This window comes from Xyrauchen texanus, chromosome 25 (genome assembly GCF_025860055.1).
Source record: "Xyrauchen texanus isolate HMW12.3.18 chromosome 25, RBS_HiC_50CHRs, whole genome shotgun sequence".
Taxonomy (NCBI): Eukaryota; Metazoa; Chordata; class Actinopteri; order Cypriniformes; family Catostomidae; genus Xyrauchen; species Xyrauchen texanus.
The window spans coordinates 9,656,165-9,800,343 of record NC_068300.1 but is presented as its reverse complement, the minus strand read 5'-3'; the positions used below and the strand labels follow the sequence as shown (position 1 = coordinate 9,800,343).

Below are 144,179 nucleotides of genomic sequence, written 5' to 3'. Positions count from 1 at the left end.
CCGCCGACCGCGAGGGGAGGAGGGGCTCCTAGCCGACCACCTGGAGCGAGAGAACCGCTGCCAGGGGCGGAGGAGTCGCCTACCGGCCGCTGAAACGCGGCGGGGTTTAAGACCGCTGACCGCGAGCGGGGAGGGGCTCACTGCCGACCGCCTGGAGCGAGAGAACCGCTGGCGGGGGAGACCCCTTCTAGTCCCCGAGAATGCGGCGGGGTGTTCCGTCCGCCAGGGGCTGGAGGACTGCCTCGGATCAACCGGAGAGGCGCGGCTGTCGTCCGACAAAGGGTGGAGGAGTGGCCGAGGAACAAGCTGCGGCGTATCTGAGAACTGGCGAGTAAGTTTTTTTTTTGTTTTTTTTTTGCATCTCTCTCTCCTCTCTCTCTCTCACTGTCGCTCTGCGTTGGCCTTTATCCTCTTTTAAATTGTATAGTTTTTTGGGGGGGTACTACACTGTTACAGGAGTACCCTCCCATTTTAATCATTTCTGTTTCCCTCCCTTGTCCCCTCCCTCGTCCAGGTAGATGGGGATGACCTGCCGGCAGTCAGCGGAAGGCGCGCCTCCCCAGGGAAAGGGGATGTACGTCAGGCCGGGGCTCCCCAGCCTGAGAGAACGAGGAGGAATGTGGCAGGGCGGAGGGCGGGGCCGGGTCGTGATCCTACACACCCGGTCCCGTATTAGGCTAATTATGCCTCCGTGAGGTTTAAAGGTCGACTGCAGAGGGCTGTGCGGGAGAGAGAGATCGTTAGCGGACATGTCCGTCATGTGTGTTTGTGTTGTCTTTTAAGTTTTCCATTAAACTATGATTTATATCGTCAAGCCGGTTCTCGCCTCCTCCTTTCCCATCCTTTAACTATTTTACACATTCCTTTAGGATATTTTCCTTTTTGAAAATGTATGTATCTTTGGTGTAGAAACACAATAAATAGACATATTTCAGGATCCTTTATTTCAAAGTGTGTTCTTTCCCTTTATTTTAACTTTAATATTTACCTAAGATCATGTAGAACTTTACAGATGCATTTAAAACATTTCAATTCACTCACCAAAATAAGGACATTTTCTATTAACACAATAAATACACATTTAAAAAAAATCACTATTGCACATACAGTAGAACTTCCTTTATCGTGCAAACTGAAGTCGTCTGTAACTCACAGCCTGTAGTTACACCAAACAACCACTAGTAGTGCTGTAGCAAAACTGTAGAAGTTGAATGGTGAATGCACATGTTCATACTGTATGATCAAAGGCTTCACATAATTGAAATATGATTCTAACCTAGTAAGAAATCACACACACACACACACACACACACACACATAAATAAATAATCACATAAAATATGACATACATACTTACACACACACACACACACTCTCTCTCTCTCTCTCTCTCTCTCTCTCTCACACACACACACACACACACACACACACACATAAATAAATAATCACATAAAATATGACATACATACTTACACACACACACACTCTCTCTCTCTCTCTCTCTCTACACACACACACACACACACACATATATATATATATATATATAGTTTCATAACAGAGCTAGGTAAAAAATATATGGCACTATATAGTAATACTAAAGTAATACTTTCAATAGTAAAACGTCATAAGAATCATTCAAGCAGTAACAATAAAAAGAGACAATATCAATTATAATCTTATTACAGATAATATAATAATATTAGTTGGCATTTACTCACAAATTGGAAGTTCAACAGTAATTTCAGTATCGTGCAACAATGTCAGAAAGAAAAAAGAGACAGAATAAATATCACTTAACACAGTGAAATCAGCACCAGTATCCGTCTTGAAGATGTGTTCTGGAGACAGACAGCGATTGAGGAGGCTTGGGCCGAATGTAGAGGGTTCTGACCCTCAGAAACAGTGGGTCTTCCTGCCCCATGTCATACAGGGTGGGTCTCCAGACCTCCCACTACTGTGTGTGTGTGTGTGTGTGTGTGGTGTGTGTTCCAGTATGGGAGGTTAACTTACCAGACTGTTACAGAGAAACACCATTCTGCCTTATCAGATCTTCAGAGGCCAAATATAGACTCGACTATGAGTGGACACAGTCCAGATATAAACAACTACTAAACAACTAGTCGTACTCCTATATAACACATCTCAAGTTGTTATGCAGCATGTCACTGATAAATACAGATATAAATTTAGACCTTTCAAAAAACTATATTATTTTGCAACTTGTTATTGTGTGAAAAAATACTTAACCCTTTAATCATACCTCAGGTCTTTAGTGGCCCGGAACCTCATTCCACACCCTAACTAATCAATTTATTTTGGAGTTATGCCCAAACCTCTAGTATTCCTAGTATATGTATATATATACACTCACCTAAAGGATTATTAGGAACACCTGTTCAATTTCTCATTAATGCAATTATCTAATCAACCAATCACATGGCAGTTGCTGCAATGCATTTAGGGGTGTGGTCCTGGTCAAGACAATCTCCTGAACTCCAAACTGAATGTCAGAATGGGAAAGAAAGGTGATTTAAGCCATTTTGAGCATGGCATGGTTGTTGGTGCCAAACGGGCCGGTCTGAGTATTTCACAATCTGCTCAGTTACTGGGATTTTCACGCACAACCATTTCTAGGGTTTACAAAGAATGGTGTGAAAAGGGAAAAACATCCAGTATGCGGCAGTCCTGTGGCGAAAATGCCTTGTTGATGCTAGAGGTCAGAGGAGAATGGGCCGACTGATTCAAGCTGATAGAAGGGCAACTTTGCCTGAAATAACCACTCGTTACAACCGAGGTATGCAGCAAAGCATTTGTGAAGCCACAACACGCACAACCTTGAGGCGGATGGGCTACAACAGCAGAAGACCCCACCGGTACCACTCATCTCCACTACAAATAGGAAAAAGAGGCTACAATTTGCAAGAGCTCACCAAAATTGGACAGTTGAAGACTGGAAAAATGTTGCCTGGTCTGATGAGTCTCGATTTCTGTTGAGACATTCAGATGGTAGTCAGAATTTGGCATAAACAGAATGAGAACATGGATCCATCATGCCTTGTTACCACTGTGCAGGCTGGTGGTGGTGGTGTAATGGTGTGGGGGATGTTTTCTTGGCACACTTTAGGCCCCTTAGTGCCAATTGGGCATCGTTTAAATGCCACAGCCTACCTGAGCATTGTTTCTGACCATGTCCATCCCTTTATGGCCACCATGTACCCATCCTCTGATGGCTACTTCCAGCAGGATAATGCACCATGTCACAAAGCTCGAATCATTTCAAATTGGTTTCTTGAACATGACAATGAGTTCACTGTACTAAAATGCCCCCACAGTCACCAGATCTCAACCCAATAGAGCATCTTTGGGATGTGGTGGAACGGGAGCTTCGTGCCCTGGATGTGCATCCCACAAATCTCCATCAACTGCAAGATGCTATCCTATCAATATGGGCCAACATTTCTAAAGAATGCTTTCAGCACCTTGTTGAATCAATGCCACGTAGAATTAAGGCAGTTCTGAAGGCGAAAGGGGGTCAAACACAGTATTAGTATGGTGTTCCTAATAATCCTTTAAGTGAGTGTATATAGTGCATTCAGAAAGTATTCAGACCCCTTCAATACATTGACATAAGTATTCAGACTCTTAACTCAGTACTCAGTTGAAGCACCTTTGGCAGCGATTATGAGTCTGATGCGACATGCTTTGCACAACTGGATTTTTGGATTTTCTGCCATACTTCTCTGCAGACACTCTCAAGCTCTGTCAGGTTGGATGGGGACTATTAGTGGACAGCCACAATCTAGTCTCTCCAGAGATGTTCGATTGGATTCAAGTCCGAGCTCTGGCTGGGCCACTCAAGGACATTCAGAGAGTTGTCCCAAAGCCACTCTTGCATTGTCTTGCTTAGGGTCATTGTCCTGTTAGAAGGTAAACCTTTGACCCAGTCTGAGGTCCTGAGTGCTCTGGACCAGATTTTCATTAAGGATATCTCTCTGTATTTTGCTGCATTCAGTTTTCCTTCAACCCTGACCAGTCCCCCTGTCCCTGCCACTGAAACCCCCCACATCATGATGCTACCACCACCATGCTTCACTGCTGGGAGGGTATTGCATGGGTGATGAGAGGTGCCTGGTTTCCTCCTGACATGATGCTTGGAATTGAGGACAAGTAGTTTAATCTAAACAGTTTCTTCAGACCAGATAATCTTGTTTCTCATAGTCTGAGAGTCCTTTAAGGTGCGTTTTGCACTAAGGAGAGGCTTCTATCTGAACACTCTGCCATAAAGCACAGGTCGGTGGTGTGTTGCAGTGATGGTCGTCCTCCAAAAAGTTTCTCCCATCTTCACACATGATCTCTGGAGCTCAACTAGAGTGACTATCGGGTTCTTGGTCACCTCTCTCACCAAGGCCCTTCTCCCCCAATTGCTCAGTTTGGCCAGGTGGCCAGCTCTAGGAAGAGTCCTGGTTGTTCCAAACTTTTCAATTTAAGAATTATGGAGGCCATTGTGCTCTTGGGAACCTTCAATTCAGACCGAATTTTTCTGTAGCCTTCCCCAGATCTGTGCCTTGACACAATCCTCTCTCTGAGCTCTGCAGGAAGTTCCTTTGACCTAATGGCTTGGTCTTTGCTCTGATATGCATTTTCAGCTGTGAGACCTTATATAGACAGGTGTGTCCCATTCCAAATAATGTCCAATCAATTGGACAGGTGGACTCCAATCCTAAGTTTACTATCACAGGGTATAGATTTCTTTGTTTATTACAAGACAAATGACTATATTGATTTTCTATGTGACAATGTGAATTATCAGTATTCCATTTGTGTGTGAACAAAAGGTTATACATGCTATTTCTTACTCAAGGTGGTGATGATGTGTCAATGATTGACTTGATTTACATTTGACATTGCTATTAGATGAAGAAGCAATGTTGAAGTAAACTAAAGCAAGTACAACACATGAACAGTGTGTGATATGACTATTGTCATTTGGGTGTACTATTGAAATTATGTAAGTTGAGCATCTATTTAGACTCAAAAAGTGCCTGAGAAAATACTTAAAACAATTATGTGTTATGTGTAGCTCAATATGTGTTTGACAGCCAGTTAATAATATATTATACATAATTACAAGCAACTAACCCTAAACCAAACCCTAAACATATCCCCAAAGTAATTACACATTGTTAATTAATATTACTCAGTTGTCAGTTACTGTGTAACAAGGACACTGTAAAATAAAGTGTAACCCAATTTCATAATATTGTGACTATTTTATATAACTGAAAACCATACATAAACAAACAAACACAATACATGTGTGTTTTATCAGATTTCTACATGAGCAAATTGAAACCTTTGCTTAAGTCTTATGCTTATCTGGGGAAAAGTCCAACTTGCTTCTCCTCTAGAGATTCAAAAGAGATTTCATCAATCTCAGATCATAAACTGTGCTTACATTTGCCACGATAGCAATGTCTGCAATCAAAAGCTATATTCTCTTACTGTATGTCAAAACTCAATCATGCCCATTTTTATTGCCCCAAATAAAATGTAAGTGTAACATCTGAAACAAAGTTGATCTAGAATCAAAAAATAACAGGGAGCTCCATTATGTCTCCTGAGCAACCCCTTGGAAATATTACTTCACATCATGATCTAAAATGTTGTGCTTTACTGGTGATATTAGTCTAGACAGTCTGATCGCCCAAAGTAATAATGTCTAATCATGTGATGTGAAAAGTTAGGCCTACCCATGTGACCTCTCTGAAAGATGACACAAAGCCAGTCAACATGCTGATTACGTTTGCCATAATGCTGACCTTTGGCAACACGAAAAGACCAGTACATTTCAACCCATGATCATTCTTATGATATTCAACCACAGAAGTCCCTAAAAGCTACGATACAATGCCAAAACCCTGAACTTTTTCCAAACATATTTTAATTGAACCATTTGAATACAATTGAAAAAAGAAGGGAACTAATCTTGTTGGGATTTTATGTGGAGTGTGTAAATGTCCCCACCCTCCACTGACCCATTAGATCTCCCAAATCAAACACACCCTACCCCCTCTCTCTTTTTTGTTCATAGGAGGGGTGATGAGGAGAGATTACAAGCCATCTGAATCTCTTTTAACTGAGAGCACAAAGAGGTATGAGGGCAATTATTCCTGCATCATGCATTCCTTCCCAAAAGAGCATTCCAGCTTTGTGCAACACATGGAATGCCATTTAGTATGCATGTGTCTCAAGCAGATTGCATTTAGCCATAATCTCAATTTTAGAGATACAGGTATAAACACTCTTTACATTTTTGTTCATGTGTCCTTTTATAGTCAAATGATTTGATTTGTACATTAAGATATGTTTGCAAGTGTTCTTGTGTTGCAAGGTTGAACCTAGATAAAAAATATAGCAAAATATCGAGTAAATAATGACAGAATTTTCATTTCGGCTGAACTATTCATTAAAGTCATTTTTGGGTCATTATTTCATAGATGTGGCAGTGTATCACCAGAACTATAGATGACCAGCTGGACTCCTCAAACACATGACTAATGATGAAAATCCAGCTGCCAACGTTTGGGAAAGAGAAACCTGCAATTAGAGAAGATTAATAACCACATGCTCTAATGAAGCACCCCCCCACCCCACCACCCCCAGGCAGATCTCTGTGAGAAAAAGTGTTTGTTTGTTTTCCCTCTCTAAGATCAGGTTGATTATGAGAAAATGGTTATTTAGGTATTTTTGTCACATGGAATTTCAAGCATTTAATAATCAGGACTTTCAAATGGCTTTGTTTTAACAGGGCAAAAACCAATGGAAGGAGAATATGCGTGGGAATTTTTACAATGCAGTAATGGAAATTTCTGTTCTCGTAATTTCATGGCTTTTTTTACATTTTCAGATGAGGCTTTGTCAAGCCAACATCAAAGTTTGTATTGGCGAACTTTCCTCTTATAGTTTATATGCTAAAAGGATCTATTTCTACCAAAGATATTGTTCACAAATCCACACGAAGATGCCGCCCAGAGCACGTGTTCTCACAGGTAACTCAAGAACATCATAGTTCATGGTTGGTGTTTTGCTTCAAGTGCTCTGTTGTATGTATGTGTATAGTTTAGGCCAGTCATGTCTATCGGTGGTGTTAAATGGAGCATATCGTATCCCAGAGCCTTTACTGTTCCCTTAGAAACAGGACACCCCTGCAAGTATCATTTGCTGTTGCCTCTATTGGTTTTTACTGAGGCGTAGAGTCAATTGCAGGCGTTCTGAACTGTGTAGCAATAAGCCATGGAGGTAAATATATCTAACTGAAGTGAAGAGATACCTATTACCTTTTTCTCCTGCTACATATGAGGGCTCGTCCTAATGGAGGCATCTGTTTTACATTTTTTTCTGTGAGGAAGAGTATAGGTCAGTGTTCAACATGTGTTTGTGGTTTTGTGGCATCATAGACAGGAAGCTGACTGATAGAGAGATCTCAGGGAAATGTTTCCTTAACAAAAAAAGTACTGTGGCTGTACCTTGGTACAGTGATGGTAATAGATGGTAATACCAGGGTACTTTGCTACATACTGTACCGTGGTATTTACATGGTAACCCTTGCAAAAAAATCTAGAGTTGCCGAAAGATTGCTGCAAGCTTGCCGCAAATTCGCCACTCAAATGCAAATTAACTTGTTATTCGCCACAAATGTTTGCCAGAAGTTTGCAGTTCTTCATCGGTAGTGGTGAAGCTGCAGCATACCTTTGGCGACAATGAAGAGTTTGCCGCAAAGCTCATTTGCATGTGACAATTTGCAGCAAGTTTGTGACAACCAAAGATCTGTTGTAAGGAATCCAAGATGCTTCCAAAAATACCATGGTACACCTGCAAAAAGCATGGTTATATCATGATACATGTCCAAAAACATGGTTTTAGAAAGGTATATTCCAAGAAACATGGTTTTACCATGGTACGTGTCCAGAAACCCTGTTTTAAACATGGTATACCCCCTCCAAAAACATGGTATACATCCAAAACAAAAAAACATGGTTTTACCATGGTATATATCCAAAAACATGAATTTACTAAGGTATGTCCCAAAACATGGGTTTGGGAAGATATATGTTCAAAAAAAATGTATACAAGTAAACTTCCCATGGTACATATAAAAATACAAAATACAAAAACATGGTTTTAAATGATATGTCATAAAAACATGGTTTTACCAAGGAAATTGTCCAAAAACACAGATTTACCATGGTACATGTCCAAAAATAAGGGTTTACTATGGTATATTCCAAAAATCCTGTTTTATCCATGGTATACGTCCAAAAAACTATTTTTAACCATGGTACATGTCCTAAAACATGAATTTCCCATGGTATATGTCCAAAAACATGGACTTACCAAAAACAAAAACTGGTTTAAATTTGGTAGATGTGCAAAAACAAAATGGTTTTACTATAGTACATGTCCAAAAACATATTACAGTAACTACCATATTAATGTACTTTTTCCTGGTTTTTAGATTTAAACAGTTGTCTCTTATATAGGAGAACCATCTTTAACCATTTTAATATGGCAATCCCCTAGAAGTTAAAAGTGTCATATTCATCCCTCAAATTCTGCGGTAGCATGAAGTCTTTATAGATTGTTGCCAGTGCTTCGCTTTTATCTGCAGTCATTTTGTAATGCCAAGCCCTGGCTCAGTCAGCCACCTTGCCTCCACTAGCTTGTTGCAAGTTTTTTTTTAACTGCAATTGTAAAAAATGTACTTTTAGTTCAGGAGACCAAAACCTCTAATCAAACTTTAAACCCAATAAAATACTAAATTGTATGAACCCTTAAATACTTTTAAAAGTACATATAACCAAAACAGGGGTAGGGTCACCCAAGGACCAGGGCACAATTCTCAGAAAAACAAACCATATCTAGTCTCAGAAATGCATTTTTATTTAATAAAGGAAAGCTTTAATATCTTTTGTCCTATGATGAATTGAAATGGGTTGTATGAGTTTTGTGTTTTGTGTTGCGAAATCCAATGGGTCGCGCAAGTAATTGAATTAACGTCAGAAATTAACAGGAGCTCGGGGCAAAAACTTCCTTCAAAAGTTCCATTTTAATTGATCATTATTATTACTATTTGTAAATTAAGTCATAATTAATTCTTCTTTTTTTATTTCTAACACATGAGTGTTTATTTGTATTTTTTGTCAATGCTATGCCTTTCTATTTACTGATATAACCCGTTGGGCACTTTAGTGAGTCCCAAACTTTCTAAAGAAATATTCTACTACAATTTTCAACCCTATATTAAAATGCACATTCAGATATCTCAGTCAGACCAGTTCAGAAGCAAAGTCAGATCTTTTGGGGACACCATATTTGGTGATGCATGTCTCTTACCAGATTAACCAGTCTTAAAGTGAAGTTATGCCTGGAATGTGTGTACAGTGAGATGCAGGAGAACATTTAATTAACATTCAGTTCAATATCTTTTTCTCAATGCCACACTTGTACACCCGTCAAGTCTATGCTTTTGCTAATTAAATGTGATATATTTGTACCAATCTCATTTTCGCAAAACACAGTCACAGATCGATTAAGCCACGATCTGCCGTTTCAAACCAGAGAACTTGAGCCACATCTTTTGTTAACTGTAATGAAATACATGTTTTAAAAGGAGCCTGCACATTAATATTTCATGTGGTTTGTGCTTCAACAAAGTCCACTATAACAACCTTTTAAGGGCCTCCTGACCCTGGGAGGGGGTGACCTCTGACCTTATTTGGGCCTCTTTTATGAGGTTTTTTCAAGGCCCTGACCAGATGGCTAAACTATCAAAGGCTTTTTTTATGAGGTAAATCTGCCGGCGAGAGTATAGTATATTTCTCTCATTGTGAAGCACTGCCTTTGAGAGTTCGACTGGGCGTATCAGTGGAAATTGGACCACTGGTTGAACATTTGAGCGACATATAATCTTGTTTAACCTCTTAACACATTTTTCAGGACATCACTGATTACTTATCAAAGGGTTCTAACTTTATTGTGACACCAATATGACCTATATTGGTGATGGTTCCCAATCAGTGAAGGCTTTATTGTGAATCAAATCAGTCTTTTCACAAAAATCCATGATCAAACATGCTTCAATAATGTGTATATTCAATTATTACCTGTACTCACATTTTTATGTTTGTGAGACAAATAACTAAAACAGTATTCTCTTCTTTCTCAAAATCTCAAAATGTAAAAATATCAAGCTTATTTTGTTGCAGGTATGTGTCCTCTTCTTCTGGAAAGGTTGTGTTTTCTTTTCACTCCTACACCTGCAAATCCATGTAGTTTTGAAAGATGGCAGTAAATGATATTAACACATGTGGGAACTAGCATGACAGTCACTTAGAGGAGAACTTGGGGAGACGTGGTGTTTGAGGAAGGAGAAAGAGTTGCCTGTCCCTGGGTCGCTGTAACTTTCATACTCCACATCACTCATGAGGCACTATTATGAGAGATGAGCTGTGTAGATGGATTGGGTTTCTGAGGAACCACTCGTTTTGAGCAGGTTCCCCTCACTGTCAACAATCAGCCTGACTTCAATAAATACGAGGATGTTGCGAAATATGGCTCACATTTAAACATTATGAATCTATACTCAGGGTTGGGAGGGTTACTTTTGAAATGTATTCCACTACAGATTACAGAATACATGCTGTAAATTGTCATTTGTAACATATTTCGTTAGATTACTCAAGGTCAGGAACATAATCGTAATACTTTGGATTACTTCTTCAGCACTGGTAGATTTTTCTCTTGTTTTGACTATAAAAATTCTGCCGGTACAGTAACACAAAATACACGTTAAAAATACATTCTCTGAAAAACCTAAATATCTTATGCAGTGTTGTTTCTAAAACAAGATTAATCAAATTTATCTTGTTTTAAGGATTTATAGATATTTTTACAGGAAAACAATACAAAAATTGTTATTAAGAATAAGATTTTTGCCCTAATATCAAAGGTCATACAAAAAAAAATGTATTATGATCCAACGTGAATTTTCTTGATAAAGAAATATGATCGTGCTTGTAACATGTGCAATGTCACAATGTAAAATGTCTAGAAATTGCATTTTAGCTTAGCGTAAAGCTAACAATTTACACAAGGTTTATTTCTATTTCTTCTGCTCCAAACTTACTTCAAACGTACTTCTCTGTCTGCTCGTATGAATGTAACACATCATCAGAAAGTGTTTCACCGCTGTTCAAATGCACTTTGGATCACATCATTTATATGCATAAATGTTTTCCATCTTAAAGGACTAACAATTAAATGAAACAAATGGCAATAAAATGCAAAGTAATCTCTTCAGTAATCAAAGTAATTTTTGAATGTAACTGTATTCTAAATTGTAACTGTAGTGGAATACAGTTACTAATATTCTGTATTTTAAATACGTATTCCCCTTACTTGTATTTTGTTACTCCCCAAACCTGAACAGCATTCCAGACTCCAATAAAAGAAGCTAGTGTGCAATATAAAACAACAAGATTTTGTGACTCCAGTCAGGCTTCCTAAGCAACCAATTGGTCCGGTTGCTGGGGTGGGTAGATTCACATTGGGTTATCCTCCTCTTGGTCACTATAATGTGGTTCTCGCTCTCTGTGTGGCGCGTGGTGAGGTGTGCGTGGATGCCATAGAGAATAGCACAAGCCTCCACAAGGTCTACAAGGTAACGTGCTCAACAAGCCACGTGATAAGATGCACGGATTGACTGTTTCAGACGTGGAGGAAACTGAGATTCATCCTCCGTCACCCGGCTTGAGGCTAGTCACTACGCTACCACGAAGACCTAGAACGCATTGGGAATTCCAAATTGGGGAGAAAAGGGGAGAAATTTAAAAAAATAAAAAACCCTAGGTTTTTCATATTTTGAAGAAAACGACAGTGGTGTTCGTCTGTGTAAATTCGCCACCACAATGCGAGGGTGTGCTAGCTGGTTACCAGAGTGTTGCTATGTGGTTGCTAGTGTAACAGTAGCCTGCTGGTATGTGATAGCTGTGCATAAACCTCACTCTCGTGGCCTTAAGAGACGCACTAGCGACCAAGGCTAGAGTCCATGGCTTTTATATCCTCCTTTCTAGTACATCCGAATCCCATGCTCAATGATTTGAATCCCGCTCAGGGTGGGTCGAGTAGAACCTGTGACACGGGTGCCATGACCCAGATGCGAGTGAGGTTTATGGGGGTGAGTGTTACAGTAGCCAAGTGGTACATGATAGCTGTGCACTGTGTAAACCTCACTCTCCTGGCCTTAAGAGATGCACTAGTATGCTAGAGGCCATGGCTTTTATAGCCTCCTTGCTAGCACATCCCACTCCCATGCCTGGGCTCGCTGGTTCGAATCCTGCTTGGGGCGGGTCAAGTATGGCTGGTGACACTGGGGTGCTCTTGGTTGTTGCTATGGTCTTCTGAGTGGTTGCAAGAACATAACTAGGTGGTTGGTCTTGGTGGTTGCTAAAGTGTTAATTGGGTGTTCTGAATGGTTGTCAGAGTGTTGCTATGTGATTGCTAGGGTGCTCATGGTGGTTGTTAGGACATCGCTAGGCTGGTCTGGGTTGTTGTAAGGGTGTTATGAGGTGGTTGATAGGTTGCCATTGGAGGTTGCTAGTGCATTGCTAGGGTGTTCTGGGTGGTTGCAAGGCTGTTACTATGTTGTTGCTCTAGGTGGTTTCTAGGGCATCGCTAGGGTCATTGCATGAGCGTTGCTATATGGTTGCTCTTGGTGGTTGCTAGGGCATCACTAAGGTATTCTGGTTGGTTGCAAGGGCTTTGCTAGGTGGTTACTAGTTTGCTTTTGGAGGTTTCTAGGGCATCACTATGGTGTTCTGGGTGGTTCCAAGGGTGTTTCTATGTGGTTGCTTTAAATAGTTGCTAGGGCATCACTAGGGTGGTTGAAAGGGCATTACTATTTGGCTCCTAGGTTGCTCTTGGTGGTTGCTCTTGGTGGTTGCTAGGGTGTTCTAGGTTGTTTGAAGGATGTGCTATGAGGTTGTTAGGTTGCTCTTGGTGGTTGCTAGGGCATTGCTAGTGTGGTTGCAGTAGAGTTGCTATATCGTTACTAGGTTGCTCTTGGTGGTTTCCAGGACATTGTTAATGTGTACTGGGTGGCTGCAAGGGCTTTGCTTTGTGGTTGCTAGGTAATCTCTAGGGTGTTCTGGGTGTTTGCAAGGGTGTTCTTGGTGGTTCCTCTAGGTGGTTGCGAGGGCATCACTAGGTTTGTTGAGAGAGTGTTGTTATATGGCTCCTATGTTGCAAGGGTGTTACTGTGAGGTTGCTAGATTGCTCTAGATGGTTGTAGGACATTGCTAGGGTGTTCTGGGTGGTTGCAAGGGCTTTGTTAGGTGGTTGCTAGGGTGCTCTTGGTGGTTGCTAGGGAATTGCTAGGGTGTTCTGGGTGGTGCCAAGTATGTGTCTATGGTGCTAAGGATCTATGATATACTGATCTCTAGAAATTACTTAAGTTTCTTTTTTTCAATTGTTTATTCATCAATGAGTCAAAATGAAAGTCCCTTTCAAGGCAAGTCAGTCCAATTGGCGGCCATCTTTGGAATGCTCTCAGGCAGGCTAGGCAGCCATTTTCTATGTAAACAAGTGGCATAAAAGTATAGCTCCTATATACTTGAATGGAGAAATACCAAAATCTTTAAAACGGTTGGTTAAGATGACAATAAAATAAAATCAGCAGTAAAATCTGACAACAATAGTAGCCTATCATACGTTGTGCTACTTTAGCTCAGGTCACGCTTAAAAAAAATTTTTCAGGCTGGTTAAGCTAATGCACATGCGCATTCTCGAGTTGATTGACAGGTGATCTCTGCATCTAAAAGCTGATTGTCTCTTTTACCTGTAAGGTGGCACAAACTTTTCTATAACCATCAGTGTTGGATGTTCCAAATTCTCCCATTCATTTTAATATGAGTGGTCCGTCTCTGCTAAATAGTCTCTGGTAAAATCCAATTGGTTTGAAAAGTAATAGCACACCCAAATGTATGAGCAATACTAATAATGATGTTTGCCTCAGAAAGCACAACTGATTAGGCTCACCACGTACAAATAACATCAGTAGGCTTAAAGTGGAAGTGGTAAATTGTCAGTAACTGAAACTCTCTGGTTTTCATTAATAACTCTAGAGTTGCTCCTGGCTTTAGTTTGATTGCTGGATGGCTCTCTCGTCAGGAAGTCCCGCACTCTGTTAATGACAGCTGCTGTAAACATTACCAGTTGGGCACCCTCACCACCCCTCGTCTCCTCCCTCCCCAGAGCATACTTCACTTTTTCCATGTAAAAACTTCAGGAAGAAAAACAGCATGCATGCAAGCCTGGAGACACAAATTTAAAGCAGCGAACAGAACTGGCTCCTATATATGTTCAATTAATCACTTTTTTTTTTTTTTTTTTTTTTTTTGGAGGATTTTGGTATATCATGGGTTAACCTAAGGGTTGATTTTTGTTTGTTTACTTTGTTTTAAATTGAAATTCTTACCATTTTAAATAGTTCTCAATGAATCTTATAGGCAAATAAAGGCCATTCCATATTCCTTATTTCTTTATTTTGTGCTAGTATTGTGCATTTCATGTAAAGTGAAGATTTATGTATTTTTTGACAAATTTGTAAAATCATGAGCCATGTCATGAGCTGTGTCAGTCATCAGTGTAATAGATGTTCTTTGATTTTTATATTTTATACCAGGCTAATGATTGAGTTTAAGCCCCATTACTGTTTTTAGTTTTGTTTGATTTTGTTTGTTTTTGTTTTGTTTTTATTTTGTTTGGTTTGTTGGGGTTTTTTGTTTGTTTGTCTTTTTTCTTTTCTTTTTTAGTTGTGCTGTGTTTTTTGTTTTGTTTGTTTTGTTTTGTTTGTTTTGTTTTGTTAGTTTTTTGTTTTGTTTCGTTTCGTTTTTTGCTTTGTTTTGAATTTATGATTTAGTTTGTTTTGTGTTGTTATGTGTTTTTGTTTTGTTTTGTTTGTTTTGTTTTGTTTGTTTTGTTTTGTTTTTTTGTTTTTTGTTTTGTTTCGTTTTTTGCTTTGTTTTGAATTTATGTTTTAGTTTGTTTTGTGTTGTTATGTGTTTTTTGTTTTGTTTGGTCTTTCATTACTACATTTTCTTTCTTTACTACACAACAAACCGCTAAACATCCACAAAATAGCAACAACAACAAAAATAATATCAACATTATTTTGTCTTAATATTTTAAAACTTTGTTTTAATTGCCAGTGTCAAGCTCAAGAGTGAAAGTGTGATTGACATAAACAAGGCTTTTTCACAATTTTGCATCGTCTTTGTTCTTCATTGGCATTGTAACATAAGCTGTCCTGCGTTTGGCGTTTTAATGCATCCATTCCTGTTCTTGATTGCACTCCGAGGTCGCCTAGGATCTGAAGTCACTGGAAGCAGTTAAAATAATAGGAGCTGACCACATGATGAAGGTTATGAGAAGTGGCCCCTCGACATACAGACGAGCTTCTATGAGCCTGAGAGGAGTGTCGTTGTGTCTCACTAACTTGTGTGTTTAAAATGTATACAAATATTTGTGCAATCTGATATACAACAAACAGGTAATGCGAGATATTGCTGATAAACGGCTACAAATACTCACAACTGTGTATAATATGCAATATCTTTCCTTTTTTTTTAGATGTCCGAGCTACTTATGATGCAACGGCAAGTAAACACATTGCATGTATCAAGTAGAGTGAATGTAAACATAAATGACAAATTGTTAGTGTGCATCATACATGAAAAATGTTTTTGTAAGTGCTTGTGTTTTGGGGCAACTGCACACTTCCTGTTTATCTTTCCCCACAGAGACTTTACCTTTCCATCAATATTGCACCTACGCAAACGCCCCCAACTCTGAAAGCTCAGAGCTCAAAGAAAATCCAGAGTTTCCCACTGTTAACTACGACTTTGTGGTGTTCATGTGCGCTCGTAAATACAATCATTCCAACATGATTTGAACATACCATAAGCCATAAGAGTTGAGAGCCTAAGCAACCACATAGCAACATGCTTAAACCACTCAGAACACCTTAGCAACCACTTAGCAATGCCCTGACAACCATCCACAACACACTAGAATCATGGCGGCAAGTTTTACAGGGGAAAGCACCACTCTCACAAATTAAAATGTTTCTCATCTAGTTTCACTAGTATTTTTTCACTTAAAATGTGATCATATCAAATTAGTGCAAGCAGCACAACCCCTGTAGTCTATCAGTAACTGCAGACAGCTGTGAACTAAAAACAATTTAGATGAATGATTAATCGGGCCCCTCTAAAACTGGGACTCCAAATCAGCAAAACATTTTCCATGTCTTGAAAGCAGCAGTGGCAACTAGCCAGGCCTGGTCACGTCTCCCCCCATGATAGTGACCCTAAGCTCTGTGGTAGTGCACATCTGCGGCCACACGAGTGTCTACAGCTGCGTACGTCTCCACATGTGGACACTACACCTGTTCGTTCCCAGCATCCTGTTTCAATGGAGTTAAGTGCCTCTAGCTACAGTGCTAAATGACATCCGATTAGCCTTTTGACTTTGAAATGCACAGCTAGTTTGTGATAACTAGGGCCTACGTTATCCATTTTCTGTTGGAAAATGAAAGCCTGACTTTTTATTGATTACTATTTTTGCTAAGAAGAATTTACAGACAAATCAAGAGTCTCAAGTTTTTACAATTTAGTGCCTATTCAAGATGAAATTACAACTTGATCTTATGAGTATGTTTAGCTATTCTGACATAAAGTGTGGTTCTAGCACACATACATCTGCTTACATTTCAGACACCAAAATGGACAATACTTACCTTGTGACAGCCTCTAAAATGTAGATCATTTTACATGTATTGTTTATACAACTTTAGAAACTAACCAATGTTTACGACTCCTTATAGAATATATGAGTATTTAATTAATGGAATAAATTGGTTCTCTTTATAATACTTAGAATCAATGAAATGACTAACATTTTAAATGCCATCAAATTTATTCAACGCAGTTGATGCATTTACCGTCTTGGACATTATTACGGTTTCATTCTGTTCTGTGTGATTTCTGGTGCCGTATTCAACTTGTTTCAAATGATTATATCACTTTAATTAAGACTAAACTTTAACATGTTAAAAATGAATTCAAATTCTGTAATTATTAAATCGTTACTTACTCATCTCATTTTTATTTTGTTTTTCGTGGGACACAAAATGAGTTTTCAGAATATCCTGTGGCTCAAAAACATAACCATAAAATACACAACAAAAGCTCTATAAAAATGTATCCATTAAAGTAGTAATTATTTATTTTAAAGTATTTTATTTGCGCAATAATCCAAGGCTTCAGAAGATATATGATAACTTTGTATGTCCTGTACTCATTTAAACGTTAAAAAAATCGCTGCTTCAAGAAGCGTTGCAACACGGGTTAATATGTATAACTTTTATACAACATAAAAACTTAACAGTTATATATAAACATAACAGCAAAGTTAAGTTTATAACTGTTGTGATTTTATTGCCAAAATGTGGTTATGTTTAGGGGTGGGGTTAATAGTAAACATGTAACTATTAACAATATATTTATAATGTAAAGTAATTGTAAATATCTTTATACATCTAAAGCTGTAAAAAAAAAAGAGAGAGTGAAAAAGGTTTTTGATGCTGTCAACATGTCCAAATTTTATGTTTCAGCATCTTGTGCAAAAATGTATGTTTGAATGTTACATATGAATGGACACTTTTTTCTGTATAATGATAGCGAATGAAGACTGGAGCTTTCAAGATCCCAAAAAAGGCAATATAGTGGTCATATGATTTGCTATATTTCAAGTTTTGTTGTCATTTTGAAGCATGACAGCCCAGTTCTCCTTTACAATTTGTATTATATTTACATTTACATTTATGCATTTGGCAGACGCTTTTATCCAAAGCGACTTACAGTGCACTTATTACAGGGACAATCCCCCCGGAGCAACCTGGAGTTAAGTGCCTTGCTCAAGGACACAATGGTGGTGGCTGTGGGGTTAGAACCAGCGACCCTCTGATTACCAGATTATGTGCTTAGACCACCACCACCACCACCACTCCATTTATATGGTTTATATTTTGATATTTGATAGGTTTTATTCAAAATATCACATTGTGTGTTCCAAGTCATGAGGATGAGTAAATGACATTTTTGGATGAACCATTCCTTTAAAATGTACACTTTAATAAAATGTTAATGCTTATAATATAAATAAAATAATTAAAATAAAATGCAAATTGAACATGTAATGTAGCCACAGTATATGAATTTAATTTACATTTAAAAGTTATTATAATTGACTATTTTTAATCTAATAAAAATTTGTCAAAAGTTATGCATGATAAGGAGGATTAAGCAAAAGGGAATGTTCACTCCAAAAAGGAAAATTCTAGATAATTTTGACAAAATGACAGCCTCAAAATCCCATTCACTTTCATGGCATCTTTTTTTATTTTATTTTTTGATACAATGAAAGTGAATGGTGACTGAGGCTAACATTCTGCTCAACATCTTCTTTGGTGTGGGTGAGTAAATAATGACAGTTTTTTCCATTTTTGTGTGAACTATCCCTTTAATTTGTACACGGTTTTGCTTTTTTCTGTATGCTAATCTTCTGAATGGCCTGTGATTGAACTGTGGGTGTCCGCCAGCTCTTTTCTTTGCTGTTCTTTCTGCTTTCAAATTTTTAGTTACTGTTGAATCCACTGAGCTTCAGAGGACACAAAGGGCTGCTGAACGCTGGCCAGCCCACCCCACAGATGGTCAGGGATCAGAGGCTGTCAGCACACTCGAACAAGCCCGTCACCGGGGATCTGGCTCCACAGGAGCAGAGCGCCTCTGAATGGGAGTGCTTCCACCCTATTCTATAGCCCCCCGCCAGGCATTTATAAAATGATTTGTGGCAAATTTGTTGGATCAATATGGATGCCGGAGGTGAGGCCGCTTCTGTGTAGAAGCACGGCTTGGTTCCTCATGGTTAAGCTGAAGCTGATCTGCTTGAAGCATTGTGGCGGTACAGACATCTTGAGCTTGGAGGGGATGACACGTTGACTGTGACAGAACTCGCTAAGCTGTCCGAAACCTGCTAAAGAAACGTAATCAGTTTTTATAGGCTTGAGTAAGAGATACTGTGTTGGAAGTGACTTGCGTTTGCTAAGGGAGTTCATGAACTTTTGGAAACATGACGAGGAAGCACAATACAAACATATGGGAGGGTAGAAAGCAATAGGCTAGTTGTTAAAAGGATAGTTGACACAAAAATGTCAATTCTGTCATCATTTAATCACCCTCATATTGTTCCAAAACATTTGTGTCCCACGGTAGAACGAAAGTCATACAGGTTTGGAACCTCAGAAGGGTGAGTAAACGATAACAGAATTTTCATTTTGGGGGTGAACTGTCCCTTTAATTGCTGAAAGTTTGAGGCTAAATATTTGGTGAAACTGGAAGTCTCCTTACCCCAAAACTTCCTTCATTTAGCAGAGCGTTGCTTTTGATAAAAATGTTGGAAAAAGTGATAAGTAACGGAAATACAGAATGACGCCATCTAAACCGTCTTCTTCAGGACCGCCACTGCCAACCAATCAACAAACAGAATTTCAAAAATTTTCTTTCTTTCAAGGGACAATTTCTTTTTTTTTAAAATCATAGTTGGTTTTAGGGTTTGGGTAAAGGGTTACACATTATGGTAAGTTTTAAGATTGAGTTAGGGGTTACATTTATAATAAATATAATTTAGTTGGTCCGTTTATTTTTCTTTATGGGACTAAAAGTTGAAAGATTTTGTATGAGCCAACTGGTAAAGTGAAAGTGGAGATTTATGGTAAAAAAGGATTCAAATATTGATCTGTTTTTCACCCAAAGTGATCGCATCACTTCGGAAGACATGTATTAAACCACTGGAGTCTTATGGTTTACTTTTATGCTGCTTTTATGTGCTTTTTGGACCTTCCGATTTCTTGCCACCATTCACTAGCATTGAAATGACCTACAGAGCTGAAATTTCCTTTATAAATCTTAATTTGTGTTCAGCAGAAGACAGAAAGTCATACACATCTGGGATGGCATTAGGGTGAGTAAATGATGAGAGAATTTGTATTTTTGGGTGAACTATCCCTTTAAATATAACATAACTTCTAACTCCATTATGTCTCCTGAGTGATGAGAAAAAACAACCTTTTAGCAATAAAATTCTCTTCTGAAATGAGCTGAATAATGCAGTATCTGCAAAACCACATTGAGAAGTTATAAATGGTAGTGGCGCTAGGCAACCGCAGGGGTGGCAGACAGAGTTAAATTACAATATGCAAAGAGTGCGGTGGTGGTTTGTGGCGTTGTGTTTAACCTCAGTCTACCTGCTAGTGTACCACTGTGGATATACCAAAGTAAATCAAACCAAACGACTGTACATGTATCATTTAATGGGAAATGTCCCCTATAAATAAAAATGATATCATCATTTACTTACCCTCATGTCATTCCAAACCCATATGTCTTTCTTTCTTAAAGGTGCACACACTTTTACTGACACCTAATGGTGTGGATGCAGCATCATTCAATAGTTTTCAGAAAAAGATGCCATTGTAGAAATTCACAATTCACAGTCAGCCATTGTTAAGGGAATATTCCGGGTTCAATACAAGTTAAGCTCAATCGACAGCATTTGTGGCATAATGTTGATTACCACAAAAATTAGTTTTCCCTCCTTTTCTTAACAAAAAAGCACAAATCTGGGTTCCAGTGAGGCACTTACACTGGAAGTGAATGGGGACAATATTTGGAGGGTTTAAACAGAAATTTGAAGCTTATAATTTCATAAAAGCATTTGCAGTAATTCTTCTGTTAAAACTGTATTATTTGAGCTGCAAAGTTGTTTAAATCATAATTTGTACAGTCATTTTAGGGTTTGTTTACAGTACATCATCATGGAAATAAAATGGCAAGATGTAGTAGCGGTTCTAGCTTGTTTGGCTCCCTGGGCGAAACCTGCTTCAACACGCCCCAAAGTTGTTGACCCGGGGGGGTGGTATGCGATTCTAAATGAGTTGTTGACTGGGGGGCCGTCTCGTGACACCTCCCCACACCCCCTGCAAGATGCCGCCCATGTCGCCCATACCTAAATCCGCCCCTGGCAAGATGTACAGTGTTACAATTTGATCCATTCTAACCCAAATCCAATTGGATCGCTTCAGAAGACATGGATTAAACCACTGGAGTCTTGTGGATTACATTTATGTACTTTTTGGAGCTTCAAAGTTTTGGCCACCATTCACTTGCATTGTAAGGACCTACAGAGCTGAAATATTCTTCGAAAAAAAATGATTTGTGTTCTGCAGATGAAAGAAAGTCATACACATCTGGGATGGCATGAGGGTGAGAAAATGATGAGAGAATGTACATTTTTGGGCGAACTATCCCTTTAAGTGGATAATAGGAAATGTTTGGCAACATTTTTATATGGGGGTCAGTAAATGACGACAAAATGTTCATATTGGGGGAACTATCCCTTTAATAACACAGTGTATTTCCATTCATCAGGCAGATGTTGAGGTTATGCATGGAAACAGGTTTGAATGGATTAGGTTTCTGTGCGTTATCTGCTGCTTTTCATGTGTAAATGATGAAATGTGAGTGTAACTTTGCTATCAATGGGTTTTTGATGTGACCAGATGAGATACACAGTAACAATGACCTGTAGCTGCAGTCAATGCAACTGCAGTGACTGAAATCTTTGTCCTCATGCTGTCCAGCTGGACAACAGCTTATATAACAGAGAGAAACAGAGAGAGAGAGAGAGAGAGAGAGAGAGAGAGAGAGAGAGAGAGAGAGAGAGAGAGAGAGTATCAAAGATTGAATGGAAGGAAAATCAGATGTACACTACCGTTCAAAAGTTTGGGGTCACTTAAAAAAAAGCTCAAATCAATGGAAGTGTATGGGACCAATAAATGGGACCACTAAAGTTATATCCAATTGTACAACTTCATTGCAGCGTAAAGCATTTACCCATGTTTCCATTGATCATGGTATAAATAATGGGGAATCTACGCCCCTGATTGTGAATAATGATATATCACCATAAACCTTAAAATGGCTGTAAAATGATGATTTAAACAAATTTACAGCTCAAATAATACACAAGTTTTAACTGAATTAATGTAAGTGCTTTTATGAAATTATAAGCTTCACATTTCTGCCTTTAACCCCTCGAAAAATGTGCCCCATTCGCTTCCATTGTAAGTGCCTCTGTAACCTCGATTGTATTGTATATATAAAAAAAAAAAGGAGGAACAAGTCCAAATTAGTTTTGTGGTAAACCTGGGATGTTGCTTAAAAGCTACAGTCAGCCCAAATATGAAATTTATGTCATTATTTACTCACCCTCATGTTGTTGGCTTTCTTTCTTCTGTGTAACACAAGAGGAGATGTTAGGCACAATGTTAATCTCAGTCACCATTTGCATTTATTGTATGGAAAAAAAGATGAAGTGAATGGTTACTGAGACTAACACACTGCTAACATACTGTATACTAAGTATACCAGCCCCGGATATTTTTTTTCCAAAACAGAAGTTGGCTGATATCCGCGGCACGCTCGTGTTTTTCACAGTCTGCCAGTTTTCAAAGAGGATGGCGGCAAAGAAATAATCTGCAGAACATCCCATAATTTCCGAATGTGAGGCAACAGATGTTGATGGTGAAAAAGGGGCTCTCAGGAGCCGGGCCCGTAGAGCTGTCCATTGTTCGCCCTCTGAGCCATTTATGTGGTTGCCATGGCAATGCTATGCCACTTTTATCCATTTCCCTGCACCGGACGCATGCTAATGCGAGATCACAGCTCTTATTGACAAAGATGATAGAAGCTGAACAACAAACAGAATAACGTGGATAAAAACCAACAGAGCTCCGAGCTTATCATAAGGCGCAAAACAGAGTTTTATTTAGCATCACGTAGTTTGTTTGATTATCATTACGAGTATAAAGCAAATGGAATATTTTATGATGTTCTCTTTCGAGAGAAAAAAAAGCTTCCAAACGGATAAAAAGGGGTCTTGCAAATGTCGTTTTGTGTGGTAACATCAACAGTGTCACTTGTTGAAGAGATTATATATAATATATTCTAGAACAGTATGGATTAAAATATATAGTATTATATAGTACAATATTTGGGAAACTACTTAAAAGTAGCTAACTACACTGAAGGGAACATTTTTAAAGGGATAGTTCACCCTAAAAAGAAAATTCTCTCATCATTTACTCACCCTCATGCCCTCACAGATGTGCATGACTTTCTATCTTCGGCAGAACACAAATAAAGATTTTCAGAAGAATATCTCAGCTCTGTAAGACAATGTAAGTGAATGGTGGCCAGACCTTTGTGGTTCCAAACATAACATAAAGGAAACATAAAAGTAATCCATAAGACTTCCGTCCATTTTCAGAAGCGATACGATAGGCTTTACATCTAGATTTTACATCTAAAGTCACATATGGAGCCTGTTTAGTTTCACATTCGCATCTGAAATTGAAAGTGGAGATTTAGAGTAAAAAAGGATTTAAATATTGATCTCACCACACCTATCATATCACTTCTGAAGACATGGATTTAACCACTGGAGTCTTATGGATTACTTTTATGTTGCCTTTGTCTGATTTATGGAGCTGCAAAGGTCTGGTCACAATTCACTTGCATTGTATGGACCTGTATGGACCAAATGCAGCGTTGGAAAATTGGAATTATTTAAGTGAATCAGTTCACTCGGTTGCTTCGTTTAAATAAGCAAGTTCACATAAATTATTCACTTGAGCCCCTGTAGAGCCTCAAAGGGACTTTGCTTTCATTTTTGAAGTGAAATATGTTCTTAATTGCTGCCTGTTTATCTCTATATTTCATTAATATGAGCAAGAGAGGATGGTTTAGGTGAGCGTGTTTGATAACTCGGCTCCATTGCTGCATTCGCAATACAATGTAATAAATGTAGCATTTTTTGGGTGCTACGCCACTACTCATTGGAAAATGTTATGGGAAATGCTACACTATTGTGAAAATAGCTGAACTACAGTCACACTACTGATAAATGTAGTTAAGTTAGAAGCAATGCTGCTTTTAGTTTGTTACATCCCAACGCTGGACCATACCCCATACTATCTAATTTGGGGCAGTGGTGGCTCAGTGGTTGAGGCTCAGGGTTACTGACCAGAAGGTCAGGGGTTCAAGCCCCAGAACCACCAAGTTACCACTGTTGGGCCCTTGAGCAAGGCACTTAACTCCAGGTTGCTCTGGGGGGATTGTCCCTGTAATAAGTGCACTGTAAGTTGCTTTGGATAGAAGCGTCAAAAAATAGTCCAGATTCACTTTTGTGGATCATTTCAGTTGATTTTGTTATTTTATTCTTGGTTAGATTTGTAAAAAAAATTGTTTTTGATACTCAAGGTTTCAATTTTGGGCAGCATTGTGGGTAATACTTGCTGGCTTAATGCTCTCTTTGCTAACAGGCAGGGTCCAAAACAACATGTAAGTTGAGAAATTTGGCCAGTCAGATTCACAAAAGTGACTGTTTTTGATAGCCTACTGGAGGTTTCCATTATAGGCATCATCCCTTGCAAAAATCGAGAGTTCATGGCAAATTGACCACAAGCTTGCCACAAATTCACCACTGATAATTTTCACATGCAAATGAACTTGGCAGCAAACTTGAGGCAAATTGTCTATTGTTGTCAAAGGTTTTCTGGAGGTTCACCACTACCGGCGAAGAGCTGCAAACTTCTGGCAAACATTTGTGGCGAATCAAATGCGCATGTGAAAATAACAAGTGCCAAATTTGGTGCAAGTTGGAATTTTTTAAGGCTTGTGGTTAACATTTCTTAGATTAATGCTAAATTTGCTAACAGGCCGGGTCGAAATTTGTGCCATATTTGCCAGTTACAGGTAAATTGAGAACATTTGCCAGTCAGTTTAATAAAATTGGCTGTTTTTGATACTTGAAGTTTTCATTATTGGTAGCATTGCAGGTAACATTTCTTAGCTCAATGCTAAATTTGCTAACAGACATCGTCTAAAATGAACTTTACACCATATTTTCCAACAACAGGGTGTACAACCCTCACGGGAAGGAGGACAGGAAACGAAGGTTACACGAGAAAGGTAAGGTTCTTTAATGGCTGTCTGCCTCACAATTATTTACAAAAAACAACCAACACATAACAACACAAGCGCACTGGGTTGGCTTGCTCTGGTCGGCTCTCCTCTGCTCTCAGGCTGCTGGCTTTTTCACCGCTCTCCTCACTCTACTGCAATTAGAGACAGGTGTTAGTCATAATTTGGCCCAGGTGTGGCGCCCTTACGCTTCTCTCTCCGGACGGGCGCTTGACCACGCCCCGCTGCCACATACCCCCACCGCCCGACTCAGGCCGGGCGTCATCCGGCCTGCCTACCACTCCCCATTTCTGGAGAGGAAGTCGGCGGCAGCCATCTGCACCCCGGTCTGTGGATCACCTTGAATTTAAAAGGCTGGAGAGCGAGATACCAACGGGTGATCCGGGCGTTAGTATCCTTCATGCGGTGGAGCCACTGGAGTGGGGCATGATCCGAACAGAGGGTGAAGGCCCGCCCCAGCAGGTAGTAACGGAGGGTGAGGACCGCCCACTTGATGGCCAAACACTCCTTTTCCACGGTGCTGTACTTAGTCTCCCTTAAGGAGAGCTTCCGGCTAATGTACAGCACCGGGCTCCTCCCCTCCACCAGCTGCGAGAGTACGGCCCCCAGCCCTCTGTCTGAAGCGTCCGTCTGCAAAATAAAAGGGAGAGAAAATCAGGTGCATGTAAAAGCGGCCCCCACAAAGTGCAGCTTTAATCTGCGTAACGCCTGTTGGCACTGCTCCGACCATTGGACCGGATCTGGAGCCCCCTTTTAGTGAGATCAGTCAGCGGGCTGGTGACGTCCGAATAATTAGGCACAAATCTTCTGTAATAGCCAGCCAGCCCCAGGAACTGTCTCACCCCCTTTTTGGTCTTAGGTCTAGGGCAAGTCGCATGTCGCCGCAGTCTTTTCAATTTGGGGGCGCACCTGGCCATGACCCAAGTGGAACCCCAGATATCGTACCTCCACACGCCCAACCGCACACTTCTTAGGGTTTGCCGTGAGCCCGCCGCCCGCAGCGATCTCAGGGCGGCCCTCAGATGTTGCATGTGCCGCTGCCAATCATTGCTATAGATGATAATGTCATCCAAATAGGCAGCGGCATACGCGGTATGCGGTCTGAGGATCCGATCCATGAGTCGCTGGAACGTGGATGGGGCCCCGAACAAACCGAAAGGAAGCGTCACAAATTGGTGTAATCCAAACGGCGTGGTGAAGGCTGTTTTCTCGTGGGACATTGGTGTCAAGGGGATCTGCCAATAGCCCTTTGTTAAATCCAGGGTCGAGTAAAATCGAGCAGTACCTAACCGATCGAGCAGTTCATCAACACGGGGCATTGGGTACGCGTCAAATTTAGACACCGCGTTGACTTTCCTGTAATCCACACAGAACCGAACCGACCCATCACTCTTGGGAACAAGAACAACCGGGCTGGACCAATCACTGTGGGATTCCTCTATTACGCCCATATCGAGCATTGCATCTAATTCTTCCGAGCGACTTTCTTTTTATGTTCGGGTAGCGATAAGGCGACAACGCACCACCGCGCCGGCTCGGTCTCGATGTGGTGCTGTATGAGGTTCAGTACGGCCGGAGAGGGAAAACACGTCCGCAAACTCTTTTTGTAACTCAGAAACCTCTGTGAGCTGCAGCGGTGAGAGCTGGTCCCCACAAGTGACCGGAGTGTTAAGATTGTAGTTTTTGTTTACCTCGGTCCGAGCTCCGCCCTCTCGGAACTACCGTGGCCAGCGTCACAGAGGCGCCTCCTCCCTCCACAATTTCAGGAGGTTGAGGTGATATATTTGGTAGCGCCCCTCTATCGGTGCGTTTGACTTCATAATCGAGATCCCCTACTGGTCGTGTGACCTCAAGCGGTCCTTGCCACTTGGCGAGTAATTTTGAGCTTCGATGTTGGGAGTAATACAAGCACTTTATCTCCGGTGCAAATTCCGTAGCTGAGCACCCCTGTCATACAGCCGGCGTTGGCGTTCTTGAGCCTGGAGCAAATGCTCTTGTGTTAGTCGTCCCAGTGTGTGGAGCTTAGCTCGAAAATCAAGAACGTATTGAATTTCATTTTTGGCATTAGAAGGTCCCTCCTCCCAATTTTCACGGATGACATCGAGGACCCAGCGTGAGCGTCGTCCGTACAACAACTCAAGCGGGGAGAACCGGTGGAGGCTTGCGGGACCTCTCGTACTGCAAATAACAGGGGTCTAGCCACTTATCCCAATTTCTAAGCGTCATCGGTAATGCAATTCACGAATCATGTTCTTGGCGTTTTATTAAACCGTTCCACTAGGCCATCTGTCTGAGGATGAGTAAGCGCTAGTCTTGAATCGATTTGATGCCCAAGAGCTCGTAAAGTTCGCGAAGTGCTTCGTGACATAAGCGTTGTGCCCTGGTCGGTGAGGATCTCTTCGGGATCCCCACCGGAGATTATCTTGAAGAGTGCCCCTGCAACACTGCGTCGCGGAGATGTTGCTCAGAGGCACTGCTTCCGGATACCGCGTCGCGTAATCCACCAGGACTAACACGGCGATGTCCGCATGCTGACCGTTCTAATGGCCCGGCGAGGTCCATCCCAATTCTTCGAAGGGACCTCGATTAATGGTAGAGGGCGCAATGGCGCTTTTGGGGTGGCGGTGGGTTTACCAGCTGACATTCACGGCACACCGCACACCACCTGCGGGCGTCACCGCCAATGCCCGGCCAATAGAAGCGGGCTATTAGGCGGAGAAGTGTTTTTCGTTCCCCTAGGTGACCGGCCATAGGATTATAGTGAGCCGCCTGGAAAACCATTTCCCGGCGGCTCCGTGGAATCAACAATTGAGTTACTTTTTCCTTTGTCTGGAGCGTCCTCGTCACCCTGTATAGCGATCATTGATCAGCGAAAGTACGGATATGAGGCGGCGACACCGGCGGAGTTGTTGACCATCGATTACTCTCACTTGGTCAAAAGCGTGCCTAAGGGTTTCATCCGCGACTGCTCCAAGGAAGTCCCCTCCGGGAACTCCGGGAGGAGCGTCCACCTCGCCCCTTTCCCGTCACTTCGGAGCAGCAGAGGGCGGCCCTGGCTCCGCCTCCCCGCCAAAGCCTCGCACAACACACACCCCTTCACTTTCACGCAGGACCCATCCGCGCAAACTCCCTCCAATAATTTCCTAAAGTTTGGCCAATCTGTACCCAGAATTAGCGGATGGGTGAGGCGGGGACTAACCGCTGCCTCTACACTATGCTTTTCTCCCTGAATTTGATCGCCAAAGTCACCACGGGATATCTGTGAATATCCCGTGCACACACCTTACCCTCACCAATTTAGCTGAGCCCAAAGCCCGGGTCGAACCAAGCGTTGGTGGATGGTGGTCTGGTTACAGCCGGTATCCAACAAAGCTTGGTATGTACCCTAGATTCTTACGAATCCGATGCGCTCCAGCTTCGATCGGGGGCAGTCTGTGGAACATCGGAGACCCGTACCACCGCCCCTATTTCCATCAGCGGACACTGATCCGGAAGTGGTCGGGTCTCCGCACCTCCAGCAGACCGGCCCAGGCGCTGCGGCCGCACCGTGCTGGCGAGCCCCCACCTGAGGAGGAGGCGGCTGAAGGATGGAGAAAGGGCTTGGTGGGTGTTCCCAAGACCGGGGAGCTGGGCGCTGAGCGCTCCACGCCTGCGGGGGGCAGGAGCGGACCCTGGGGAGAGAGCAGAGCGAGAGGGAAGAGGGAGGGAAAAAAAACAGGGGAAGACACAGAGGAAGGGGAGACAGACAAAGAGGGCTCGTCCGCCCTAGGAATCGCCGCCATGTGGTCCTCCGCGAGCCGGACGGCTTCCTCCAGCGGCGCCGGGCGGTGGCACTGGACCCACTCGGCCGTCTTCGGGGCAAGCGCTGGACAAACTGCTCCAGTACCACCTGGTCGACGAGCTCCTCGGCGCCGCGGTCCAGCGCAAGCAGCCACCTCCGACACGCATCACGGAGCCGTTGAGCGACGCATAAGCGGGCGGTCGGATTTCTCAAGTTTTAAGGCCGGAAGAGTTGGCGACTTTCTTCTGGGGACCGACCAACCCGTTGCAGGATGGCTTTTAGCAGGTCGTTGTAAGCCAGGAGGCTTGTTGCCGGCAGTTTTGGGCCGCAAGTTGTGCTTCCCGGACAGGAGAGGGACTAACCGGGCTGCCCACTGGTCTTGGGGCCACCCCCAAATCTCCGCCGTCCTCTCGAAGAGGTCGATGAAGGCCTCTGGGTCGATCCGCCGGCCCCATCTTCTGTAACGCTGGTGGGGGCAATGTGGCGTGGTGTCCGGGGTCGCGGCTGCGGCTGGAGCGGCCTCCTGGCTGAGGAGGCTCGGATGGCGTGCCGGTCCTCTGCTTGAGCCCGCATGATTTCAAAAAAACGACGATCCTGGTCTTGCCGGAGCTCCAGCAGGGATTGTTGGTGGCTCTGGTGGAGTGTCGCGAGGGACTGGAGGACTTCAGCCAGCTGGGAGGACTCTATGGGGCGACTCTGTTCCATTATTATGGTCTCCTGGGTTTCGGCACCAGTGTACAACCCTCACGGGAAGGAGGACAGGAAACGAAGGTTACACGAGAAAGGTAAGGTTCTTTAATGGCTGTCTGCCTCACAATTATTTACAAAAAACAACCAACACATAACAACACAAGCGCACTGGGTTGGCTTGCTCTGGTCGGCTCTCCTCTGCTCTCAGGCTGCTGGCTTTTTCACCGCTCTCCTCACTCTACTGCAATTAGAGACAGGTGTTAGTCATAATTTGGCCCAGGTGTGAGCGCCCTTACCGCTTCTCTCTCCCGGACGGGCGCTTGACCACGCCCCCGCTGCCACACAGGTTAATTAAGAACTTTTGCCAGTCAGATTAATAAAAATCACTGTTTTTCATTCTTGAGGTTTCCATTCTAGTCAGCATTGTTGGTAACATTTCTTAGCTTAATGCTAAATTTGCTAACAGACATGGTCCAAAATGAACTTTGTGCCATATTTGCCAGTGACAGATTAATTGAGATCATTTGCAGATCAGATTCATAAAAAATGCTTTTTTTAATAATAAAGGTTTCCATTTTAGGTAGCACTGTGGGGTAACATTTCTTAGCTTAATACTAAATTTGCCGACAGGCATGGTCCAAAATGAAATTTTGCCAATTTGCCAATGACAGTTCAGAGTCATAAAAATGGCTGTTTTTGATACTAAAGGTTTCCATTTTGGTTGGGTAGCATTCCTTAGCTTAAAGCTAAATTTGCTGACAGACAGGGTCCAACTTAACATTGCGTAATATCTACCAACGACAGATTAACTGAGAACATTTGCCAGTCAGATTTATAAAAGTGGTTGTTTTTGATACTTGAGGTTTCCATTTTAGGCAGCATTGTTGGTAACATGTCTTAGCCTAACGCTAAATTTGCTAACAGACAGGGTCCAAAATTAACTTTGCACCATATTTGCCAACGACAGGTAACTTGAAAACATTTGTCAGTCAGATTGATAAAAAATGGCTGTTTTTAAAACTAAATTTATCCATTTTAGGTAGCATTATGGGTAATATTTCCTAGCTTACTTCTAAATATGCTAACAGACAGGATCCAAACTTAAATTTGCACCAAATTTGTCAAAAGCAGGTAAATTGATATCATTTGCCAGTCAGATTACTAAAAATACCTGTTTTGATACTTGACGTCTCTATTTAAGCAGTATTTGGGGAAATATTTGTTAGCTTTAATGCTAAATTTGCTAACAGCCGGGATCCAAAATTAATTGCACCATATTTGCGAACAACAGGTAAAATGCGAACATTTGCCAGTTAGATTCATAATATTGGCTGTTTTTGATACACCTCGTTTAGATTATCATAGTTTTAAACAAGTATAAAATTGTCTGTTTTTTTGTTTGTTTGTTTTTTAAGGATGTAATAATGGAGTTTATAGTTTAATACTGAAAGTCTGGGTCTGGTTAAAAGTTTTCAAGTCTATTGTGAGAAGTTGAAATCTGTCATAAAAAAACAACAACCCCTGAAACATGAAATTGCCCTACAATTATTGTGCTTTAGTGAACTAGTAACTTGTAATTTGTAATAACTGCAGCAAAAATTACAGGTTCAGCTCTGTTCAAACTATGTGCACATATCACACCCTTTTGCCCATGGCAATACGCGGCACTATTGGCCAAAAAGTCAGATGCACTCCTGCATTTGATGTCACATCAGTATGCTTGAGGGGAGAATACTTGTAAATGAGTTCAGCTAATTTACAGTCTAGCTTTGGTTCTCAATGGTCTAGTGTTTGTGAGTTCAAACAAAAGATGTTCAGTAAGTGATGATTTTGCTATTCTTAGAGCGTAACAAGGCTTAAGACTGCCATTACTGTACAGCCTGAGGAGAAATGTGTTGATTATTTGCATATTGTAATCAATATGACTTATCAAAAGTGTTAGCAACTGGAACACATCAAACGACTGCACCTCTTGTTGACAATCAATCTTGTTCCTAATTGATTTTAAAGCTTATATCTTCAAATATTCCAGTATGCACATGCAGCTGATAACGTTTTATGGTGATTTGTTTTCAAATTTTACATTTTTCCTAATTTAATTTTGTTTAAAGAACCATCAAAGAAGCTTGTTTGATAAATCAGATCTAATCAACGGTATTTGATGTTGAGAATTTGAACAATTCCAGTAACACTTTGTTTAATTTGATAAAAGAATTACGTGTGATTTTGAATGAACTACAGTAGACTGTATTGCTACTTGTCCATGGGATTACATTGTCTGATCATTATAACACAACCATGGTAAAAACCACATGTAAATGTGTTTGTGTGCACTAGCAAAGTACAAAAATGTGTATTACATCTGGCTGATGTTTCCATATAAAATCACTAATCAACTTTACATGTGGAAGTTATTCTTGTAATCTCTTTCTGATAGCAAAAATGTGTTTCACACCCAAATTTGAACATTTGGTTTTTCCAAGTCCTTTGTTTTCCTGTAGCTTGACTGGTAAACAAGAGCAACACCAAAGTCCCTGGTTTGATTCCAGGGGAACACAGAAATCGGTTAAAAATATATACCTTGAATGGATAGAATCGTTTTCCAAATGCATCACTAGTAAGTGTATTTTTGAAATGCCATCTTCCAGCAATTTGAAGTTACTCTTTCCATTTTTATAGATTCTGAAGAACTTTACTTCTGTTGTTGTTGAGTCCTTCAGAATCAGTTTTATGGTCATTGAAACTGTCATGATAAGGATGCACGTTTTTCAGTTTATGCTCAACACTTCTCGCAAAATTCTACTGAAATAAAAGTAATTAAAAAATAATTGATATATAATTAAATAATACAAATTGGTAACACTATTATTCATATTCTGTGATTCTTATAGCCAAGTTGTCGAAGTACTCGAGCTAGCTCTTATCAGAAACCTTGTCTTTTTGATATATGGATATATAAGCTTTTATAATATTAAGTAAATTGGTTAAAAAAATGCCAGAATTGTTCATGACATATGTCCCCAAATAATATCACTTAATATTCCAAAATACATAGTCTGCTTATATGGCACCCATTAAATTGATAGAACCATCACTGTAGTTGTGTTGAAATAGATTTGTTTTATTATTATTATTGGATTGATTGCAATGTTATTGATTTTTGTTCATATTGGCCCTTGAGGATTACTTTTATTATTAGAGCTGTGTCCTTTACAATCTGCTTAAGTAATTGTCACAAAACAAAATAATTTCTTGTAAGTCACTATGGCATAAACGGCATTTATAATTAACATATAAATATATATGACGTGTTAAAGAAGTTTGAATTTTTTTGGAGAACATAACCATAATTATTTCTCTTCTGCATCTTAAGTTCAATTCATGCATGAAAAGTCAAATTAAATGTGCAATTATGCAATTGACACAATGACACATTCAAATCACAGCTCAGTATGCACTCTATGTCGCATTGCATTCCATTTTAGAATGTAGGTGTGTGTGTGTGTGTGTGTGTGTGTGTGTGTGTGTGTGTGTGTGTGTGTGTGTGTGTGTGTGTGTGTGTGTGTGTGTGTGTGTGTGTGTGTGTGTGTGTGTTTGGCGATTAGCATACGAGTTTACAGAGATAGTGCCTCCCACCTGGTAAATATTTATAATCCTGTTCTTGAGATTGCATCTGAGATATGACGAATTGGCCTCCTGTGGTTTACACAGCATGACGGTGACAGCAGGATTCTTGTGTGTCTCAATCACTTCTCATTCATCCCCCTCCCTTATCCATCTCATAATTCAAGGCACTGGCATTGTGCTGTCCCCCAATCCTATCCCAGTGAAGATCTCTTGTTTAAGTTTTAATGACTGATTGGAAAGAAAAGTCACAAATGAGATTTCTTTAATTACTCAGTCATTTTCCTGGACAGCAATGATATTAGAGAGCACGTGGAGTTTTTTGCATGCATTTTGCTGAATAAAAAAAACAAAAAAACAAGAGTAATCTCAGAATATCTCAATAATGGCTCAAACTGTGCTCAGATTTGCCAATATAGCAAAGTCTGAAATCAAATGTCAGAGATTTCAATAGTGATCTGCATTAATGTTATAGCTGTATACTATACTTTAAGTCAAAATAATATCTAATCTGTTTTGTTTGGTTTTTTCTTATGGAAGCCGGATCCAGACACCCCCCAAAAAAATCAAAGAGGCAATTCTGACTTAATATCTCACAATTGTGACTATTTCTGGCAATTGCAAGATGTAAATGTGCAAATATGTGATATGAAATTGCAATTGTGATATGTAAAGTTGCACTTGTGAGTTTAATATCTCAGAATTGTGACTTTATTTTCTTGCAATTTCGACTTTATTTCTGGCAATAGCATCTTTACATCTGACCATTTCAGCTTAATATCACCATTCTGAATTGCTACTTTATAACTCGCAATTGCAAGTTTAAATGTAAAGTCAGAATTTTTTTAATATACTTGCAATTGTGAGAAATAAAGACAAAAGTGTGAGATATGAAGTTGTTTTCTGTTCTGTGGAGGGATCAAAGCACCAAAATGTCTTAAAAAAAAATAGGAGATAGATCTGAGACGAAGTCGATACTTAAAACATAAATGAGAACTCCTTTAAGTCACGTGTGATCTGAAAGAGCAACCTATGGGCAAGGAAATGAGAATTTGCATGCACTTTTATAGCCTTATTTTGTTTTAATAAAAAAAAATAGATATGAATGCTTTAATAAAACATATCTATGCCTAAGTTAAGGCAAACTGTGCATAAGCAATTGATGCTTGTTTTTATTGTCTGAAAAACTCTTATCTTATTTGAGTGTTTTCCTTCATTAGATTGGTGTGACAGTGGTGTGGTGTATCTGATGGGGGGGTTTATGGTGAGAAAGGCCCTCGGCAGGGGTCTCCGTTGACTGTGTGGCCCCATTCTCCCCCTCACACTTTTATTGTTTGTTGATGGAAGCAGTTGTCATACTCTGGCAATAACAAAAGCAGGCTCATCACTGTGTTTACCTCTGCACAGGAACCAATGGGTAGTTCTCCATTAAATTACAGCCATGTGTGGAATCCAGATGCATTTACCCTCTCCACCTCTCTCTTACACATATTTAAAAGTTGCATTTTCACAGGAGTTGTGGCCTGTCATTTCTCTTTCTTTCTTAATTAAACATAATACATATTTAAAGAATCTACACCGTGTTCTCTTTCTGTCCATTAAAAGCACTAACATAAACAATTTCAGCCTCACAAATAAGCAAAGATTATCTTGTTTGTGACATACTGTTGAGCGTAATTTCCCCTGACTCCAGCTCCACCTCCCCCGTGATGGTTTCAGACAAATAAGTAGTTTACTTGTAATCTTAAAAGGGTCACAACTCTCTGAGGACTTCCTGTGAGACATTCATGTGAATATTACAGCATTGTCTTCGGGTTATTGCCAGTCATATACTGGGTGTCCCATTACTGTGAGGCAATTCACTTCACAGGCACCCTAAATAGCATGAAACCTGAATAATCTGGAAATCTTTTTTTAGTAAATGTCTTATTTTAATCCATGTATTGAAATATTGAATTTGGTTTTAAATTGTTAAATTAAATTATATAAATTAATACATTTAATTTACAATTGTAGTATTTAAAATATAAATAATAACATTGATATTTAAATGTAAAATATAATATGCATATATTTTAAATAACATGTTAATTATATTTTAATTCGTTTTTTTAAATAAATAAATACATTTTAGAATATTATATTATTAATTATTATTATTATTATTAAGTTTAAATAACTATAACAAATTATATTTATATTTAAATATTAAATATAATACACATATTTTAAGTTTTAATTTTAATATAATTATAATTATATTTCAATATTTTTTTTTTCTGTTGAAATAATTATAATTTTACTGTTAAGGTCTGTTAAGATTCACTTTACTGGTTTTACATGTTTCAGGTCCAGACACCCCAATGATGCACATGTAAAAACAATAATACTTATTTTAAAATAACTCTTATTTTCATTTTTCATTTTATTAATATATTCCTCTGACCTATTAAAAACCTAGTAGGTAGATGTAATTAAAGATTTAACCCTCTGTTGTGTCACAAATAGACATGCACTTCTCAGAAATGTGACTTTTGTCTGATATTGTAACATTGTTTGTGTTTAAAACCGTTGCAAAATAAATAAATAAATAAAAAGAAATACACTGAAACCAATCCAAAAAGACTATTGGGAGGATCAGATGTCACAATGACCGAAATTTCAAGTAATTAACATTTTGCATGGAGGATACTTATCAAGTTTATTTATTTATTTATTTTTTATTTAGTTGTCGTAAGATTAGAAAACATCATGAAACCTGATACTTAAATGCTTAATATGTTTTTGGAGAAAATTCAAATGTGTTGAGGTCTCTCGACCCCAAACAGAACACGACAGTTGCAGATTATTAATGGCTAAAATACTGAAACCTTTCTTGAAATAATTTTAGCCTGAAATAATTTCGCATTTTTCATCGAACATAGGCTAAGCGATCTGTATAGCAGCCAGAATAAATATACCAATTATCCCAAATATGTCTGTACATGCATGCTTCTCAGAGGATTGGCCAAAGGCTACACAAACATCTTCCATCCGCTTTAAATATGGAAAATGCAAAAGTCCTTCACAAGTGCATTTGGAGAGCACGACTCATATTCCCAAATTGCTGTTTAAACAACACCTGATTTTGCCCAAGAAAAGGCAAATTAGTCTTTTACTACAGATGTATCTGTACTTGTCTTTAAGTGTTTACATTTCAATTCATCTTTAAAGGTGTGTAATTTCTTAGATATTTTGAAATATTTCCTGTATACTTTCTTTTTCTACCTATACTGTCTTAAATTGTTGCAGCCAATCAATTATATTTAATTAGATGTGTGCTCTACTGAATAAACCAACTAAAGCCAGTCTGGTTAGCTGGTCTGCAAGCCTGGTAAGGCTGGTCTATCGGCAGATTTTAGAGCAGTTAAACCAACTAAGTCTGCCAAACCAATTTAGGCTGATAAGATGTTTTTTTTTTAATATTCAGCAGGGTTGTATTTAGAGAAACACATACATCACCTAAAAAAAGCTTTTTTGTAAACATTTTCAAATGCTGTCTCCACATCATTTGTTTTCATCCATAATGTGAAATGTTATGTCTGCAGTTAAGTAAACGTATAAACATGAGATCTGAGTATTTCCTTTCATAATCTCGATCACAAAGAAAATGTATTTACAAAACAGATGAAGAAAAATGTTGCATTATGTCTGAATTTGCAACATAAAGAAACAACGTTCACCCCTTGATGAAATTGTTTACAGAAACAAAATCATGCTCTTTTATATAAATCAAGTTATTTTTCCATTTCTATATTTGTATATGCTTTAATCCTTTGAAGAGAGCAGTTGCTGAATTAAACACATTATTTTAAGAGTCGAATTGTTTCCAGTGTGAAGAAACTTGAGTGCTTTTCAAATTAAAAGATGCTTAAAGTGCTTATTTGATTTTGTGATTTCTGCCTTAAGTTATTATTCATTTTAATCAGATGCCTGTGCATTCTTAGTGATGATAATTTCCAGTTGGTTTGATGTTGATCACAAGCTGGCACTCCAATGGGCACCAGCTCACCCTGCAAGCAAAGAAACAACCATGCCAACTGCTTTACAGTACAAAACTCCTATCCCAGCTAAATACGTAGAATCAACTATAAGTAGGCCATTAATAGGTTGTTTTCTCTCTAAAAGTGTAAACACTGTGGCTTTGTGGAGCTATCAAAAAATTGCTGTTTGTTTGAGCAGACCGACCAGCACAACACAAGGCTTAACCAATGGTGTTTGAAAACAGTCATTATTTATGCAATTCCTCTTGATGTCGGGGCCTGGGCAGCTCAGTGAGTATTGATGCTGACTACCACCCCTGCAGTCGCGAGTTTGAATCCAGGGTGTGCTGAGTGACTCCAGCCAGGTCTCCTAAGCAACCAAATTGGCCCGGTTGCAATGGAGGGTAGAGTCACATGGGGTAACCTCCTCGTGGTTGCGATTAAGGGTTCTCGCTCTCAATGGGGCATGTGGTAAGTTGTGCGTGGATAGCGGAGAGTAGCATGAGCCTCCTCAAGCTGTGAGTCTCCGCAGTGTCATGCACAGCGAGCCACGTGATAAGATGCGTGGATTTACTGTCTCAGAAGACATAAACAAAATGATATATATATATATATATATATACACACAACAGTTAGTTCCGGTCCTCGAATCTGATTGGACGAGAGATGTTCCATGAGCACTGATGGTCTGACAGCATCAGCACTCGGACGCTTCACTGTGTGTGTGTCACTCCGCTTGTGTTCGTCATCCTAATCTAAAGTGTAAGAGCAGTGTGGATCTGTTAAGAGCTACTGTAGGCTATCTGTCTTTTTACATCTATTTTTTTTTTTACATTACATATTTTAGCCAGCAGGTGGTGGCATCATTTTTGTGTGTAATTTCAGCCAGCTGGTGACGTGAAGTGAATCCGTGAATCCTTGTTTACATAGAACAGCGCTCCGTGATCGCTTGTATTACTACTACACTACTAAAGCTAGGAAATATCTTTAAACGGCTTTAAACTAATAACTTCAGCATTAAGGCTCATCACAGCTGAGAGACACAACAGACTGATTGATTACAGATCTCATGGTGCTTACCTCTTACTGGAGTTTCCACATTGGATACATATTGTTTAAAATGGCAGAGGGCATTACGGTTCCTATAGGGAATGACTCTTGCGCACCGGCAACCACGGAATAGAGAGGAATACCCCCGCTTGGACGGCTATTTTTCCACTGAGAAAGCTGACCTTCAGAAAGCTGACAGCATCTCTGCTTGGGTGTGGCAACAGGTGATCGCACATGCTTCATCTCTCTCTCTCTCTCTCTCTCTCTCTCTCACACACACACACACACACACACACATCCGTCCATACTTGTTTATCCAGTAACTTGTTAGAACCAGCACAAGCTGTGATACTATTTCTGATGTGGCATTTTTTAATTACTAATGAAGTCTTGGACGCATCATTTGGTTTGAACAAGCAACGGCAGATTCTGATCCATCGCGTAAGAAAGTAGTTTCATGCAGAAATGCATTTTTATGACCGTTCTCAGTTTTTCCAAATGTTTTTAATTTACTTGTTCATTGAACTCTTGTATTTAAGCAATATCACACTCGCAATCGTGCTATATGACCCTAAATCAGAAATGGCCCTGATGTAGGGCCATATCAAACTCTTACTCATGTTATATTGCTTACATTTTTTAATATATAAATATATTTATATAAAAATGTTTTTTAAAAACATCCAGGTTGAGTTTTGTTTCTTATTGACTTTATGGTTTTGCTTTATGTGGCACGCAAATGTGAATTGAGGAAGCATTTGTTTGGCCTTTGTCTGTCATGTTTTACACATACACTGAGAAAATGTGTTCAATTCACAAGTCTACTCAAAACATCACACTGTTGCTGTCCAGAAGCTATTTAGCCGTGAAAACATAAGAAGGTCGTTTTTTGTGGCCATCCCTTTCCATTTTGACATGGTTTAAAATAATTTAAAAAATATTTGAAACATTCTATCAGACAAATAATGCATTTAATCAGTGATGAATTACATTCTCAAGCTAAATGAATGGATTTTAAAGGAATATTCTGAGTTCAGTTCAAGTTTAGCTCAATCGACAGCATTTGTGGCATTGAGTTGACTATCACAAAAATGTATTTCGACTTGTCCCTATTTTCTTTAAAAAAAAAAAGAAAAAAGCAAGAATCTAGTTTACAGTGAGGCACTTACAATGGAAGTGAATAGGGCCAATCTGTAAACATTAAATTACAATAAAAGTAAAGCCACAAGACAAACGTTAACATGATTTTAGTGTGATAAAATTACTTGCTGACCTTTTCTGTCAACTTGGTTGCCATGATGACATAAACCCTAAATCAACCATGAAAATGCTGATAAAAAAATTATAAGATTCACATTTCTGCCTTTAAACCCTCCAGAAATTGGCCCCATTCACTTCCATTGTAAGTGCATTACTGTAACCTCAATTTTTTCTTTTCTTTTAAAGAAAAGAAGGGGCAAGTTGAAAATTAGTATTTTTTCTAATCAACATTATGCTGTAGATTAAGTTTAACTTGTATTGAACTCAAAATACTTCACTTTAGTATGCTGTATATGCTGGAACATAATTATGCCATCAGAATGATAACAGGGATGATGGTAAATGTCAAAGTATACTTCAGTTTTCCGTGTGCCGCTACATCTCGCTCCAATTGTGCGCATCAGCACAGTGCGCGTGGACTGTCCGCATCCAGGCTGCGTTTTTACATGTCATCAGCACATGCACCTAGTACTGACTGCACTAAAAAGACTATTAAGAAGCAGTCATAGTGCGCATGCTTCGAATGCATTACGGACATGCAAACAGCTGAACGCTCAAACGTGCATGGGACGGAACGGCAACCAGAAAAACGAAGTATACCGTATTCATAAAAAGGTAAAAAATTTCACAGTTTAATTTTACATTACCAAATAGCCACTTTTCAATTATCAGTTTACTATACAAAATGATGGTAACAGGGTTGACATTTCTATAAATAGGACTAACATTAATAGGACCTGTTTTGTAGAATAACCCATACTGAGGAAGTCACACACTGTATGTTGAAATGCCAATAGTAGAATGTTTAGCTGATCAAACGTGAACTCCATTTGAAAATATAATTCATTTGTCCCATCTAATAGTTACAAAATAGCTCAGATAAGATCTTTATTGTGCATAACGCATTTAAAATATCTAAAAGGATAAAATGACAAAAGACGATATTTGATAGAATATTAGCCTCTGTATAGGTGCAGTAAAAAAGCGGATGGTGACTGAGGCTATCATTCTGCCCTACATCTCCTTTTGTGTTCTACGGAAGAAAGAAAGTCATGTGGGTTTGGAACAACATTTGGGTGAGTAAATGATGACATAATTAAAAATTTTGTGTGTCTTGATAAATTATCTTTTTCTGGGCCAGCTTTATCTCAGAATCATGATCATTTGCCATTAATCAATATAGTGCATCGGCATGAATCTTCAAACGGCACAAGAAAAATTGACGTTTTGAACATTGACGCACTCAACTCATTCTCTCAAACTGACCGATGATTTTTTGATCTATACATTATCTTTATGTCAGCTTTTTAAACCCAGCTATTGAGCACCATTGCTCAAATGTCCACTGTCAGAGGTTAATTCTTTTCAGAGTAAACATCACCGTATATTCACAAACAAATATCTCATCATCTCTCAAAACAACAGGCAGAGTGAGGTCAAGACCTGTGCTGTTGTACACAAATTTACAATGACACACAACAATGGTGCACAGCATTCAGTAAAAAAAAAGGACTTCACAGTATTCATTTAGAAAATGGCAATTATGTTCTTGCCAAAATGACTATTTCTTTTGAAATACATAGGCCTAAATCTGTATGTTGGAATAATTAGGTCTTAACATGTCAATAACATTATAGAAAGGATGTGAGGTTTTATAGTTACCAATGAACTACCAATGCATTTTCCAGTCATTCTTTATTGCTGGACAAGAAGATCATTTTATAGAGATTGCACGTGCAAAGCATCATTTTAGCGATTGAATATTAAAAATTATGACTTTTCAAGGCATGGAAATCACAATTTTTATGTTGATATCTTTAAATGATCCAGTTATCTGTTCTAATAACAGACAAACTGATTTTGTTTGGTCACATTAGACACTGTCGAGATGTTTTTAAATATATTAGATTATAAAACAAATAGCAGTACTGTATATAGTATGTTATATAGTATATTGGTGAAATTATGAAGAGAAATTTTGTCTAATACTAATACGATTTTGGTGCAATATTAATTCCATTTGTTAACTACAATTTTAAAATGTTAATGTTAATTCAGCCTATGTCATGTTAGTAATTTTGCATTTTGTTAGACCTATGGAGTTAATGGTATATTAATACATTTCAACATTTGAACTTGGAGGACATTTTGTTTACTTTTGTGTGCTAGAACATTTCTTAGAATAGAATATGTTTTCAAAACCCACATTTGATATGCATTTATAAAAAATATGGAATAATGTTCAGATTTTGCTGTTTCGGAAGGAAATTGGTACTTTAATTCACCGAAGTGGCATTCAGCTGATCAAAATGTATAGACAGGACCTTACTTATGTAAAAAAACAGCACCATCACTATTTGAAAAAGTAATTTTTGATCAAATCTAGACAGGTCCCATTTCCAGCAGCCATCACTCCAACACCTTATCCTTGAGTAATCATGCGAAATTGCTAATTTGGTACTAGAAAATCACTTGCCATTATATCAAACACAGATGAAAGATATTTGGTTTGTTAAATGAAGCTTAACACTGTCTTTGTGTTTGTTTTTGAGTTGCCACAGTGTGCAATAGACTGGCATGTCTTAAGATCAATATTAGGACAAAAATATCTCTAGAAACTCGTCAGTCAATCAGTGTTTTGAGAACTGAAGGCTATACAATGCTTAAAATTGCCAAAAAACTGAAGATTTCATACACAGGTGTACATTACAGTTTTCAAAGACAAAGTACAACTGGCTCTAACAAGGACAGAAAGAGATGTGGAAGACCAGATGTACAACTAAACAAGAGGATAAGTACATCAGAGTCACTAGTTTGAGAAATAGATGCCTCACATGTCCTCCGCTGACAGCTTCATTGAATTCTACCCGCTCAACACCAGTTTCATGTACAACAGTAAAGAGAAGACTCAGGGGTGCAGGACTTATGGGAAGAATTGCAAAGAAACACAGACATTGAACAACAGATAATTGGAAAAGAGTGTTATGGATCTTAACCCCATTGAGCTTTTGTGTGATCAGTTAGACTGCAATGTGCGTGAGAAGTGTCTGACAAGACATCTATGGCAAGTGCTGCAGGAAGTGTGGGGTGAAATGTCACCTGAGTATCTGGACAAACTGACAGCTAGAATGGCAAGGTTCTGCAAAGCTGTAATTGCTGCATGTGGAGGATTTTTTTTATGAGAACTCTTTGAAGTAGTTTAAGAAAAAAACTTAAACTTAGGGAACTTTCTTCCCCTATTTGGAATGCCCAATTCTCAATCCGCTCTAAGTCCTCGTGGTGGTGTAGGAGGACAAATCTCAGTTGCCTCCATGTCTGAGACAGTCAATCGGTACATCTTATCACGTGGCTTGTTGAGCGCATTACCGCAGAGACGTAGAGTGTGTGGAGGCTTCACACCATTCTCTGCGGCATCCACGCACAACCACATTATAGCGAGATAATTATAGCGAGAACCACATTATAGCGACCATCAGGAGGTTACCCCATGTGACTCCACCCTCCCTTGCAACTGGGCCAATTTGGTTGCTTAGGAGACCTGGCAGGAGTCACTCAGCACGCCCTGGATTCGAACTCACAACTCCATGGGGGGTAGTCATTTTTCACGTTATTAATGTTCTGACTATACATTGTGATCAGTTTAATGCTACTTTAGTGAATAAAAGTACCAATTTCTTTCCATAAGAGCAAAATATGTACATTATTCCAAACATTTGGCCACCAGTGTACCTCAAAATACAAAAAAAACAAACACATGTCCTAACAGAAAGAGAAATATAAGATGAGGCCTTCCTAATTCCCACCCTTCTGGATTTATGACTCTGCTCTTACAAAGTGCAAATTGTTTAGTTTGAGCACAACAGAAACACTGAACTCAAGTGAAGTTTCTTATTGCCGTCATAAAGCGTCTAGACTGCACACCCCTCCTTTCTGCACCTTTAGTCCTTTTGTGATAGAAGTTTGTTTTTACAAAATATAAAGAGTCCTCTCTGTGTCATGATGGACAGACGGCCCATTTTAGAGCCTCTTCTTTATCTAAAAACCTTGCCGTTAATGGAATGACATCACTGTTAATAATTAACCTGGTCAAAACCGAACATGGAAAAATGAAATTATGTTTAAATACAGAATAATGGTTTTTGCCAACACCGAAGCATATGCACAGCAATTTCAGTGTCTGCTTCTAAGATTCTATGTAGAGCCAAGAAGGATTTTAGAGCATGTTTCCATGGGAGAACCTATTTAAAGGAATATTCCGGGTTCAGTACAAGTGGCATAATGTTGATTTCTACAAAAACAAAAATCTCGTAAAAACAAAAAAGAAAGAAAAAAGAGAGAAAAAAAACGTTGTTACAGTAAAGCATTTATAGTACAGTGAAAGTGAATGGGGCCTGTTCATTAACGCCAAAAATGCACGTTTCAAAAGTAAAGCCACAAGATATAAACATTATACATGTTAACATGATTTTAGTGTGATCATTTTGCTTACAACCTCAACTGTGTAAAGTTATATCCAATTTTATTTTACAGGGTTTCCTTGTCATGACTGAAGTTTGGGAGTCAAAATATTTTTTTGTGGTAATCAGCATTTTGCCACAAATAGAGTTGATTAAGCTTTACTTGTACTGAATCCAAAATATTACTTGTATATATTACTGAGTTTAATTTTAGAAGCATCTATTGGTGATAAGTTCACTGCAAAATGAAAATTTCGTCCTCGTTTCCTCACCCTATGTTGTTTTAAAACAGTATGACTTTATTTCTATGAAGAAGCATTTATTGGATTCATTTAGCTGAACGTCTGAGCTGCTCTTTTCCATACAATGAAAATGTTGGATCATGACCAGAGGCTTTCAAGCTCCAAAAAGTACATTAAAGGCATCATAAAAGTAGTCCTCATGGCTCCTGCACAATATTTACATCTTAAGTTGGCTCCGTGTGAGAAACAGACTGAAATTTAGGTCATTATTCACTGAAATCTTGCCTTCAAAATCTTTCTTGACAACCATTGTTGCCATTCTCTTTCACGGTGGAAAAAATAAGCAATAAAGGTGAATGGTGAGACTACCTAACATCTCTTTTGTGTTCCATGATGAGTAAATGATGACATGATTTTCATTTTTGGGCTAACTATTAATTTAAAGAACAAAGTAACCAATACATTGATCAGAAGAACATCTAATGCAACATCAATATTTCTTTGCATCTCCATTGGGCCACATGGTACCTCGGGAAGTCAGCTTATTGTTTCCCAGGGTTCCAGAACCCTTGGATCGGACACATTATGCCGGCTCATTGACAAGAGGCATCTCTCATTAGACCCTTTTGCATCAGCTCAAATGTGTTTACCTTCCCTTGTGGCACAACCTGAAGCATGTTGCATCAGCAGCTTAGGAGACATGGGTTCGGATCCCATGCTGAAACCAGGAAGTAATTGCGTTCACAAAATCAGTGGTGATTCGGAGGTTGCAGTGATTCAGAGGTTGCATTTATCCCTCTATCATTAAATTTTTTTCTCCACTGATGGTTATGTTAAGTTTTGGGATTTGGGTTGGTACAGATGAAACCAACTCTTTTCACACCTCGCTTTTGGCGCCCCTCTGAGGACATTACACCCAGAAAATGGAGCTCACATGTGCCTATATGCCCAACAACTCTTACGGCTTTGGCCACTGGGGGCAGTGTTTTGAATTTCAGTTAGCACAGACTGATTTTAGCTAACGAAAAGTCCACCTCTGCAGAAAAGTCCATCTCACAGATTTCACAGTGAGATCAGTCTGCTTTAAGAACCCTACCAGCTCTTTGCTGAACCTAGAATGTGCCACAAAGAACCATTTAAGAACATTTATTAATAATTTTGTTCCACCGGTCTCTTTTTCTAAACTCTCCATGAACCGTCAAGGTGCTCCAACACTCCAAACTTAAGTATTTTCCCAAACACCTAGAGGCTGAAGTGACTCACAATGCTTACTTTAACCTCAGGCCTTGCTTGCTTTTAATGAATACAACACTTATGTGTCTGGATTTGGGGAAATGGATTGAAAATATTCATTCTTCCTGTTCTCCTAAGTCACAGAGGCCCTCCATTAAGTTTAGGGGCATCAATCTCCTTTGGTGTAAGACATACACTGTTGACATTAGTGAGATGGGGTGGGGGGCGAGTGGCTGATGGCAGTAATGTGGGCCTATCTTCTTTTGACAAAAGTTATAAATTCTATTGCTCCCTCAAAGCACTTGCCATTCTCACGTTGCCTTATGAAAAAAGGGGGCGGGTGGGAAGCGGGGGTTTTAAAATTCTCTGTCCATTTCGAGCTGTGAAATTTACAAAACCATTGCAAACAGCATGTGCCAATTGGTGTGAGCTTAAACAGCAGTTAAAGACACATCTGGTGTTGTACTGAGCGTATACTGTGAAAAGTAATGAAAGCAATGCAATGCAAGCTGAAGTTAGTGCATTTGCATTAAAATCTAAGCAAATTTTTCAAAGACTTTAAGCCTTCACTGTCCAATGTCTGCAAACCCTGAAAATGACTCATACGTCTTTCTCATCCAATAAGCATCTATGACATATCCTGACTAAAACCAACAGAACTAAACAACAACCACTGACCAGCAGTTATTTTCATTTATAGTGCAAATACATTGTGGCACTAAATGTATTTGCATTTCACACATTAAATCTGAAAAATTAAATCTGAAACACATTAAACACATTAAATCTGAAAAATATGTAATTAAATCATTAAATAAAAAAATGTTGATCATTTGTAATAATCTCTCTGTATCATAGAAAAATTCAGCCTATATGGAAGTTCAACATGCCACAAGTGCTGCAGATACAGTTCAACTCAGCAGTTATTGAGTCTGTCCTCTGCACTTCAATAACTGTCTGGTCTGGTTTAGCTACCAAGTCAGACATCAGTAGACTACAAAGGACAGTTTGGACTGCTGAGCATATTATTGGTTGCCCTCTGTCCTTGCTTCGCGGACTGTACACTTCCAGAGTGAGGAAAAGTCTGAAAAAAATCACTCTGGACCCAACTCATCCAGCCCATTACCTCTTTGATTAGTTGCCCTTTGGACGGCACTACAGAGTACTGAGCACCAGAACCGTCAGGCACAGGAACAGTTTATTCTCTCAGGCTATCCATCTCATGAACAGTTAAAACTGCCCCATTGAGCAATAATTACATGCAATACACAGCTTAGTCTATTTATATTTATCTAACATCTCCTACCTATTCTGTCATTACATTTGCTTGCACTATCTGTATATAACAGAGTTGTATTTGTACATAGTGTGTATATATATATATATATATATATATATATAGCTCTGCCATCATTGGTGTGTGAATGGGTGAATGAGACGCAGTGTAAAGTGCTTTGAATACCGATATGGTTTAAAAGGTGCTATATACGTGCAGACCATTTACCATTTCAGCTTAAGTGTGTCATTAGGAAATATACATTTTAGACTCCCAAACATTCCTTTTGCAAATAGAATAGAATAGAATAGAATAACAGGGAGCCCTGCAAGAGATGGCATGACCCTCACAGAGCCCTCCACTGAACATTGAGTCAGTCTGAGACTACATGAAGAGACAGAAGCAATTGAGACAGCCGAAATAGATCGAAGAACTGTGGCCAATTCTCCAAGAAGCTTGGAACATCCTATCTGCTAACAACCGAGAACAACTGGGTCCAGGTGTACCTAGAAGGCAAAGTTTGTCACACCAAATATCGTTTTAGCTCTTTTTCTGTTTACTGTACTTTACATGACATTAATTGATAAATGAAAACTATTTATGGCACTAGTTTTGAAGTTTATATATATATATATATTGTATAGTGGTGGTGGTGTAGTGGGCTAAAGCACATAACTGTAATCAGAAGGTCACTGGTTCGAACCCCACAGCCACCACCATTGTGTCCTTGAGCATTTAACATCAGGTTGCTCCCGGGGGATTGTCCCTGTAATAAGTGCACTGTAAGTCACTTTGGATAAAAGCATCTGCCAAATGTGTACATGTAAATATATTGTCTATTTCTATATATACTTATAGTTTCTATTCACTTTTTATTGTTATTCTATTTTTGTATTATCTCTGTCTTGTTGTTGTATTTTTTGTGCACTGGAAGCTTCTGTCACCAAGACAAATTCCTTGTAAGTGTAAGCATACTTGACAATAAAGCTTATTCTGACTCTGATTCAGTTTCATATTCCTATGAACTTCACATGGATGATGACATCATGTAAGGTTAGTCAAGGCAATTGTTTTCCATAATGCATTTGAGTATATTCAACAACAGCATTTTCTTTATTTTTTTTTTCATTCCTCATTTAGACATTTGGGTAAATTTACTTATCTTTCCTTGTCTTCATATCAACACAATGTGACTGGCAGATCTGTTTGTTTAATGTGGTGATGGGTTATTGTCAGTTTCAATTTCCATATTTAAATGACCAAGTGAAGAGGCACGCCAGATTTGACTTTATATATTCACTCTGTAAATAAATGTAAATGTCTATTTACAATAGAAAATAGTGAACTTTCAATATAAACTATTATTAAATCTAAAAAAAGCATATTTTTTTATTCAGAACAAAATGTAAAATTATATACAGTATTTTGAAAATGAATAATGAAATCAGACCCATATATAAGTATAACAAATCCTACAATCAGATATGCAAAGATCTACATATAAATATAAAATCATATGTCGCCCAAAATATAAAATCATAAAAGAAGATACCCAAAGATCCAGATATACGTATACAAATAATACAATTAGACTCCCAAATATTCATATAAGTATTTAATCATTACAAAGATATACAGAGATCAATATATAAGTATCAAATTATTTAAAAAAACGCACAAAGATCCATATAAGTATAAAATCATAAAATAAGACACCAAAATATCCAAACAAGTATTGAATCATAAAAAGACACAAAGATTCATATGAGTATTAACTCATGAATAAGACACCCAAATATTCATAAGTTCATAGTATAAAACGTCTCGGTAACTGTTTCAACCTCCGATCCCTGATGGAGAGAACGAGACATTATGTCGATGTAGTGACACTAGGGGTCGCTCTTGGGAGCCCCAAACACTGATCTTTAACAAAAGGCCAGTGGGAATTGGCGAGTGGAATTTGCATGCCACTTCCTGGACATATGGGTATAAAAGGAGCTGGCTCACAACCACTCATTCAGGTTTTGTACTGACAAGGTCCAGGACATTTCAGTGGGTAGTACAGCATTGTGGCAAAAGGGACACAACGTCTCGTTCCCCCCATCAGGGAACGGAGGTTACAACAGTAAACGAGACATTCCCTATCAGTCACTCACTCAACGTTGTGTCGATGTAGTAACACTAGGGGTCCCTATACGAAACGCCACAACTAACTGAACTGTGTTACGTGGACTGCCGATACAGGTGCAAGCAAGCCACTTGCGTGCCAATAGCAGGTGCACTCTGTCTGCACATAGCCTCACCCAACACCCCAAGAATGTCGCATACAGACGTATCTACTATGTGAACAGGCCACGCAAGCCACAGCCTTTTCTTTCTTTTTTCTCCCCACTGAGTAAAAAAATAAATAATATTTCGGCTGGGGCCAAATGTATTTGCTTCGGGTAAGGTGTTCTTTCCAAGGAGGAAAAGACACCACGGAGACCAAAAACTGCCCGAAAGACATGGAGATTCCAGAGGTCTGGGAAATAAGCCATTTCAGCCACTGAAATGCGCAGTATATCCAACAGCATACACTTCTCAATGAGGTGAATAGAACAGTAGCGGAACTCGCTGCTCGACACCACTCGGCTCCGAAGAAAAAATCTGAATGAGTGGTTGCAAGCCAGCTCATTTTATACCCGTATGTCCAGGGGAGTGGCATGGAAATTCTACTCGCCAATTCCCATTGGCCTTTTCTCAAAGATCAGAGGTGTTTGAGGCTCTCAAGAGCAACCCCAGTGTCACTACATCGACACAACGTTGAGTGAGTGACAGATAGGGAATAATAAATAAGACAACCAAAGGTCAATATATACATTTAAAATCATAAAAGGCACACAAATATCCATTATAAGTATAAACTCATAAAATAAGACACCAAAATATCCATACAGGTATTGAATCATAAAAAGACACTCAAAGATTCATGTAAGTATTAATCGCAAAAAGACACACAAAGATCAATGTATAGGAATTAAATTATTTAAAAAGACACACAAAGATCAATATAAAAGTATTAAATCATAAAAAGACACAAAGATCAATATGTAAGTATTAAATTATAAAAAGACACACAAAGATCAATAGAAAAGTATTGAATTATAAAAAAGACACAAACGATCTGTTATATGTCATAATTTCAATATGCCACCTTTAAAAATAAGCAAAAAAGTGAATGTTTAAAAAAAAGAAAAAAAAAAGTGTTTTCTTTCATCATACTTTATTATCATATCAAACACACACATAATATCTGCATACATATAGGCCTACATCAATATAAAACAAATGCCACCTGGTTTGATATGATGGTATATTGTATGATTCACACAATCAGGCATCCACAGATGGCCTATATATTAAAGATGTTTAGGACACAGATTGTGATAATAAATGGTGATAACGTCCTAAAATGTTTACATGTCTTTCTCCCCGCCTGCGCACTTGCCTCCCTCCCTCTTTTTTACAATCTCTATCTCTCTCTCTCTCTCTGGCTCTTTCTTTCACATATCCCTCCCCCTTTTTCTCGACTCTGCATTTGTCATCAATGAAGCCTCATTTGAATAATGCGTGAGCACTTTGGACCGGAGCCAATCAGCTGTCAGAAGAGCATGATAAATCGCCATGCGTTATTGATAATAATAATTACTTTGACATGCGCATTTCTACTCGAGGGGCTAATTTCCCCCAACCTGGAGAATTTCTAAAGCAGAGGGACTTAATAGCATTACTATTTGCCCCTGATGGTTGTAGGTTACCATGTCGCGGCGCAAGCAATCCAAACCACAGCATTTCAATTCGGACGAGCCCACTTCGATACAAAATGGTAAGTGTGGATCCGCAAACAAACAAATTGCAACTTTACATTTGTTCATATTGTAGTTTGCCTGTTTCCCCTCATACTTGAATTATGTAATCGGATTTAGAGGAAGATCACGACCCTTGAAATTGACTATGCTTGTCTGAAATTAGTCATCTAATCTCAAAAGTTATTTTATATCGGAAAGGTAAAATATAGCTTTTATTTGACCAACGAGGTTTAGTTCAGTCTTGGGTGAGCGAAAACGCTGCTTTGTGGACATTTATTTGTTGTTGTTTTTTCCTCACTTTTTTTAAATTTTTTATAAATTGATGTTTACTTGAATTGAAATCGTTAACATCGATCGGCTTTTGTTGTACTTCTGTTTATTCGTTAACATGTATGTTGGCTTTGCGTTTTATATATTTCTCATTCAATTACATGTGTATTATATAAATATACAATTAAATTTATTAATTTTTTTGCGAAAACAATCCCTTGAACTTTTTATTTTTTTAGGAAGCCTAAAATTATGTACGTATATGCATCTAGTAAATATCGATAAAGTTATTTGTGTCTTATAGATCAGTTGCGTCACTGATAACACACGAATATATAATACTGCAGAATATGCTCGCGTATTAATATTTGATGCGGCGTGCTGGTATCACTGACCACTGTTAAACAAAGGTGCTCAACAGGTCTGCATGAAATGTGAGTCGGGAACAAGCTTGACCACAAAGCAATAAATCCCCCACAGTTTCTTTTGGTCGCATATGGAGACATGGGGGATGGAATTTAAGTTGACTAACTACATGATGTTTATCCATGACATGCTGAAATGTGCTTGAGTAAAGGGCATATATCTGTTCGATTTAGATGGGCTGAGACTTTGGGTTGTATGTTTGTCAGATATGATGATGTGGATTTTGGTCTCAATCATTTGTTGATTGGATATTGCATGTGGAATGACCCACTTCAACGTATGGTAGTAAAACCAGTAGTTCACTGTGAATGTATTAAGATGCATTGGATCTCATGTACACTGATCAGATGCCCCCTTGTGTTCAGCAGATGAATGAGCTGAGGTGACAATGTGTCTTTTGATTATTTAACTCCAAGCACATGGTTTGTTTAAAGTTGATTAATTTCTGCCACGCTTCGTTTTATTCAAACCACTTTAGCTTTGATTAAATTGCCGTTTTAAAAAATAAGTTTAACAACTTTCAACACTACTGTGAATATCTACTGTACACAACTTTTTTTTTTTTTTTTTTTCTTTCTTGTTTGCTTTCGGTCTCAAACTAAAGCTCTTGTATGCAGTTTGTAAGAACAATGCATTGATGTTCACAACTTCATTACTATTCAAGTTGTTTGGTGAACAATTAACACGTCTAGTTCCACAGTCCGAATGTTAACAGGTGGTCTCCCATTCATAAGAGATGACGAAATTTGCATTTAACAATGACCCTGTTAGATGAGCCTCTTAATGGTCCTGCAGTCCAATCTGATTTGTCTTGCATGTCCTGCAATTTAAATGACTGACTCCTTTACAGTATTGTCAGCACTTGGTCATAAAATTAAAGTAATTTTAGACTGCATAACAACAATGGATGTGGCAATGGTTGCAACTAAAAATTCTGCCTTAAAATACATTGTTGTTACAAATCTGTACTTTTTTTTTTTTTTTTTTTTGTGGAACACAAAAGGAGATGTTTGGCAGAATTTTTGCGTAGGTCACTATTCGGTTTCAGTGTTTGAAAAACAACTCCTTTTGTGTCCCCCTTGAACGTCGCACAACAAATGGGCAAGTATGCTAGATGATGGTAGATTTGTCATTTTTGGGTAATCTATTGCTTTAAATGAACAACAGCTGTTTAATTTTTTATATTTACAATAATTATTATTGGGCATTTTGTTTAGTAGAATAATGTTTCGGATGGTTAACGGAATTGATTATTGGACAGTTGTTGAATCCTTTCTAGTGATAGATGCCAGTTTATATTTGTATCCTTATGTTGTATAGTCATATTGGAAATGCTGCCCTCATCTGGTGGGTTTCATGACCGCCTTGGTGTGGGGGGGCATTGTTACAGCAACTTAGTTTAACATTTAGTTGTCCTCCTGTTTGAAACCTTCATTGTATGCAAGTGAATGTAAACAAATGTGACAATTAACAGCCTTTTGAAAGTACTAGATTTCAAGTCAATGATTTCTGACTATAAATACAAATGAAGACGTTCTCTATATCTTGCACTGGCATTACAAAACCACAATTTATAGTGTCTTGCAACAGTGAGTGACTAAAATGTGTGTAGAAAACGCCACATATTTGGTATAATCATTATCTTCGCTTGTTGAATATTCAGTCACTTTAACTTTTTTTTGCTGTAGGGACATTGCACAACAGTCAAACTGAGGATGACAATGAAGCCAAGAAGCAACGATCAGAGGAGACAAGGGTTTGCGAAAAATGTTTTGCTGAGTTCTTTGAGACAGAATTTCTCGAACATGAGAAAACTTGCACAAAGAGTCAGCAGGTAATGATCATGAAGGATGGTGAAAGGAGTGTGGTCCCTCCTGAATTCTCTCAGCAGAGTCCGGGCAATTACCTGGGTGACCATAGTGATGATAGGCCTACTAGTAATTCCCAATCAAAGTACAGCATTGAGTCAGATGAAATGATAGAAGGTGAGCACACTCTAAACCAAGATGCGCTTTCAAATCAAGAACAAGAGATGTCTAGCAGTCCAGACATGAGGTACATGTCATCTTCCAAATTGCAAGACTCTAACGTGACCCTTGAGTCAATGGCTGCTACCAAAGTTGCTGTAACGCAGCATTCTTCTAATTTGTCCAATCTAAAGTCCACATCCCCACAGCCAAACCAAGACACCCTTGTAATTCCCATGATATTGGAACAGTTGGTAATCCTCCAACAGCAACAACTGCAGCAGATCCAGCTAACTGAGCAGATACGTCTCCAAATGGCACTGATGGCATCTCAGAATCTCCACTCTGCAGTGGGCACAGCGGTCGATCCACTGAAGGCACTGGGTGCACATCTCTCACAGCAGCTCTCGACTGCAGCTGCCCTTATTGGCAAACGAACTGGCTTGTCCTTGGAGGCCCTGAAACAAGCCAAGGTACCCCAATCCAGTAGCATCCTCACGTCCCTTGCTGGAAGTTTGGGCTCCATGCCCTTGAAAGCAGACTTGAAAGTGCTTCCTGATCTAGCTACCCGCCTTCCAACGCTGCTTCCCCAATCTCCAGGAGTCCTGGGATTACAGGGTCCATTCAATGCTCTTGAGACAGGCATGGATCCCTCTAAAAAAGAAAAAAATAAGATTACTGGCATGCCGATTGATGGATCTGGTGAGAACATGCTCAAGCACAAATGCAAGTTCTGTGGGAAAACGTTCGGAAACGACAGCGCTCTTCAAATCCACTTGCGCTCTCACACTGGTGAAAGACCCTTCAAATGTAACATCTGTGGAAATCGTTTCACGACCAAAGGAAACCTCAAAGTGCATTTTCAGAGACACAAGGACAAATACCCGCACATTAGAATGAATCCACATCCAGTACCAGAACACCTGGACAATGTCCCTACAAACAGCGGCATCCCTTATGGCATGTCTGTACCCATTGAGGATAATGGTTTTGCTGACAATAAACCTGTGTTAGGTCTCCCTCCATCAGTTCACTCAGGATTCAAATCCTCATTTGATATTCCAATGGGTGGGGACCTTTATTCTCAGAGGCCTTCCTCGTCTGGCAGTGATGGTGCATCCATTTCTTCTAGTATGTTTGGTCAGGAGATGATGGGACTGGATCAGAACAAGGATTCCTCAGATGCGCTGGCTGGACTGCACCACTTTAATGGCAGTGGCTTACCTGGTGAAAATGGCTCTGGAACCACAAAACTACAGCAAATGGTGGATGGCTTGGAGAAGAGAACAAATGAGCCCAACGAGTGCGTAATCTGCCATAGAGTGCTGAGCTGCCAAAGTTCCCTAAAAATGCATTACCGCACACACACTGGTGAGCGACCATACAAATGCAAAATCTGTGGTAGGGCTTTCTCCACCAAGGGCAACCTCAAAGCACATTATGGTGTTCACAGGGCCAATACTCCACTGAAGATGCAACACTCTTGCCCAATTTGTCACAAAAAGTTTACCAATGCAGTCGTCCTACAGCAGCATATCCGTATGCACATGGGTGGCCAGATTCCCAACACCCCTCTGCCTGAGAATCAGTTTGAAAGTCCTGAAGCATTGGATGCTAGCTTGACTCATGAGAAGACAATGGACTCCATTGGGCATGAGGAAAGTATGGAGGAACAAGACTTGGATTTTGACAGTCAGGAGAAGATGAACAACTCTACAGAGCTGCAGCCACCTACTAAAGAGAATCAGTCTATCCAAGATCCACCATCTATGTTTACAGGCATTGCTGCCCTGGAAAACCACATGAAGACCCTCACATCTGCACTGAACCTACAACGACAAAGCAGCACTGCTTCTGAAAGTGACAGTGGGCTAAAAGATTCACCTTCAGTGTCTGGAGAAGTTGAATACAAGAATAGCTGTAGTCCAGCAGTGTCAGAATCCGTATCCTATCGCTCTTTGTCCCCTGTTGATTGTCTCCAGACTATTGGGCAAGCAAAATCTCCAGAATCCACAAACCCAGATAATGGACATCTTGCCAGACCAAACTCTGATGGTGGAATGCAAGATTTTAGTGAAAACTATGGAGCACTGGACTTGACATCCAGTTTTACTCCAAACTCTATTAAAGAGGAGCCAGGGTTGTCCTTCTCCAGTGGGGAATATGGTATGTTTTGTCTTCAAGTACTTGCAGTGATCATGGTACTTCCTCAGTGTTTTGGCTGATGCGATCTGTGAATTTTGCTCATGTGATTTTTCTCTATTCTTTAAGGTTCTAGTCAATTGCCATTCATGAGAGTGCTTCCAAGGCTGGTCAAACTGGAGATGCAGATCCCTTCTGAGAGTCACATGGGTGCCCACAGCCAGTACAGTTCCCAACTGCCTCAAGAAGCCAATACTACTCCTGCTACTTCTAGTGCTCCACGTCGGTCTGCTAAGCAACATCTCTGCAACGTCTGTGGGAAGAACTTCTCATCTGCCAGTGCCCTGCAGATCCATGAACGGACTCACACGGGAGAAAAGCCCTTTGCTTGCACAATTTGCAGCAGGGCTTTCACAACAAAGGGCAACCTTAAGGTATTAATGTCTTACATTGACACTAGTAGAAAGTGATTCTTGTGTGATCTTAAAATGGTAGACTTTAGACATTTGTGAGGTAATTGAGAATCTAGTCCCTTTGGCAATATGACTCACTGACTCGCGCTTTATTTTTTGCAGGTACATGTTGGCACTCATATGTGGAATAATTCGGCAAGGCGGGGTCAGCGTTTATCATTGGATAACCCGTTAATGGCCATGGGCCCTGATTCGAAGATGATTCCACAAATGCTGCATCCCTCAAAGGGCTTGATTCCTCCAATTAATTTTGACCCATCGGTATGGAACCAGTATGCTGCTGCCTTTACAAATGGGCTGACCATGAAGACCAATGAGATTTCAGTCATCCAAAATGGTGGTATTCCTCTCCCAGGAAGTCTTGCTGGAGGCCCTTTGGTGGGGTCTACTGGGGGATTTACAAAGATTGAGTCCTCCCAGTCTGGCATCGCAGCCACGGTTGCTGAATTGGAAACAAATGGCTCTGAAAGTGTAGCAAAGTTTCCACAGTTTTTGGAGGAGGGTAAAGTAAATTAGAAAGGACTACAGAAGAATTTACTTTATTGACTGAATATGTTGTGTCCTGTGGAAATGTCATGAATTGGACCATGTATTAAGGCAGTCCTCGCTTGGTACAATCAATTCTTGCGTGTTACATTCACACAGCCTTGTTAAATCAGTCCATGCCCTAAAACAAGCCATGGATTCTCTTTTGGACCCTTACATAGTAGCGATACTTCTAGTTGAATCTGATGTAACTACTGAAGTTTTTTTTTTTTTCTCTCTCATAATATAAATGCGGGTATTTGTCAGTTATGTTCCTAAAGTTGAATGTAAATCTTACTTGAAATAGCTTTATGCCACCAACAACCGATCTTGATGTTTTAATTGCTAACAAACATCTTGTTACAGCACATGTATGCGTGATTACTCATGGTTCTGTTGTAATTTGTCAAAAAAACATCTATGGCATAGAGGCCATGCAACAGGTGAAGGTGGAATATGTGCCTGAAAAAATTTCCATTCCATACAATCTACTGAAGATAACCATTTCATTGCTGGACAAATTGAGTAGTTATATTATAGAAGTTTGATTTTGAAACTGGATTTCATTAAGTTATTATGTATTTTTGACTCTAGATATAGTTTCTATCTGCGCTTAATACCAAACATTTTGCAAAGTGCCTGTCTTGGAAATTTGTTTCCTTTTTATCCCCCCCTGCCCCCCAACACACACCCAATAAAGACAACACAAGATTGTGTTTAAAGGCCTTTTTGGAGGTCATCTTATTTAGACCAAAATGTGCTAGATTTTCTCATGTAGCTATACAGAATAATTTCCATTTAAATCTATAAATGTTTTGAATTTACTTTCAATGTCCACTTTGATTTCATATGGGGTTCTTTTCCATTGTTTTCATTGGTATTTATCAAATGCCAGTTCAGTTGAATTGCCTTTTATTTGACACCTTTTAATAGGGGTTCAAAAGGCCAGTATAAAACTGAAACACCTGGTCATTCCTTGCACTTTATTTTCTGACCGGGCAGTCTGTTGACCCATTTTTCTATGATCATTGGTTTCTTGGACCCATCATTTGGAGATTTGGTTGTTTTAGGACCCATGGGTTTTAAAATTCTATACAGTTTTCCATTTACCATGCATTTTATACTTTAGCTAAGCAGGCATGGATATTTTGTGTATCAATGTCCCAAATGCAACATTCTTATTGCAATAAACATGTCATGGTTAACTACCCAAATATGCATTGCTTTTTTTGAAGGGACTTGTTTAAAAATCGTATCTTAACTATGCATCCTTGCATTGAAGGAATGCCTTCTTTTTTTTTCTTATTATTTTGGTACACCGAGTATCTGAAGCATTAACATGAAGCTGGTAAAATTTGTACCTCGTTAAGATTTCTGTATGTCTTTTGCATTGTGTTTGGAGTTCTGGTTGCATCCTGCCCCGTAACCTGCTGATTTCTGTAATGTAATGAATGTATCGCCAGACACTTTGCACAACAATTGTTCCGAATAGGCAGACGACTCCTGTACATTGTCTCTCTAATATGCATTTACCAAGTTGTGCCTTTTTCTAAATGTAAAAAAAACAAAAACAAAGATTGTGTCAGGTTAAATCGGGTCATGTCTGTATGATTGTTCAAATGTGGAGTCTGTTTTAGGCTTGTTTACAGTTTAATAATTTTTTTTTTTTTTTTTTGTAAATGTTTGCCCTTTTCTCTTCCCTGTTCTAATATTTTGAAAATAAAACAAAGGATGACTTTTCCAAGACTTTTGTGTAACGTGTAAATCAGCATGTAGTCATTGTTACTGAAAAGGGGTTCATGATATTTTATCACTTGGATGTATTTCTGGTGGATAATAGCTCCTGAGCCACTCTTGATGATTATCTGCTGGTTGAAGATTTGTCATTGTTTTCAAAGGGGAAAACAATAGATGCATTAAAATGACATGAATACTTTGTGCACAACACCAAGTACTGATTAAATTATTGTATCATTAATGGACAAACAGGGTAGTTATGCCTTTTCAAGAAGTAAAAAATGTGTCCTTTTTGAATGGGTTATCTAATGGATGCCCTTACAAAAAGTATTATGGGGGTACCATGGTACTGAATGATAACCATATTCATATACCATGATATATGAATTCAAGGTGACCATATTCAGGTTCTTTGAAGAATACCATGCCATTGCCATGGCACAAGCCTCAAAACATGGTAATACATAATTGTAAATGATTACTGAATTCATATAAAATGGTATTTACATTGAACTCCAGGGTTATACCATGGTTTGTCCCAAAACATGGTACTTTGATATTTATGGTACTGAATGATTACCATATTCATGAACCATGGTGATTGAATAGGTTTTTTTTTAGTCACTCTAAAAGGAATGAACATGCCAAGAATGACACACTGCCATACTAGTATGGTGTACAAAATGGCTTGAGTAGTATGCCATTTTTACACACTTTAAGCTACAGTGAGTGTGGTTTAAACAAAAAATGCATTATGATTGGCTGTAAATAAATAAAATACATTGCCCAGCATGCAGGGCTGGTTATGTCCCATCATGTTCAGTATACAGAGCAACCCAACCTTGATTTTCAGTCCATGACACCATCAGCCTCCGCCCAGCAGCTCCACTGCAGACAACAATGACGGATAACATACCGTTACAGCCCGTACGACACAAAAAACGACACGACAACAAACGAAGAGACGGGTAAGAGCACAAAACGGCGTTAAATTAATGCAAATACGCGCCGGCTGGCAAATGGTCGTTTGTTTATGTATAATAAATGGAAGATAGCATAGTGGCTAACGGCCCCAGCAGTCCTTACATGCCATATATTATCGTTTATATCGATATTATATCACGACATGACTCTGAAATGCTCTCTATTTTTATACATGGATATTTGCTATGAACATATCGTATAAACCAGGGCAACGTCTTGTTATTATTATGTATAGGAGATAATTTTGCACATCCTCGTTTCGGGACGCTGTAACGCAGGTGAATTGTCAGAGTACACGGCAATGAAGGCAAATAAGTTAAACAAGAGTATTTTCCCATCATGTATTGCCTCTGTTACTCTTTTTTTTGTTGATATTTTTGGATATAATGCATAAGTCCTGTGCCCTGGAAAAAAAAACGGTTAAAACCAGTCTAAGCTGGTCACCCATGCTGGTAAGTTAGCTGGTTTTAGAGGGGTTTTGGGCACTTTTTTAACTGGTCGGGTGGGAGACCTGCTTAAACCTGCCAATACCAGCTCAGGTCGCACCTTGATGAACCTTTCATTGCAACATTATGTCACAGCTATTTTAAATGGCCCTTACAAAACAATATCACCGTGGTAATCGTTATAACCATGGTAACTTGTATTTTAAGAAAAAAGCACCATGTCAGCCCAGTGTTTTGGACATCTACAGTTGTATTTTTGACACTTGTTTAGGTGGATGTGTCCGTCAGATTAGGGGTCGATCGATAGTGGATTTAGCCGATAGGATAACTCAGATGGTGGATAAGGCCAATTACCGATTAATCAACCGATAGTTTTTAAAAATTGATAAATTGAATGTTACAACATTTTCTTAGTCAGCACCGAAAATCCCTAATGAATAAAATCCTAGATGTAGTTTATTTTTTCAACCAAAATCCCAATAATAATCAGAAAAAAAGAAAATTGGGTGCATAACATAACTTTGAACACTAAACAAGCCCGAAACACACCAGGGACTATTACAATGCTCTATATTTAATATTTACCAAGTTCATATTTTTATAGCCCGTATATTATTATTCACAATATGAAGTTGGAGACACGATGTATACTACAAGGGGCATTTCTATATAGTCGCATTTTTCTTTGCATACCCTCGCTTCGATTAAAAAAATTCACATTTTCAGAGGAATACGGAGGAAATCAAAATTACTAGCATAGATTTAGCAGATAACCGATTGTTCCAAAAAGCGATAAAACCGATATATCAGTCTATCTCTACATCAGATATTAATTACACTAAGAAAAAGTTCCCTGATGATATTACCATGGTTTTATGGACATGGTACCACAGTATTAAAGGGATAGTTCACCCCAAAACAAAAATTCTCTCATCATTTACTCCCATCCCAGATGTGTATGTAAGATTTTTAGAAAAATATCTCAGCTCTGTAGGTCCATACAATGCAAGTGAATGGTGGCCAGAACTTTGAAGGTCCAATACACATAAAGAGGCAGCATAAAAGTAATCCATATGACTCTAATGGTTAAATCTATGCCTTCAGAAGAGATATGATAGGTGTGGGTGAGAAACAGATCAATATTTAAGTCCTTTTTTACTATAAATTCTCCTCTATGTCAGTAGACCACGATATTCACAAAGAATGTGAATCGCCAAAAACAAAAGAAGAATGTGGAAGTGAAAGTGGGGATTTATAGTAAACAATGACTTAAATATTGATCTGTTTTGAACCTATACCTTTAAAGATATGTATTTAACAACTGGTGTCTTATAGATTACTTTTACGCTGCCTTTATGCACATTTTGGACCTTCAGATTTCTGGTCACCATTCACTTGCATTGTATGGACATACAGAGCTGATATATTTATTTTCCTAAAAATCTCAGTTTGTGTTCATCAGAAGAAAGAAAGTCATACACATCTGGGATGGCATGAGGGTGTGTAAATGATGAGAGAATTTTAATTTTGGGGTGAACTATCCCTTTACGTAGCTTAGTGTTTCATGTTACCATGGTACATTAATATAATGATGATTTTTTGACACTTATGTAATTTACATTAAAGACTAATCTATCAGCTTAGAACATGCTGTTTTATTTTCTATAAGATATGCAATTAAAATATTAGTATTTACGGATCTATGGAAGTACAGAGCCGAATATACAGTATAGCTGATAAGCGCTTGTTTGAAGAAGAACTGGTAGGAGGTAGATGGTGAAAGCTAATATTTACTTACACAGTATTGTTGCTTGCTTGAAAATATTTCTGTGGTTGAAGTGAAATTCCGGTATCTACATGAGACTTTTCCTGAGGTTAAGAATAGGATTTTCAATGCCTTTAAAGGAATATTGAGGGTTCAATACTATTTAAGCTAAATTGACATCATTTGTGGCATAATATTGATTACCACAAATCATATTTTCAACTAATCCCTTCTTTATTTAAAAAAATACAATTGTGGTTACAATAAGGCACAACAATGGAAGTAAATGGGGCCAAAACTATGTTGTCAAAACTATGCTATAAATGCTGTTAATTAAGCTAAACTTGTATTGATTTTGTTGTATATTTAGGTGTTGCCCTTGCCCATGGTCGAGATGCTGTGGAGGGGGAGATTTCCGTCCACGGACGGTGTGGTTGGGCCATCCGGAAAAAAGGGAACAGAGATACCCAAGAAATGTCATAAACAACCAGAAATACAATTTTTTCACCTTCCTTCCTGGGGTAAGTTTCTAAGAAATTATATATTGTTGCTCAATGTGTTCTTGAATTGCTTTGGTGGTTAATAGGGTCAGCTATTTTCTTCAGATAATGTAAAGAATCTAGTTTCATTCTGTCATGCCAAACACAGACAGATTGCTGTATGGAAAATTTTTTTATTTGCATTGCAAATTGTCATGGCTTCTAGTTATTTTAAATGATTTGAAGGACAAATGATCATCAGAGTTCAGTTCTGAACATTTTGTAAGGACCCATAACTCTGATCGACATATAGTGTACATAGCTAAAAGCTATTTAAATATATACATATACAGTATATACTGTATACACTGATGAGCCAACACATTATGACCACTCACAGGTGAAGCTAACAAGGCCACATATCAAGGTCTGTGTAGATTAGACGGTAAGCAAACAATTTGTTCTCGTAGTCAACATTTTGAATGAAGGAGAAATGGGCAGGACTAAAGACCTGAGCGACTTTGACAAGGGCCAGATGACTGGGTCAGAGCATCTCTGAAACAGCAAGGCTTGTGGGGTGCTCCAGGTCAGCAGTGGTGAGTATCTACCTACAGTGGTCCGAGGAGTGCAAATCACAAACTGGTGACTGGGTGTTGGGCGCCCAAGGCTCATTGATACTTTAGGGCAATGAAGGCTATCCCATCTGGTCCAAACCAACAGAAGGTATACAGTGGCATAAGTCACAGAACATTTTAATGATGGTTAAGGGAGGAATGTGTCACAACACACAGTGCATCGTACCCTGCTGCGTATGGGGTCGCGGTGGACGGGGGCCCCCTGTCCACCGTCAAAATAGCCTACAATGGGCATGCAAGCATCGGAACTGGACATTAGAGCAATGGAAGAATGTACCCTGATCCGATGAGTCCCATTTTCTTTTACATCAAACTTTGAACAAAATCTTGAAATGTAACTTTTGCTTTTACTGCGCTCATCACAGTGTGTTTGTTTGCAGGTGTTGTTTAACCAGTTCAGATACTTCTTCAACCTGTATTTTCTGCTGTTGGCCTGCTCTCAGTTTGTGAATGAACTCCGGTTAGGGGCCTTGTACACTTACTGGGTTCCTCTGGTGAGTTATGAAATATAGACTAGAATTAAATATAATTCTAATGTTTACAGTCAAATTCGAATTTATTTTTCTGTTTCATTTTATCTCAAGGGGTTTGTGTTAATTATTACAATCATGAGGGAAGCGGTCGAAGAAATTCGATGTTTTCTACGAGACAAAGAGGTCAATTCACAGATCTACAGCAAACTCTCCACAAGAGGTGAGCTATTGTTTCTGCTGGGACAAAGCATTTTGAGTGCATGCCAACTCTTTGGAAAGTACATTTTTAGATAACAATAGACTTTTGTTTTTAGATCTAAATGGTTTTTTGTTTGTTTATTGTATACATTTCTTTTGAATTTTTACTTGAATATGAATTTAAAAGTGTAATGTATGTTGTAGGCTAAATGTCTTGCAGTGAGCAGTAAGGGCTGTGCAGGGATTTGCTTTTTTTTTTTTTTTAGCTTTTACATTTTTTTTGTTTGTTTATTAGTTTTGCATGGATTGTGTTTGATGTGTGTGAAATGTATGTTTTTTGTGCATTAGCAATATTTTGATTTTGGTTGTAGTTTGTAGTAATATTGTTTGTTTAGCATGGATCATGTTGGATGAAATAATTGATGTTATAAATGTCTTGCAGTTAGCAATCAGTTAACGATAGGGATTTGTTGTAACATTCTTTGTTTTACATGGATCATTTTCAATGTACATTAAGTATTTGTTTTGCAGTGAGCAATCAATTAACGACAGGAAAAAAAAATTGTTGTAGTTTGTCGTAATGTTGTTTGTTTAGCATGGATCATATTGGGAGTGTGTTGTAAATGTTTTGCAGTGACCAATCAATGATAGGAATTTGTTGCTTTTTGTAAATTTTTGACTTTTTTTTTATTTATTTGATCATAGTTTTAACATTCTTTGTTTAGCATGGATAATTTTGAATGTACAGTAAGTGTGTGTTGTAAATGCCTTGCAGTGAGCAATCAATTAACGAATGGAAATGGTTGTTTTTTTTCCGTACATTTAACATCAGTTTTTTGATATAGTTTGTGGTAACATTGTTTGTTTAGAGTGGATCATGTTGGGTGTAATTGTTATGTGGATGTCTTTCAGTGAGCATGAGTAATCATTAGGGATGCACCGATACCTATTTAATCTTCTGAGTCCGATATCGGAAATCTCAGTATCGGCCGATCCGATACCAGTGTTGTTTTTTTGCATAATCGGTTTAGAATATATTTACATTATTGTGTGGAACTAATTGGTGTGCTCTTTAATATGTAAAGAAACACAAACCTCTAACTACACATTATTTCAATATAAATGTAAAGATCATTAAGAAACACTTTATTATTAACTAGTATACTGGATAATGTAGCAGCAAAATTAACAGTAATTCCAGTCTTCAAGTCTTCAGTAGAAAAGAAGCAGTTTTGTTTGTTTTGTTTGCAAGTTTTCAACTTGTATCTGGACTGAATAGTAATGTATAGTAATATATCTCAATCATTCACCTTTAACTTTTAACCCTCACGCTTTTATTTTGACATTCTGAACTCTCCAGGATGTCCTGTATGTGTCTGTTTGTTGGCAAGTTTAATTCGCTTCTTATTAAAATTCTGGTAAAAAAAAAAAAAAAGCACTCCAGGTGCTGCTCTAAATGCATATTATAAGTGAACTGAACTATTGAGCATCTACATCTGAGATGTTGTTCGTGAGTAGCGCTCAATTATTGCGCACAGCATGAAGGCTAAAAATAGCTGCGAGTGTGTGTGTGTGTGTAAACCAAGCTACGCCGTTCACTGACGCGTGCATTTTATATATTTGCTTATTAAACACAGCCTTTTGTGATTCACAGAGCTATCGCACGTCTTCATGTGCCTTTGAATAAAATGCACGAGTCATATGAATTACTTTAATTCTGTTTTTATGGTTCTTTTATGTCATTTTTTGAGCTTGACAGTAACGAACATGACTAACACACAGTATCGGATTTGGATCAGGTTCGTCAGACCGATATCTGATCCCTCTAAATGCTTCAGTATCGGAGCCGATATCGATCCAGGTATCGGTTCGGTTTATCCCTAGTAATCATAGATAGGGATTTGTTGTTTTTGTAAAACATTTTTTACATCAAATTTTTTTTTAATTCGATTTTAGTTTGTAAGATTATTTGTTTTGCATAGATCATGTTGGGCGTTCGTATGTGTTATAAATGTCTTTCAGTGAGCAATCAATTAACAATAGGTAATTTTACTTTTTTGTACATTTTTAACTTTCTAATTTGTATTTGATTGTTTTGCATGAATTATTTCTGATTTACAGTAAGTGTGTGTTTGTAAATGTCCTGCAGTGAGCAATCAATTTAAGATGGCTGTTTTCTTATATTTTCAACCTTCTTTTTTTGTTTATTGTAATAGTAAGCTTAATCATTAGGATCATTTGAAGTATGTGCATTTAAAGAAAGTATGTGCAAACTTTCCATTGCTACGTCATTACATTTTCCAGGAAATGGAAACTATAAAAGGTTCTTTTTAATATATATATATATATATATATATATATTTAGATAGGGGGGGATGCTAACATATGCAGAGACGTCAGCCATAAAAGAGGCTGCTGTTTGTGTTTAATTTGATGTATATTGTATCATATGCTAGGGGATGAAAAGCGTCTGACAATAAAATAAGAAGAGAACCTCCTGTCGTTTCCATCACACGCCTTCCTTTGATCTGGCAGGCTCTTTTCTCTTATAAACTCAGTCTATGCGCTCTCTGTTGTAACGGCCTCCATATAAGGCTCATGTAGTGGAGCTGAGGCATTTGTTGGCTACCTGGGAGGGCTGCTGATTGCCTTGCCCAGACCAACAGGGATGACAAACATCAAAGTTTATCTGCCCCTCAACTCCTTATTTTATAGACTTACACCATTAAAGGTGGGTGTGAGAGTTATAGAGACAGATCACACCTTCCGGAATACTAGTATTTTCTGGTTTCTGCGAGTTTAATATGTAAGGGGGCGATATCAAATGACCAACTTGTGCATGCAACAAAGCGATATTATTTTTTAGGGGCATGCTTAACTTAGAAGGGCGGTTCACCCGCAAATGAAAATGTTGTCATAATTTACTCAGCCTTATGTTGTTCCAAACCTGAATTACTTTTTTTCTCACATGGAACACAAAAGATGATGTTAGGCAGAATGTTAGCCTCTGTCATCTTTCACTTTCATTGTATGAAACAAAAATATCATCTTTTATCAAATACTTAAAACCAAAAATATGACTTTTAAGGAGTATTTGTTTGATCTGCACTGCAACAATATACAAGTATATAAAAGTGTCCTTTTATCCCAGAGAGAATGCACATATACATATGTGCTAATGTCTTACATATGCAATGGAAAAGGTCTCTGCAGGGGTTAAAGGTCACTGACCTTTTTCAAACAAGTTTAGTTGTTCATTCTAAATGGAATGAGAGATCATTCTCCCAGTGCTCTTGTAAAGCCGCATAGGAGGGTATTGTCTAAAAACAAATGGAAATCTCATATGCACTCAAAAGCTTTTGCAAAATCTGAATGGGGGCTTAAAGAAGGCTTAAATATTTGAATCTTCAGTGGAGGTGTGCCATTATATATGCAAATAAGACCATTGGTGCAGCCTCCAAAGGATAATAGTTGATCTAAATGTTTTTTTTTTGTTTTTTTTTTGTGCATTTAATGGGGGATTATAAAACGTTTCTAGTGCACAATGTGTGAGCGATCAGCAGGGTCCCCACAGTCATGGAAATATTAGGGAATTGTAAAGTTATGAATGTACATATACAGTATATGTTAAAAATAATGGAAATGTCATGGAAAATGAAAACAATTTTAAATAGCCAATATTGTTTCTATAGTCAATAGAGAATACAGCATAGACGGTCATTTTAAATTCTATAGTCAATATCCCTTTGGTTGTGCTCTGCTCTAAATTATTTCACTTGGCTAGAAATGACTCTTTGTAAGTCCAACACATACAAAATGATTTTTCTAAATCCTTATTTAGTTCCGGTAATCACAAAGTACTGAACAAATCTGGGATATTATATATTAGTTGTTGGAATCCTAAATCATTTGAAGAAAGGGTCCTTTTAAGGGCTGATTTGTTTTCAGGCCTGTTGCTTTTATATTTAAAAATGAATGGTTTGGAATTGTTTCAAAGTGTTTGGAATCACCAAAGTATGCAAAAAGCATTTTGTTTTTTAAATGCATCAGTGTGATTTTCTTTTTATCTGTCTCTGCAGGAACTGTGAAGGTGAAAAGTAGTGGCATCCAGGTTGGAGATCTTATCATTGTTGAAAAGGTAGGTTTGCTAATCAGCTCGGCCATTGTGAGGAATTGAGATCTTTTGACAAATGGCATCTCATCCTTCTCAGTGTTTAGCTGTTTACCGTTCTATGAGATTAAGGCAATTTGACTCCTGAGCGGGGCAGTAAGACATAACAAGCTTTATATGTCAAAGTAAAATAGCGGAACTGGAATGTTCATGTTTAAATTAAAACAAAAAGTTTTGAGATAGATCTAGAACTTTTAACATCAATTTTTTTATATTTTATTGATTTATTTTAATATACTAATTATTTAATGCTATTATTAAAAATATTTTTTATTTATTATTATGTATATATTATATATGTGTATGTGTGTGTGTGTGTGTGTATATATATATATATATATATATATATATATATATATATATATATATATATATATATATATATATACACACTACTGGTCAAAAGTTTTGAAACACTTGACTGAAATATTTCTCATGATCTTAAAAATCTTTTGATCCGAAGGCGTTTGTTTAAATGTGTTAAATTAGTTTTGTAGGCAAAAATATAATTATGCCACCATATTCATTTAATTCATTATAAAACAAAAATAGTATTTAATGAAATTGACAACTTGGACCAAATAATAAAGAAATGTTGCCAATAAGTGCCCAACATAGATGGGAACTCTTTCAATACTGTTTAAAATGCGTCCCAGGGTGATTCCTCAAGAAGTTGTTTGAGAAAATGTCAAGAGTTCATGCCTGCAAATTCTAGATGTTAAAATATTACACAGTTTTGATTTATTTTAGATTTTGTTTAGTCACAACATAATTCCCATATTTCCATTTCTATTATTCCATAGTTTTGATAACTTTAATATTATTCTAAAATGTGAAGAAGAAAAAATTATAATAAAGAATGTGTGTTTCAAAATGTTTGGCCAGTAGTGTGTGTATATACACCGATCAGCCACAATATTAAAACCACCTGCCTAATATTGTGTAGGTCCCCCTCCTGCCTCCAAAACAGCACCAACCCACATCTCGGAAAAGCATCAGTGGTTATCTGAGTTACCGTAGACTTTGTCAATTCTAACCAGTCTGGCCATTCTCTGTTGACCTCTCTCATCAACAAGTCATTTCCATCTGCAGAACTGCCCTTCACTGGATGTTTTTGTTTTTGGCACCATTTGGAGTAAATTCTAGAATGGTTTGAACTGAAGTCTACTGTAATTCAGATAACCGCTCTGTACAATTAAGGTGAGAAGAATGTGGGTTGGCGCTGTTTTGGTGGCATGAGGGGGACCTATACAATATTAGGCAGGTGGTTTTAATGCTGTGGCTCTTTGGTGTGTGTGTGTATATATATATATATATATATATATATATATATATATATATATATAAAGTTTGTATTATATATAGTAAGTAACTAATACATCTGAAAGGTTTAAGATTATTTAAAGCTAAATAGGGCTGTCAATCATTTTGAATGACTGAAGCATGTGACCCAAGGCCAGTGGTTGGTTATTAGTAATCCTTGCTAATTCCACTGAGGTATTTAGTGTTGTCTTTTGTTCCACTGTTGCCTTTTTGCCATGCAGACTAAAGCCTATTGTAAGGGAAATGCGCCCCTACAAAGTCTGAGAACATGAAATTTGAGACGCATCCGCAGTCTCCAATTACCCACCAGACCAATTTTCTTAAATATGTTGCTTTTACACAGAAAGACGAATTGCACGTGTTGCGCTCAATCTGGTTTTGTTATAAAAAAAAAAGCACTATAAAAATATGTGTATGTTCCTAATCTATGTCCAGGTCATATTTGACCCCAAAATAAAAATAAAAAAATAAAGATTACATTTGCATAAATAAAATCAGACCTATTTTTATTACTGTTAAGATGTTTTGCATTGTGACATTTTCATAACAATTAACAAACATTTGCCTCAAAAGTCTTATTATTGTAAAGAGTCTGTATATAATATTTTTGATATTTTTTTTAATTCAAATTATTCTCAATGTTGATTCACATTGGATTTCTGAAATACAGTATTTTTTATGCTCACAAGTACTATTATGACATACTTTACAAATTACATCATATATCATTTGATTAATAGATCAGGTATGTATGAAGTATATGAATATATTCTATACATTTATAATGTATTAATAGTAAATAATAGTAATAATACTAATATATATAATATGAGAATTGGGGAGAAAATGGCCCAAAAATAAGCTTTTTCTTTTTTTAATACAATATAACATGTTTCATATTTCTTTTTTTTAATTTTTGGTTTTGAATGTGGGTTTATGAAATGAACCCTAATACTCAAATCATTCCAGCTTGATAAAAACAATTATGTCAGCGAACGTAAATATCAACGAAACTGATTTCTGTGCAAAATGTTTGATCTTCTTACCTTAATCTGTGGAAAATCCAATCGGCTTTAGTATTTTGAGGTTATATGCGGGTTATGGGTTACATATAGTAAAAGCCTAATTGATTAAAAGTGTAGCCTGTGTTTGAGATATCGAAGCCACGTCCGATGTTTTGAAACATCTGCCGAGCTCAATAGCGTGACGAATTCATCTTCTGATAACTACAAACAGAGCTGGGAGTGAAGCGGGGGTCAGGCCGAGTGGAAATCGCGGTCAAAGCTGCCACGGGGCACCACCCAGTGATTTGCTGCAGGCCGTGGTCTTTAAACCAGCCCAATACTGGTAATTGGGTAGATTAAAGCCAAACAGAACTTGTACAACTAAACAGAGGCAATTGCTAGTGACGGCATACTTCAGTTTGTGTCTTTACATTTGATCTCTTACTTGTTTTTCTTCTGTCCCCAATCCCTATCTCTCCCTCCAAACCCTTCATAGAACCAACGTGTTCCAGCCGACATGATCTTCCTAAGAACCTCTGAAAGAAATGGTAAACATCTGTCATTCATTCATCCAAATTTCCCAAACAAAAGCGCAGGGGAAATGATATGGCCGTAAGGGCAACTTCTAATGTCAAGAGATGGATTAGTCTAAACTTTGGACATTTAATGAGCTATACTTTGCTTTGTAATTACCCAGAAAGATGGCATGCCACATGATTTTTTACAATTCTTTAGATCCTGTGTTTGGGAATGATCCAATCTGATCTAGAATGGCATTCATTTTGTCTTTCAAATTGCTAAGTTCCCAAAAGGAAAATCAAGCCATGCAAAGTGGCTCGGAAAGAATAGACAGGACAAACAAAGACAGGACAAACAAAGACTGTCAGGAGCAGAAAGACAATGTTTCATCTGAACAAAACCAATGAAGTAAATATTAAGATGTACAGTAGTTGTGGGCTGTCCGCACTGAATTTTCAACAAGCCTTTAAACCAAATATACGGGTGATTCTCACGAAACCTGCCAAGAAAATGTCCTGGTCCAGCTTTAACTCCAAAATCACATGAAACAAATAAGAAACTGTATTTTGCATATAGAAAATGAAGCCACTTTTAGGGCCATCAAGATTGTGACATTATTTTCAGGAGAGTTTCACACATTTGACTCCCCAATTCTCATTATTGCAATGTAAAAAAAAAATAGGCCATTATGATATTCTCATTACCGCAACTTGGGAAAAAAATAAATGTGTGCATATATATATATATATATATATATATATATATATATATATATATATATATATATATATATATATATATTAAAGTAATCTTGGTACTGCCTTTCATTTTTGCTGATTTTATGTTTTAAAAAATATCATTATACAACAGCAACTTTTTTACTGTAATACATAAAAAAAAACATACTGTTTTACAGTAGTGAGAACCATCGTTGAGACCAACGGGAATGGTAAAAGTTATACGTCTGGACGCATTACCATATGATATTAAGAATAAAGTGCTAAAATGTGCTTAAGTATCCTGAAAATGTCACGATGCAAAAACTCTTAATGGTCCTTAATGAAGGCATCTCTATTCTTTATGCAAGTTATACATTTATTTTTGTCATTTTGAAGCACACAGAAAAAATCTAATAATTTCTCATATTTTGATCAATTAAGGGCAACTTGTTTATTTATTTATTATTTTATCATAACTTTGGAAACATTTTATTCCACTTGGTGGCTGAAGGCAGTTTAATTGTTCATGTGGTAAATGTCCTGAGGGTAAAAACTGTTCTTGTACCTGGTTGTTCTGGTGCTCAGTGCTCTGTAGCGCCAGCCAGAGGACAACATTTCAAAAAGGGAGTGGGCAGGGTGTGTAGGGTCCAGAGTAATTCTACCTGCGAGTTTCCTCACTCTGGAGATCTTGGAGGATATATTTATTTATACCATTACCTCTGAGGGGGCACAAATGTTTTGAGGACTTATTTTGTTATTTTAAGTAACATAAATACAGAAGTGATTTAGGTTATCTCTGACAAATTCAGATTCTAAGCTTTCAAATGATATCACATATGCCTGATTTATGTATACAGAGACTTTAACGTTTTAAGCATAAACTTTGTTTTTGCGATATAGCGCCCACCTTTGGACCTGCCGGCGGGTCCATATTTAAATTTATGTCAAAATGGTACAAGCTTATCCTACTCAAATACATATGAATTAGGTCAGAAGTAACCTACAACTAATCCAAGAAGCAATCAGATTAGATTACCTATAAAATGTAATCCAAGAGATTAAGTTATCTATTCCAATTTTAGTCCTGTAATTTTCAATCATTACCAGATTACAATTCATATGTAGTCTACCCTGTAATGGTGGTTGCTAGGGTATTTTGTGTGGTTGCTGGACAGTGTCATACTGACCCAAGTCAAAACAGGCCACCCCCAAGTCTCTATGATATTCTGGTTTCTAGGTTTTGGGAAAATTTGTAGCTACTAATTGAAATGAGTTTACATTCACTCACTACAATCAGATCTGATAAACTTATTTTAACCTCTGGTCCTGCTGGAATTCTGCCTTTTCTCTCAGAGATTTCCTTTTTGGGTGCTGGAAGTGGCCAGTAGTAGCTGATGTGTTAGTTTTATGGGAGGCATTGTTATCTGCCCCACAGATGGATACAATTAGGCAATTATTAGGGTCCTGGGATGAATGGCTGAGACAGAGCGACATGTATTTAAATGGGTGGGGGCAGGGTGGGTGACATGTTCTAATAGCAGTACAGCTGCTGTAGGGTCGAGTTGTGTTTGAATTTTCATGTCTAGCAGTTTTGTTGAGTTGTCAGGGTTTGGACAGATAACCGATGTCAAGATGTATAAGCAGTAAATGTGGGTGACCTTACATGAAACTACAATAAATGAGTTATGTAATTAGAAAGAAGCAAACCAGAAACATGTCATGATAGTAAGACAATGACAGTAAATGTTATATCACAGTGCACTTTGGAGGTAAAGTAGTGTCACAAAATGTAGAGAAATATCAAAACAAAATCTGGTTCTTCATTTAAAGTATTTTTTGAGATTTTCCCTGTTTTTTGTCATGAAGGCTCCTGCTTTCTAAGGACTGATCAGTTGGATGGAGAGACTGATTGGAAACTACGCCTCCCAGTGGCCTGTACTCAAAGACTCCCCACTGCTGCTGTGAGTTTATCCACCTGTTTCATTTCAATTTTATTTCATCAATAGTTCTGTGTGTATATATATATATATATATATATATATATATATAAGTCAGAATTTTACATACACCTTAGTCAAATACATTTAAACACAGTTATTCACAATTCCTGACATTTAATCGTAGAAAACATTCCCTGTCTTAGGTCAGTTAGGATCACTTCTTTATTTTAAGAATGTGAAATGTCAGAATAATAGTAGAGAGAATTATTTCTTTCAGCTTTTATTTCTTTCATCACATTTCCAAAGGGTCAGAAATGTACATACACTTTGTTAGTATTTGGTCGCATTGCCTTTAAATGGTTTAACTTGGATCAAACATTTTGTGTAGCCTCCCACTAGCTTCTCACAATAAGTTGCTGGAATTTTGGCTCATTTCTCCAGACAGAACTGGTGTAACTGAGTCTGATTTGTGGGCCTCCTTGCTCACACACGCTTTTTCAGTTCGGATTGAGGTCAGGACTTTGTGATGGCCACTCCAATACCTTGACTTTGCTGTCCTTAAGCCACACCTTTGAATGTATGATTGGGCTCATTGTCCATTTGGAAAACCCATTTGCGACCGAGCTAAAACTTCCTGGCTGATGTCTTGAGATGTTGCTTCAATATATCCACATAATTGTCCTTCCTCATGATGCCATCTATTTTGTGAAGTGCACCAGTCCCTCCTGCTGCAAAGCACCCCCACAACATGATGCTGCCACCCCCATGCTTCCGGTTGGGATGGTGTTCTTAGGCTTGCAAGCCTCACCCTTTTTCCTCCAAACATAACGATGGTCATTAGGGCCAAACAGTTACATTTTTGTTTCATCAGACCAGAGGACATTTCTCCAAAAAGTAAAATCTTTGTCCCCATGTGCACTTGCAAACTGTGGTCTGGCCTTTTTATGGCGGTTTCAGTAAATGTCCTTTGTTGTTTTTCTGGGATTGATTTGCATTTTTCTCACCAAACTACGTTCATCTCTAGCAGACAGAATGCGTCTCCTTCCTGAGCGGGATGATGGCTGCGTGGTCCCATGGTGTTCCTACTTGCGTATTATTGTTTGTACAGATGAATGTGGTACCTTCAGGCGTTTGGAAATTGCTCTCAAGGATGATCCAGACTTGTGGAGGTCTACCTTTTTTTTAGGTTTTGGTTGATTTCTTTTGATTTTCTCATGATGTCAAGCAAAGAGGCGCTGAGTTTGAAGGTAGGCCTTAAATACATCCACAGGTACACCTTCAATTCAGCACAACTCCTATCAGAAGCTATTTGTCTAAATGCTGGACATAATTTTCTGGAATTTCCCAAGCTGCTTATATATATATATATATATATATATATATATATATATATATATATATATATATATATATATATATATATATATATATATACATACATTTGAAGTCAGAAGTTTACATACACTTAGGTTAAAGTCATTAAAACATATTTTTTAACCACTCTACAGATTTCATATTAACAAACTATAGTTTTGGCAAGTCGTTTAGGACATCTACTTTCATCTTACTTTACATCTAAGTAATTTTCCAACAATTGTTTACAGACAGATTGTTTCACTTTTAATGAACTACATCACAATTCCAGTGGGTCAGAAGTTTACATACACTAAGTTAACTGTGCCTTTAAGCAGCTTGGAAAATTCCTGAAAATTATGTCATGCCTTTAGACAATTAGCTAATTAGCTTCTGATAGGCTAATTGGAGTCAATTGGAGGTGTACCTGTGGATGTATTTAAGGCCTACCTTCAAGCTCCGTGACTCTTTGCTTGACATCATGGGAAATTCAAAAGAAATCAGCAAAGTCTGGTTCATCCTTGAGAGCAATTTCCAAATCCCTGAAGGTACCACGTTCATATGTACAAAGAATAGTACAAAAGTATAAACACAAGTGGGACCACGCAGCCATCACCCAGTTTATTTTATTAACTTAAATGTTGATTTGTTTCTCACCCACACTTATCATATTGCTTCTGAAGACATGGATTTAACCACTGGAGTAGTATGGATTACTTTTATGTTTCCTTTGTTATTTGGGGAGCTTTAAAGTTCTGGCCACCATTCACTTGCATTGTGAGGACCAACAGAGCTGATGATTTCTTAAAAAGATCTTAATTTTTGTTCAGCCAAAGAAAGAAAGTCATACACATCTGGGGTGGCATAAGGATGAGTAAATAATGAGAGAATTTTCATTTGTTGGGTGAACTTTCCCTATAAATGTGTTGTAAGTGCCATTTTTCTAGTTTTGATCAAGTCTAAAACAATTTTTTTAAGCCATAGTGTCATATTGTCTCTCAGGATCTACTGCAGATCAGATCGTTTGTTTACGCTGAAGAACCAAACATTGACATCCACAACTTCATCGGTACCTTCACCAGAGTGAGTAAACGTTTCATTGAGTGTCAGTCAGTTTGAGCTCCATATGAAAACTGATAAAACAACATTGCCAACATGCTTAAAAGATAGTGTTCAAATTGTTTTACCCCTGACAGGAAGATGGTGACCCTCCAGTCAATGAGAGTCTGAGTATTGAGAACACTCTTTGGGCGAGCACTGTCGTTGCCTCTGGTAACCTGAAAAATAAATAAATATATATATATATATATATATATATATATATATATATATATATATATATATATATATATACAGTGAGGAAAATAAGTATTTGAACACCCTGCTATTTTGCAAGTTCTCCCACTTGGAAATCATGGAGGGGTCTGAAATTGTCATCGTAGGTGCATGTCCACTGTGAGAGACATAATCTAAAAAAAAATCCAGAAATCACAATGTATGATTTTTTAACTATTTATTTGTATGATACAGCTGCAAATAAGTATTTGAACACCTGTCTATCAGCTAGAATTCTGACCCTCAAAGACCTGTTAGTCTGCCTTTAAAATGTCCACCTCCACTCCATTTATTATCCTAAATTAGATGCACCTGTTTGAGGTCGTTAGCTGCATAAAGACACCTGTCCACCCCATACAATCAGTAAGAATCCAACTACTAACATGGCCAAGACCAAAGAGCTGTCCATAGACACTAGAGACAAAATCGTACACCTCCACAAGGCTGGAAAGGGCTACGAGGAAATTGCCAAGCAGCTTGGTGAAAAAAGGTCCACTGTTGGAGCAATCATTAGAAAATGGAAGAAGCTAAACATGACTGTCAATCTCCCTCGGACTGGGGCTCCATGCAAGATCTCACCTCGTGGGGTCTCAATGATCCTAAGAAAGGTGAGAAATCAGCCCAGAACTACACGGGAGGAGCTGGTCAATGACCTGAAAAGAGCTGGGACCACCGTTTCCAAGGTTACTGTTGGTAATACACTAAGACGTCATGGTTTGAAATCATGCATGGCACGGAAGGTTCCCCTGCTTAAACCAGCACATGTCAAGGCCCGTCTTAAGTTTGCCAATGACCATTTGGATGATCCAGAGGAGTCATGGGAGAAAGTCATGTGGTCAGATGAGACCAAAATATAACTTTTTGGTCATAATTCCACTAACCGTGTTTGGAGGAAGAAGAATGATGAGTACCATCCCAAGAACACCATCCCTACTGTGAAGCATGGGGGTGGTAGCATCATGCTTTGGGGGTGTTTTTCTGCACATGGGACAGGGCGACTGCACTGTATTAAGGAGAGGATGACCGGGGCCATGTATTGCGAGATTTTGGGGAACAACCTCCTTCCCTCAGTTAGAGCATTGAAGATGGGTCTAGGCTGGGTCTTCCAACATGACAATGACCCGAAGCACACAGCCAGGATAACCAAGAAGTGGCTCTGTAAGAAGCATATCAAGGTTCTGGCGTGGCCTAGCCAGTCTCCAGACCTAAACCCAATAGAGAATCTTTGGAGGGAGCTCAAACTCCGTGTTTCTCAGCGACAGCCCAGAAACCTGACTGATCTAGAGAAGATCTGTGTGGAGGAGTGGGCCAAAATCCCTCTTGCAGTGTGTGCAAACCTGGTGAAAAACTACAGGAAACGTTTGACCTCTGTAATTGCAAACAAAGGCTACTGTACCAAATATTAACATTGATTTTCTCAGGTGTTCAAATACTTATTTGCAGCTGTATCATACAAATAAATAGTTAAAAAATCATACATTGTGATTTCTGGATTTTTTTTTAGATTATGTCTCTCACAGTGGACATGCACCTACGATGACAATTTCAGACCCCTCCATGATTTCTAAGTGGGAGAACTTGCAAAATAGCAGGGTGTTCAAATACTTATTTTCCTCACTGTATATATATATATATATATATATATATATATATATATATATACACACACACGTTATATAAACACATTTCTATCTCAGATTGGCTAAATATTTTCCATCTGATGTCTAAAACCACACCTTTTAAGCAGAATATGTTTTAGAGTGTATTTTACTTGTTACGTATTCCTCTGAAAGGTTTGTTCTCTAATCAAAGGCACAGTTGTTGGTCTGGTGATTTACACTGGTAAAGAACTAAGAAGCGTAATGAATACCTCAAACCCAAGACATAAGGTAAAACCAGCAACATTCTAGTGAAAAAAAATACAACTTTTAGGCATTTTAGACAACTGCTAAATGCTCAATAATGCAGATATACTCTTACACACACTGTATAAAACATTTAAATGTTTGTATTTTGTTTCAGATCGGTTTGTTTGACCTGGAGGTGAACTGTCTGACTAAGATTTTGTTTGGTGCTCTGGTCGTGGTGTCGCTGGTAATGGTGGCTCTACAGCACTTCGCTGGTCGCTGGTATCTCCAGATCTTCCGTTTTCTCCTGCTCTTCTCCAACATCGTTCCCATCAGGTAAGAGATTGTTCACTTCATCTGTGAAATCAAATCATTAGTTGTGGTGTAGTGGTTTAAGGTTTGGGTTTGCAACCAAAGTTGTAGCTTTGAACACTGCAGTGGTTTATCAGTTTTCAATTATAAAGAAAATTGCTATTTTTATGTTAAATATTTAAGCCTTTTCTAACATTTAACTTGACAAATTGGTCATGGGAAATGTCTCCAGTTTAAAGTGCTAAAGTTCTTAAAGGGGTAGTTCACCCAAAAATGATAATCCTCTCATGATTTACTTACCTTTAAGCCATCCCAGATGTGTATTACTTTTTTTCTTCAGCAGAACCGAAGTGAAGATTTTTATAAGCAACTTTCAGCTGTTTGTCCATTCAGTGCAAGCGAATGGGTGCCAACAGGCTGCTGGCTATTTGACGGTCCAAAAGGCATATTTAGGCAGCATAAAAGTAATCCACACCACTCCAGTTGTCCAATGAATATCTTCTGAAGCAAATCAATAGGTTTGTGTAAAAAATAAATCGAAAATAAAAAATTGCTTCCTACCAGCAGTCGACGCATCGCGCTGCTGTCGCGTGACGTTAGCGCAATGGCGCGTTCTTGTGAGAAGTCGGAAGCACACGCTTTGTTTACAACAGAGGAACGAACGTCACGTGAGAGTTAAGTCAATTGGTTTGCTTCAGAAGACATTAATTGATCGACTGGGGCAGTGTGGATGTACTATTTACAAGTATTTACATTGCTATATAGAGCCAGTGCTAAAACGGTACTGTCTCTTTAAAAATGGCGTCAGTTAAATTTTAGTCACATGGCATGAAATTTGGTCACTTAAGCAAGTGATTTATTCACATTGTAGAGGTTCATAGAGGAAAACAATTTATGTTGAGGTTTTAAGAATCTACAGTATATTGGGATATTTTAAATGAAGATCACGATTAATCAGAAAATCACTATTTTAATAAGTCTGCCCTTTATTGGGAATTCTAAGATTATTGGTATAAGCCAATAACTGTGCCTGATTGGCCAGTACAAAGGTTTGAATATATATTAGCATTATATTGGCCATCCTGATATCACTCTTTATCTGCCTTTGAGCGACTTGTATCGCAACTATCCCTGATCCTCTTCCCACATCATTACTCTCCACTATCAGTTGAACACTAAAGTCTCTTACTCTTTGCTTTATTTTCAGTTTGCGTGTGAATTTGGACATGGGCAAAATGGTGTTCAGTTGGATGATCAAGAAAGACTCCAAGATCCCAGGAACTGTTGTTCGAGCCAGCACCATACCAGAACAACTAGGCCGAATCTCTTATCTCCTCACAGATAAAACTGGTATGATAACTGTTCTTCTTACTTCTCCATGGAGAAAGCTATTGCAGTGACTTAAACCTTATTAAGCCTGATTATTATATGTAAAAACAGGGTTTAAATGGGATAGTTAACCAAAGAAATTAAAATTCTGTGATCATTTACTTTTTTGGGGTAATTTAAGAGCTGAACTATCCCTTTAAATGTATATCCAGTAATGCAAAAGGCTTTTCTGAATGAACCAGGACAGGAATCAGCCTGGTTTGCTGATGCATTGGAGAGTTGATGGTATTGAATTGAAGTGGCTCCCAGGTATTGAGGCCATGGAGCTTAAAACAGTGTGCTATGAGCTCAAACATACCACTTATTGCAGCCTTAAATCAGACATGACCTGAAGGTATCCAATCCCATCACACACACACCTCTATTTACTAGTGAGTCAGTTAAGAAGACCTACACTCTAGCCCTCAAATTTATGCATTTGACCGTGTGTAAAATTATAGCCATGTGGGAACGGGGCTGTAATTTTACACACGGTCAAATGTATAAATTTGACGTAGCTTGACTGAGCCAGTGAATAAAGTGGGTCAGAGGTCATTGTAATGTACAAGGTAGAGCCGCGACTCCTGACTGAAATACTACTGCTAGGGTCTGTTTAAGAGCGACCGGTGCATGAGGTGTCAGGATACAAAACTGAGGCTCTTTGTCATTAACAAGCCATTAGTGTTCGTATTGTTTAGCTTGTGATTTTGATTACAGGAAGTGCATGTCCATCAGGGAATGTCATTATGGGTTGATGATCCTTTTCCAGATTTTCTCTCTTATATTATTTTATAATTGTTTTAATTGGCTATTTTCAGAGTGCAATACAACCGTACTTCTTACTTAATACAGTATATATTGTATTCTACAAACTGTTATATACAGTATAATGCTATACTTTAACCTCCTGGGACCCCTGTGTGACTGTTGTGTGCATTTTTGATTTGTAACTAGTAGCCCCTAAGAAACATGCCAAAAAAATAAATAAATTGGGGGGTCATTTAAGATTTAAGACTTGGACTTGACTCGGATTCGAGTCACTAATTTGATGACTCGCGACTCGATAGAATCAAAAAAGACTTGCGACTCGACTTAGACTTTGACAGCAATGACTTGCAACTTGACTTGGACTTCAGCCGTCTGACTTGGAAATACTTATACTTTTTAAAACCAAAGATAATAGTTGTATAATTAAAAAATGTGCAGTAAATCAACGATTAATTTCCCAAATTAACGATTAATTTGATTTACAAATCTGCATTTCAACGCTCCATATTCAACCAATCAGACAACCAACCAATCAGCTTCCACGAAAGCTGGACCAAGTTTGAAGACCGTGGCATGCATTTAAGGACAAGGACACAGCAAAAATTATACCAAAGGTGATATAATTGGGATATATTGAATACAGCGTTAAAGGCAACAAAATGATTGCAACATGTAGAACCTGTGGTTCCAATATTACAGACACCTCGTCGACAACGTCCAATTTTGTGAGGCATCTGAAAATCCACAGACAGAGGTAAGTTGTTAACTAATTTACGTCAGCTATGGTTCAGTAACATACATGTCTATGGCAGCACATGGCAGATTTACAGGCTAAGGAAATCTGCATATAGAACCGCAAACTAGTAGCATTTTACGTGTTATAGCAATTGGTGTAATGGACAAAATCTACCCGGTGTTTTATTACGCTGTTGTATGACCTCGATAAAGGAACGCCATTTATTGTGACCACACACGTTGGGGCTTTTTGAGCATAACTGCTTTAGAACTTGCATGTAAACACACTCATTATTTTGCGGACGTGCTGGTCCTCTGTCATGCGTTTAGCTATATTTATTTAATTATATTGGTTATGGTTCTAAAAATCACAAATCCGATCATTTACTCTGTTCGCAGCCCTTTACAGTATATTACTCGTATATGCAACTTAAATGTCTGCAATTAGCCACTGCCTGGTAATATTTCAGATTTCATTCACCAGTTCAGTACGTTCAGCGTCCTTTCACTGCGTGTTTAGAGTAAAAGTTTGGTTTGCCTTAATGTGTGTCCAAAGATAAGATCCATGTATCATCTTTATTACCCTCTTTGGTCTTTACAGGTAGATATCGATAAAAAAAAAGAAGATAAAATTAGATTAGAAATTTCTAGATAAAATTTGTATAAATGTACTATAGTAATTAATACTCTGACACTAATTTGGGCAAAGTGCACTAATGACTTGTTTAAGACTTGAAGCTAAAAGTTGAGGACTTGTAGAATTGACTTGGACTTGCCTGCCTTGACTTGGGACTTGACTCGGGACTTAAATGCAATGACTTGAGACTTACTTGTGACTTGGAAAACAATGACTTGGTCCCACCTCTGATCTGAACTATCCCTATAAATTTACATTCCGTAATGCAAAATGTTTAGCATAGCATTAGCATTCCTAAAAATTGATGTCCACATACACCGATCAGCCGCAACATTTAAACCACCTGCCTAATATTATGTAGTTCCCCCTTGTGCTGCCAATACAGCGGCAACCGCATCTCAGAATAGCATTCAGAGATAAGTCTTCTCACCACAATTGTACAGAGCGGTTATCTTAGTTACGTAGACTTTGTCAGTTCGAATCAGTCTGGCCATTCTCTGTTGACCTCTCATCAACAAGGCGTTTCTGTCCACAGAACTGTCGCTCACTCAACTGTCGTTTTCTGTTTTTAGCACCATTCGGAGTAAATTCTAGAGACTGCTGTGTGTGAAAATCCCAGGAAATCAGCAGTTACAGAAATACTCAAACCAGCCCATCTGGCACCAACAATCATCCATGTGATTATCTAATCAGCCAGGGTGACATCAGTACAATGCATAAAATCATGCAGATACGGGTCAGGAGCTTCAGTTAATGTTCACATTAACCATCACAATGGGGAAAAATGTGAGCTGAGTGATTTGGACCATGGCATGATTGTTGGTGCCAGACAAGCTGAGATGCGGGTTGGTGCTGTTTTGGTGGCATGAGAGGGACCTACACAATATTAGGCAGGTGGTTTTAATGTGGTGTGTGTGTGTGTGTATATAAAGTCTTACATGACCTGTACAATCATGCAGATATCAAATAATAATCTGCTCCAAAAAAGAGAGTAATTTACCTTGATTTTTATTTTTTTGTTGACTTGTTTACTACAAGTACACTAATAGTTGAAAAGATCTTTCAGGGGCAGAATTGTTTATGTGGAGGAAATGATGCCATAACTGTGGGACAGTCATCATTTTTGAAATTATATATATATATGTATTGGTTATATAGAACTTTTTATAGCACCACAGAGACAGTGTTTACAGTTTGAGAAAATTAAGCTATGAATGGCTTACTTATAGTTGTCTCTGCCCATTAAGCTGGGATAGAAGAAAGTATTTTAAAACTGAAAAGTGACATCTGTTTTAAAATCAACCCCTGGGACATAAAAGTGTCAAAAGTTGAAGAATCATTTTATATTTGGGCTGTTTGGCCTTTTTTCTCAGGATAGTAGAGGCTGACGGGAAAGTGGTGGGGAGTTGATCAGTTTTGGGGGTGGTTGCTAGGGTGTTCTGGGTGAATGCTTGCTAACTGCCAAAAGTCAAGTCAAGTCAAAAGAGACCACAAAAAATTGATAGAATATTCTGGACCCAAGTTATGGCTCGGGTTGGCCTCCTTCAATTTGAGATTTGTTTTAAAATCATAAGTTTAGGGGGCCTAGGTAGCTCAGTGGTAAAAGACGATGTCTACTACCCCTAGTTCGAATCCCAGGGTGTGCTGAGTGACTCCAGCCAGGTCTCCTAAGCAACCAAATTGGCCCGGTTGCTAGGGAGGATAGAGGGTAGAGACCTCCTCGTGGTCGCTATAATGTGGTTCGATCTCAGTTGGGCGCTTGGTGAGTTGAACGTGTATGCTGCGGTGGATTGCATGAAGCCTCCACATGCACTTATGTCTTCCTGGCAGCACGCTCAACAAGCCATGTGATAAGATGCCCGTGTTGATGGTCTCAGACGTGGAGGCAACTGGGATTCGTCCTCCGTCATTCGGATTGAGGCGAATCACTACAACACCACAAGGACTTAAAATCATATTGGGAATTGGGCATTCCAAATTGGGAGAAAAAATCATAAGTTTGATCACTTAGAAATGTAATATCACACCCCTCCTCAAGCCACATGATTGCTGTCATTCATGTATGTATTTTAATACTTAAAGGGGGTTGTTCAAATCCTTAACTCAAAGTATCCATTCACTTTTAATATTTCAAACAGTTGTTTGTTGAAATGACAGCTAATTTAGAATTAGCAGCTCTGTTTATTTAGGCAAGATGGATTGCTCTGTTGCTAATATTAATGATTTTTGTAGGCACTCTCACTCAGAACGAGATGGTTTTCAGGCGATTACATCTTGGAACTGTGGCTTATGGGATGGACTCAATGGATGAAGTGCAGAGTCACGTGTTCAGTGCTTATACTCAGGTACTTCTACTCTCTGAATTCCTTGCATGGCAAACTGAATTTGTCTGCATCCCAATTTGCATAATTATTCAACACACTAAAAGTATATACTTTGTTGGTGATGGGAAAAGTACATGCTTCAGTGTGTAATATGTTTGAACTGGTCATTATTTTTGCAACTCCGTTTGGCTATGTTTGTGGCGCATGAATTCAACTCCTTGCTTGCTGTTTAGAACGGATAGTATATGGATTGGGATCACTGTGCTACTGGCCTGTTAAAAACCCATCACAAAGCACAATTGTGTATTTTTTCCAGAAAATGGCTCACTCCTTATAAAGCTAGTCCCTTTTACCTCTCACTGATATGTTTTGTTCATTTGACACCAAAGGTCACACGTGCAGGAAACTGGGGTTACGAGTACTCCGGCCTCTCAATAGCTTATACACAAACTCATGAACTCCGTTATTAGCCCTCGGAAATGTGTGCTCTATTAATAGTTGCTAAATGCAAGGTAATTGTTTATACAAGTAACACATCTGGGAGAGTTTTTTAAGTCGTTTTTCAGGAGACTGGGACAGGTCAGTTTAATGACAGTTTGAGATGTGAACATTTTTATCATTTTAATAACCCAAAGTGTTCCTTTTAGGTATAAATTTGGTCATAGAGGGTCAAAATAATGTGAATACCCTTTTAGAAATTCACAATGGATGTAATTTTTCTGATTGTAAAAGTTTTATATCTAACGAAAGGAAGAAGAAGAGGAACCTTCATGTCGTTCTAAACCTGTATGACTTTATTTCTTATGCGGAACACAAAAGCAGATATTTTAATGAATATTAAGACCCATCCTTTCAATACTATGGCAGTTGAGCACCTCACTTTAAAGCTTAAAAAGGAATCAAAACTAAGGATGTCCCAATACTATTTTTTGGAGAACGAGAACGACTACGTGTAACGATACTTATTTTCAGTACTCGCCGAAACTGATACAGATACCCGTTTTTTTTTTTTTTTCATTTTAGTTTTCTGAAGTCCATATTTAAATTTTTAATCAAAATGTGTCTAAATAAATGGATTCATTAAAATGGCAATCAAATGTAAATAGAACATTTAACTATAAACGTAATTTCATATTAGTTTTATCAGAGTAGAGTTATTCATTTAGAGTTGTTTTTGTCAAATATGATGCTGCATAACAGAGCATCACAGATGTGAGAGATTCCTTTAATATAAGATATGTATTATTAGTAGTAGTAGTATTATAGTGAATATTACATAACTATACGGTAGTGATATATTTCTGTCATACTGTTTTCCATTAAAAGCCCTTTCTGTTTCGGTGTATTTTTGAAGGTAGCTTCTAACCTCCGGAGATGCTGGTTGCTATGTGACCATTGTGGTTATTAAACAGCAAAATGCTGCTATTTCATGAAATAAATCTTTATTTTGTATGTGCTGAGCGCTAAATAGTGAACTGGTCCTCTTCTCACTGTCATTTGCTACTAACAGAGCCCACGATTCTCTTGATGGTGTTTTAGAGCTCATTGGTATGAGCAGCTGGCTTCACATTTACATTCATGCATTTTTAAAACAATAACTATTTACTTTGAAGTGCCCAGCACATGCAAACTGTATATTTATCTAATTAGATTGCTGCCTTTGCGGTTTAATTATCACACTAGGACATACCATGATTTTAATTTGTCCACTTAATGTTTACACAGTGACATTCGTTCATCAGATGGTATAATTTGTTTATATCAGAGCATTTTTATGAGTACTAGTACAAGTACTGTACATGAGCTTAGTATCGGACCAGTATCAGTATCGGGACATCCCTACCCAAGAGTATCATAAAGTTAGTCCATGCAACTCATGTGACATACTCTTAAGTCGTCTGAGGCATGCAAAGCATTTTTGTTGTGCATTCATGAGGGCACAACAGAAGCCTGTTCATTTTGAAGCCTGTGATTTGTGTGTTTACACAAAAACTATTGTTGTTTAGAGCTAAAAACAACAATTTCTAATTGTGCTCATGAACAAGCAAAGGATGTCAAAACTATAAGTCAAACTATATTTCATGTTGTTTCTCACCAACACATATTGTATCTCTTCACGACTTCTGACTTGGAATTAATTTAATAAAATTTTTTGGATTAACCATTTCTTTAATGTAGTTCAAATGGACTCAATAGGGATGTGAGGCATGCATTTTTTTAAAACGTCAAACTATATTGTCCCTGTATTTTCATTTTAGCTTAGGTGATATTTACCATCATGTCAAATCTGATTTCCACAGCCCCCTCAAGACCTCCAGGCCTCTCGTGCACCTGGTGCCACCAAAGTGAGGAAGACCATCAGCAGTCGAGTGCATGAGGCAGTGAAAGCCATCGCACTGGTGCACAATGTGACACCAGTGTACGAGTCTAATGGCGTGACAGACCAAGCAGAGGCTGAACAGCACTATGAAGACACCTGCAGGGTTTACCAGGCCTCCAGTCCTGATGAGGTACCACATCTTTTTCACAATGATACGCGCCAATCAGACTGAAATCTGGGAAGTTTTTACGAAATGAAAAGCCGATTGGTTACCATTATGTACTGCGTAGCTTTCCTCGTAATGTTGTAAGTACTTGTATTTTGCATTTTTGGGGGTAAAACCAAAAGCTTATTTTTCCAAAAAGTTCAAATATGTATTTATCTTCAGTGAAGTATGAACATGTTCATCAACATACCTTAGGCAGTGTAGATGTCATATTTAATTTCACACGAAAGTAAACCAGAATGTCAGGGATGGAAGAAATCTCCATTCAATACTGAAAATAAGTATTTTTGTCTATTTGACAAATTTGTGAAAAGATGCATGTTACATGTTTTTTTTGGAAAGCCTCATTCGTGAAACCTGAGCATAACGAAGTTCTGTGTAGATGGCTCATAAAACCATTTTCCATATATTGTTGCCTTTTTTAACATAAGAATGCAAAGGTTTGATGTAAAATTCTCAGTAAAACTATTTTTAAATATGATATGTTGAATTGCAAGAATCTACACAGGAAATCATGAGACAATATAAAGTACATAAAGTAAAAAAACAAAACAAATTTACACAGAAATTCGTTAGTTATTTTTGCGAAAAACATTGCATTGACAATTTCAATAAAACATTTGATTTTTGTTTTGCACAGAAATACAAAAAAACAAATTTTGCAAAATTTGTGAATTGTTGCATTGAGCTGAATTAGACAATTTACGTAAGAATTATTTTCTTTAATTTACACAAATTCCCCCGCGACCCTGTACACAGGATAAGCGGTTGACGATGGATGGATGGATTACACAAATTCCTTAGTGTTCTTTCTTAAATTGTTGCACTGAGCTGAATTAGGCAATGTACGTCATGTATTTATTTTACATTTACACAGAAATTCGCCAAAGAAAATCATAAATCACTGCATTGAATTTAATGTTACAGTTTATATAAGACTGGCTTTACGAGCGATAAAAAAGCAAAAGCGTTCTTGTCAATTGTTGCATTCTTGTGATAATTTGTTGCGTTCAATTGATTGTTTTGGTTTTTACACAGGAATTTGAATAATCATTCTCGTGTAAACTGTCATTGAAATTTGTTAGAGTATTGTTACAATTGTTGCATTGATTGTATGAGAAAATGTGCACACATATTTGTAAAACCATTCTCAAATGGTTGCATTCATGTAACCATTTATATAAAAATGGCTTTACGAACGATCGCAACAGAAGTTGATTTTGTAAATGCTTCACATTGCACAGATTGTCCTTTCGTTCCTGACAGCCTCGTTTTCGCTTGCATCAAATTAAACATGACATTTACTATGAATAATAATATCCTCAATTTATTTCTGTGATTTAAAGAATAATCATGCTGTACAGATCTTTAGCAGCTTGAAGTTCTCTCTCATGTAATTTGAACTGATTACACACTCGCTCTTTAATAATGCATGAGTCAACACGTGCCTCATCACCCCCTGTGCAGATATTAGATTTTTCATTGATGATGTTTTGTGGATGAGCCACAATTTTGGCATGTTCACAGACTTTGATTCACTGGAGGCCAGATCGTAGCCGATCATTTCTACAGATGTGCTGCCTTAGGTTTAATCATTTCTGGTCACCGAACCCAAAATCAGACGAGCCAGAAGTGAGCGGTTTAAAAGTGACGCATGCAATGATCAGTCAGCCCACGCTGAGGTTATGTAGGTACAGGCTCATTATTATCGGTTTGGTTTGAACCACTGCATGCCAACAGACTGAGTGTTGCTGCATTCAGGGATAAGGTGACTAAACATGTTTCTGTTGCCTACCAGGACCCCAATATGTTGTGGAAAGAACATGATACCTCTTGTGAGATCTTGTGTCTCTATTTTTAAGTGTTGTGCAAATCAAAATATATGCGTTATATCGCGAAACAATTTATTAGACCTTACCACTTTTGTTTCCCAAATATTAATCATTTTAAATACAGAACTGCTCCACGATTTATTACACACACATACATATATATATATATATATATATTTGTGTATAGATGTATATATAATATACAGTTGAAGTCAGAACTTTACAATTCCTGATATTTAATCATAGAAAATATTCCGTCTTAAGTCCGTTAGAATCACTACTTTATTTTAAGTATGTGAAATGTCAAAAAAAGAGTAGAAAGAATTATTTTTTTCAGCTTTTATTTATTTCTTTGCATGCCCAGTGGGTCAGAAGTGTACATGCACTTTGTTAGTATTTGGTAGCATTGCCTTTAAATGGTTTAACTTGGGTCAAACTTTTTGTGTAGCCTTCCACAAGCATGTCACATTGCTGAAGTTGCTGAAATGTTGGCCCATTCCTCCAGACAGAACTGGTGTAACTGTGTCAGTTTTGTAGGCCTCCTTGCTCACACAAACAGTTTTAGTTCTGCCTGTATTGAGGTCAGGGCTTTGTGATGGCTACGTCAATAACTTTACATTGTTGTCTATAAGCCATTTGGCCACCTTTTTGGAGGTATGCTTGGGGTCATTGTTCATTTGGTAGACCCATTTGCGACAGAGCTTTAACATTCTGGCTGATGTCTTGAAATGTTGCTTCAATATATCCACATACATTTCCCTTCCTCATGATGCCATCAAGTGCACCAGTCCCTCTTGCAGTAAAGCACCCCCACAACATGATGCTGCCACCCCCATGCTTCACGGTTGGGATGGTGTTCTTTGGCTTGCAAGCCTCACCCTTTTTCCTCCAAACATTACGAAGGACATTATGGACAAGCAGTTCAAATTTTATTTAATCAGACCATAGAATATTTATCCAAAAGTAAGATCTTTGTCCCCATGTGCACTTGCAAACTGTAGTCTGGCTTTTTTATGGTGGTTTTGGAGCAGTGGCTTCTTGCTTGCTGTGCAGCCTTTCAGGTTATGTCGATATAAGACTCGTTTTACTGTGGATATAGATACTTGTCTACCGGTTTCCTCCAGCATCTTCACAAGGTCCTTTGTTGTTGTTCTGGGTTTGATTTGCACTTTTCGCACCAAACTACATTCATTTTTAGGAGACAGAATGTGTCTCCTTCCTGAGATATTTGAGGGCTGTGTGGTCCCATGGTGTTTATACTTGTGTACTATTGTTTGTAAAGATGAACATAGTACCTTCAGGCATTTGGAAATTGCTCCCAAGTATGTAGTTTTTAATAGTTTAGTTTTAATGACTTCAACCTAAGTGTATGTAAACTTCTGACTTCAACTGTGTGTGTGTGTGTGTGTGTGTGTGTGTGTGTGTGTGTGTGTGTGTGTGTGTGTGTGTGTGTGTGTGTGTGTGTGTGTGTGTGTGTGTGTGTGTGTGTGTGTGTGTGAGAGAGAGAGAGAGAGTTTATTTTATTTTAAGTCAAAGAAAAAGAATCAAAATCAATTTTAGATAAAACAAAATGAAGAACATTTAATCATATAACAGCTGTTCAAGTCATTGTATGTATAGAATAATTGTTTTTTATTTTGTTATTTTTTTTATTTATTAGTTTTTCAAAAATAATAATATTTTTAAACTAATCTGCTTCACTACTAATTTAAGAAAAACAAATTAAGCCTTTTTTCATTATGAGCTCAGTTCAGTTATACTATGTTGAGGTGAGGGTGGGGTCGAGTGCCCCCATCTGGGAGAGAGAAAGCGGTAAGGACATCCACTTGAGATTAATATTTACTAATTACTGTTTCTGTGTGCACACTGAGAGTTGGGAGAGGTAAAAATGGCCCAGTCCACCGAAAGAGGGAGAGTGGCACACACCAGAGTCTGCGTGTTTGTTTCATAGAGAGTGTTTATGCTGAAAAACAATATTTTGGTTTCGTTTATGCTGAAAAGAGATTTCTGTTTTGTTTGTAATAAAAGTGACTCACGTGGACTTTGGAAACCGGCTCACACTTCCTACTTTATCTGCTCCAAACACGAATCTTTGCCACACTTGTACACTGTTATGGAGTCATCTTCGCTGATGGAGGAAGTGTTCAGATCCCAACATCGACCAGGCTCAACACCAGAACCTCATGGATCTGAGGGCGGAGCAGCAACAGTGCTTCGAGGTGCTCCTTCGAAGCCAAGAGGAGGACCGACTGCTTGGTGCCTCAGGAGGGGTGGAAGTGTGGGCCCAACTCGCTGCCCAATAGCTCCCGGTCTACAACCTCCTGAGGTACCCCGAGCTGAATAAAGCATGCAGTCCAGAGGAGCACTGCAAATTGGCCACCCATTTGCCTTCGCAGCTTTTTGACACCTGCCGGCAGCGGGTGCTCGTTGAAGATTCAATCTCGTGGTGCTGGAGCAATTAATCTACAGACTACCGAAATGATTGGCAGAGTGGGTCCAGTGCCACCTCCCGGCATTGCTGGATGAAGCAGTACAGTTGGCGGAGGACCATTTAGTGGCATACCCGGGGGCCAGCGTGCCCCGCTCTCTCTCTCTGTCTCTGTGAGCCCTCCCCCGCCCCTTCCCCTCCTTCCTTCCGACCTATCCCGTTCCCCCGGTAATGGTGGAGTATTAACCCTCCTACTTCTCTCTCTCCTAGCTCTACCCATTCTTCCTCTCAGGTGGGCGAAGCTTCCGGCACTAGTGTAGGTGTGAGGTTCGGGCTGGTCTGTTGGAGTTGTGGTGATCCGGGTCATGTCCACGAACAGTGCCTGGTGTTATGGTGGTGGGGATGTTGATCCGTGTCCCCAACACTCTGGGACGTACCAAGTACCTGTGAGTATTTTTGGGGGGGTGGGTACATACCAAGCCTTGGTGGATTCATGCTGTAACCAAACCTGAATCAATGCTTGATTCAAAATGGTGCATTGAATACAAATAATCGGGTGAAGGTGAGGTGCGTGCACAGGGATAGTGACGGTCACTATTCTATTTTGGGGTCAAAAGCATGACTTTGAGGCTGTGGTTAGTTCCCTCCTCACCCATCCACTAATTGTGGGTACTAATTGGCTGGCTTTTACCAAATTTTTAAAAGGGTTGTGTGTATATTGATCCTGTAATACATTGTTATAGTGTGGGGTGTACAATGCGCTGTTAGCCAGTGGTGTGTGACATGCCACGAATGTCAGCTGGAGAGTCCGAGAGCCACTCCAAAAGCACCATTGCGCCCTCTTCCGTTGTTCGAGTTTCCCTTTGACAGAGTTGACATGGACCTCGTCGGGCCATTAGAATAGTCGGCACCATTTATTATATGGTCAGTTCACTCTGGTCCCGTGTGGAGACCACCTCTTTTGGTGCGGTTGCCAGATTGCAAAAAAGTTTCTCTGACATGTTCTCCGGCCGCACTAACCTCATAGAACACAACATCGAGACAACTCCTGGGGTAATGGTACATAAGCGGCCTTACCGCTTACCCTAACACAAAAAACAGGTAGTACAGGATGAATTAATGGCCATGCTTGATATGGGGTTAATAGAAGAATCCCATCGTGATTGGGTGATTAAGCGATGGCTTGGTGGTGACATTTTGGAAAAGTTAACGCAGGGTCAAAATTGTATGCATATCCAATGCCTTTTATTGACTAACTGCTCAATCGGTTGTGCACGGCTCGCTTTTACTCGAAACAACGCCGTAAAGGGGATCTGCCAATAACCCTATGTCCCATGAGAAAATGGCCTTCTCCTCACCGTTTGGATTACACCAATTTGTGACCCTTCTGTTCGGCTATTTTTCAGCGTTTTATGTACCAAGTCCTCAGACCGCACGCTGCGTATACCTCTGTTTATTTGGGTGATATCATTATTTACAATAATGATTGGCAGTGCCATATGCAGCATCTGGAGCCATTCTGAGGTCACTGCGACAATCAGCACTCATGGCAAAACCCTAAGACGTGCACAATTGGAAGGGTGGAGGTACGGTATCTGGGGTTCCACTTGGGGCAAACCGCAGTGATTGCGACCTGCCGTGTTCTAAGACCAAAAAGGAGGTCAGACAGTTCTTGAGGCTGGCTGGCTATTATCGAAGGCTTGTGCCTAATATTCGGATGTCACCAGCTCGCTGACTGATCTCACTAAAAAGGGATCTCCAGACCCGGTCCAGTTGTCGGAGCCATACCAATGGGCTTTCACATAGGTAGAAGCTGCACTTTGTGGTGCTTCTGCCTTCCCCTGATTTCTCTATCCCTTTTGTTTTGCAGACGGACGCATCGGACAGGGGGCTGGGTGCTGTTCTGTCCCAAGTGGTTGAGGGGGAGGAGCGCCCGGTGCTGTACATTAGTCAAAAGCTCTCTATGAGAGACGAAGTACAGCACCATAGAGAAGGAGTGTTTGGCCATCAAGTGGGCGGTCCTCACTCTCCGCTACTATTTGTTGGGACGAGCATTCACCCTCTGTTCAGACCATGCCCTGCTCAAATGGCTCCACTACATGAAGGATACCAATGCCTGGATCACCCATTGGTATCTGGCACTCCAGTTATTTAAGTTTGAGGTGGTCCACAGACCTGGGGCACAGATGGCTGTCACGGACTTCCTAGTAGGCAGTCCGGATGGTTCTCCCGGCCTGAGTCGGTCGGTGGGTGTATGTGGAGGTGAGGGCGTGGTCGAGCACCCGTCTGGGGAGAGAGAGAAAGTGGTAAGGACATCCACCTGAGATTAATTGTTACTAATTAGTGTTTCTATGTGCACAGAGAAAGTCGGGGGAGATAAAAGACGGCCCAGTCCACTGAAAGAGGCAGAGGGGCACACATCAGAGACTGTGTGTCTTGTTTCATTGAGTGTGTTTACACTGAAAAGCAAGATCCTGTGTGTTTATGCTGAAAAGCAGTATTTTGGTTTCGTTTATGCTGAAAAGCAATTTCTGTTTTGTTTGTAATAAACGTGACTCACGTAGACTGTGGAAACCGGCTCCTGCTTCCTCCTCTATCTGCTCCAAACATGAACCTTTGCCACATTTGATATTTTTTAACTTAAAGCCCCACAAAAAAAGAATAAAATACATTTTAATTCAGAAATGTAAAACATGTTCAATATAAAATAGGCTTATTCAAGTCACAGTACATATGAAAATTATTTGTTATATTATTTTTAAATAATTATTAGGTGCTCACATTTAAAACCAAACTGCTGCCTTTTGTCATTACAAGCATAGCAGTTATGTCAGTTCAAATGTCTTGAAAAGTTTTACTTAAAGCTGAAATTTAAGTTGATATTTAAAACATGTTTTTAGAAGAGGCACATTTAAATCATGTTTGAATTCTAAAAACTGTTTTAAAGTGGCATTAACTCATCTGTTTGTTGTGTGAATCAGCCTCATATGTCGGTTTCTTAAAGCCAGGGCTGTTTGTTTCGGAAGCAGTCTGCCCATCTGGATACTGCGAGATATGTTATTAGCAGCTAGTCAGTGAGGGCATAAGAAATCAGCTTTTTGATCTCTCTCTAACCCTTGGTCTGGAAGTTATTGGGCAATAACTTCTGCCTCCCAGAAATACCCCCCTTCAGCATCACACTAATGGATGGCATCTGGTTTGCCTTTATCTTCACATGTTCCCAGACAAGCGAACACACTTATAATTGGTCCTCCATTGCATTTTCTTTGCCGCATATCCAAAATAGTTGTTCTTGCCTTCACAGGTAACTAGTTAAAATAAAAATAAAATGGTTTTGGATTTCAAGTTTAAGTTTGTTTTGTTCAAGAAAAGTAATTTGCTTATGGTGTTGACTCAAAGAGCTTCCTGTTCTTTGTATATCCTGTTAGTAGAAAAAAAATTGTTGCGTTCAACTGAATGAGACAAATTACATAAGATTCTTTTCTTTAATTTACACTGAAATTCATGAAAGCATTCTTGTGTAAATTGCTGCGTTTAACTGAATGTGACAGTTTATGTAAGATTTGTATTTATTTTTTACTTTACACTGAAATTGTTTAAAAGATTATATGTCAAGTGAAAAGAACTGCAAAAATAATGACTGTTTACAGCCCCCCCATTTTTAAATACAAATCATAATCATGCAGTCACCCTCATATTGATCCAAACATTTTCTTCTTAATGTTTGGCAGAATGGCAGCCTCAGTCACCATTAACTGTCTTTATTTGGATAAAAAAATGCAATGAAAGTGAATGGTGACTTAGGGTACATTTTTGGCAAGATGCAAGAAATGCAAGAAAGAAAGTCCTAAAAGTTTGAAACAACATGGTTGAGGAAATGGTGTACTAAAGGGATATTTTCTCTTACCCTTTTAAGCAGGGATAGGAAAAAGTATTTTAATATGAAAAAATATTCCCATTTACCCTTTAATATATTGCCATTTCGATATGACTTTCTGTCTCTTTTGTACTAGGTGTCTCTTGTTCAGTGGACAGAGAGTGTGGGTCTGACACTGGTCGGTAGAGATCAGTCCTCTATGCAGCTGAGGACACCTAGTGGACAAATTCTGAACTTCACAATCCTGCAGATTTTCCCTTTCACCTACGAGAGCAAACGCATGGGCATCATAGTGAGGGTGAGCATAGTCCAGTAGTTTTGGATAATTTTGATACCGAAAGACAAAGCCTTCCTTTATTTTTTTACTTTGGGACCCCACAGAATTTAAAAAGAAAGTTTGAAACTATATTGAAATTTTGTTTTCCATTAAACCTGGAAATAAACAATGTTTTAGGATTTTATATATATATATATATAATATATATGTGTGTGTGTGTGTGTGTGTGTGTGTGTGTATGTGTATATATATATATATATATATATATATATATATATATATATATATATATATATATATATATATATATATGTGACATTGGCCATATAAACTCTATTGTAAAAAAAGTTAGATGTCCTTGTTTCCATGAAAGCACACAAAATGAACCATTCCCAAATTATGCTGGAAAACATGAATCGTAAGCTTTTGCACAAACATGGAGTCAATGCCAAATTTTTCATAAAAACATTTCACCAAAATGTTATGCTGGTAATATATTGTAATGAAAGAATATGTATTTTAGACCCCACTGTGCCGTATATAGATTTTAACCCAAAATCTCGATGCTGAAGTTGACCATCACTATTACTACTGCTCATTAAAACACATCCATTAAACTTAGTATTAAACTTTGATGTGTAACTCATCTGGCACTGTGCTTCAGACTTAATTGATACCTCAAATCAGTGCTACTACATTTCTTAGCAATCTTGAAGATCAACCCACAGATTATGACTAGACATGGTGTTATCTGAGAAAGCTGTGACCCTGCCCTGAACATTATGATGACTAACTCTCTCCCTGTACGAGCTGTGAGCTATTGTTATTGACTTGGACTGAAGCCTGTATCACTCTGTCAGGAAACCAGTAAATGAACTTGCTTTCCTCTGCAGAATGCTTGAAAACACCTTCACGAACCATCAAGGAAACTCAAGGAAACTCCCAAAATGCTTGGAAAAACACAGCCAGGCTGTCCTGCTTAGATATGTTTTTAGTTTTTTAATCCAAATCTTGGAACATAGAGTATCATCAATATTAATAACTGTGCCTCTAAAGTTCCCATGAAATAAAAATTTGAGTTTTGTGTCTTTTTAGGAAATTATTAGTCAATTGGTCTTCCATTGGTCACACATTCAGATCGCCACAAATTCACGCCATTGGTTGAACCAGTGTTGCTATGTCAGACTGGTTGGGATGCTCAAAAAAACAGATAGGAGAAAATATTGTAACATTGAAAACCTTTTGTGTTTGTAATGATATATTTTGGTTGAGAATGTTATAAATGCAAAATTATCAATCTCTGAAACATATGTTTTTCTTATTTTCATCAGGATGAATCCACAGGAGAGATTACGTTTTACATGAAAGGAGCTGATGTGGTGATGGCCGGCATCGTTCAATACAACGATTGGCTAGAGGAGGAGGTTATTTAAACAATTTTTAGACCTATAAACAAATGCTAAATATAATTTGATTGAACAATGCTTTTTCTAAGAAGCTATGTGACATGTACATTGGGAATTTGTATTCTCCTCTCTTTATCAGTGTGGAAATATGGCCAGGGAAGGCTTGAGGGTGTTAGTGGTGGCCAAAAAATCTCTAACTGAAGAACAATACCAAGATTTTGAGGTGAGTGTCCAACGCTTACAGTAGTCCTTAATGGAATGAGATATATACTTGACCGGTAGTCAAAAAAACACTTGACTGAAATGTCATCATCTTAAAAATCTTTTGATCTGAAGGCGTATGCTTAAATGTTTGAAATTATTTTTGTAGACAAAAATATAATTGTGCCACCATATTCATTTATTTCATTTTAAAACTATGTTTAAGATGAATTTAAAATATTTAACGAGTTAATCGCGATTAACGCATTTACCAATTTTCACATTAGATTCTGACATTTTATTCAGCTCCATGTGAGTTCTAAACACTATTTGGAATGAAGTGGAACCTCTACTATTTCTGTAATAAATTAATATGACAGAAGCAGTAAGAGTGGTATGGAATATATGCCATTTCGATGATAGCCAATGTAACAATGATAAAATGGGGCTAATATGATCATGTTTCTTGGTTCTCGTCAGCACTCTGGCTGCTGCATTTTGAACCAATTGAAGTTTATTTATTGATCTTGCTGGACATCCTCCCAGTAATGCATTACAATAATCTATTAATTAATGAACGCATTAATTCGTTTTTCGGCATCAACAACAGAGAGCATGTGTCGTAACTTAGAAATATTTCTTAGGTGGAAGAATGCTGTTCTACAAACCAATCTGTCCTTTGATTTTCAAAGGACAGATTGGTATCAAATATAACACCTTCGCTGTTGAAGATGATGTAACAGTACATCCATCGAGAGTCAAATGATGTTGTAATGGCTTATTTTTAGAGGTTTTTGGTCCAATAATTAGTACCTCTGTTTTGTCAGAATTGAGTAGAAATAAATTTCTGGCCATCCAATCTTTTATTTCATTGATACCCTCTGCTAATTTGGAGAATTGTGAAATCTCATCAGGTTTTGAAGAAATATAAAGTTGTGTATCGTCAGCATAGCAGTGGAAACTTATTCCACGATTCCTGATAATATCTCCCAGGGGAAGCATATACAAGGGGAAAAGCAGAGGCCCTAAAACTGATCCCTTTTGCACTCCATATTTTACTTTTGTTTGGTTTGACAATTCCTCATTTACATAGACAAAGTGGTAGCGGTCTACTAAATAGGACCTAAACCATGCTAATGCAACTCCACAAATGCCAACATAATTCTCTAGCCTATTCAAGAGAATGTCGTGATCTATCGTGTCAAATGCAGCATTAAGATCTAAGAGCACTAGAAGTGAAATTCAGCCGTGATCAGATGATAAGAGCAAGTCATTTGTAACTCTGATAAGTGCAGTCTCTGTACTGTGATGACGCCTAAATCCTGACTGAAATTGTTCATGTATACTATTTCTCTGTAGAAATGAACACAGTTGGAAGGATACTAACTTTTCTAGTATTTTTGACATAAATGGGAGATTTGAAATCGGTCTGTAATTAGCCCGTTCTCCAGAATCAAGTTGTGGCTTCTTAATAAGCGATTTGATAACTGCCATTTGAAAGTTTCTTGGGACATGTTCTAAGGATAGCGAGGAGTTCAAAATATTAAGAAGAGGTTCTGAAATTACAGGAGACACTTCTTTTAAGAGCTTAGTTGGTATTGGATCTAACAAACATGTTGTGGCTTTTGATGTATTGATATGTTTTGTTAGCTCTTCATGACCTATGACAGAGAAGGATTGAAGTTTTACATGAGGAAAATTATTAGACTGTTTTCTGAGGTACTGTGACAGATGATTGCATAATTCCAATTTTTCCTTTTACTGCCTGTCTGTAGCTACAGAAACTATCCTTCCATGCACCACGAAGTACATCTAATTTAGTATTCTTCCACATGCGCTCCATTTTCCGAGCTGCTCTCTTGAGAGCATGAGTGTGGTCATTGTACTATAGTCCAGGGCTTATTTCTTTAATTTTCTTTAATCGAATTGGGGCAACAATATCAAGAGTCCTAGAGAAGACTGCATTTATATTTTTTGTTATTTCATCAAGTTCTTCTGGGCTTTGGGGTTTATTGAGTGTATGAGATAGATCTGGAAGCTTATTAGTGAAGCTATCTTTAGTGGTCGAAAGAATAGTTCTACCTGAGCAATAGCGTGGTGTAGATTGAGTAACATTAGCTGATTGCAGCATACAGGAGATGAGGATATTATCCGAGATGTCATCGCTCTGCTGCAGAATTTCTATATTATCAACATCAACTCCATATGATTGTGGCAATGAGTTGGTTCTGTTACATTTCGACTGGCTCCAAGAGAGTTGAGTATATTGATAAATGCTATTCCCAATGTGTCATTTTCGTCATCTATGTGAATATTGAAGTCACCAACAATTAAAGCTCTATCTACAGTAACTACAAGATCTGATAAAAAATTAGCAAATTCACCAAGGAAATCAGAATAAGGCCCAGGTGATCTATATATTGTAGCAAGGGTAAAAGATGACATCGTTTTTTTTATTTATATCTGACTGTGTTACATTAAGCATTATTAGTTTAAAAGACTTGCATTTATATCCTGTCCTCTGGAAAATTTCACTGTAAATTGTAGCAACACCTCCTCGACCCTTCAGACGAGGCTCATGTTTATAACAATAAACTGGGGGAGTAGATTCATTTAAACTAATATATTCATCCGGTTTAAGGCAGGTTTCAGTCAAACAGAGCACATCTAATCTATGATCTGTAATCATTTAATTTACAATTACTGCTTTGGTAGAAAGAGATCTAATGTTTAGTAGCCCTATTTTTATATGATGTTTATCTTTAATTTGTTTGTTTTGTTCAAGTTTGACCTAAATAAAAAAAATTCTAAATGATTTAGTGAGGGTTTTGTGGTTGGCAGTTCGGGGAACAGACACCGTCTCTATGAGATATCTAGGTAATACTGTCTCTATGTGTTGTAGTTTATGTGACCTGTGTGATGTCTCAAGACAGCTAGCAGATGTTCGGATTAACCAGATTGTCTGCTTCCAGTTAGTCAAATATCATTATTAAGACTATGAGCCAAATTACTAGAGAGGAAAGCAGCACCTTCCCTGGAGGGATGGAGTCTGTCTCTCTTTAGCAGGTCAGGTCTACCCCAAAAACTCTTACAATTGTCTATAAATCCTATGCTATTCTCCAGACACCACTCATGTTCAGTGACACTAATTTACTATAAACCTCGTCGCCACGATGAGCAGGGAGGTGACCAGAGCATATTACAGTGTCTGACATTGTTTTTGCAAATTCACACACCTCTTTAACATTATCTTTATTGGTCTCTGACTTGTGAAGCCGGGCATCGTTAGTGCCGACATGAATAATAATTTAAAAAATCTACATCCTGGCCTGTAGAGTTTAAGCCTTGCTACAAAAGTGTGACAAAATCTAAGCATTTCACAGGTGGTTACAACTGCCAGGAAGTCATGGGTGGCTGCCAGCTATTTGACTTTCAAATGACCGATAACTTGACTCAACTTCACATCAACTGAATAATTAATTAACTATTTAATTTATTTTATTATTATACTCATCAGTGATATGTATAGTTTGTAATATGATTGCCAGAGGTCAGAAGCCTGTGTTACACTAAGAAAATCATATCTAGTCACATGTTGTACATAGTAACGTCTCTTAAAATCTCAATATATGATTTATCTGCTTTGCCCATGAATGTTCATTACCTGTACATTATTGTACTTATTGGTTGGTCTTAAAGCTGCCGTTTTACACGGCCAATCAAAACTAAGACTCTTTAAATGTAATTTTCACCATAGTTTGGGGTGAAATGTATGAAATTTCTACAAGTTGTTTCTAAATGAATTTAAAATATTCTAAAAGAGTAAGTAATTGTTACCACATTCTAAAAATCATGTTTTCAAAAACGTGCTTTCTATTTTTGTTAAGCTTCCATAGACTGGCCTTTGGATGTTTATAGCTACAAAATCCAGGTGCTGTTCTATTTTTAGCCTGGATTAAGTGGCTGCATAGCAACCATCCATCATCAACACTTATTGTAAAAAAAATTAAGAAAAGAAAAGAAGAAATGTAGCAACATGTTTTCCACTGGGAACACCCCCAAAATGAAAGAGTGTATCGGTTACCCCACCCACACACACACACACACACACACTCACTCATTGGACTGTTTCTTCGAGCAGTCCCACTTTCCCACTCTCAGAGTTGAAGTGTGTAATTGTGACTGAGTCTGAGTGGGCGGCGGTGACTCAGAGTGTGAGTCACCAAGTGAGAGTGTGTTCCTGTGTGACTTGTGCACACATTGTTTGGTCTTTATCTCACTGTGACTGTGGGTTGTGCCCTCAAAAATGCACTCTGGCTTCCTTCAACTGTGTGGCATGTCCTTTTAAACACTTTAAGGGTCAGTGCGAGGGTGTGTGATTTATGTTGTAGAACTACGCCAGTTTTTGACAATGTTTACTGATTGTTTCTGTGTCGATGCCTCTGCCGTGGAGAGTTCGAGGTCTGAATTTTCTCAGTTGGTGTGTTTGTTGTGCCACAGTCTCTGTGAAATGCTGTTAACTTCCTTTGATTGTAGGAAAATTACATTTGGGCCTTGAGAGGGCAGGCTTAGATACATTTTATCTATAATCATGATAAATTGGATTATCCGAGGTGAAAAACATGAATAAGTATAATGCATAATTGTTTGTTAGCATCTGAACAGAATTTAGAATGCTAGTGTCTTTATTAATCACACACAAACAGAATTTGGCTGCCTTTACACTGCAAAGCCAAGTGGACAGATCTGGCATTTTAAAACTCATCAGATTGAGATTCATCCCACCTGTTTACTAACCCTAACCCCTAACCCTTACTCTAAGTCAACACGAATTGTCTGACAGTGTAAATGCAGCTTTTGATCCCAGACACAGAGGGTTGGTTATCGATACAGATGTCCAGATTAGTTTTCAATTCACAAGCTCTCAAATCAGTTTGTTTCCAACTTTGTTTCTATTTGATTTGATTCCGATTTACAAGCCCTGAAATTTAATTTGTTTCCGTTTTAAATCGCTTTGATACAGATTTCCTGAATTTATTCTGATTCAGAATCTCTCAATTTCAATAGTTTTTTTTATTTAATATGAGCCATGCTTCCCAAAGCTCAGCGATCTGCTCAGGGCTACGACCAGCCCGTTGCTGGATGACTTTCCTCAGGTGTTCCCTCTGCCATCACTATAATTAGAGACAGGTGTTAGAGACAATTACAACCCAGGTGACGAGCCTTAATGCTCTCTCTCTCTCTCTTTCTCTCTCTCTCTCTCCCCTGCACACCAACACATGACCACGCCCCCATGCCACAAATTCAGATTCTCAAGCTCTCAATTTGATTTGTTTTCGATTTCATTTGATTCCAATTCAAAAGCGCTCTATTTGATTCCTTTCTGATTTCAATTTGATCAGATTCTGAAATGACACATTTTGGTAAGCTTTCGGTTAACGATACAAATTTTCCGATTCGCAAGCTCTCAATTCTATTTTATTTATTTTTTTATTCAAATTTTGATTTGATTTCCATTAACAGCCTCTCAATTTGATTAATTTCTAAATTACTTTTATTTTATTTCTATTAGCATATTTTTTCACTTATCGAAACAGATTTCCCGATTTGATTCCAATACACAAGCTCTCAATTCGATTAGTTTCCAATTTCAATTTAATTTGATTCCAATTCAAAAGTTCTCTATTTGATTCCTTTACGATTTCAATTCGCTTAGATTCTGATAATTTTGGTAAGCTTTCAGTTATCGGTACAGATTTCCTGATTCGATTACGATTTGCAAGCTCTCAATTCAATTAGTTTCAGATTTCGATTTGAATTTATTCCAATTAACAACCTATCAATTCAAATATAGATACTCTTAATTGATTCCTATTACTCAGGGCATATTTTCACTTATCGATACAGATATCCTGATTCAATTCTGATTTACAAGCTCTCAAATCTCTTTTCTATGTGATTATTCTGCTTCACAATATATTTTTTGTTATCGATACAGATTTCCAGATTTGATTCCAGTACACAAGCTGTCAATTAAATTAGTTTCCAATTTTGATTACATTTTATTTGATTCCAATTCAAAAGCTCTCTATTCAAATCCTTTCTGATTTCAATTTGATTCAATTCTGATTCATTTTGGTAAGCTTTTGGTTATTGATACAGATATCCAGATTAAATTTTGATTCTCAAGCTCTCAATTAAATTTGTTTCTGATTTTGATTCGATTCTGATTAGTATGGGTACATTTTAGTTATAATATATAGTATATATAATATATATATATAATGAAATGTAGAAAAGAAAAACTACTTCAATTACTGGTCTTCACTGTATGATTTTAATAAATTAATACTTTTTAAAGCTGCCAAATTTATGCAACCAAGAGCCATTTACTTGTCCTTTTGATTAATATTAACGACAGGAACAAGTCCAATATTTGATACAAATCCGCTTTTTTGTCCCACTTTTTATGATCACTTTAGATATAACTGACTATGTTTACGTTAATTCCTTTCCAAGATGGGCACTTTCACATTTTCACATTTTGAAGTGTAGTTTACCGTTTAGGCTGAAATCCGCATTACCGAAACACCCTGAGCGCTCTCATTGCTTCTTGTGGCATGTCATGTTAACAATTGCCTTTTCACATGTTACAGGCTCGCTATGTCCAGGCCAAGTTAAGTGTGCATGATCGTTCGCTGAAGGTTGCTACGGTGATCGAGAGTCTGGAGATGGAGATGGAGCTTTTGTGTCTGACCGGAGTGGAGGACCAACTACAGGCCGATGTCAGACCCACACTGGAGATACTACGAAATGCTGGCATCAAAGTTAGAATCTATACAAACTAACGCACATAGATACAATTCAAATGACCAGCATTAGCAGAATATAAACTTTCTATAGGCCTACCTCAACAAGGCACACCACGTCAAGTTATTTTTGTCTTCACTTAAAGTGCAATGATGGACAAATCGACAAAATCACAGCCAAGCAGAACATTTTTGATGATAGAATCCAAGCGTCCATCAAAAATTCTTGACATGCAACTCCTTTGACGGCCACAACTGTTTAGGAAAAAACTCACATTAACATTAAACAGATGTGATATAAAGATTGGCACTTTATTGCATTGCTCCTTATACATTGCTACCCGAAAGCACACCTTAGATGACTAAAAATAAACCTAGTGTTACAGTGCTTGTGTAGGATTCACCATATGTCCATTTAAAATGATTACTGTTTGATGAGTCATCAATGTCAAGTCGAATTTAACTGAACCTGTTCTTGTCCAGGTATGGATGCTGACCGGAGACAAATTAGAGACTGCAACCTGCACAGCTAAGAATGCTCATCTAGTGACCCGCAATCAGGACATCCATGTGTTCAGGCCTGTAAGTCCACAGACTACCTAATTATGTTGCAAAATCATTGGCATTTATAGGGAGTTGGTCTTCCCTGACAGTTTTTCCCTTATCTGGCTAGTTGAAACATGGCTGCAGGCAGGGCTGGGCGATATACATTTTTGGTCAAGAGCAATATCGTGACATACACAGTTAAAGGAAAAGTCATTTAAAAACTTATTTTGAAAGTTATTTGATTTTTTATTTAAAATGATGTAAGGGCATACCTGCCATGTCCATTGCAATGAATCAACTTTAGCAATAAATATGTAATTATTAAAAATAATATATAATCTACTTAAATATTGCTTTGTTTTTCATTCAGAGCATTAAGTAAGTAAATAAATAAAGCAGAACACTGGTGTGTCGAGTTATGTTTTTAAAAGTTGAAGTTCTTTATTTACTTGACACAGCATCTAAAAACACTCTGTGCTTCTGCGTGAGATGCCACCCAAACTTCAAAGACGGCAGCGTAGCGCAGGTTTGCATAGGAAAACTATTTGCAAAAACAGTGCGTAATGGATGGATGCATAAACAGGTTAGGTGTGAACGGCTCCTAAGGGGAGCAGGGCTTAGCAGAGGGTCAATCACACAGTTTTTTATTAGCAAGCTCTTCCTCATTTGCTCTTGGAATGTAACATAATTGGAATCAGAGGTTGTTTTAATCCAAAAATCTCCACGTTTTTTAAACACTGACGGATAAACCCAAATTGTCCACTTTCATCCAAGACCATGAGAAAAAGGCACCTTTTAATCCAAAAACAGTGCCAAACTAACTAAGGATGGATACAAATAATATTATGATTATGATATAATGAGTACTGTATTTGTAGCACAACCTCTGATTGGAGTGCACAACCGTGATAGGAGCAATACTTAAACATTTCTACCGGTATATTGATTTAGCTGGTATATAGCTTCTGGGATTTGTATATATAGTTGTGCAAATTGTGAATGTAAGCTCAGCAAATCTCATCCTTAAATGCATGCTTAAACACCACATAGTTTCAAATCTTTTAGTGTTTAGAAATACCCTTCAGTGAACCAAACAGTGTACGTTGCTTCCTGAAGCGTCCCTGTGTCCTCCGCTATCTGAAATGGGACTCTACGTGCTGTTGTGGCGTTACCCCTGTGTTCTGTGCTGTCATCGAAAGATAGGCGGCTTCGAGGAAGGTTGAATCCTCCCACAGCAGCAGTTCCTGGAAACATAAAACAATGGCTGGCACAACATGAAAACAGTCATCTCACTTTCCCTTTGGGGCCAGTGGTCAGTTAAAACGGCATCTGGATTGACTTCCTACTGGACACAAATGGCATCCAGATTGAGGTCTGGTGTGTTTTGAAATTGACAGATGAATTGCTCCAGTGCAAACGTCCACCAATTATAAAACATCCTCTGTTGGCAAGTAGTATTGGATGGATTAATCTGAATAAAGTCTTGTTAAATGTTTTGAGATCTTTTTAAAGGAATAGTATGTCCACAAATGAAAATTCTGGTGTCATTTATTTATCATCATGTTGTTGTCAACCCGTATAACGTTTTTTTTCTTCTATGAAACACAATTGGAGATGTTTAGCAGAATTTTCACGCTATTCTTTTCCATACAATGAAAGTAAATGGGGACTGAAGCTTTCACGCTTCAAAAGTGAGCAGAATAGCATCTCAAAATGCACAACATGTCGAACCTTGAGGCGGATGGGCTACAACAGCAGAAGACCACGTCGGGCACTTTAGAAGAACCAAAGTGCTCCTAATAAAGTGCTCAGTGAGTGTATATTCCAAGTTTTCAGAAGATTACCGATAGCTTGGTGTGAAGAAAATACAGAAATGTAAGTGTTTTTTCATGAAAAATTTAACCTTCTGTAGTTGCTCTCAAAGGTCAATTGCATTCATGTACATTCAAATATTTCAACCTGCAATTGATCTCGGCAATCGCCCGTAAAGTTTTAATATACATGAGAAAGAGCTTTGAAAACTACAGTTAAGCTCAAGAAAGTGAAATACAACTTAAAGTTTGTTGTGTCCCAAGATTTGAAATATGGACCACTTTTATGGTGATCTTTTGTCGATTTTTGAAGCTCAGCAACGTCTGCCCCCATCGACTGTCATTGTATCGTTAAGAGCAGCGAAACAATTTTCCATAATTCTCCCGGAAGAAAGAAAAGTCACAGATTTGTATGGTGAGTATAAATGAAGACTGAATTTTCATTTTTAGGGGAACTACTATATGTTCTCAATCTGTGGTATCTTAAATCGAATAACCTTGACAAAGCAATATCTCCCCGAAACATCTAAGCAGCCTGTTGAAAAACAGCAACAGCTACTAATGGTGTATTTCCTGTGTGAAACTCACTGACTTGGACGTGGCAGATGAAGTAAACCTCAACAGTGTTGACGGTTGAGCAGATACCTCGCTCAGTCTGGCACGGTCTTCCACGCAACTGACAGTTGAAGTTAATATGACAGTCTCGTGTTCTTGCTGTGGTTCACCGCTGCTATCTGTGAGATTATTATCTGATTGGCTGCTTATGTGTTTGTGTGAGAAAAAACACTCCTGATGGTGAGTTCTTCGCTGGGTTGCAGGTAACCACTCGAAGTGAAGCTCACCTTGAGCTCAACGCCTTCAGGAGGAAACACGACTGTGCGCTGGTGATATCAGGAGACTCTTTGGAGGTAACGCGAGAACATGCACGCTGTTTGACTCCAGTATGCACAACCACACGAAATATCTTCAAAATACAAAAATCACCCAATTTGAAAATCTGATGTTTTCAGGCACTTGGATTTAGTTTAGTCTAAGGCACACATCACTATCGCTGATACCAGAGTCAGAAATAAGCCAAAATATAACCAAAAGTAACAAAAATGTAACCAAATTCAAAACGTGTGGGCAATGGGCATGATTTTTCTCTTCCAGTTCTATTCTCGGCCTATTTAATTATTAAGATGGAGAATTAAATTGAAATTTGACATATGAAAAGGACCCAGTGTAAGGAGAGCCAAATGACTCAAAGTAAAATGTTTAGATATTTAAATAAATCATTAAATGCGTACTGAAATCGATAAAAATCTATTGAAAAAAATATTGATCACTAAATAAATCAATAAATATCCTTTGAATTTTATTTTAGCACTAGTTTGTACTAGTTTCCCATTTAAGTGTTATCTTTGGGTTGATTTTTTTATTTAAGCATCTTTTCATTTTCAGGGTTACGGCTATAGGCATGTCCCTCAATTAACTGATTTTCAATGTTTTGGTTGGCAACTTCATCTGCAAGAGTTAACCATAAATCTCTTATTGTACCCTCAGCCATAGTTGCTGTGTGAAAAATGGTCTGCACTTATATAGCGCCTTTTAATAACCTTAGAGGTTTTCACTTTACACTGTGTCCCATTCACACACACATTCACACTCATACACCAATGGTGGCAGAGCTGCCACTGGGAGCAACTTGGGGTTCAGTGTCTTGCCCAAGGACACTTCGGCATGTGGAGTCATGTGGGCCGGGAATCGAACCACCAACCCGTGCGATTAGCGGGAGTGATGGGCCGATAACTGTAACCCTAAAATCTAAAAGACAAAGCTTGTGATTTGAAATGTATTTATTTTTTTCATTTAAGCACAAGCTTCGTGACTTTTCATATTCAGTTACCAAAGATATGGCTAAAATGAAAATGGATGCAAACTAGTACTAAAGAAACTACAAGAGACATTTAATGATTTATTTTGTGATTTAATGATACATTTAAAGATATTACAGTTTTTTTACGATTTCATAATGATTTATTTATTTAAAAATAATAATTTAACAATTTAATTTTGAGTAATTTGGCCCTCCATATCAGTATGTTTGTATGGTTATAAAAAATGCACCCTCATACAAGATGAAACACCCTGAAACTCAACTCCATGCCTCTTCATTTAAAAAAGTTCATTTCTGTCACCAGCACAAAATATTTGTGCTACTGGCATGAATGTTACCATAAATAGTACAGCTTGTTTAGAAATGTTGTTCAATTACTTTTCTAATCAACCAGAGTTATGATTTTTCGCTGAACAAACTGGGGAAAAAAAATTAATAATAAACTGTATCACATATATATGCTGATACCGGAAGGTCATCGATATATCAAGTATCCCTACACAATATATTTTAAAGTATTCCTACAATATATCTAATTATGTATGTTTTATATTTCCGTGAGACTATTGATTAAATAGGCAAAAATGTGCATAGACTTGCATTAAGCGAGGGACCCAAACCATATAACTGATGGCCAGAATATTACTTGGGGTTGGGGTGGCAACCACATAACAAATGCGCTAGGGGGCCTGGGTAGCTCAGCGAGTAAAGTCACAATTTCGAATCCAGGGTGTGCTGAGTGACTCCAGTCAGGTCTCCTAAGCAACCAAATTGGCCCGGTTGCTAGGGAGGGTATAGTCACATGGGGTAACCTCCTTGTGGTTGCGATTAGTGGTTCTCACTTTCGGTGGAGTATGTGGTGAGTTGTGCTTGGATGCCGCGGAGAATAGCGTGAAGCCTCCACACGCGCACTCAACAAGCCATGTTATAAGATGCATGGATTGATTGTCTCAGACGCGGAGGCAACTGAGATTCGTCCTCCGCCACCCGGATTGAGGCGAGACACTACGCCACCACGAGGACCTAGAGCGCATTGGGAATTGGGCATTCCAAATTGGGGAGAAAAGGGGAGAAAATCAAAACAAATAAAAAAAGCACTAAAGAAACCGCATAACAATGCCCTGGCAACCACTCGCAACACCCTAGATTCATGACAGTGAGTTTTGCACTGGCAAGCACCACACACGTTTTGTCTTGTTTGAAATTCTGGTTTGTTTGAATGATTCAAATTCATATTAAGAGATATATCATTTGATTATTTATTTGATCTCTTTAGGAATGACAGATTATAATTAATGTAGAAAAAGCCTCCATCCAAATTTATTTTTGTCTTCCATTTCTAATGAAATGGTCAAAAGTTCACAAATTTACAGTAGTAAAAAGCATGGTATTACTATAGTATATGTCCAAAACACTTGGTAATATTATGGCACATGTAAAAAAAACTTGATATTACCATGATGGTAAATGCCCCCAAAAAAACATGGTTATGATGATGCCATACTATATAGTATGTCCATAAAAAAAAACATGTTAGACTAGACTAGTTAGATTAAAAATATACGTTTTTATTTATCTAAATAAAATCCAGACATTGGGCCATTTAGAGTGCTATATGTACAATGGTATTGATTTATGCTGACCAATGTCTTTTTTTAAATAGGTTATTTTCTGTGCTGTTGTTGTTTGGCAGGTCTGTCTAAAGTATTATGAGTATGAGTTTATGGAATTGGCGTGTCAGTGTCCAGCTGTTGTGTGTTGCCGCTGTGCTCCGACTCAGAAGGCTCAGATTGTTCGTCTGCTGCAGGAACGCACTGGCAGACTCACCTGTGCCGTGGGTAAGTGAATAATCTGGTCTGAATAATCTGAAAATTGTCATTTTTATCTTGTATAACTTTTACATATCACATATGTGCCTTTTATTTATTAAAAAAACAGCAACATTGATTTATTTATTATTCATTGACTGTTAGTTGTCTTTATTAAGCCAAAAAAATAGATGCACAGATACAAGAATTGTGGCTGGTTCTGCTAATAATTACTAGTTTATCGCTGATATCCAGTATATAATGGCTGATATTATAGATCTACACTATTTTGTTTACTGCTTTTTAAGAAGCTATATTAATTTTGTCCCATTTGTCTTTATTAAGAAAACAACATGCCATAGAAAAATAATGTTCTCTTTAAATTGGACAAGATATGTCCCTAAATTTTCTGCCTCCAAATTCTCCAAGTTTATGCTAAATGTAAAAAAAATAAAAAATAACTAAATGCCAATATTGGCTGATGCTGATATGGTCACCAATATATTGTGCATCCCTTACATATATGTTATGGATGTTGTTATATAAGTTGTTTCCATTGAAAGTGTTGTCTTAATACATGTGCTCTGTTTAACAAAAGTTGTCAAGCGCATTATTATCCGTTTTATTGACCCCGTCATGAGATGTCCATCCGGGTCACGGCACCAGCTGTCACGGAATCATCACTCACTGTTCTCTCTCTCTCTCTCAGGGGATGGAGGAAATGATGTCAGCATGATCCAGGAAGCGGACTGTGGTGTGGGAGTGGAGGGCAAAGTAAGAACTACCACTTCCCAGAGCAGCAGCCCTGTCACATACACTGCCACAAACTCTGTTGCCTGCTTCCGGAATATTCCCTTCATGTACCATCACTGCGTCAAACACACACTATACAGAGGCTCTTTTACATCCACTCTAGATATTATCACATTTCTTACATTACTGAAATTGCAAGCTCAGGGAAACTTTTTTGAAGTCACACAAAATCAAAATGGACCTTAGTTATTTTCCTAATTGTGCACAATGAATGGATGTTCCTTGCAGAAAAATATATTTGGAAACAATCCAATAATTTCCTGATTGATAAAATCAAGTTCTGGCCTACATTTATATCTCATTGAATACCCTGTTTCACTCAGAAATACACAGATTAGCCACCACATTAAAACCACCTGCCTAATATTGTATAGGTCCCCCCTCGTGCCCCCAAAACTGCACCAACCCACATCACAGATTAGCATTATGAGATGATATCCTTCTCACCACAAATGTACAGAGCGGTTATCTGAGTTACCGTAGACATTGTCAGTTCAAACCAGTCTGGACATTCTCTGTTGACCTCTCATCAACAAGGCGATACTGTCCGCAAAACTGACACTCACTGGATGTTTTTTATTTTTAGCGCCATTCAGAGTAAATTCTAGAGACTGTTGTGTGAAAATCCCAGGAGATCAGCAGTTACAGAAATACTCAAACCAGCCCATCTGGCACCAACAATCATGCCACGGTCCAAATCACTGAGATCACATTTTTTTCCCCATTCTGATGGCTGATGTGAACATTAACTGAAGCTCCTGACCCGTATCCGCATGATTTTATGCACTGCTGCCACGTGATTGGCTGATTAGATAATCACATGGATGGTTGTTGGTGCTAGATGGACTGGTTTAAGTATTTCTGTAACTGCTGGGATTTTCACACACAACAGTCTCTAGAATTTACTCAGAATTAAGCCAAAAAACAAAAAAAATATCCAGTGAGGGGCAGTTCTGTGGATGGAAGTACCTTGTTGATGTGAGAAGTTAACAGAGAATAGCCAGACTGTAAAATGGGTTTTGAATGCTGTTTCATGTCAACTTTAATGTTGTCTGAGTCCTAGACCACCAAAGATTTCAAAACAATGGAGACCCATCAGTGACACAGCAGTTGCCTTTAGGACGTCCATACAGTTAGAAACACATTTTAGCTGTCAGACTGTAAACAGTTTTACGTTATTGAGTCTAAATGTACCTAAAATACCTCAAAGGCAAGGTTGACCCAGTTGTGGTGGGCCATGCAAGCTTTCCAGGACATCAAAATGAGACATTATGGGATGGCTAATTGATATTGAGTCATTCATGACTAACGCCGCTTAGACCTTGATTGAATTGCCGTGGTTACGTGGGACATTGTTTTTACTACAAGTCTCTGCGTTCACTCGGTCAGTCCTAAACACAACCTCAACCAAATGGCCCAAAGATGCTTAATATAGCCTCATGATCTGAAACGTGTTGGTAAGCGGTATGACCTATTTGTTTATTTTTCTGTGTTGGCAGGAAGGGAAGCAGGCATCTCTGGCGGCCGATTTCTCCATCACTCAGTTTAAACACTTGGGCAGACTTCTGATGGTACATGGCAGAAACAGCTACAAACGCTCTGCCGCACTCAGCCAGTTTGTTATTCACCGGAGTCTCTGCATCAGTACCATGCAGGTAGTGTGTTTGTGTTTGTGTTTGTGTGTGTGTGTGTGTGTGTGTGTGTGTGTGTGTGTGTGTCTGCTCAAGTAATTATCCACTAGTAGCACATGAATCATGTCCATTAGCTGCAAATAAGCACAGTGTAATGTGTTTTTGAGTTTAAAAAAGGGCTGACTTGTATCTGGCAAACCTCTGAAAACCTCAAAATTTGAATAATGTTATCTTTAGTAATAAACAGTATTATGTGTTCATTAAGGTGTTTTGGAATAATGTTCTGTATTGTATTCAGATGTAAAAGTACCCAAAGTACTTTTTGAACATGACACCCTGTTATTATTACCATGTTTTTATTTGTACTATGGTAGTACCATGATTTTTTGAACACACCTTGGTGATACTATGTTTTTAATATATCCAATGGAACAAAAACATTATTACCATTTATTTTGTATTGTACCATGATAATACCTTGGATTGTTGGACAAATACAATGGTGCTGCCATGTTTTTGGACCTAAAACCATGGTAAAACCATTTTTTCTGGACCTATACCATAGTATTACCGCAGTTTTTGTACATTTATTTATTAAAAAAAATGTGTGGGGGTATAATAACATAGGAACATAATTTATGAACATACTGTATATGTTTTTATAATAATATATTTTTTTCACATAAGTACCATGTTTTTGGGATTGTACAGTGGTAATACCTAGATTTATTGGACACATACCATTATAAAACCATGTTTTTTTGGGCATGCGCCATGGTATTACCACATTTTATTTTTACATTTGCCATGTCCAAAAACATTATAACCATGTTTTTGGAATTTGACCATGATAATACATTGGTTTATTGGACATATACCATGGTAATACCATGTTTTTACATATACCAGGGTGTTACCATGTTTTTGAACATGTACCATGGTAATACCCTTTTTTTTTTTTACATATACCATGTTACAACAACATTATTACCATGTTTGTTTTTATTATTCCATGGTAATACCTTGGTTTATTGGACACATACCATGGTTCTACATTGTTTTATGGACATAGTACCATGGTAATACCAATTTTTTTTTTTTTTTACATATACCTTGTTACTAAAACATTATAACCATAATTTGGATTGTACCATGTTTTTTTTTTGTATTTTTTTGTATACATATAACGTTACAAAAACATTATAACCATGTTTTTGCTATTGTACCACAGTAAGACTTTATTTTATGAGACACATACAATGGTAATACCTTGTTTTTTTGGACATGTACCATGTTTATACCACATTTTTTACATGTACCATGTCAAAAAAACATTTACCATATTTTTCTAATTGTACTATGGTTATAACTTGGTTTATTGGACATACCGATTCCATTGATGAAACCACTTTAAGGGCATTTACCTTGGTAATAAAGCATTCTTTTTACTTTTACATTTGCCATGTTTTTTGGATTGTACCATGCAAAAAAACATGTTTTTTGGACTCCTACCATGGTAATACATTGTTTTGTGGACATAATACAATGAAAATACCATGGTAATGCCTTGCTTTATTGTACACATACCATGGTAATACCATGTTTTTTGGACATTTTCATTTTTTAAAACACAATCCATGATAACAGGATTGCCATGTAAATTACCGTAGTATTACCATCTGATGCTTTCACTGCACCATGTACATGGTGAATCACAATACTTTTATAATAGAAGCGACAGAATCTATAAGTATAACATTCCTCCAGCTGCCTGCTGCCTTGCTTCTCTTCCCAGTGAGTCCTGATGATGTTGTCTCTTGTCTCTTCTCAGGCCGTGTTCTCCTCTGTCTTCTACTTTGCATCTGTTCCGCTGTATCAAGGCTTCCTCATTATCGGGTGAGTGTGAGTGATGACTCATTTGCTCTCAGTGAAATCTCACTGGTATTTCAACCATGTGTTTCAGACAGCTCTGACATTTGAGGGTCTGTTCCATCCAAGAGTCATGGCCACTGAGCAAGAATAAGAGTCGCCAAAGCTGACACATTAAAAGATTCTTTGTCATGTGTGAATTGAGCAAGGATTAAAAGTGGACACGCTTGAGCCTCGTCTAATTCAGTGTAAATTATTAAACTTATCGGCAAGAGTTCAGGACAGTTAGAGGAAACCGAAGAGTTTTCACCAAAACCTTTAAAACCCCCATGAATTTGGCTTTACTGGCATTGTTTTCTGGCCTTGGAAGGACATATCGAAGGACTCATCCCTTTTTTGTTCTGTTATTTTGGTCAAAAAAAGTACAATTTTAGTGGTTAAATTGTCAGTGATCACCAAAGGTGTGGCTGCAGACAGTTTTTCATGACCTGTCGACCTTAAAAGCATCATTATATTGAAATGTTTACATGTCCATTTTCCCCAAAGGTACTCCACAATCTACACCATGTTCCCCGTTTTCTCCCTTGTTTTGGATAAAGATGTCAAGTCGGAGGTGGCCATGTTATATCCCGAACTTTATAAGGATCTCTTAAAGGTAGCTAAGAGTTTATCATCTGCAAATGAACCTGAAATGTGTATACTTAATTTTTTTGTAAGCATTGTACTTGTCATTATTTTCAGGGACGGCCTCTCTCGTTCAAAACCTTCTTAATATGGGTGTTGATCAGTATCTACCAAGGTAAGCTAAAAATCTGGTTATTTTACCATATGGTGCAGTGCAATGCATGAACTAGCAACCTTCACTCAACAAATAATTGTGCTCTAAATTGAGTAGACCATTTATGTCTAGTTCTGACTGAAGCGAAACTGTGTTTGCAAAGTCGATTCCGAGGCTTGTTAGGAAAACAGGGAAGCTCCAAATCGAGAGACTATCTTGCACCGCCGGCACGGTTGTGTGGTGAATGTTGTTTCTTCCAAACAAAACCAATGCACGTGTTTTCGCATGCCCGGATTGAATAGTTTATTTGTGTCTGTGGCTACAAAAGTCAGGGTGGTTTTCCAAGATTGCTTTTTGAGTCGAAACTAGAAGCCTTGAACACTCCACCCCAGTCTTTTTGTGTGTGGGCATTCCATTTGTTTGTAGGGAGATTCTGTTTGCTGGAGACTTAATTGTGTATTCCCAGCCTTCTGTGGTAGCTTGTTTTGAAAAGAGAAGTCATATATATTCCTTATTATTTATCTCAGTCAATGAGTTGTTTTCACCCAAATACAGGATTTTCTGCTCTTTTACTTTCCTTCAAATTGGTTTGGTTATTAGTTATGTCTACTATAGCATGTTTACACTATATTGCTAATAATCATATTGAAATAATGTTTTTATCAATTGCAGAAGTTTTTGTGTTTAAGGGCAAAAGGCACAATAACACTTTAAGACAGGAAGTTCTGTTACAAAAAAAGCTAAATCTTTGGAAGTGCCCTTCCTCTTCCTGAGATTGCCCATATGTGCTGGGTCTTTTAAAGTGAATACTCAGTTCAGAGATTAAAGTGAATGCTTTTATGTTAATGTCTTAACCACTTTCATGCATCTGCAGCCAAATGTGACGTGAACACTCAGATGGTACTCCTATAATATGCAAGGAAATGTCATTTACCTAATTTACTCAACCAATAATAATAGTCTTAGCCCAGATGATAACACTTAATAATAACTTTTTATTAATAACATTAACAACCATTGCATTATATAACCCTTAACAGAGCAGTAGTTCATGTACATTCAATATATATATATATATTTATATAATGTACACTACCGACTTCTTGAGGAATCACCCTGGGACGCTTTTTAAACAGTATTGGAGGAGTTCCCATCTATGTTGGGCGCTTATTGGCTTCTTAATTATTTGGTCCATCAATTTAAAAAAAAAAAAATGTAAATAAAATTTTAGTTTTATAATGAAATGAAGGAATATAGTGGCACAATTATATTTTTGTCTACAAAACTAATTTCAAACATTTGAGCAAACACCTTCAGATCAAACATTTCAGTCGAGTGTTTCAAAACTTTTGACCAGTTGTGTGTGTGTGTATATGTGTATATATGTATATATATATGTAATCATATCTTATTGTATAATAAAATCTATGATTCAAAGTCAAGTCAGTATGACTTGATAAAATATATTAATATATTTGTTTATTTTATAAAGTCATACTTTGATTCATATATTTATTTATACAATTTAAACTATTATTTAGTTATGTTCATATTTTAATAATATTATAATTTGATATGGATATATTATATGTATTATTATTAAGTAATTTTATTTTCACATGTAAGAATTTTATGTATTTTATTTAATTTCATTTTTTTACATCTTTAATAATAATTTATTTAAATGTTATTGTGTACACACAAAAAAGTAAAAAAAAAAAAAAAACCTTTACAATAATTTTATACATAAATATTATTTAAAAAAATACTATATGAAATAAAATAGATATAAATAAATATATAACATATACACACACACACACACACACACATATCAGTCTTATAAAATATAAGCACAAATGTCTCACTGAGCAATTGTTATTATATTGCTCATCATTTTATTGCTTGATTAAGGTTCTACAGCAAGACAGTACACTGCTATATTTCTTACTGCTTGTAGTAATAAGTCTGCTCTATCTACAGGTAGCATCATTATGTATGGAGCTCTGCTGCTGTTCGAGTCAGAGTTTGTTCACATCGTGGCAATCTCATTCACCTCTCTGATCCTGACTGAGCTACTGATGGTGGCGTTGACCGTGCAGACATGGCATTGGTTAATGATCGTAGCTGAGCTCCTCAGTCTTGCCTGCTACATCGCATCTCTCGTCTTCTTACATGAGTTTATTGGTGAGTATTTTGACACTGCCCCAAAAAGTTTTTGAACACTTAAAAATGTGTGAATGCCAGTGAATTACAGAATACAATCAAACCAAAATCAAACCAAATGGCATTTGTAAACACATGATACTAGACTTTTTCTCAGAATTAATATATTTTTACAGCCTTTTTGAATCGTAGTACATGTTATTTTATAAAAGTACAATAGTTAATTGTTTGTGTTAGTTAATAATGCAGTTAGTTAACTAATGTTCACATATACAACTTTTCATTTTAAAAATGTATTTGTATATTTCGAACCTATTTCATGCTGAAATTGTATTGTTCATTGTTAGTTTGATATTTAATGTAGTTAACTAATGTTAACGAATGCAAATACATTTTTCTTTTTAAAATATATTGCATGTAATGTGTGCTATCTTTTAAAATAAATGCCACTTTTTTATGTAATGCAATGAAATTAATACAATAAGTGTCTGTGGCAGGGCAGAGGGCGGGGCCGAGTTGTGATCCTACACACATGACGGACATGTCCGTTAACGATCTCTCGCTCCCGCACGATCCTCTGCAGTCGACCTTTATCCCTCTCGAAGGCTTGATTAGCCTAATACGGGACCGGGTGTGTATGATCACGATCCGGCCCCGCCCTCCGCCCTGCCACATTGTCTAAATACGTTTTTAAATTCACTGTATACACACACGTTTCACACGTAATAGCACATATGTATATAGGTCTCCATTTGTTTAAGTGTATAAGGACTGCTGTCTTTGTTCCGACACTTTAGTGGTATATGTTTTATCCAAGGTTTCTGGTCAAGGTTTTGCTACTGCTTTATATCCTATTATCGTCATTATATCCTATTGTTACTAATCTGTTTTGACGTCAGAATTTCGGATATGTCCAGGTGAAGAATGTGGCCACATTCCACAAAATCATTCCTGTTTTCAGCAGAGAGAGCTAAATTTGAGCTGATAAAATTGATCTCCCTGAGTCAGCATTCCAGGGCTCCAGTGTATGTGGTGAAGGCAAAACAGTGTACCTCACAGAGCTCACTGTGAAGGGAAATACCACAAGCCTGCTCTTATTTCCTGCTGGGTCGATGATACCCTTGCCAAGGTCTTTGTGTTTATTAGAGTAGTTCTCACTTTGAAGAGCTCTGCTTTCTTAAAAAGTGTTCATATTTATGATATTTCAAATGCATACGTTTTAAAAATGTTCCCACCAGTGTTGGGAGTACCGAGCTAATACTGACACTACTAACTTAACAAACATGTTTTGTAGGGTAACAGTTGCTCAGCTGTTTTGATAATAGTGTAGCTATACCCCTAGGCATTTACATGACCACACACGATGTTGGCTTATTAAGCATAATAGGTGTATGTAAATGTTCTCATTTACCTTAGTTTTATCAAAAACAACTTGATCCAGGGCACAAAGCTTTGTAGATTGCTCCTTAGGGTAGATTTTGAACGGACAACATTTTAGTTACCAGATCACATCTTTAACCAATAGGCCACACCATCCCATATCATGCAAATCGTGCTGAAGTAACCCATCCAAGACCTTAAGCATAATCGTTTCCTTATGCCCACCTACTTTGCTAAGAATTCGCAGTTGAATCTTGTATACCTGGCAGAGAACATGATGAATCCATGATGGTGGCGATGACTTGTGACTATCCTAGGCTTACATTCAGAGGGCATTAACAAGTGTGCTTTCAGTTGTGTTGATGAGGCGTTCTGACACTGCAACACCCAATGTAACGTCCAACTTTGGCAGTGTGTGGCACCTGACCACATAAAACAAAGGCCGGTCAGCACCATTGAGGAGCATGATGCTGGTTTCCAGCAATCACACTGCACATTCTGACTGTCACACTGCACACACTTCCATATCAAGTCTTAAGTTTTGACCTGACTGTGGTCTGAGAGCATGTTTTTCAAGCTGTGTTGGTGTTGTTCCCTGCATTTCTGGGAATAAATGTTTAAAAAGAGAACCAAAGGCTTATTCAGCAGGAATTTAATTGGTACACACAAGAATAGATCAAAAGCTTTGATGAGAGAACTTTTCAGAGACTTTTTACGCAAGCATGTTAAATTGTCTAGACGTTACCATGAAATAGACCAGATTTCCGACTCTGTGGGGGGAAACCAGGGTGATTTGTTTTAAGAATTGACATTTCATTGATTATTTACTCTTTTTTTCCTTTAGTGATGTAAACCAAAGTATAATTTGGCCTTTACTCTCAGACTGTTCACCCTCATCTTATGCATATTGTTCACTAAAATGGCTAAACTTTGTGAAATCATCAAGATCTGATTGTTTGACTGCTACGCAACTTTCAGGAGACAGGGTTTAAATCTTTTTTTTTTTTTTATCAAAGTTGAACAAGACAATTTTTTTTTACAAGAGACAAAGCTGCTAGTAACTGGAATTGATCGGTCTTCATACACTCAAGCTTCTTATATATTTGTATATATCTGAATATTTTGCAATAAAATAAAAATTTGTATATACTTATAATCAACAAAACTGAAATTAGAAGTTTTATAATTTCCCATTGATTCTAATTCAATTACATCTTTCGCAACGCTTTATGGAATTGTTTTTTATTGCCTCATGAAAGATGGTAAGTATACAGTCTTGTACCTTTGTCTTTTAGTCAGATTTTTTTAAATACTTCTCTGCTTCAAATCAAAGTTTGTAATGGTGTGATTCACATGAGCGCTGGTTGGTTTGGTTCTTGGTTTAAATCTCTTTTATGAAGAATTTTATTAAATCCATATGGAAAAAATTAATGAAGATCAGATATTTCCAGAACCAAGACTGCTGAAAACGTTCAAAAGGCTACAGAGCAGCCGATCCTTAATGCTCTTTTCTGTACCCATTCAAAAGGTTAAAGAACAGATGATCCTTAAGGCTCTTTTCTGTACCCTTTTAAAGGGGTAAAGAACAGTCGATCCTTAAGGTGCTCTTCTGTACCCATTCAAAAGGTTAAAGAACAGATGATCCTTAAGGCTCTTTTCTGTACCCATTCAAAAGGGTAAAGAACAGTCGAGCCTTAAGGCTCTTTTCTGTACCCATTCAAAAGGGTAAAGAACAGTCGATCCTTAAGGCTCTTTTCTGTACCCATTCAAAAGGGTAAAGAACAGTCGATCCTTAAGGCTCTTTTCTGTACCCATTCAAAAGGGTAAAGAACAGCCTATCCGTAAGGCTCTTTTCTGTACCCATTCAAAAGGGTAAAGAACAGTTGATCCTTAAGGCTCTTTTCTGTACCCATTCAAAAGGGTAAAGAACAGCCGATCCTTAAGGCTCTTTTCTGTACCCATTCAAAAGGGTAAAGAACAGTCGATCCTTAAGGCTCTTTTCTGTACCCATTCAAAAGGGTAAAGAACAGTCGATCCTTAAGGCTCTTTTCTGTACCCTTTTAAAGGGGTAAAGAACAGTCGAGCCTTAAGGCTCTTTTCTGTACCCATTCAAAAGGGTAAAGAACAGCCTATCCTTAAGGTACTATTTTGTGCCCATTCAAAAGGGTAAAGAACAGTTGATCCTTAAGGCTCTTTTCTGTATGCTTTTACAGGGGTACAGAACAGTTGATCCTTAAGGTGCTCTTCTGTACCCATTCAAAAGGGTAAAGAACAGTCGATCCTGACACTAGCATGTAGCTAAACTAGTATGTTTTTGACCATTGCCTACATCATATGCAATGTACTGTATACTTACACAATATGTTTATTCTGGTCTCTCACAGATGTGTATTTTATTGCCACCCTGTCTTTCGTGTGGAAGGTTACGGCCATCACTTTGATCAGCTGCTTGCCGCTCTACATCCTCAAATATCTGCGTCGACGGTTCTCCCCTCCAAGCTACTCTAAACTGACCTCTTAAAGTCCGCTGATGCACCTTGAACCAATGCAATAAAACATTTTATAAAAAAAAAAGCTGCCTCAGATCGGCTTGCTTTCACACATCTAACACATGACTAAACCTGCTGAAACTTCTGGTTTGTTCAGTTATTCTTAACCAAACACTCCAATTCAGCAAAATACAAGTGTGATATTGATGTTTGATTAGAATATGCTGGACTCTGATTCTTTGGTCTGTCTCTTTGATTGAAGAGTCAGTAGAGCTTTTCAGTCATGACATCAATTTGTAGGTCAATCCAGAACGCTTATTCACCATGGGTTCCTGTGGGAACTTGTAATGTTTTTAGTATAGCCGTTTTTGATTTATCTACAAAACGTCTTCTCCCAGTGTTAAATACCAGACTCCCAGAGAGTCATTCGAACTGAATCATCTAATTGCTCTGCCGATTTAAGCTTAAAGTGAATCACTCTCTGAGGAAGACTAAACATACTAGTTAGCTTTAGGATTCATCCAGGTGACAAAGGTATATCGATAGAGCTTGTATGGGACGTTTTGAATGACAATTGATAATCTATTGTTGTTATGCATCTCGAGTTTATTTAATTTATTGTATTTATATACTCATAAGAAGACGAACTTTGCACAGTTAAGATGGTAATGGAAAAACTGGGATTAAGTTATTTTTTATGGTGTTTTGGTACCTTTTTATTTCTTTTTGAAAACTTTGTACTACTGGATATGATGCTTCAAGGGACTTGAAATGACTTGATCAAATTAAAAACAGAGAAAAGTATCTGTTGCACAACCCCCAAAACACTATTATTATAGTGTGATAATTCAAAAGGGTGTACAAATCATACTTGTTTTTGTTTGTGTGTGCGATTGGGCACGTAATGTGCATGTGCAACTAAATAACTAGATTATCTGGAAACTTTAACATACTAACCAACCTCAGATGTCACCGTTTTGGTCAAGGTATTTAAATAGCAGTAGGTAGTGTCTAAAGAGCATGTATGATACAGTGCCATAAAATAATGTTTTTTGTTTAGTTTTTTTTTAACATTTGTCTGTCTGTATAGGAATGGTTTTCCTCTCTTGTGGTTACCTCTGACGTAGAAATGGTCACTTTGTAGTACCCCTACCTCCCCCATTGACCAGGGTTCTGACATTTGGTTTTGTTCTGACCATTATGACCTGGACACACACCTACACTTGATTACAAAACCATACGACAACTCCTGTATTTAAAGAGAACTCTCATTCACTGGTTTAAAGGGCCAAATTCTGTGACGCATCAGTTTTTTATGTCATTTTCTTCTTGTGGTGTCCTTAAAGGGATAGTTCACCCAATAATAGACCAGAACTGTCCCTTTAACACAACAGCATTTGTGTTTGGAAATGATCAAACTCTGTGATGTGCACATTAATCAGTATGTTTGTGTCTGTGTGGTTTTAGAACGTTTGTTAGCGTACAGTGCTACATTTCTGACCTTCAAACAACTTGTTTTGTTGAAAGGACATTTATTGTGAATATTGTCAGTTTCAGCTTTTCTTGCATGGAACAGAATTTGTACAGATTTTGATGTGGATCTAAACATAGACAGAATTCCATGAATTTCACCGGACCGCTTTTTTGGTTGACTACTTTTCATTTGTTAATGTATTGTAACCTACTGAATTGTAAATAACAAAAATGTTTTTTATTTATTATTTTTCCCCCCTCTTTGTGTTGGGATTTGCACTCTAATACTTGCGGAACAAAAAAGGGACAAGTGTGTCTCAGAATAAGGTGTTAAAATAAAGATCATCTTTTGTTAACCAATTTTCTGCTTGTTTCTTAAATATAATAGTTCTCAACTATAATAATATGGTATAATATAGTGAGATGTTTTTTTTCCAAAGTAAGTGTCTTTTTATTTTATTATATTTATCGAGTGACATCCAATTATTTTACATTTTTCCTAGTTTTTATTATTATCTTATTTTGTGTTTTATGTCACTTTTGACTGTGCATTCCAAAAATGAGTTAAGAAAGACTTTACATGTGCAGTTGATATTACTTCTGGTTCATTTGTCACACTGGAAATGGCAGGTCAAGTAAAGCGTAGTGTGCTGTTTTATACTGCACATTTAGTCATTCCGTTACATGCATACAGGAAATTCACATACTGTGCATAATAAATACTACATATTTAATAGTATGATGGATGTTACCATGTTTCGCCATAAGGGGGAGTCTACAAAAATTATGCAAACTTTGGACAAGTGCATAGGGGTGCCAATCTATGGTTTATAAAAGTGTTGCAAAATACATGAAATGGAATATTACATGAATAAATAATGTTGAATTCTCTTTTTTTCATGAAATCACTCTATTTGACTGAAAATTAAAGGGTAAAATAAAATTTCTGACGGTATTTACTTCATAAGGGTTTGGAACAACATAAGGATGAGTAAATGATAACCACAATGTTCATTTTTGGCAAACTAACACTTTCATAAACGTCTATCACTTGTCATTGCTTCCCATTTCAATGTGGTAACATGCAGATTACTTTGAATTCTGTCACTGTTTAGAGCCCAGCAGAGAGGAGTTTAGTGTGTTTTTGTATTATAGTAGTTCTGATCTACATATTCAATTCCTTTATGCTTTGTTCCTCCCTTGATTTCTCTTAAACATCTATAATGTCTTTCTGATGAAATGGATGATTTGGACAAACTCATTATACCCATATAATTACACACAGCTGTTCTTTATTAATGTGGTGAATTCTGCAGTGTGCATGTGATTTAGAGCTGAGACAGACTTTCTTTATCACACACATGTGCTGCTTTGTGTCACACAGCAGCAATTGTTTCCCCATGTGATGATGCCAGATCAGTCTCAGAGGAAGAGCTGGTAAGATAGTTAGGAAGAAGATAAGCACATAAGCAAGGACACACACAGATGATGGGACTGTAAATGTGGCACTAGATCTGCACTGGTGGGTTAATCTATCTAGAAAAGAAATTTTACCCAACATATATATCATTTTCTTTTCATTCTGGGATTGTTTGCATGACTTAAAATAAGCATATTAAGCACATCAAGACAAGTATTGTGTCTTGATATCGCCACAGAGGGAAAAAAATAATTCTAACTTTATATCTCACACTTCTGACTTTATTTCTCATGATTGCGACTTTATATTTTGCAAATGACTCCTCTTAACTGAAAGTTTATATCTTATAATTGTGACTATATCTCGCTATTATGACTATTTCTCATTAACTGTAATACGATTACAAGGATTTAAAATGTAATGTGTTACACTACTTTTTGTACCTAAAAGTAATTCCATTACAGTAACTAATTACTTTGTACTCCAATTACACCCGGCACGAAAGGTACAGGCAGATTTTACAACTGACCCCGAAATCGGGTTCCATGTACACAAGGGAAGCATCTCTCATTGGTGGGTATATAAAGGACGGTCACACCTAGGCTTTGAACATGCAAAAAATTTTCGGACAACACAATGGAGCAGGATATAAGAGAAGAAATAAAATCAATAGAGAGATGATATCATAAATATATTTATGGCTTCTATACATTTCCCCAAAATTTTGCATCGCTGTAATTTAAATTACAAAACTGATTACGATGAAAACACATTAAACATTTCACACATTAAACATTTAAAGTAGGTATGTGCTCAATTGTTTAAAGTATTATTAGAAATGAATTAAATTGCACTTTTTAAATTATCCACATTTTTCACATCTCTAACTATATTTCAAACCAATAACATTTCTGTTCAGTAAAGTCAAAGTTTATTATTAAATGCCTAACAATAAAGCTTACAGTAGTGATTGCTGGCATTGAACCGTGATTTCGGCAAGCTTCAAATAAAATGTGTGTGAGGGGGGTGGGTAACAATTAACAGTGTGAGAACAGTTCTTCACAGTAGCTGCGACTACTACGGGCCATAAGACAGATCTAGACTTGCCTGTTGTATTCCACTGTGTACATTAACAGAACATTTCAATGATAAATCACTTGGAAAGATATCTGCCTGGTCTCACACCCCTGAGAGCTATTTATATACACATAACAGACTGAAATGTTTTCATTCGCTTTTTAAAGCATCTCCTCTGCTGACAACGATAGTCTTAAGAGTTTGCTCTTGTAAATGTGATTATAACCACAACTCTAGGTACGAGGATAATAAAGAGACGCATTGATACGAATACATTGTAATACCTTATGCAAAAATGCTGGAGAGTTGCTAAGACCAGAATCATGAATACTACTGCTTATACTGAGGGTTTGGGATTTGAACAAATTTCTTACACTAAGTAGTAATCTACAATGTGCAATTCATCCTCCAATATTTGTGCCACAGACAGGAATGATACCATTAGTAATGCAGTTTGTTGAGGAATAGGATATTTTCATGTGATTTTCTTATAATATAATGACAACAAAATGGGCAAAAAACCCTACTGCTTGCATTGAAAGCAATACCCAAGCCGTATAGGGACCAGGATATCATAGAGATGAAGGTGGGCTCTTTCGACTTACTGTAGGCCAGTAAGCAACCACCTTGCAACCCACCCAAGAACACTGAAGCAGCTGGATAGCAACGCCCAGGCAACCACTCAGAACACCATACTGTAGCAACTGCATAGCAATGCCCAGGCAACCACTCAGAACACCATACTGTAGCAACTGCATAGCAACGCCCAGGCAACCACTCAGAACACCATAATGTAGCAACTGCATAGCAATGCCTAGGCACCCACTCAGAACACCATACTGTAGCAACTGCATAGCAACGCCCTGGCAACCACTTAGAACACCATTCTGTAGCAACTGCATGCCCAGGCAACCACTCAGAACACCATACTGTAGCAACTGCATAGCAATGCCTAGGCACCCACTCAGAACACCATACTGTAGCAACTGCATAGCAATGCCCAGGCAACCACTCAGAACACCATACTGTAGCAACTGCATAGCAATGCCTAGGCACCCACTCAGAACACCATACTTTAGCAACTGCATAGCAATGCCCAGGCAACCACTCAGAACACCATACTGTAGCAACTGCATAGCAATGCCTAGGCACCCACTCAGAACACCATACTGTAGCAACTGCATAGCAATGCCCAGGCAACCACTCAGAACACCATACTGTAGCAACTGCATAGCAACGCCCAGGCAACCACTCAGAACACCATAATGTAGCAACTGCATAGCAATGCCTAGGCACCCACTCAGAACACCATACTGTAGCAACTGCCTAGCAACGCCCTGGCAACCACTTAGAACACCATTCTGTAGCAACTGCATAGCAATGCCTAGGCACCCACTCAGAACACCATACTGTAGCAACTGCATAGCAATGCCTAGGCACCCACTCAGAACACCATACTGTAGCAACTGCATAGCAATGCCCAGGCAACCACTCAGAACACCATACTGTAGCAACTGCATAGCAATGCCTAGGCACCCACTCAGAACACCATACTGTAGCAACTGCATAGCAATGCCCAGGCAACCACTCAGATCACCATACTGTAGCAACTGCATAGCAATGCCTAGGCACCCACTCAGAACACCATACTGTAGCAACTGCATAGCAATGCCCAGGCAACCACTCAGAACACCATACTGTAGCAACTGCATAGCAATGCCCTGGCAACCACTCAGAACACCATACTGTAGCAACTGCATAGCAATGCCCAGGCAACTACTCAGAACACCATACTGTAAAAACTGCATAGCAATGCCTAGGCACCCACTCAGAACACCATACTGTAGCAACTGCATAGCAATGCCCAGGCAACCACTCAGAACACCATACTGTAGAAACTGCATAGCAATGCCCAGGCAACCACTCAGAACACCATACTGTAGCAACTGCATAGCAATGCCTAGGCACCCACTCATAACACCATACTTTAGCAACTGCATAGCAACGCCCAGGCAACCACTCAGAACACCATACTGTAACAACTGCATAGCAATGTCTAGGCACCCACTCAGAACACCATACTGTAGCAACTGCATAGCAATGCCTAGGCACCCACTCTGAACACCATACTGTAGCAACTGCATAGCAATGCCCAGGCAACCACTCAGAACACCATACTATAGCAACTGCATAGCAATGCCTAGGCACCCACTCAGAACACCATACTGTAGCAACTGCATAGCAATGCCCAGGCAACCACTCAGAACACCATACTGTAGAAACTGCATAGCAATGCCCAGGCAACCACTCAGAACACCATACTGTAGCAACTGCATAGCAATGCCTAGGCACCCACTCAGAACACCATACTTTAGCAACTGCATAGCAACGCCCAGGCAACCACTCAGAACACCATACTGTAACAACTGCATAGCAATGCCTAGGCACCCACTCAGAACACCATACTTTAGCAACTGCATAGCAATGCCCAGGCAACCACTCAGAACACTTTAGCAATCACATAGCAATGTGCTAAAAACCACTCAGAACTTCATAGCAACTGTATAGCAATGTGGCCGTGCTCAAAAGCTGCAAACCACAATTTTATGTACTGTACGCAAAAGCAAGAGCAGCAGAAAATGAGAGTCAATCAAGTGAGAGTTGCATACTTTCTTATAGAGAACAAGCTTGAAGATGGTGAGCTTTGATTCAGAAACACTGAATTCAGCATGTTTCTTAGAGAACATACAATGCGTTCCCATTAGGCTATTCATACTGTATTAGTGGTCGACAGATAAGGGTTTTTTTCTTAAACCAGTAAAATAAATGTTAATTAAAGCATTTATACAAATTTTTATATTTATTATATTAGTGTTTATTACAAAGTAGGGAGTAAGAAAATGCACATTCTTTGGTGTGTTGGAGCTTTAGAAATGGCTAGAAATTATCTTAACATTAATATTAATAGTAATAAATGTAGGTCATTATATAAAAATATGTTATGGATATGGGATTGCTTATTTTGGACTCTCTTATGTTTTAGTTGCTGTTCTTGAAAAACACTTAACAATTAAGACAAATAAGTTTCAAGCGTATTTAAATTTGATCAATGCTAAAGGTCTTAGTCTCAGACATGGAATACCCGCACACCATTCATAGCAAGCATGATGCATATTGCAGCATAAATGGCAAAAACCAGCCTTGACACACCATGTCAAGAACATGTGAAATATAGAACACCATAGTGTAACTGAAGCCAGATGGTACGTGATAGCTGTGCAGTGTGATAACCTCACTCCCCTGGCCTCAAGAAGCGCACTAGCGACTGATGCTAAAGGCTGTAGCCTTTAGTCTCCTCGTTAGCGCGCCCGCCTCCCATGCCAGAGACACCGGTTCGATTCCTGCTCGGAGCAGGTCGTGTAGGACTGTGACCCGGATAAGAATGTAGTTTAGAAGGGTAAGTGTAAAGGAAGCCATCTGGTACTTGATAGCTGTGCGGTATGTGTAAACCTCTCTCCCCTGGCCTCAAGTGGTGCATTAGCAACTGACACTAGAGGCTGTAGCCTTTAGCCTCCTCATTAGTGTGCCCGCCTCCCATGCCGGTGATGCTGGTTTGAATCCCGCTCAAGGCGGGTTGAACAGGACCGGTTACAATAGCAACTGCAAAGCAACTACTCAGAACACCACAGCAACTGCATAGCAATGGCTAGGCAATTACCAAGAACACCTTAGCAACCACATAGCAACTCAGAACACCACTGCAAATGCATCGCAATGCCCCGGGCAACCACTTATAACACCATCGCGACTGTATAGCAACGTCTGAGCAACCACCCAGAACACCTTAGCAACTACATATCAACATATAGGACATAATAGCAGCTAAATAGCAATGCCTGGACAACCACTGAGAACACCAAAGCAAGTGCATAGCAACACCTAAGCACCCAGTCAGAACACCATAGAAACTGCATAGCAACGCCTGGACAACCACACAGAACACCTTAGCAACTGTATAGCACATGCTTTCTTGACTTGATAGGAGTGGTGATGGTGTAGTGGTCTAAAGCACATAACTGGTAATCAGGTAATCAGAAGGTCGCTGGTTCGATCCCCACAGCCACCACCATTGTGTCCTTGAGCAAGGCACTTAACTCCAGGTTGCTCCAGGGGGATTGTCCCTGTAAAAAGGGCTCTGTAAGTCACTTTGGATAAAAGCATCTGTCAAATGCATAACTGTAAATGTAAATGACTGTTATGAAGTATAGCATTATTTTTCTCAGACATTGTCAGGTTTGTTAAAGCTATTGCTCATGAGTGACATATATCAGTGTCTAATTAAAACACTTAGTCACCACGCCTCTTGATTACCGTGGAAACAAATCCCAAACCTGATAGTTTAAGTTCCGCTGCTCCAAATGGAAACTTTAGGAATTATATACAGGTTCCATTTGTGTGAGAGTATGAGATGATTTCGGTATGTCTGAAATTTTGTCCCAGATGTGCATGAATTTCTTTCTTCTGCTGAACACTAGCAAAGATTTTTAGAATTATATTTCAGCTCCATTCAATGCAAGTGAATGGTGACCAGAACTTTGAAAGTCCAAAAAGTACATAAAGACAGCATACAAGTACTCCATGCAACTCCAGAGTTTAAATTGTCAGTGAGAAACCGATCAATATTTAAGTCCCAACCAGGCAGGGATGCAGCTGCTCAGGATGCTCTCAATAGTCCCTCTATAGAATGTAGTGAGAATGGGGGGTGGGAGATATGCTTTCCTCAGCCTTCAAAGAAGGTAGAGACGCTGCTGGGCTTTCTTGGTAATAGAGCTGGTGTTGCGGGACCAGGTGAGGTTCTCCGCCAGGTGAACACCAAGGAATTTGGTGCTCTTGACGATCTCCACAGAGGAGCCGTCGATGTTCAGTGGAGAGCGGTCACTCTGTGCTCTTCTAAAGTCAACAACCATCTCTTTTGTTTTGTCCGCATTCAGAGACAGGTTGTTGGCTCTACACCAGTCCGTTAGCCGCTGCACCTCCTCTCTGTATGCTGACTCGTCGTTCTTGCTGATGAGACCCACCACGATCATGTCATCGGCGAACTTAATGATGTGGTTCGAGCTGTGCATTGCTGCACAGTCGTGAGTCAGCAGAGTTAACAGCAGTGGACTGGGCACACAGCCCTGGGGGGTCCCAGCGCTCAGTGTGGTGGTGGTGGAGATGCTGTTCCCAATCCGGACTGACTGAGGTCTCCCAGTCAGGAAGTCCAGGATCGAGTTGCAGAGGGAGGTGTCCAGGCCCAGCAGGTTCAGCTTTCCAATCAGGTGCTGAAGAATGATTGTGTTGAATGCTGAGCTGAAGTCTATGAACAGCATTCAAACGTATGAGTCCTTTATATCTAGGTGGGTGAGGGACAGATGGAGGGTGGTGGCAATGGCGTCGTCTGTTGAACGGTTTGGATTATACACGAACTGCAGTGGGTCTAGTGAGGGGGGCAGCTGGATCTTAATGTGCCTCATGACAAGCCTCTCAAAGCACTTCATGATGATGGGTGTGAGTGCGACGGGACGGTAGTCATTGAGGCAGGACACCGAAGACTTCTTTGGCATGGGGACGATGGTGGTGGCCTTGAAGCACATTGGAACGACGGCGCTGCTCAGAGAGATGTTGAAGATGTCGATAAGAACATCTGCCAGCTGGTCTGCACATCCTCTGAGCACTCTGCCAGGACTGTTGTCTAGTCCAGCAGCCTTCGTTGGGTTGACTCTACGTAGAGTTTTCCTCACATCAGCTGTGGTAAGACAGAGCACCTGATCGTTTGGAGGAGGGGTGGTCTTCCTCGCCACCACGTTGTTCTGTGCTTCAAACCTAGTGTAGATGTCGTTCAGCGCATCTGGAAGGGAGGCATCTTTGTCACAGGCAACTGGTGTTGTCCTGTAGTTGGTTATGGCCTGGATGCCCTGCCACATGAGCCGCTTGTCACTGCTGTCTTGGAAGTGACTGTGGATTCTCTGGGCGTGTGTGCGCTTTGCCTCTCTGATGGCCCGGTACAGTTTGGCCCTCACTGTTCTTAGGGCAGCCTTGTCGCCTGCTCTGAAGGCAGAGTCTCGGGTCCTCAGCAGCGCATACACCTCCACAGTCATCCACGGCTTCTGGTTGGAGCAGGTGGTGATGGCTTGGAGAAGGTGACATCATCAATGCACTTGCTGATGTAGCTGGTCACTGATGGTGTGTATTCCTCCAAGTTTGTAGAGTCACCACATGTTACAGCCTCCCTGAACATGTGCCAGTCAGTACACTCAAAACAGTCTTGAAGAGCAGAGATGTCTCCTTCTGGCCAGGTTTTCACCTGCTTCTGGAGCGGTTTTGTGCATCTGATGAGCAGTCTGTATGCTGGAATTAGCATATCAGAGATGTGGTCTGAGTAGCCGAGGTGGGGACGGGGCTCCGCCCGGTACGCACAGTCTGGGATGTTTAGAGTTGAGATTTTTCTCTAAAAATCTTAATTTGTGTTTGGTAGAAGAAAGAAAGTCTTCCCTTTAATAAAGTATCCCTTTAATAAACTTTTCAGGACATTTTATCAATTCATTGGCTATAGGAAAAACTAAATAAAGAAGTTATCTGTAATCTTTAATCAAAATGTAATAATTTGCTCTGCAAAGTTACAGTATGTTATGACATCATTCATATATTGATGGTTATGGCACTAATAACAAATAATTTACACTCAGTATGGTCTCATTATGGATGTAAAATTGAATAGAATTGTAAAATGAGGAAAATAACAGTCTATGAGAGGAAACGATCAAGCTTGTAGCCCAGAGGTTTCCCTTTTTCCGAAACATGCAGAAAGTTATCCATGGAACATGATATAATGTAATGTATCATTTCCATATCAAAGTTCCGCCCAGAGTCCGAGGCCCAAATATAAATGTTGCAATTGGAAAACTAAAAATGCTTTAGTGCTCTAATCCAGACAGCATAAACTGGTGATGGAAACTGCGACATGGCCTTGGAAAAAGTGTGTATTTTTGGCAAAAATGGAACTGCATACTCTATCGTCTGGAAGGATTTGTTTCCTTTTTACTTCAACTTGTGGTGTATTCATTTATTCATTCATAAATTGGGTTGCATAATAGTGCTGTAACACTATAGGAATGTACATCTGCTAGAACACACACTTTCTAAAAGATGATCTCCCATATAGTTAGCTGTAGTCTTCCTTCACACCCCCTTGATTGGCAAAAGTTAAAAAAGTATCTGATGCTCACTGTTTCCTATGCATCAGGCTGAGTCTGACATAACTAATGGCACTATTGAACACTTTAGCCCCTACAGTTTATGCAATATATATAGATAACAACAGAAGGTCCTACTTTAAATCTTGCACTTCTTATTTTTAATTCAATCAACAAGTCAAGTCAAGTCAAGTGTTTTTTATTTTTATACAACAAGCGATACACAATGAATTTAAAAAAAGGGCTAAGTCTAGGCCAGTTTTGGGGAAACTACTTTGAAACTGTAAATTATCACGGTTCAAACTACTCCTAATTTAAAAGTGCACTCGGTAGCTTTTGTCTTTGCATCATCTTGGACTTACACTGACACCTAGCAGTACAAATGTAGTATTCACAGTCAGCCATTAATACTTTTATCACTGAGAGAAAGTGTCAAATATCACAATTACTGAGATTAAGTGAGTAGTATTCAGCTGGTCCTGTGATTCTAACATGGCAGCCCCCATGTGCTGACAACGCTGCTCTCCGTGTAGAATAAAAAAAGTTACTGATATGACTGGAGTCTTCATTTTAATGTGTGTGGTCATGATTTCCTACATGCATTGCAATATTACAATTCATGTCTTTGGGTGTTAAACTTTTTTAATGAGGAGAAAATCACGGGAGTGTATTCACGTATGTTCCCAGGGTCCTCCTGTTGTGTTCAGGTCAAATTTGACCCGTTTCAAGTTAAAATGTTTCATAAATATTATCCATATAATATATATTTCATATTTGTTTTTCTCCTCTTTCCTCCCCAAGTTGGAATGCCCAATTCCCAATGCACTGTAAGTCCTCGTGGTGGCGTAGTGACTCACCTCAATCCAGGTGGCGGAGGAGGAATCTCAGTTGCCTCCGCGTCTGAGACCATCAATCTGCGCATCTTATCACGTGGCTTTTTGAGACATATCACGTGTGGAGGCTTCGCTCTATACTCTGCGGCATCCACACACAACTCACCACATACTCCAACGAAAGCGAGAACCACTAATCGCGACCACAAGGAGGTTACCCCATGTGACTCTAGCCTCCCTAGCAACTGGGCCAATTTGGTTGCTTAGGAGATCTGGCTGGAGTCACTCATTCAAACTCACGACTCCAATGGTGGTAGTAAGTGTCTTTACTCGCTGAGCTACCCAGGCCTCCTTATATTTCATAAATAAGAACCCTTACCCCTAACCCTATAAATCTGGGGAACATAGGACCCTTTGTCATGTGTTCATTATGTGCCATATAAATCTGGGGAACAGAGAACCCTGGGAACAAAGGACCCTATAAATATGGGGAACATAGGAATGATCCCAAAATTACTGAATGCACCTTTAAAGTAGTTAAACTTGAGTAAAGCTATTGATGAAAAATAGATAAAAGCTGCACTAAAGCTATTTAAGTAGTCAATATCTTTTAAATACATGACTACAAAATGATATCAATATTTATCTGGCACAAAATGAGGATCAGGGAAACAGCATGCAACTTGAACAGATATATCAACACTATATACATATATATATAACACAGATAAAACAAATACAACTAGAAAACATCCTGATTTTAAAACCTAGGTTGAAAATATAATGAGAAAACACAAAGACAAGTCATGTCGCTATAAATAAATAATAAAAAAAGACATGCCACGCAGTAACTTTGAACAGAGATTCAAATGAATTTATAAATCTTTTAAAGAACTGATTATTTAACCGAATCGTTCAAACGAACCGATTCACTTGCTGAATTGTCAACGCTTCGTTCGTATGAGCAAGAGACCAAGTCTTCAAGCCTGTGTGAGATAAGATTATTGCCTTCTTTTCGCTGGGTTGTTAATGAGTCAAAAATAGCGATGTATCCTTTTGTCAAGCTAAAGTGTTACTCAGAGTGCGAATTACCCCACCATAATTGGGGGGTACTGCTCCTTCCAGCCAGGTTTCTTAAGCAATCAAATTGGTCCGGTTGCTAGGGAGGGTACAGCCACATGGGGTAATCTCCTCGTGGTCACGATTAGTGGTTCTCACTCTTTTTGGGGTGAGTGGTAAATTGTGCATGGATCACGGAGAATAGCATGAGCCTCCACATGCTGTGAGTCTCCGTGGTGTCATGCGCCTCACGGATTGAGGTGAGTAGCCTCGCCACCACGAGGACCTACTAAGTAGTGGGAACTGGGTATTCCAAATTGGTAGAAAAAGGGATAAAAAAAGTTATATAATAGGTGTGGGTGAGCGACAGATCAACATTTAAGTCCTTTTTTTACTATAAATCTCCACTTTCACTTTTTTCTTCTTTTGTTTTTGGCGATTCAAATTCTTCATGCATAACGCCACCTACTGGCCAGGGAGGATATTTATAGTAAAAAGCAACTGCAATATTGATCTGTTTCTCACGCACACCTTTCATATCGTATGGATTACTATTATGCTACCTTTTTTGCTTTATTGAGCTTCAACTTTTTGGTACCAATTCATTTGCATTGTATGGACCTACAGAGCTGTGCATGTACATGACTTTCTTCTGTTGAGCTCAAATGAAGATTTTCCTTCAAAGTGAGTGAGTAAATGATGTGAGAATTGTAATTTTTGGGTGAACTATTCCTTTAAGGACATTTATATTTGCTCAGTCAACACATGAAGGTTATTCTTTACATGTTCTGTTTTAATATGGACAATGACCGAGGGTCTTATTCACGGTAACATTGTTATGAGTTTACCTCAATATGCCAGCCCTTACATTCCAACTGTTTTGTTATGTGCGCTTTGAGCATATAAAAGGTCAAGAGAAATTATTTTTGAGTGGAAACATACCTGAAGAGAGAAAACCACAACATAGTTCTCCACAATCAGATGATGCAAGCAGAAATATGGGCGATGACTCGTTTTGTTGTTGGGTGAGCAAAGTAAACTGTTGTTGTTTCCAGTAAGATGTGTCACTAAAGGTTAAAAGCAGGGCATGTCAACAAGGCCAACGTGTAACCATATGTAGTCAATACATTTTATAGTGGTTTATAGTGAAACCGGTATTCGTCCCATCCCTACAGGTAAGTAGCCGGTAATTCAATATATGAAGACGTGACATAAGCTATGAAAGAACAAAACACGTTAATAAATGAAGGTTGTAAAATCAACAAGCTAGACGTCAGCTAGCAACTTACAATTATCCATGCACGTCAGCAGCAAACCGTTCTCTATCTCCATTGCTTCTAGCCGCCACGGTGGTTAAAAATGGCACGGTCCACTATAGGGGTGTCTGAAATCGCTTTACATTAAAATGTTCCTACAGTGAAAATAGGAGTTGACTTATATTGTAACCGTAAATATATTTTTTCACAATATCAGAAAAATTATCTGACCCCCCCAAAACTGATATTTCTGTCCCTTTGGGGGGTACTGGGTCTTCATTGGGGGGTATAGTACCCCCCAGTACCCCTGTAATTCGAACTATGGGTTACTCGTTGGAAAAAAGTAGCTCGTTACTGGACAAATTACACTCTCACGACTGAAAAATAAGTCAATTTATGATCTTCTCATTCGATCAGAGGTCAGTGGGATTCAGTCAGAGAGTATCTCTTCCTTCAACTGAATGTTTAAACAAGTCAGTGTATCATTTCACTGAATTTTCCTGCATAAACTTTACAACAGAGTTTAGCCAAACAGGCCTAACTCGACAGCCCCGTGAAGTTTATTTTGGCAACATTTGCCATCCCAGATTCGGCAGCTTTCTCAACTGGGCACTGAAAGAAGTTGTTAATGTGTTACATTAGATTTTCTTTTACTACTTAGGTTTACTGAATTGCACATTTTAATGTAACTTGGAACTTCTCGGCATTCCATGTTTCATTAAGTCATAATCATAGTGAATTAAGTGTTTTTGCTCACATTGATGCCGTTAGGAGATTGTAATCTGGTATTATCAGATTATGAAACATTTAAACACTGACAGGCATATTCACATCTCTAATAAGAAATAAACCTTTTGTACTATTAAAGTTGGTGGCACTGTAAAGTCAACATGAAACAGCATTCACTGGTCTACTTCTTCATGACTTATTTCCGACTTGATTTTATTCATCTGGAATTGATTGAATTGTAAAAAGTGGCTATTGGAATGGAGCCAGGTGGTTGGAGGGAAGGGGTTCTCTTACGAGAGGTTCTCTTGTATTGCGTAAGCTAGCTTACGCTACGGGAAAGATTCATCTTTTCTGAGATATTGAAGCCAAAAAATTATCCTTAATTTTGTATCCATTGTCAACGCAGTGCGGCAGCTGCAGACCTTGAGCGGGCTAGCTAGCGAGCTCATAGGTTGCTCTGCGGCAACTGCTGCAGCCTATAGACGAGCTTGGGCGAACTTGCATCCAATGAGAGGCGTCCGCGCGCTCACTGCATCAAAGCCCGCCAAAATGGACATGACTAGAGTGCATATAAGCGTAGTTCGTAGGCTGGAACCCTGATTTTCATCTCTTCAGCGAAGCTCTTCACATCTCTGAACCAGAAGCCGCGTCGCCGTTCGAGGGGCATCAAGCAAGCATGGACAGCGCTCGAAGAAGCCGGCCGTCTCCGCCACCTTCAGCCGTCCTACGAGCTACGCCATCTGGCGATGTATCCTTTTTAAAGCAAGCTAGTTCTTAAGAACTTCACAAAAGAGTACGAGCGTCTTTTTAAAGATGCCTCGCTCCACTTGCGCCTCATGCCGCGCCCCTCTCATCACCGGAGACCGCCACATCATCTGCGCTCTCTGCCTGGGACTGGGGCATGCAGAGCTCGCCCTCGCTAAGGCGGATGCGAGCTCTGCGAGGAGCTGCCGATGTCAACCCTGCGGGCTCGACTCGAAGCGCTCAGGACCGAAGCCGCCGCACCGCCTTCTATTCAGCCGCGCAGAAAAAAGAGCCGCTCTCAAAGGCTGCCTGCGCTCAAACGCCGTTTTCACGGCGACCCAAAGAAATCTTGTAAAGAGCAAACATGCCCTATGTGTAGAAAATGTGCCCACAACCCAGTGTTCACCCCTACACACAAGCATTACACATCCCGTGTCCCTATCAGAGCACACTCACATAAAGCGGTTACTGAACCGCCGAGTGTTAGAGTTAATAAACGCTCCACGAGCCCATGCGCGCGCCCTCCTCTGCCCGCTCTGTCACACGGCCAGCAAACACCTCTCCGCATGTAAGTCCCGTGCCCGTGACTATGCTCGCGACATCACTTATCAGATGTGACTCTTTCCCCATTTACCCCAATCGGAAGTCACTCACAGAACAGCCTGTCTCTGCTGTCTGCGAGCAGTCATGCATAAATACACTAAGCGCGCCACACATTCTGTTCAGCGCGCTGTGTGCGGCAATCAGGGCGATTTGGCCATTCACCCTCTAACATTACGCTTCAAAGCGTGGGAAGATATTCCAGGGATATCCGAATGGGTGTTAAGCACAATAAAACAGGGCTATTTGCTACAGTTCGATCGCCGCCCTCCTCGCTTCAGAGCGCGCTCGAAACTACTGTGAACACGGAAGCAGCATGCATGCTTCGCTCAGAAATAGCAAACCTTCTGTGCAAAAGGGCCATAGAGAGAGTGCCGCCTCTGAGCGAAGTCTCAGGGTTTTACAGCCGCTATTTTCTTGTCCCCAAGAAAGACGGCGGCCTCAGGCCAATATTAGATCTCAGGGTTTTGAACAAAGCGCTTGCAAAAGACCGCTCAAAATGCTTACAACCAGCAAACTCCTCGCAAGATGTGCCTAGGGGACTGGTTTATTTCTCTCGATCTGAAAGATGCATACTTTCAGATTCAGATAAATCCCCGTCACAGGCCATTCTTGAGATTCACCTTCGACGGCCAGGTTTATCAATACACCGCCCTTCCGTTCGGCCTGTCCTTAGCACCTCGCACTTTCACGAAGTGCATGGACGCTGGCGCTCGCACTCCCTGCGGAGTCAGGGTTTGCGAATTCTGAACTATTTGGACGATTGGCTGATTTTGGCACAATCACATACGGAGCTCCTGTCTCACAGGACAGTTCTCCTCAGTCATCTGAACAGTTTGGGCCTTGCAGTCAATTGGACCAAGAGCTCACTACAGCCCAGTCAGGCAATTTCCTTCCTTGGAATAGAACTAGACTCAGTGGCAATGACGGCTCAGCTTATCTACACAGCTGCGCGCCGTGTTCAGCGACTAGCCAGCGTCCTTTCAGATGAACAGCCTCACGCCTCTGAAAAAATTTCAGAGAGTGCTAGGTTACATGGCCTCAGCCGCAGCAGTACTTCAGCTGGGTTTACTGCGCATCGCCCGCTTCAGCATTGGCTAAACACCAGCTGTCTCGCCGGGCTTGGGCCACAGGCCGCCAGCCGATCAGAGTGACTCAGACCTGTATCTCAGCTCTGCAGCCCTGGACAGTGGCCGAATGGTACCAGCGGGAGTGACGATGGGAGCTGTATCTAGCCGAAAAGTCATTTCGACAGACGCGCCCAACACGGGTTGGGGCGCGGTCTGCGCAGGGCTCTCCGGTTTTTGGCCTATGGTCAGTTCAGGAAAAGCTCCTTCACATAAATTGTCTGGAAATGATAGCGGTCGAGTACGCCGCGGCGCTTCCTCCCAGTCATTCAGGGTCACCACGCCCTGGTCCGTTCGGACAACAGATCTGTGGTATCCTATCTAAACCGCCAGGGCGGTGTCAGATCCAGGAACCTCTTCCATCTGACCTAAACGCATACTGAGTTGGTCCCAGTGCCACCTGCGCCGCTGAGGGCGACGCGACGTGCCAGGCCACCTGAATGACGGCCCAGACAGACTGTCCAGAGACAATATTCCCCAGGGGAATGGTCCCTGCACGCTCAAACAGTCCAGACGTTATGGCGCATATTCGCAGAGCAGAGATAGACCTCTTTGGCGTAAGAAGAGAACTCTCACTGCCCAATATTTTTCTCGAAGCGAGGACGCACTGGCCCAGGACTGGCCCAACTGCCCGCTTTACGCCTTCCCTCCCGCCTCGCTATTGCCACAGGTAATGCAGAGGATCAGGGAACGCGCCACTCGGTGCTCCTCATAGCCCCGGCTGGGAGAATCAAACATGGTTCCCGGAGCTTACGCAGCTGTCACTGACAGCCCCGTGGCCCATCCCAGTGAGAGCAGATCTCCTCTCGCAAGCTCAGCGGCACGATCTGGCATCCCCACCCAGAGCGCTGGGCCTACACGCGTGGTGATCAATGACTACCCGCCGCTTTGCCAGAAGGAGTAATAAACACCATCATACACGCTAGAGCCCCTCCACGAGAAGACTCTATGCGCCAAAATGGTCTGTGTTTTCAAAATGGTGCACCGACAGAGACCTGGACTCACGGACATGTGGGGTATCGCCGCTGCTCGTGTTTTTACAAGAGCTGTTGGATAAGGGCAGATCCCCATCCACGCACAAAGTGATGCGTGGCGGCCGCCGCGGCGCTCGCTGAACCCCTGCACGGCCAGTCACAGGGTAAAAACAAGCTGGTCATCCGCTTCCTCAGGGGAGCTAGAAGGATGAACCCTCCGCTCTCCATCGGTTCCTATCTGGGATCTTTCTATAGTTCTCGAAGCTATGAAAGCCCCTCCCTTCGAACCGCTTCAATCCGTGGATGTGAAACACCTCTCACTTAAAACCGCTTTTCTAACTGCCCTATCATCAGTTAAACGGGTGGGAGATCTTCACGCGCTGTCTGTTAGCGCTGCGTGTCTTGAGTTTGGACCAAGTGACTCCAAGGTCATTTTAAAGCCTAGACACGGCTATGTCCCCAAGGTGATCGGTACTCCTTTCAGAGCACAGATCATTTCCTTGTCGGCGCTACCAGCATCTGATAGCGAACGCAACGCCAATCTCCTTTGCCCAGTCAGAGCACTGAGATTGTATACTGCGCGCTCCGCATCTTTCAGACGCTCTGAGCAGCTTTTCGCTTCGCTTGGAGGGTGCACCAAAGGTCTCGCTGCCTCGAAACAGACACTGTCCAGATGGATAGTGGACGCTATTGCTGCCGCGTGCATCGTCAAAAGACCTACCATGCCCGCTAGGCATTAGGGCTCACTCCACTAGAGGCATGGCCTCCTCGTGGGCATGGTCCAGCGGGATTTCCATTCACGACATATGTGTGGCAGCGGGCTGGGCTTCCCTCCACCTTTGTCAGATTTTACAATCTGGAAGTACCCGCTCTGCAGGCTAAACTGCTAGCGGTTTAATACGCTACAGCTCCCTGGTGAGCTGCATTAATGGGACACATTACCGACCGCTTCTGTCTATGTGCTTATGTACTACACACACACTGGCCCGCACTCTTGCCGGCCAAATATTAATTCCCCACTCACAAGGGCTCCCCGGTCCCCCTTAATTCCCTGGGGCTCATGCAGTGGATGCTTGGCACGCACGGCGCTGACAAAGGGTTCCCGTGAGCGTAAGCTAGCTTACGTAATACGAGAGAACCTCTCGTAAGAGAACGAATCGGTTACTAACGTAACCTCGGTTCTCTCTAGATGAGGGAACGAGTATTGCGTGAACCGCCATGCTCAGCGCCACGAGCGATTTTTCGCTTCATTCAATGAAAACCAGGGTTCCAGCCTACTGAACTACGCTTATATGCACTCTAGTCACGCCCATTTTGGCAGGCTTTGATGCAGTGAGCGCGCGGACGCCTCTCATTGGATGCGAGTTCGCCCAAGCTCGTCTATAGGCTGCAGCAGTTGCCGCAGAGCAACCTATGAGCTCGCTAGCTAGCCCGCTCAAGGTCTGCAGCTGCCGCACTGCGTTGACAATGGATACAAAATTAAGGATAATTTTTTGGCTTCAATATCTCAGAAAAGATTAATCTTTCCCGTAGCGTAAGCTAGCTTACGCAATACTCGTTCCCTCATCTAGAGAGAACCGAGGTTACGTTAGTAACCGATTCGTTAAGGGCTGTGTGAGACAAAAAGAGAAGTCGTTTCAGATGCGGAGCTACTTATTACAATTTGATGTAATATGACATTTTTTTTATTTTTATTTTTTATAATGTTGCACTAATGCATTGTGCACAATAAGACCAGGAACATGCATTAAGAAAGTGAATTGGGTACATTTTTTATTTGTTGACTTTAAAATGAAGAAAAACTAATTAATAATTTTACCTTTTCAGTAACATTTGACTGCCAAGCTTTAAGCATGTCAAATAAACTTTGAAACCTTTGGAAGAATTTCAATAGTTGTCCAATATTTGGAATTCAAAGGGGGGAACACTTCATAAATAAACCATGCAATATTTTCCATGGTACATTTTCAAGGTCATTTCAACCAAAAGCCAAATCCTGGTCCAGTTTTTTCTGAATATGATTTTCTTGGATGTCAGTTGGGTCATTTGACAAATTTCCATTGGAAAATTAGCTGTATGAGTAGAATCTTAAATCTACTCACGCTGAAAAAGCCACAATTTATTCCCAAGGCTTCTTACCACTGTACTTTATGATTATGAAAGACTGTAGGCTTTTATATTTCTATTCAATTATATTGTTATTATATATATATATATATATATATATATATATATATATATATATATATATATATATATAGGCTTTAATATACAATGGCTTCATTAAATATTCGAAGACTAAAGACAAGCTTTTCAATTTCATTACAAACTAAATATCAAACCATGGGACATATAAAACAAATTATGCTAGAACTTTTCTGAACCATTTTTAACCAACTAGTCCCATAGATAATTTTACTGGATGTAGTTAAATTGAAACATTGTTTAAAATCATTCAAATGTTTGCTTGACTGTTTTGCTAAACCCTAATGTTGCCATTACTGGAAAAATCAAGTTGCCTAATTTAAACATTACTTGAAATGTCAAGTTTTGGGTTCAAAACATTATTTTTCTTAAAAATCCAGTTATAATCTTCTTGATTTAAGATGTGTTATTGTGTGATCTAAATTGGAGTTCAATAACTTAAAATGATTAAGGGATGGGCATTCATCAATAATTTGGTATATGAATATTTAAGATCATAAAAATGTATATTCTAAAATTCTTAGAGACGTTGTAAAATATTTGTTTTAGTCATAAAGTTTGCGTCACCATTTAAAAAACTAGCTTCTAATTATAATCAAAACAAGCTTATATCATGTCCTGTGTATATATGTATGTATATATATATATATATGTATATATATATATATATATATATATATATATACACTCACCTAAAGTATTATTAGGAACACCTGTTCAATTTCTCATTAATGCAATTATCTAATCAACCAATCACATGGCAGTTGCTTCAATGCATTTAGGGGTGTGGTCCTGGTCAAGACAATCTCCTGAACTCCAAACTGAATGTCAGAATGGGAAAGAAAGGTGATTTAAGCAATTTTGAGCGTGGCATGGTTGTTGGTGCCAGACGGGCCGGTCTGAGTATTTCACAATCTGCTCAGTTACTGGGATTTTCACACACAACCATTTCTAGGGTTTACAAAGAATGGTGTGAAAAGGAAAAACATCCAGTATGCAGCAGTCCTGTGGGTGAAAATGCCTTGTTGATGCTAGAGGTCAGAGGAGAATGGGCTGACTGATTCAAGCTGATAGAAGAGCAACTTTGCCTGAAATAACCACTCGTTACAACCGAGGTATGCAGCAAAGCATTTGTGAAGCCACAACACGCACAACCTTGAGGTGGATGGGCTACAACAGCAGAAGACCCCACCGGTACCACTCATCTCCACTACAAATAGGAAAAAGAGGCTACAATTTGCAAGAGCTCACCAAAATTGGACAGTTGAAGACTGGAAAAATGTTGCCTGGTCTGATGAGTCTCGATTTCTGTTGAGACATTCAGATGGTAGAGTCAGAATTTGGCGTAACAGAATGAGAACATGGATCCATCATGCCTTGTTACCACTGTGCAGGCTGGTGGTGGTGGTGTAATGGTGTGGGGGATGTTTTCTTGGCACACTTTAGGCCCCTTAGTGCCAATTGGGCATCGTTTAAATGCCACGGCCTACCTGAGCATTGTTTCTGACCATCCTCTGATGGCTACTTCCAGCAGGATAATGCACCATGTCACAAAGCTTGAATCATTTCAAATTGGTTTCTTGAACATGACAATAAGTTCACTGTACTAAAATGGCCCCCACAGTCACCAGATCTCAACCCAATAGAGCATCTTTGGAATGTGGTGGAACGGGAGCATCGTGCCCTGGATGTGCATCCCACAAATCTCCATCAACTGCGAGATGCTATCCCATCAATATGGGCCAACATTTCTAAAGAATGCTTTCAGCACCTTGTTGAATCAATGCCATGTAGAATTAAGGCAGTTCTGAAGGCGAAAGGGGGTCAAACACAGTATTAGTATGGTGTTCCTAATAATCCTTTAGGTGAGTGTATATACACATGCTAATGAAGTAGACTGACGCAGTTAACATACAGGACAAGTATAAACACTCGGCATATAATAGTTATGTTTATATTGTATCTCATGTCATGTTTTTGTTGAGAAATACAAGCATATCCATGTGCTCAGTAAACTATACTCATTTATACACACCAGTTTAAATGATGGAATGTCCCTTACCTCAGCTAGCATAGTCTTCTCAGATGCCATGTTTGTTGTTTACAGAAGCATCACAGGGATTACGTTGCTATAGGGACGCTGCTTTCTGATGAGCTGCTCATATAAGAGAGTAAAGTGTACTCTGCTTATCCAGTACATTTAAACAAGAACCCATCTTTCACACAGTAAGCCACATTCTTGCAATAACCCACTTATTTGGTGTCCATCTGAACATACTGACAGAACCGTTTGCTCATGTGATCAACTTGTGTCCACACTCAACAGCGCCACCCAGTGCATTCTGTTATAACTGACAGTTTTAGTTTGTGTGTTCATGCATCTCACTGTATAAATGGCCAGCAAAGCAAAACTTTGCAAAATTCTAATAGTATTTTTATTATTAAAATAATATTGCAGAACGAATATTTGAATATTCGACTACTCGTGCACATTCCTACAAGGATCAATATTTAAAAAGCAAATCTGAGATAAGTCTACTTGCATCTAGTTAGTTCATTTAAATTGTTAATTTAATTCTATATGATCACCAAGTGTAGTGAACTTAATTACACAAGTGTTTTGGAGGGCCTGGGTTGCACAGTGAGTATTGACGCTGACTACCACCCCTGCAGTCGCGAGTTCGAATCCAGGGTGTGCTGAGTGACTCCAGTCAGGTCTCCTAAGCAACCAAATTGGCCCGGTTGTTCGGGAGGGTTGAGTCACATGGGGTAACCTCCTCATGGTCACGATTAGTGGTTCTCACTCTCAATGCGGCGCATGGTAAGTTGTGTGTGGATCACAGAGAGTAGCATGAGCCTTCACACGCTGTGAGTCTCTGTGGTGTCATGCACAGAGAGCCACGTGATAAGATGCGCGGATTGATGGTCTCAGAAGTGGAGGCAACTGAGACTTGTCCTCCACCACCCGGATTGAGGTGAGTAACCGCGCCACCACGAGGACCTAATAAGTATTGGGAATTGGGCATTCCAAATTGTGGAGAAAAAATTTAACATGTGTTGGAGGCACCATTACTTAATTCAATTGAGGAAATGAGTTTACTCAGTCAATTGAGTAAATTCAACTTATTAGGGCTTTCAGTGATTAAAATGCATGCCACTTGGTTTGATATTCTGTTATCTGATGCATTCATACATTTTTAAGTGTTGATTAAGTGTCCAAATACTTTTAGGATATTCAATATTTTTAAGGGTCAAACAAGATTGTTAACTTTAGTATACTATTTCACCTAATGAGCCCCGTGCCTTCAAAACCCTGCTGT

At 38.8% G+C, this 144,179-nt stretch overlaps 2 protein-coding genes across 2 annotated transcripts; both read left to right on the top strand.

Moving 5' to 3' along the window:
• The first annotated feature begins 50,639 nt into the window (after nt 1-50,639).
• Nucleotides 50,640-57,538, top strand: LOC127619199 (sal-like protein 3). Its single transcript, XM_052092003.1, has 4 exons — nt 50,640-50,723; nt 53,091-55,535; nt 55,641-55,945; nt 56,087-57,538. The coding sequence occupies exons 1-4, from the start codon at nt 50,657-50,659 to the stop codon at nt 56,498-56,500; spliced, it is 3,231 nt and encodes a 1,076-aa protein (XP_051947963.1). The 5' UTR covers nt 50,640-50,656; the 3' UTR covers nt 56,501-57,538.
• A 1,544-nt stretch (nt 57,539-59,082) lies between these two features.
• LOC127618848 (probable phospholipid-transporting ATPase IIA) lies at nt 59,083-121,954 on the top strand. Its single transcript, XM_052091494.1, has 28 exons — nt 59,083-59,214; nt 61,812-61,962; nt 62,936-63,049; nt 63,140-63,248; nt 67,306-67,364; nt 70,221-70,272; nt 72,829-72,923; nt 75,258-75,338; nt 75,452-75,527; nt 77,403-77,479; nt 77,613-77,773; nt 78,957-79,099; nt 83,490-83,602; nt 85,882-86,091; nt 94,401-94,562; nt 95,873-95,965; nt 96,087-96,170; nt 102,805-102,975; nt 103,441-103,539; nt 106,133-106,222; nt 108,887-109,031; nt 109,711-109,775; nt 111,314-111,469; nt 113,277-113,341; nt 113,861-113,969; nt 114,056-114,113; nt 116,076-116,279; nt 120,023-121,954. The coding sequence occupies exons 1-28, from the start codon at nt 59,147-59,149 to the stop codon at nt 120,157-120,159; spliced, it is 3,147 nt and encodes a 1,048-aa protein (XP_051947454.1). The 5' UTR covers nt 59,083-59,146; the 3' UTR covers nt 120,160-121,954.
• Nucleotides 121,955-144,179: the final 22,225 nt, after the last annotated feature.

Bases quoted from the DNA above. Each gene is read 5' to 3' on its own strand.
- LOC127619199 (XM_052092003.1), top strand. From the start codon at position 50,657: ATGTCGCGGCGCAAGCAATCCAAACCACAGCATTTCAATTCGGACGAG. The intron at 50,724-53,090 runs GTAAGTGTGGAT...TTTTTGCTGTAG, and splicing joins GCCCACTTCGATACAAAATG to GGACATTGCACAACAGTCAA. The intron at 55,536-55,640 runs GTATGTTTTGTC...CTATTCTTTAAG, and splicing joins CTTCTCCAGTGGGGAATATG to GTTCTAGTCAATTGCCATTC.
- LOC127618848 (XM_052091494.1), top strand. From the start codon at position 59,147: ATGACGGATAACATACCGTTACAGCCCGTACGACACAAAAAACGACAC. The intron at 109,776-111,313 runs GTAAGAACTACC...CTGTGTTGGCAG, and splicing joins GTGTGGGAGTGGAGGGCAAA to GAAGGGAAGCAGGCATCTCT. The intron at 113,970-114,055 runs GTAGCTAAGAGT...CATTATTTTCAG, and splicing joins TTTATAAGGATCTCTTAAAG to GGACGGCCTCTCTCGTTCAA.